The sequence below is a fragment of the Toxotes jaculatrix genome, chromosome 3 (assembly GCF_017976425.1).
Source record: "Toxotes jaculatrix isolate fToxJac2 chromosome 3, fToxJac2.pri, whole genome shotgun sequence".
Classification (NCBI taxonomy): domain Eukaryota; kingdom Metazoa; phylum Chordata; class Actinopteri; family Toxotidae; genus Toxotes; species Toxotes jaculatrix.
Window position 1 is genome coordinate 20,804,029 of NC_054396.1, and position 140,352 is coordinate 20,944,380.

At 40.3% G+C, this 140,352-nt stretch overlaps 3 protein-coding genes across 14 annotated transcripts; 2 read left to right on the top strand and 1 right to left on the bottom strand.

The window, feature by feature from the left end:
* Positions 1 to 1,769: 1,769 nt before the first annotated feature.
* LOC121178922 (inhibin beta B chain) lies at positions 1,770 to 6,327 on the bottom strand. The gene is made up of 2 exons (XM_041033425.1): positions 5,714 to 6,327; positions 1,770 to 5,233 (listed from the first exon to the last, which is right to left on the bottom strand). The coding sequence occupies exons 1-2, from the start codon at positions 6,081 to 6,083 to the stop codon at positions 4,458 to 4,460; spliced, it is 1,146 nt and encodes a 381-aa protein (XP_040889359.1). The 5' UTR covers positions 6,084 to 6,327; the 3' UTR covers positions 1,770 to 4,457.
* A 2,161-nt stretch (positions 6,328 to 8,488) lies between these two features.
* Positions 8,489 to 62,179, top strand: LOC121178920 (R3H domain-containing protein 2). Of its 11 annotated transcripts, none has more exons than XM_041033415.1 (28): positions 8,489 to 8,750; positions 9,115 to 9,195; positions 31,642 to 31,799; positions 32,295 to 32,453; positions 32,595 to 32,817; positions 33,217 to 33,258; positions 34,747 to 34,833; positions 35,024 to 35,147; positions 35,910 to 35,988; positions 36,681 to 36,740; positions 37,191 to 37,331; positions 38,587 to 38,695; positions 40,177 to 40,272; positions 40,887 to 40,936; positions 41,697 to 41,750; positions 44,723 to 44,958; positions 45,715 to 45,890; positions 46,425 to 46,523; positions 47,602 to 47,895; positions 51,718 to 51,853; positions 53,304 to 53,461; positions 54,599 to 54,738; positions 54,983 to 55,083; positions 56,615 to 56,784; positions 57,124 to 57,268; positions 58,561 to 58,655; positions 59,385 to 59,466; positions 59,829 to 62,179. In XM_041033415.1, the coding sequence occupies exons 5-28, from the start codon at positions 32,659 to 32,661 to the stop codon at positions 60,230 to 60,232; spliced, it is 3,237 nt and encodes a 1,078-aa protein (XP_040889349.1). In that variant the 5' UTR covers positions 8,489 to 8,750; positions 9,115 to 9,195; positions 31,642 to 31,799; positions 32,295 to 32,453; positions 32,595 to 32,658; the 3' UTR covers positions 60,233 to 62,179. The 11 variants fall into 11 exon arrangements, with proteins under 11 accessions (XP_040889349.1, XP_040889348.1, XP_040889350.1 ...); XM_041033414.1 differs by having other exon boundaries at positions 9,115 to 9,167; XM_041033416.1 differs by having other exon boundaries at positions 9,115 to 9,167; positions 59,832 to 62,179.
* A 2,301-nt stretch (positions 62,180 to 64,480) lies between these two features.
* LOC121179475 (SH3 and cysteine-rich domain-containing protein 3-like) lies at positions 64,481 to 72,245 on the top strand. Of its 2 annotated transcripts, none has more exons than XM_041034359.1 (13): positions 64,481 to 64,567; positions 65,160 to 65,238; positions 65,618 to 65,696; positions 67,233 to 67,389; positions 67,494 to 67,591; positions 67,717 to 67,798; positions 68,286 to 68,383; positions 68,553 to 68,622; positions 68,864 to 68,913; positions 69,007 to 69,110; positions 69,207 to 69,258; positions 70,213 to 70,350; positions 71,767 to 72,245. In XM_041034359.1, exons 2-13 carry the CDS (start codon positions 65,222 to 65,224, stop codon positions 71,863 to 71,865), a joined length of 1,044 nt encoding a protein of 347 aa, XP_040890293.1. In that variant the 5' UTR covers positions 64,481 to 64,567; positions 65,160 to 65,221; the 3' UTR covers positions 71,866 to 72,245. The 2 variants fall into 2 exon arrangements, with proteins under 2 accessions (XP_040890293.1, XP_040890294.1); XM_041034360.1 differs by having other exon boundaries at positions 64,521 to 64,614.
* Positions 72,246 to 140,352: the final 68,107 nt, after the last annotated feature.

A 140,352-nucleotide genomic window follows, 5' to 3' on the forward strand; every position in this document is an offset into this window, starting at 1 on the left:
CTCGTTATCAAACTAAACATATGACACCAACATGATACTCCTAACACCTACTGAACATTTCCTGTCTATCTAAGCATTTATTTGTGCTAATAGTTCGGATCAGATGCAAGATGCTGGTGAAATAGTTGAGGTATTGCTCTGCTTGAATTTCTGCGCTATTGATTGTGAAAACAGTTTTTGTGCACAAATCATTGCAGGGTTTCTTTTCTGAGTTGTATGCATTTGGTGATAAAAGACCGACATCAGCTTCCCTCTGATTCTGAGGCAGAGGAGCTCTGGATAGGGTTAGGTATAACCTAAATAAGAAAAGAGGTAATTGATTTGTCACAACCAAATCTATGTACCAGTGACAGAGATCTGTGCCTTGGAAGTCTATGTGATTTTCTTTGTAGTATTTCTAAATATGAGTGTAATTACTTGGAGGAATAACTACACTAGGCCGCAAGCGTTTTAGTGTCTAACTGTTGAGTTGTTACGGATGAAGTAATTTTGACAGGAATATGTACAAATAACTTGTATAATCCAAAAAATAACATTTTTGGTGCCAGACTACCCTCAGACACTGATTATAGTCCAATTTGGATGGTGCAACATCAGTACCGCTGTTGACTGTACAGGGGGAGTTGGCCAGTTTTGGCAGTACAAATCAGGGATTTTGGCACTTGATCTTCAGGACATTCAACTTGAGATGGTTTAAAAACATGGAACCAAAGGCATCCTTCCTGTTTCCAGATCCACCTGCTCACCTGTTTACCATTTCCAATCACTGGAACTTCCGTGCCAACCTATTTACATGTTCCTTGTGTCCCTTGCCTGTTGCCCTGTATGTATACCAGCCCCGTTCAGTGGACAGATTGTTTGCTAATGTCTCTCTGTGGTCCCTTTGTGGTGCTCATGCTGAGGACACCTGTAAGTAACCTTTTGTCTGTCCCTGCCTGCCTGTCTGCCGGCCTGTCCATCCATCTGTCTGTAAGCTTGGCCCTCATCAATCTATCAAAGTTCCTTCATTGTGCCAGCCTGCCTGTGTGTCTGCACTTTGGTCCTCCCTGTCTCTGCTCCTACGACCAGCTGTGACAGAAAAATAGCAGGACATACATTGTGTCTGTTTTTGTGCATTTTTACAGTTCATAGGTTAGCAATCTATCCCAAATGCAAATGCATGATGTGAAAATGATATCATGCCAAGGGAATGTGACAGCTGTTTACAGACCAAACACAGACGGTCCATAAAGCCACTTCCACTATTTGTATGAGCAAATACGACCTTTGCCTTACAGCCAGTGCCAATGTGATTACATGGTACGTACCTTGTTTCTCATGCTGGGAAAAATTGATGACTTTGTTCTCACATACAAAGAATTCCATTAACTGATAATGATGCATTAGAATCTGTGCTATCAACATGTGGGTTACTATTAGAGCAGTACCACTGCCTTTTACCAGTGTCATTTATGCTGTACTCAAATATATACTCATATTGCTTGTTATTGTTAAAAGCACTGAGAGGAAATTTCTAACATCTACAACTAACATCTACAACATGCTCTCATTGTTACACTGAAAGATAGTGCCAGCCAATATGTCTCATAGCCACAACCCTTAAGAGAAGAAATAGACAGAGATATTTGTGTTTACGGATACATTATTCATTCTGCTATGGTTAGTTTAGGTTGTTTGCATTTTTGTAATGACCATTATTTTTTCTGTTCTAAGGTGCAGGGTGTATCATTGTGGTTAAAGAAAAGAGATAAACTTATCAAAAAAACATCTAGGTTGATTTAAAATATTTATTAAAAATATACTTTAACTGTGATCATGTCATTTCAGCACATTAAGACAAATGCCTTACATTAAATTGCTATACAAATAATTCATTATACATAAAATATAGCATGGTATAAAAAATGAAGACCACAATTATAACTTTAAATTGAAACAAGTAAAATCCTGGCTCCATTTCCATCAGTCACACTGTACAGAAACTGTTGCATCATTTGTGTGCTCTGCAAGTACATACAATACCACACGTTTTAGCACAACAGTTTAAGAAAATGAGTTGATTGACATTTGCTCTCTGTGGGCCTATTTACAAAATTTGCTCTAAAAATACAGTAGGCTGTTAAAGTGCTTAGTAAGTTATAGTACAATGGCACCTCAATGTCACATTGAGTCCTGGGACAGGAAGTGCTTACAAGATAAAACAAACAATAAACTCAAGCATTTTTTTCATAAGTTTGAACTCTAAAGCATTGATACAAGAAGTGAAGCTTTTAGAGGCAGCAGAGACAGGTAAAACAAATGTGTATAATATTTGGACACAAATGAAAAGAAAGACCTTGTTTATAATGTTTGTGCAAAATGCTCCAACTAACTGAAAACACTGAAAATATTTCCTGTGTATACCAGCAGCACAGTGCAGGTCTTTAAGCCAAAGAGTTTACCAACACAGTAAGGACAAACCCATGAAACAACAGAAAAGAGATAAGATCTTTGACATTTACACTGGTTAGTGTAAACATAGGTGAGATATAAAAAAAAAAAAAAAAGGCCTGGGTTTTCAAATCTATACTATAGACCTATTTGGTGCTAGCAGTGTAATACTTAGCAGGTATACAAGAAATTAGTGTACTATGTAATGTTTCCTTACATGAAATTACACAAGGCATGTGCTGACAGATGTCAGTCTTTAACTTTTTAACTCAACTGCCAATTTCAAAACTGATAAAATGTGTCTTTAAGAATTTTTCCAAGAATTTATTCAAATACCTCTTTGTTTTGGAAGCTGCTGCCCCACTGTTTCAATTTTTCCCCAGCTGTCAGTAGACCCTCCATTTGCATTATGAGCTGCATTGTGGGGCACTAGTATTCATCCACATTAGAGCATTGAGTTATGAGTTATAAATTATAGCACCATATATTGTGCTAATGGTGTCCAAGGACGTTTTTCAACCCCCCCAAAAATGATTAACAGATTACCTTTAGCTCGAAATGTTGTAATTTTAGACTTTGAGAGACATAACTGCAAATGTGCAACATCACATGCTCATTGACCCAGCTGCCTCACAGACCTTCACATTACCTGACACTGAAGCAATAGCTAAATGTTTGCTCACGCTGCTGGAAAATAACCCTGGGTTCATATGCTGTCGGAGTCACAGTTACCCAACTGATTAGCCGACTTGTGTAAATAATACAGTGAAGATGCTGATTAAACATATTTCAGTCTGCATTCAGAATTGACTGCTGTCAGCCAGAGATCAGAGCAGATTTTACCTGTTCAAACTGGTTTCATTTCAGTGTTTTCTTGCACTTTCCTAACAACCGCTTCTTAGCACAACTTCACAATAAAATGAATGTAATATAAGACAACGTAACATGATCAGAATACCAGTAGTCCACATGAGCATTGTGTCACCATTAGTCAGTAGTGGAAAAAAGTGATATACTTAAAATGAAGTTGAGTATAAATAGATGCTCTTTGGTATTTCGACCTCGTTTAGCCAAATTACTTGATATTCAAGTTGCACTTTGTCATCCAGAGTTTTAGAAGAAGGCACACTTTAAACCAAGGATTGCTTACATGGTTTTAAAAACCTTGCTTTAAAATGACACTAATGAAGTAGACAAAGAAAGGGGCAGACCTGTCATAAAATAAAGCAGTTCTGTAAAATAAAGTATTTTGATTCTATATATTATATGTGGACACTGTGACTATAAGCATCTTGAAAGAGTTAAAAGTGGTGTCACTTCTTATCACAGTTTCCTGAGATCCATAAAACTTTTACTGCTTTGAACAAAATAAATAAACTACATATGAAGAGAGAGAAAAAAGATTTACACCACAGTGATGGTGTCACACTAATCTCCATAAACAATTCCTTTAATGTGGGACATCAATTAGCCCTGACCTGATCTGCTTGTCACCACTATAAAAGGTTTTATGTCACACCTTTTCTATCTGGGCTGAGTCTTACTAAATGTCAATGCTTAGTTTGAGTCCTCTCTTCAAATTATGCCTCCAAAATATGGTCAAAGAATTGTCTCGCCATTCAGACTTAATGTGTTAGTGTATAAACGTATGCTTCTCTCTACCTACTTCATATTACAAGACTTTAAAATGAAAATAGAAAACTTGCAAAGCAAACTTGTTAACATATGTAGATTTTAAAAATATATTCTTTTGGGGAAAAAGACTGAAATTAAGCTGTTATCAACCATACTGCCAAAAATGTATCTTTATATGATGGAATTTCTTTTCATTTTGTGGCCCAGTTCATCAGAAGTTGCCTCAAAATGAGTTACAGTGTCTTGTGGGGAAACTAACATAAATGTTGGTTATCCAGAGTTAGACACATCTCTTTTGTTCATGTGTGTTTGTATCTTTTTGTGAGTCTGTCTGTTTACAATACACACCAAACAAATCTGTTTAGTATACCATGTCTTTTATACTCTGTCCTTTATGTACATCCACAGGACTCCACTATCATGTCAGGAACGTCCATTTTGACAATACTGTGCTGAGAATCAAAGAAGACCATGGAGAGTGGCCGGCGCTCAGTGGGGACACAGCATGAGGTTGTAGCTGTGTTGATGCCGTTGATTTTCAGCTGGCTGAAGACAGTGGCATGGAAGGAGGATGCTATTCCTGGGGAACCAGACAGATGCTGGGGGCACTGACCTATGCAGTAGTTCATATGGTAGCCTTCAGGTGCAATGATCCACTCATCCCACTGTATATCCTTGAACTTGATGTAGAAGTCTCTCTTGCAGCACACCGTTACATCGTCACCACAACGCAAGGAGCGCTTCCTGAGTACGTGTTTGGAGTGGTCGTCACGGAGACGCACCTGGGCAACCAGGAAGGGCTGGTAGGGGGTGTCCGCGGAGCCATCTAAGGAGCAAAGGTTCTTCCCATCTTCATCGCAGCTTACCTCCAGCCGTAGCCGGCGCTGACCACCGTCGAGGAATGCCTGCAGGGTGCGGGTGATGGTAAAGGTGTGCCAGTTACTGTCCTGGACCTCCAACATCTTTTCTATCACCAGGGTGCGGTTAGTGCCAGGCGCCCCACCATCTGCGGAAAGGAAGACTCTGGCAGGGAGGCGGGAGTCCCGGTGAGGGTCCTCAGAGGAGCGGGCGTAGATCCACAGAGAGGACTGGAGGACCTGAATATTCTGGCCACGTTCCTGCAGAAACTGGAAGGTAAGGCTGGCCTCATCTCCACTCCCTGTCTCACCTAAGGATCAATGACAATTAAAAAAACAACAACACAGACTGTTAATATTTTGGACACTATAGAGGTTATATTAACATTTGTTACTCCACCAAAAGGAAATGATTCTAAATCGTATGTGTAAAGTTGCAGATTCGTGTGAAAATAAAGGACACGTCAATCTCTTTTCGCCCATTTCAAGCTTTTTACCTTATAACTATGATACGGTTAACACTTACTATACGCTCACAACAAGCCCTGTAGATATACAATACCTACGGTTAAATCTAAAAGTTACTCATAGATACTGCAATTCTAAACGTTTACCACACTGTATAGAACAGTACAACATCTTAAAATAGTTGACAAGGCAAATGGAACCCTTGACCTAATTTGTGAGCATTTTAAGCACGTAAAGCGCACACAAAACGCGCTCATGCGACGTTCCAGTGCCATACAGACGTAAAAACAGTTTGACATTATAAAAGTGGATACAAAACTTACTTATATCTGCAAAGCTCACTATTTCATAGCCTTGATCTTTGGTAGGTATATTGTTTTCTAGTTCAAGAGTACCATCCTGTCTGACGCGCCCCGAGTGCAGTTTGCGCAGCGCCGTGAGGAGCGCTGCCCGGGGCACAGTGTGAGTTATGTTTGGTCTCTCTTTCAGGTGCAGCTTCTCCAGAATTTGGTGCTTGGCGATTTCTATCATCAGCCTTTCCTCTGCGTCTCTCTCCATTGCCGGTAAGCCACACGAAGCGCACCCTGGGGAGCCACTAACCCAGAGACCATTCAGTAACAAGGGTGCCAGAAACAGAAATGATAACAATGAAAAGGACGGCGTCATCCTTGACCCTGAAGTATATAAATGCATTTTTATGCTCGACGTGCGTAAAAGAGAAAATAAAAAAAAGTCTTCAAATCCCTTCTCCCTGAGTTGTTCTTTGGAAGCCACAAGTTTTCCAAATATTGTCCAAGGTCCTTGTTGGCAGCTGGACACCGTGAGGACAGGCGTTGAGCGAAAGGAATGGTGTTTCACCCTCCTGAAGGTGAAGATATCATCTGGGGTAATCCACCAAAAGTGGTGACACGTTGGAGGGATGCACCAATGAGCTCATCGGGGCACCGAGGAAATTGCTGGCAAAGCATCTGTCTGTCCTGCTCTCTCACAACACTCATACACGCACTCACACGTAGGCTGCGTCTCAATACCGACTGAGATAAGGGACGTCCAGTGGCACAACAGAATCAATAAAACTGTCAACATGGCACACCTGGTACGGGATCTCACCCGGTGCTTTGCATTAATGAAGTGACCTGGTTTATTACATTTTAGGATAAAGTTTATATGATAAGATCGTCACCTTCTTTATCACAACAGGTAGTTTCTGTGCCACGTTTACCTCTCCAGGGTGAGTGAGCGGGAAACGCAACCTGTCATCACTCTTGCCGAGCAAAGTACAATGCCCTTTAACCCAGTTACAGAATTCACCAGCGTCATAGCCACCGAACAATTGAATTGTACTTCAAAATATACAAAAGTGCTCGGGGCTATGAGGCGGGGAGCACAACATGATATTTGAACATGTTCCGTCACGTTCTCTGCGAGGCATCATATCAAGCTGCAAAATGATGCCTCGTTTGTGTGTGTATGTATTTGAGAGACAGAGAGGAAGAAGAAGAAGCAATGACTGTCATATCATATTTCATACTAGTTTGGTGTGTTTGGGTTCTTGTGGCATTTATTCATAAAATAAAATCAACCAGCTCAAAGAAATTGCATCGCTTTTGAAGGGCTTTAATGTAGCCTCTTTACATTGTGACACGGTTGGTTGCTCTAGATATATGATACAGGCCTGTAGCACACATGCTGACTCAGTTTATAATAATGTTATAAAGTGTTACAGAGCCATTCAGGCCAAGTGTGTTAGTGAGGAGTTTCAAGACAGCTACTGTAACAAATGACTTCTGTAGTGTGGACATCTACACTATAGTAAAACATGCTGAAGGGAATAACAGGTTCCAAATAGGCTAAATTTGTCTAAAATTTAACAAAATCGTATAATGAGCCAACGGAATTACTGATTTTCAAAGTCAAATTCTATGCCAACATGTCTTTTCCAAAAATGGGACACGTGTTGAGGATGTAGCCTTCCACATGGACACATATCAGCATTGACGATCAAATCAAGTGTAAGTTTATCATCAAAATAACTAAGTTATATCTGTGGTACTTAGAGTGAATATGTGTGATTTTTTTTCTCCCCTTCTGCTTTTTTAGCCTTAAGGTTGAAAAAGACGTTGAGGGAGTGACAGGGCCTTACCATATCACTGAAGTACTTGCCTGCCGACATGTGGGGATTTGTAGGAACTACAGCAAACTTCACCTAATAGACTTGTCAATGTCCTATGTGTAAAATACAAGCGTGAAAATTAAAGAAAGCTTTTTATTTCACTCAACACCCCCCTAATCACGAGCATTACCCATTTCAAGTTAAAACTCATAATCATTCAGTTTTAGACTGACAACGTCAATATGTGTATTTTGGTAGGCTACCCTATATATTTTAAATATAGGGTAGACTACCATAAATATGGTATTGTATTGACGTTGTCAGTCTAAAACTGAATGATTATGATAAATAATTTATTAGATGTGTTTGACCCCTGTAAGAGATATTCAGTGGTGGAAGAAGTACTCAGATCTTTTACTTGAGTAAAAGTAGCAATGCAACAATACAAAGACACTCTGTTACAAGTAAATGTCCCGCTTTCAAAAGTCTACTTGAGTGGAAGTACATAAAATCATTTTGAAAATGATGTTCACAAGATAATATTTTGCACACAAGTTATTATCTTGGAAAGCAATGTCAAAAACTGTTTCTCTGTTTTTCAGTTCCTCAGAAGCTCTGCTGTTAGTTTTGTTGAAGAACAAAGTACAACTTAGTCATTGTCATGTAAATCTCAGCATAACTTTGCACAACACCATCCCGAGAAGGTCTAATCTATAATACTGCTACTACTTTCCACCACTGGAGATATATCATAAAACGCTGCAGCGGTTTAACAGCTCATAATGGTAATAAACCATTGTTTTCCAATCAAAGTAAAGGAAAGAAAATGCAATAAAAATTGCACCCTAAAGGCATACGCTCACACACAAAACATTTTGCCAGTCGGTAACATTTGACGGTGTATAAACAAGTTTATGGTATCCTGAACGTCTCCCTGCGACTCTGAACTACGCCGCTGACGTAAACTGTCGGTGAGGGGGGGGAAGTGACGCTGACACACTCACACAAGCCGGAGCCAAGAAGGGGGAATAGCGTTTTCTTTCTTTTTTCTTTAATTTGTGTCATTTTATTCTTTGGCGTTTTGTTGTTATTTAGCTGTATTGCTGTAACAGATCTGACTGCCTTGCTCCTCAGCGCTTGCTCTTTATCGTTAACGTTCATGCCGCTCTCCCCTCACGCGGCGCTATTTTGACAGTCGGGGTCGCAGTGAACCAACTCGAGCTAGCAGCACCATTATTTTAGCATCGGTAAGTCATTCGGAAAGCTAGCTGACCGCACTAGCTAGCACCTGCTATTTTGAGATCTGACAGCGTTGGTAGAGATTTATTACAATATTTCCCTTATTGTAAACATATGCTACTTTGGTGGCTAGGCAGTCGCAGCATAAACGCCGGGTTTTGATAAAGTTGTGTAGCTAGCGTACACTGAAAAAGAAAAGGCTAGCTAGCGAGCTAACGTTAGCTAGGCTAGGTGCTGTAGGTGGCTAATTATACTCGCCGGACGAAGCAAGCTAAAGCCGTGAGCTAGCTATTGTTAGCGTGTGGGCAAGCTAATATTTTCAGTCAACTGCACAGCCACCGCTCTGACCATACTGCCATCTGTTCTCTACAGACACAACTTGAAGGATTCTCCACACGGACTCAAGACGTACGGCCAGCGAAACGGTGAGCTGAACCTCTGAGATGACTTGAGGTGATTTGCAAACGATGATCCATGATCTGTAATTAGATATGTAACGTTACGTTAAGCACCATATTTAAAGTCCTCGTTCTCCATGCCTGACTCGAGATGGCCATGTTAACATTTTATTCCACCTAATCTTAACTGAGAGACATTTCTGATATCCGATTAATGAATGCGTGACTGAAGTGACTGGCAATGAAGTGATTAATTTTTTGGTTGAATCTGATTGAAGTAACTTGAAATTGTTTGTCGCGGTTTATTGCAATCATGCTTAAAGACCCTCCTGAGCTGGTGGTAATAAGGGGTTATCGTACGTGTGTGTCCACTGATGGTCGGAAACAAAAGCAAACAAAGTGAAGATGTTAACCGGGAATTGCAGACCCTTAGTTTGTTAATGACTGAATGTTAAGGGACTATGAAGCTGAGTCCATGTGAGCTGATTAAAAATTGTCTAAAAACAATTAGTCTACGCTCCTAGGCTGGGCTTATTGCACTCTGGCTTTGAAGTTTATATTTTGTTTAATTCTCACGTAAGCTTCTTTTGCTTGTTGTGTTAGACCCTCACCTAGTGAGACATAATTTTTGTGTTATTTAGATTAAGATTTAAGATTAAGATTAAAGAGTAACAAGCTTGTCACTCATTCTGTGTTCCAGTCTGTAGTTTGTAAAATACACGGTTGAGGAAGATTCACATACAAAATAGGGTTTTCTAGAAATGTTTCACACATGGTCATTGCTGTGTCTTGGCTTTGGCGCTGCTTTTTGACACTCAAGCCGAAAATAGATAGCAAGACTGTTGTGTCAAACAAGGTGGGATCACAGCACAGACGGCCGGGGCTGTGATTCAAACATCTGCTCTGGGAAAACAGCATGTGTGTCCGAAAACATAAATATTCATATCAACTGGAATTGGCCTGGCATGGACCACCAGCATAGACACATTTGATGCTGAGATTGTCTTAAAAATGTCACAGTTTGTCTGCTCCTTTTGCAGACTGTTCAAGGACAGGTTAAGGAGGTACCCCTCCTGAACAACTTCAGGTTTAAAGCACTGGTCTACTCTTTTTGTACCAAATGTGATCATATTAAAGCCATTTTCTTTGCATTGGTACACTGGGCACCTGTTTTTCCAAAATAATAGTGAGTCCAGTTACTGGTGTTAGGGGAGTATCATTGAGAAAAGGCTTATCTATAGTAATATCTGATGGGGGTGAGTCATTGAATCAACAGGCTGCTGTTGCTAAGGCCAGCAGTGAGAAAGATGTCATTCCATACCAACTTATCTAGGACCTTCCAGTTCATGTCATGGAAATCTTTTGAAAAAATGTATGTAATAACATCTATTAAATTCATGGGACCTCGCAAAATCCTATAGCACTACTCCAAATACTTTTTTAGAAAGGAATTTTTGAAGTTTGGTCGTCGGAGCTAAATGTCATCATTTGTTCGATTTCTCAATTCCAATTGCTTATTTTTCACTGGATTAGGCTGAAATTTGTACTGAACATCCAAGAACCCCTAAGGATAATTTGCAGCATGTATTCATGCAAGTAGTTGTTGTTGAATGTTTTACAGTTATCAAAATTATATTAAAATAAATATTTTTTTTAACCTGAAGAAAGTATTTATTTTCAAAAATCATCTTCACTAGTTTTCACTTTCTTGTTTTGATTCAGTGAGGTATAAATATAGTTCTATAATATCTAGAAGTTATTTGGTCTGGCATAAAAAAATCCTAAAAAGAGCTGCAGAGCTGAAAACCCACTTTTTAAGGTATTTTCTCAAATGTTATTTTGCAATTTCAAACTTTTCTGAACTACTTCAAATATCTATCTATGAAATAAAACCACCGAATGCAATATTAAAGCCAGTGAAAAGTACAAATGTCGGCCATTTGCAATGCACATTAGCTCACTCCTGTAGAAAAACTTTCAAGGAAATTAAAATAATCTGTCTTGGGAAAATCAGAAGTCAAAATATGTAGGTGGTCCTAGGTGGACAATCCTGCTCCTTGTTAAAATGTGTCCCCTCAAAATCCTGCAACTTTCAGTCTCTTTTGTTGCAGAACATATCAAATTGTGAAATGTCAATAAATTGTTAGGCTTATTTATTGCATCTAGTGTTAGAATTGAGATTTCATAAGTGGCTTTATTCATTGTTTTGATTTGCAGTATGCCTGACTATAAACAATTCTTTATTCATACACCAGCAGAACATGTGATTTTTATGTATTGGGCTTAACCTCCTGCTTTTACTGTATTCATGTCATGTGATCAAATATTTCGACAAGCCAAGATGGTTGAAGTGGTTTTAATGCCGTATTTTACAGGTAGATGTAATTGAAATAGGCAACTATTATCCAGTGAGACAGGATCTCTGCGTTTGTCAGCCAGGTATCCATATCTGCTTCTGTCTCTGAATCTCTGTTTGCAGCAGCAGAAGCAGAAGAGTGGCTTTTTCTAGAGAGATTTGAAGAGCTATTTATAGATCTCTGCCAGAGCACCAAGCGTGGTGCTGTTGCTGCTGCTCCTATCTCTCCCTTCTCTTAACCACTCCTGCTTCTGTTTCTCTCTGTCTCTCCATCTTTAATTACCCCTCTTCTTTTCCCGTTCTCTTTGTTTTCTGAGTTACTTTTTTCTTGATGTTTTCACTGTTTCTCAATCCTCCGTTTCCATATCTATTCTTAAGTGCTTGCTTTGATATAGATTATTGATCAGACCAAAAGGGAGATGACGGGCTGCATCGCCCTTAAGTCTGGCCTCCGATTGGGTATAGGTGCCTGACTGACTTCAGTGTCATTGCTGCAAAGCTGGAGGGTTTTCGCATGATAGTTCAAAGGGAAAGAAAACAGAACTCATCACATGTTGAAATTCACCATTCAACTGTAGGATCCAAGCAGGGGTTGGAGTGACAAAGCGTTGTCTTTGTTCATTTTTTTGTTTTTCCCCAGGTAGATTTATTATCACTTTCGACCAAGTATCTCTTGTCACAGTGCAAGTGTAGCTTTATATTATTAAAAGATTTGCCTCAAAATAGGCCTTGAACAACCCATGCTGAATCATAAGTATATTAGAAACTGTTTATGGCACAACAAAGTCATTTCTTTTAAAGACCTGTTGTTACGTTTGTAGTGTAAATAACCGTTTTCCATGTGTTTCCTAATAGCTTTACCTCCATTACATGCTGCGTGTAGCGATTGCAGCACCTTGTCAGGTGACTGTGTTCACGAACGGTTTATCTGTGGTATCTCTGGCTACTGATCCCTGCTCAGCTCCTCCCTTTCTCCTTCCTTCTTTCTAAGCCCTTTGCTGTCTTCTCTTATCGTCCTGTGAAAGAGGCTACCTGGCTGCCGGAATACAGTAGAAGCTGCTGAACTTGGATTGAGGCATTAGGTGGCATTAGTGCACGCCATCCCCTTTATTCCAGTCATGTGGTCAACCAGAGACAAACCTTTTTCCAAGGCCATGCTAGGGTTGCAGAGTCGTTGGTTGGTTTCCCATTTTAATGGGCTGAGTAAGGCTAGTTGGGGCCACTTGTGTGCTAAATGTCCATCCGTCCAGCCAGGCAGCCAGCCATCCTCTGTACCTGTTAATGTTGTGCAGGCTTCATAAATCATCATCTTTGCTGTGAAGCGACAGTTTTACCCATTGAGCATCAATGCTGGCACCCTGCTGAACATATACAATTGACAGATATATCAACAACTCTATCCCAAAGCAGAAGGACAACATTGCCTTGCTTATTGTCAATAGTCAAATTTGATTTGCTCAATAAAGTGTAAGTGGCAGACAGACTTTGGGGAAAAAAAACTTACAACACTCAAAGTGCTTTTATAGGGAATGTGGCCCATTTTCTTCCTCAAATTGCAACATTTTGGGGCATTTTAGTGCCCTTGGAAATAAAGATTTGAAAATTGGCTTAACTATATAGTATTAGGTCCCAGCACCTGAAAACAAAATTTTAGTGGAGCTTCAAAGTAGTGGTAAGCTGTGAAAGTATTTTCTGATGTGCATGCCTTTACATTTTTTAAGAGGCTTAGGCATCTACTAGGCATTCATACCAGAGATATGCTGTCAAATGTAATGGATTAAAAAAAATGAGTAAACGTAATAAGCTTGCAGATGTCTGACTGAACATTAATTTGGTAAGTAGCCAAAAGCTGTCAAATGGCTATGGGAAGATGAGAAAATCATAATTCAAATCCATTCACTATTAACCTTGTTTTACCGGTATTATTTTGTATGGTCGACCTTTCCCAAAAATGTGAAGGATTACTTCTGGACCTATTGCTTACTTTCTCAGTGAGCACATTTTATTTTATTTTCTTCTTGCTAATATTTATGTGTATTTTGGAAATACATAATTTTTAGTCCAACAACTGTAGTCCAAAACTACACTAGTACAGTAGTCTTAATTGTGGAGAAAATGATACATTTCTGGAGCATGAACCAATGTCTGTGCCAGAAGATGGTCTCAAAAAGTGTTATTTTGCGACATGTCCACCTACACAGAGGAGCACCTGTGAAAAACCAGCCCAGTTGTTTTGACGCAGGTTGTTCTCTTCCAATGTGTTCTGTGTTCGGTTTATCCCTAACTTTGACTGTTTACCTTGTTACCTTGCAGTCCAAAGATTTTCTTGGTTATCATATTGTGTTGATATGGTGTATTGGTCATCCTGGTTACAGCTGCAGCCAAAATATTCACAACTACTGATTGAACATCAAAGACTAGTCTGGTAATTACTACTTAAATGCAATTCAAAGCTGTCTGCTCAAATTTTGCAAGTGCCCAATAAACATGGTCATGTTGTCAACTCAAGAGCTCTACTATGTGTGTGACGGACACCCGTGGACTTCAGCCACCTTATGTAGAGTTCCCTACTGACATTTCCTTTGAAGCTGAACTTTTGACTGCCTCTTTTCCACTGCGTCTTTCAGCCTCTGTTTGCAGTGAGGGGGCTGTAGGGGGAAGATGCAAATTTGTCGTCTTGTGGGATTAAGGTTTTTCCTAGCTAATGAGGAGGTTTCATTTTATTCCCCCACTAGCTTCCCTTCAAAACCTTTTATTTTTATTATTTAATTTTGACCATTGCAGCAGTGCTCTGTTTCACCAGCAGCTGTCACTACTTTAAGCTCATTCAGTCCGTCCAGACACAGGCTACAGATAACGACCTCATATATTCCCATGAAATGGAGCGAAATGAATGGTGAATAGAATGATCTGGGACTGTGTCTTCTGCCTGTCTGCAGATGGAGACCTGTATCTATTTTTTTTTTCTTTTCGAAAAAGAAAGTACAAGATCTTAAATTGTAGTTGTGAAAGAATAAATCTATTTACTGTAACCTGTAATAAGTATCCTAGTGTTGTATCAAGTGACACGCTGGCTGATCCAAGCAGCCCTTTAAACAGCTGGGCTTCTTGCAAGCCTTGGGTTGGCTGTCATTGCAATTATATTGTTACACAGAGGCAGAGAGCAAACAAGATATGTAAGAGAGAGAGAGAGAATCCACACGAAAGGGAGGGTTGGAGGAGAAGGGAGCGGTGCAAACTGTGCGCATGATAGCATAAGAGCAGTAGAGAGAGAGGGAACCATCCAGCAAGCAAGCCTTTCCGTTTGTAGTGCTTGTGCTTCATTCAGAAAAAGAAAGGGGGCAGTCGAAATAGTGTTCCTCACCATTTTACATGAAACCCATTAACGAAACAGAGCTGTCAGTACCTGCGGACAGGAAGGGAACTGTGAAGATGAAGAAATTAGAATGAGCTGAAGAGAGTGACAGAGCTAAACACCCCCGAAGCTCAGCTATTTACATGCTGAAGGAAATGGAAATCATTCATCTGTACTACTTAGCGAGATAAAACTATTGTCAGTGTTGTCTTGGTCCAGAGCTGCTTTTGCTTCTGCTGCTGCTTCTCCTGCGATAATGTGCTTGATCCGACTTGGCTGGATATCCACAGAACTGAAGTCTAAATACAGTAAGCATGTGCTGTGTGTATGTCTCTGTGTGTCTTTGTCAGTGGGCGTTAATAATTTGTAGGTGAGATGTAGCTTGTTCATGTTCCTTTCACAACTCTAGAGATCTGGTTTAACGTGCAGCCATGCCGCTGTTATAACAGCTTCTGATCTGTTCTTTGTTGCACTTTGCAAAGTTCCTGCAGCAATTTATTTAATTATGCCTTTGTAGCAGTGCAAAAACCTTGTAATGGGACTGGCTGGATGGTATATGAAATAATCATCCATTACGTAGATTTTACTCATTAGAGGCTGAGAGATGCTGTCTAATTTGTGATGGTTTAATGGTGTTTATGGCGTGCGCCTAGCGGTCAGTTTATGTTCATATATGTATATACAGACACACACAAAATGTCTTTGGTGAGGCAAATGCTGAGGTAATGAGGAATTCCCTTCCACTGTGTCCTTGTGTGAGAGGAGGGAGGGAGCTGGGTGGAGGTGGCTTGGTGGGGGTGGAGAGTCACTAAGAAGTAGGCGTCACTCTGCAACACTGTCATACTGAGGGGGGAGGGATGGAGAGGTACAGTAAAAAAGGACAAGCTATGGGCTTACATAAGGCATGTGGGAAGCCCTGTGTCAAGAGACCCTGAAGTTTATCCTCAGTGATCCTCTTGACTTGAAGATGCAGTAATGGATTATGCTTTGATGATTATTGACCACTGATGAACTGATCAGAAGTTAGAGACCTCCTTTGATCTCTAAAGACAATATACATTAATACTTGCATACGTTAGTGTTTTCCCCCTTTATTTGTTGAACGCAGTGTGCGGGAACAAAGAGAATAGAGTTGAGGTGAGAGAGAGGCAGCACAAGCATGAGAGAAAGCACAACAGCAGAGCCCTCTTGAATAAAAAATCTGTCACTATAAATAGCAAGCCGTCCTCGTGGCCTCAGCAGTGTTTCAGGTTTAGAAGACCTGGCTTTTCCTTCTCTTTCTCTGTTCTGATGGTTATAGCCTGGCAAAATCAGACTCCACATTTCTTCCTTTTATTCTTTTTTTTTTTTTGTTTCCTCGGCCCAGATCTGTCTTGTGCTGAAAATGGGCTGTTTATATAATGACTGCCTGTTTGTGTACGTGTGTGCATCTTTCAGTGTTCAATGAATCAAGATGCATCACTGTCCGACGCAATACACTCTAATTGAACTAGCTTGATGTTGGCTCATGAAATGACAGTGATCCCACAAGCCTACACTATTGACATTTAGAAATGCAAAAGAGAGACAGCAACCCCTGAATTAGATAGAAACAACCCATTTGGTGTCAGGTTGCCAGAGCTAATGCTGGTTTCCCCCTGATGTCTGTTAGTCCACATGCTAGAATTAGTAAATACATGGATAGCTGAGGTGACTATCCTGCTTAGCTCTGACTGGCACAAAGTAGTACACCCTTGCATTAAGAAGTTGCATATGCGTCCTTGTCTGTGCATATGATCATTACTTTTGTTGTTTATTTGTTTGTGACTTTGGAGTTCTGCTCCCCAGGTAGTTGGTGCTCCTGCAGCCTCACTCCTGCATACTAATTGCTAATGCGTGGGAAAAAGACTTAGTACGATAGAGAGGAAGCACGAGAGGGAGAGGAAGGAGGAAAAAAAATCAATAGCAACCCCTGGAGTAACTACTGCTGTAATTGCCTTTAAGTCAGAGGGTTCACACTTTCTCATGTGGAGCTTTTTAGAAAAACATTTCTTTATACATTTGTTTACATTAGCAAACAAAATAGTTATAGAGTGATTGAAAACCTCCCTAATTCTGTTTAGAAAGTGACACACTACCTTGTCCCTTTTTGTAGCCTCCATATTTCTCTTTTCAGTTGAATTTTTTGATGACTTGCCTTCAGCTATCAAGTTTTCATGGTGTCAGTGCATGTTTATTTATGTGATAAAGGTTTCTGTATAACAGCAGGTCTTTATTTTGTTCATAAAATGACATCAGTTTAGTTCCTCAGAATTTGAAGATGACTGTATACAAATAGGTGTAGCAGGCACAAAGCAGAGGTTTAATGTAGCTAGCTAACAGTAGCTAGCAGGGATGTGTGTCTGTTAAACCCATAAGTGATTTTTTTAGAACAATAGAGTATAGGGAAGACCTCAGAGTCTGCTTTAAGGCTGATGTGATAAACGTCAAATGACAGTGTGATGCAAATTAGAGAAACGTAAAAGAGACATACCCCTTTGTTAAAGTTTTTAGAGAGATGAACTGAGGGAGCAACTGAGAGAAGTCAAAAGGTGTCAGTAAGAGGCCTCTAAAGCCAATAGATTGCCTTTTCAAACAGAAGTCAATAAATAAACGGCAGAGTGGAGAGGGAGACAGAGGATGTGCAATACTTAACTAGAACAAGTTTAGGAGTGGTTGTTTCTGACATAATTAGAAGGTTATGATGATGGATGGGGAGCTTGAGGGACAGAGAGGCAAGAAAAACTGGAAGAAGGTGGGGACAGATAAACTGCTATCCTTAGGTAGGAGGAGGTACTGGGAGTGGTTGGCTTTTGCAGGTAAACAGATGGAATAGCGCAGCGTGACGCTGACCTGCCGCCGCTGTCAGGTCAGCTACGTGATCTAGCGACTCGCTGCCGTGTGCAGTTTCTCTAATTAACACTGCCTCCTAATCTGTGCTGGGGCTGCAGTGTTGCCAGCGCCATACACACTCACTCTCTCACACATGAAATGAGTGAATAGAGACCAAGACATATAATGAATTTAACAATGGCAACAACATTCAAATACAATCTTAATTTAACATGCTTGGTGTATGTTGTGAGAAGCATTTTCATCACCTGACTGTGAATGATCATAGTAAGTTTAGTATATGATGACTTATGGAGTCAAACGTCTCTCAAATAAGAGCATGTTGTAATGTAGGATCTGGGAAATTTTATTCCAAACATGTCAAGTAGGTGTCTGGATTAGGATTTACACAGATGTATACAGATATAGTCTTAGCCCTGTTCATTTGAGCTCACATGTCTGTCAAATGGTTTACACAGTATGCATGTCCACAGCTCGTACAGCCAGCAGCAGACCTGTCAACATCCCCCTATTTTTCTATTTTAGCACAGCGTTGTCATTGTTGGAACATTGCAGTTTCCTACTGCCTGGTGTAATGGTAATGCATAAAGGACAGAGGCCATGTTTTATCTGTCTGTACTGACTCTTGTGGTTGCTGTTGTTCTGCTTTTAATGCAGCCTGTGTTGATGGTTACTAGAGATCTCATCTGGTGTGTGATAGAGAGAGATCTTTTTTGGGGGGTGTGTGTGGTTTTCAGGCCCTGACCTGTGGATCTGTGGCCTACAGGATTTGAAGGGACTATATTTAGGTGGCTATATGCCTGTGGAACGAAGGAGGGAGGAGAAACACTGAAGAGGAGTTGAAGGGGGATGCTGGGTGGTAGACTGAGCTGAGTGTTGGTTGGCTGGATGTTGGCTGCATGGATGTCTGAATGACTGGCATGTTGCCTTCCGGCTGGCTGTTCTGGAGTGCACAAGCCACATTATAAGAGACCACACTTTCGGCTGGCCCAACAGAGACAGCCTTGCTGGTTGACTGGCTGGATGCCTGGCTTAACTCTGACCAGTTAGGCTGGCAGCACTCAAGCGTCCATCCCTGCTTTGGCATGGCAGCCCAGCCAGCCAGCTGTTATTAAGTGTGGCTATGGCAAATGAAGGTGTTTGTGCAGATCATAGAGGACATTGGTTACCATCTGGACATATTCAGCTGTTTGTCAGTGCATTATTTCACATATACTCAGGTTATAGCAAAAAGCATCTTTTTCATCGTGTAGATAGAAGTTCCTCTCTGTCTCTTAGGGAATGTTCAGACCTAAAATAGCACTGTGTTAAAAAATAACACCAAGGGGCTGCATTGGTGTGGGTGTGTTGCCACAGACCGTGGTGGCAAGATGACATATGATCCAGGAAGTCCAGTTTGACTACATCCATCAATTTGAGGGCTAATGGGATGCCAAAAAAATCAGTGGTTAACAATACTATGATCTATCTGTAATATATGTTATTGTCCAACTCCAAGGACATTTGCTAGTGAATGGCGCTCCATTGTCTTGCAGTAAAAGTTGTGGCAGATGCAACTTTTTCCCCCGTACAACCTTATGTTTTTCAGACTTGCTAACAGTTATTACCGGTAAATGGACCAGTTTTTAGTGGGAATATTGTATGCTAATGAAAGTTTTGGTGCTCTAATTGATACAAATTGTTTAAAAGTTTATCATTTTCTCATATGGTAAACATATATAAATAATTTTAATTTCAAATAAACTGATGATTTAATACTGTGTCAAGCAAAACCTAACACTGTTTCAACTGAAGTCATTTTTGCCCAGATCCATGGTGTTATCATTCAAATGTGAGCAAAGGCTACATTCAGTTTAAAATGAGCACAGGCTTGGCATTAGCACTGAATAAAAAGTCAATTAATTTTGATTGAAGATTTCATTTTTTTCTTTTAATCTTGCCATTTATCAGCTGACAACTCATTAGTTGTTAAAAGTGTAAAGCTGAGACTCTGGCACTTTCTTAAACGCCAATAGAGAAGTTGTACTTTAAACATAGTAACTTTAAAGTTATCATGGGTTATGTTTCTCCCCCAGCTGCTCCCCGTGAAAAGTTTAGTACTGTATGCAGGGAGTACCTGGGTGTGTGCCATTGTGCCTCAGTCCACTAATCCAGCCCTCTGAAGATGTTGATATTGCCATCAGTCTGTCCCTCAAGTGCTGTGGTGAAGTTCTTTCTGTTTACTTTTTTCTTTTTAGTTGCCACCCGTAGGTCATCCATCACACTTGACTGTCCCACAACATGGGCCTCATTCATGGGAATTGAGCCCGTATTGATCTGTAATATTGAATTGAGTGTGAAATTCATAACACTGCCCTAGTGTGGCCAATCATTTTGTTAATAGAGCTTTGAAATTTAGATTTATGCTTTATCAGAATGCTTATTATTGATTTCAGATTTTGTGACTTGATTGTCTTTGATCAGGCCAGGCATTATAATGGGGCCTGGATGGAGATGGAGGATATCAAAGCCAAAGTAAAAGTGCTATAAAATTAAGACGTTTCTCCCCTTATCACCCTTTTTAATGACTTCTATCCAAAATGTTATGGTTTGTTAAACATAGTGGAAATGAAAGGTAGAACCGAGGATCACACCTGTCCAGGTTCTTAAAGATTTCAGCTCTAGGTTTACAGGTCATTTAATTTATTTTGTGGAAAAGACCCAATTCTCCTTACACTTAATAGTTTTAACTTACACTTATTTGTTTTGGAATCTGCTCAATGAACTTTCTGTAATTACAAAAGTTTGGAGGAAGTTTGGTGAGTTGGATTACTTTGGCACAACACACAGATATAACGGATGCTAAATACTCATTCAATAAATACAAACATGTTAAAAAGTACTCAGAATCCAAGTAAATATATTGACGTGAATATAAATCTTGTACAGCTTCATTTAAATGTAGCTAGAAGAAAAAAAGAATCGTGAACCACCTCACTTTAATATAGCATAATAATAAAGTTACCCAAAATTAAACATGACTAAGTAATAGTAGATGCTTCAAACACTATTCAGAGGAACATTTCTTCGTGCTTCTCTCATATCAAAGATCATTTTGATCATTCAGACAAAATGCAAAAGTTTTCAGTATTTACTTGAGGACTACAAGACTGTGGAAGAGCGATTAAGACAACAGCAACTATAGATAGGAACAGGGTGTGGGAGCAGAGTGACATGATTTTGCCAGGAACGCAAAGCAGCTTGGAACATTGGATTTGTTCCTCACTCCAAGATACTGATCCATCCCACAAGCATCTGCATTCAGAAAGGCGGCAAGGTTAAATTTTGTTTAGCTTTATTGGTGGCAATTTGACCATTGTCTGTGCGCATTCACAGAGTATATGTTCCCCCACTGAGGTGAGTTTTCAGTAACAGCTTGTGTGTAGTATGCTACAGACAGATCAAACATACTGATTTCAGACTTCACAGGAACTCCAGTTGCTTCTCTTATCTTCCTCCAGACTGTTTTTTTTTTTTGCTCCTTTCACTTTTTATTAGTGAAATCATACAACTTGGGATAATGACACATTTTACATTCAGGTTGAAATTGTGACACTGATTTTGTAGTCATTCATGGTACCTTTTTTTATATTTTGCTTTGTATTGTATTGTGAAGCAGAAAGACAAGACTCACCATATTTGCAGTGAAGCGTAAGAGTGGGCTTTCTCTTGGTGTAAGCGGAGAGCAAACAGTAGACTGGGAGTGGAGGGATTACATGTTTTGAGGGGAAGCAGAGGCTGCTGTTGGTTCACTCTGCTCTCAAACCTCATAGGGCAGAATATAATAGACATTGGGTGGGATAGAGACAGCTCGACAGAGACAGTTATAGTGGGAAACAGAGATGGACATTTGGAAACTAAGGAGTCTAAGTGCTACAGTGAGTATTATCATCTTCATTATACCTGGGGCCAAGTCATTGACCTTACAAATGTGTGAACTGGAGGAAGCAGCCCAAAGGGGTGATAAAATATGCATTTTGAGCAGAGCCAGTCAGCTAAAGACAATCTAAACAGAGAGACAGAAACACCAAGCGAGAGACAGCTTGAGACACTCATTGCAGAGAAGAGATAGTGTCAATAAAGTTGTGTGGTGACTTAAGCTTGAGTGCACCATCCCACCACAATCCCACCAATGACTGTACCCACCAGCAGTCACTGGTGGTCCTTCCCTCAGGTCTGGAGTCCCAGCCAGACAGGGGGGACCTGACCTGAACTTTAGCTACAGACCATCTTGCGATGGGATTCATCTTGTGCAGTTCACCTGTTTCGCCAGACTCACTTCTCTCATGTTATGTGTTTCGGCTGGTGTGATCCCATAGCAAGATGGTCTCTAGTTAGTTTTAATTTTATTTATTTATTTAAAAAGTTTTACGTATTGGCAGTAACAGTACAGAACCTTTTCTATTTGGATTCAAATAGAAAAAACCACGACAGGCTGTCTTTTTTACGATGCTGTTCATACACATGGTATAAAACTTGCCCCATAGAGCGGCACAGAGCGATTCAAGTCTGCAAAAACGGCATGAGCTGTTTGGTGTGCCAAATTTTAATGGAGTGGAAATGCTCAATCAGCTCTAATTGATACTGTGCCGGTCAATTTTTGGAGCACACCCACAAGTCACGCACAAGTGCAAACACTTAAAAATGCAGAGCAAGCACAGCAGATTTGCTGTTGCTTGTGCATGGATCAGACCCATCAAGATTCCTCCTTTCATCTCTGACTTTCTCCTGGTAAAGAGAGTAATCAGTGCTCTTATGGGGTGTTGGTACTTAATTTCATGCATTGAAATGAAAATATATTTTTTTAATCAGTTGATCTTACAGTTTTCTCTCATCGTGACAAACATCAGTACTTCACTGGAATACCAAAAATGCTAACTAGTAGGCAATATAGATAAAAATTAATATTGCAGTTTTGTTACATCATCATCTGTCACTACTCAAGTATTCATAGTCACATTTTTTAAAAGTTAAACTCATGTTAATGCTGCTCAGCGCACACCTGCCTGTGCATGCTGTTTGCCCAGCAGTATTTGTCTGTCATGCAGCAGCCAACAAAATAAGGTTGCAGCACACTTGAGCATGTCTCGCTGCTTATGGGAAGCTTCACCTCTTAGCATGCACTGCCAGCATAGTATCTTCGATTGATTAATGTGGCGATGGTTAAAGCAACAGTGCATTATTATTATGTTTCTTCTCAGGTTTTAGGGTTAACCTCAAATGTAAAGACTGGTGCCCTGTAATTAACCAGCCTATATCAGCTAGATTTAGCCTGCAAAGCTGGTTGAGCTGAGTAAAGCTGGGCTGGTACCTAGGGATGATACTCTCTGATGCCTGCTGACTTCACCCTGTGCATATGTATGTCTGTGAAGGAAGGGCAGTGCCTTTCTTTGCTGGGGCCTACTTCCTTATTCTGGAGGTCTGTTCTTGTGTCTGTGAGCTCAATCTGTTTAGTTCAAGGATCAGCTCCACCAGACCTGATAGTTAGTCACTGCTCTTATCAGGACGAAGTGGAACAGAACTGCAGTCAGACAGTGTGTGAGGGGAGTCATCGCCCATCTGCACATTTAAATAACTGTGTGTGTGAATGACTCACATTCTGATCACTTTGTAAGCCCCATTAAGTCCATGTGCCTGTGTGTACATCCGCAAGGTTTGTTTGGTCACATGTGTGTATTTGTTGTGTCTGTGCGATTGAGCTGTGTTGTTCGGGCTATAAGTAACACATGATGCTGCTGTGTGTTATGTGTGTGCATGTGTGCGGTTTAATTTGTGTTTATGTGAGTGCCCAGTGATAAATACACCGGACCTTGTAATTGGGGAAAGGAGGGGGGTCGTGAGAGAAAGGGAGAGAAAAATATGGGGGTGTTAAGGGATATGGCTGCTTTTCACTTGGTGACAGAGCCTGTTGCCATGGAGCTGGTCCTCCCATTGGTGGAGGTCTGGTCCAATCGCTTAACAGCACAGATTGTTTCATCATTGAGAAGTTTTTCCTCTCTTCCTGTCTCACTAGCCACCCCTTGCTCCTCCATCTTTCTCTGCTCTCTTTTTTCTCTCCTATTTCTCTTGCACAGTCTTCCACTCCCCCCCCCCCCCCCCGGCATTTCTCGCAGTAAGAGAAGCTGATAAATTACATAAGGTTTATAATGAGCACGGGAGCTGCCACCCAATTTCATGTTGACAGTTCTTCATTTATCAGCAGCCCAAGTTGAGCAGGCAGAATCTTTCACAAATCTCCTCACTGTATTTGGGAAGACAAGACAACCCCATATTCAGTCAGTTATGTATACAGTATATTGGACAGCTGAGTAACTTAATTATTTTCAATCATGCCTCTGCCTGGCCAGAGGATTTAAAGACTGAGAGATGCCCACCTTTTGGACAGTTGAACTTACACTTGGTTTGCAGTTTATACGGTACAGCAAGCTTAAAGTAATGCCATCTAATACCTCAATCCTGCCTTCATGAAGATTATAATGTCCATATATATATAAAAAAAAAAAATATATATATATACACACACACACACACACACACACACACACACACGCACATACATATACATATATAATATTTTTTTAGTAGGCACAGATAAGAAAGTCATATGTAGATTTCGAGGAAGAGGAATTTTATCTATGTGGACTAGACTGAATTTTGTTGGATGTTGGGTGCTTTTCTTTGATCATGTAAAGGTGTCTTATGAAATTTGTGCAGATTAAGTAGAAAATAGTGTATGTTAATTGTCATGTGCTATTAAAACTACAGTGCCATTATCCATTTTGCAAGCTGAAACTGTGGATTCTGCTCTGGTGGTGGCATTAACATACTCCCTAAGGGCTCCCACTTGATAGAAACCCTGATGAGACAATGTCTTCTAGCCTCAGCATTACATAGGCAATTGATGGGACCAAAATAGAACTGCATTACGAAGCAGGGATTTCCCTGTTACTTTTGAGATTTAGGTTCGCCTAAGGTGTATGTTTTTGTGGCTTTGATAGGCTCATCTAATGTATTTTGTGGTTACGCTGCAGCTACAGTAAAATATTTCTTGATTATCATAATCTTATTTCAATCAGAAAAAAAGTGTGCAACTCATAAATTGGTATGAATCTAGTGTTTATTTCAGCACTTGCATGAGACAAATTTATTCCCCTGTGTTCAAAATCATGGACAAGGCTTTCTTGATTGCGACTACGTTTTTTTTTTCTTGAGGTGTTCCCCTGAAGCATTTTTTATTTGCTGTGGTTGTTCACATATTAGATGTGTTTCTGCTTCCACTTGTGTGATGTCTTGGTATCTGGTGAGTGATGTCATTTTTACAAGGGGCCTGCTGAAGCTGAGTGTTCCGAATAGTAGGCCGTCAGACGAGGTTATACTCTTGACATTGCTTGTCTCGTGTTGTGCCTCCACTGCCTTACTTGAGTGGTAAGCTAGCAGGTGAGTCTGCAGATTTGTTGTCGTTGTACTGTAAGACAGTTGCTTTGTACAAAGCTGTTGTTAGTTACTTTGCCATCTACAGAGTAGAACCCCAAATACTTCCACACACTGCTTCTCGGTTGCTTTGGTGTCGTGATTGTGCGCTCAGGGTGGCTTTGCTCGCTAGTGCCTTCCATTTTTGTAGCAAACAACATAACATTACTAGCTTAGTTTACTGATAGATTTGTAGGGCATGGGTCAAGCTGACACTTTTTTTTTTTTTTTTTTTAGGGCACCTTCTGCTTGATCACAAGGCAAATGACTTCAAATGGTCTGTTGAGCTTGTATAATTTTGAATTCAAACAGGTCATTACAGTTGGAATATTAACTCCGCCCACGCACACATTTCAAATGAATGTTCAAATTTCTAATAAAAAAACGACAGCCATCATGTGATGCAACTTAGGGAAAAATAATGTGTGCTTAGGGAGATGCAGTGGATTTGCCTGCTGTTGCAAATAGGGCATAGTTGTCATGTGAGACTGAGATTGCAAAGTGCTATGAATGGAAATTTTGTCTTTAATACCTTATGCAGAACAAGTAGGTGTAAATAAATACTTTAGCCAGTTAATAGCTTACATATATTTGTTTAAGTATTATTTCCTTTCAGTCCCTGATATCCTACTGGCTTACAGTTGAGACTACACTGTTATCTCCTTCTTCAGCATCCTGTTGTAACAGGAAGTGTATTAAAGAAAAAAAATTGTTCTTTTTAAGTACATTTTAGCATGCAGTAGAAGAATAATGTAATAATTCATAGCGAGTTCTGTGTTTGTTTTAATTATTGCACAGTTTCACTGTGATTATTTCATAATTCTTATTTGCTTGTTTAGGTTTGACCCACATGGAATTCCACATTTCTCTTCCTCACCCACATGCCCACACTCCTGCCTTCATCAGTAATACATGCAAGATCAGGATCCCCCCCCCCCCCCCCCCCCCCCTCTCAACTGGCATCGCTCATTATGCAGAAGTGAGATTGTCGTTCACTTGGCCAGCGCATTTATCTCTCCATCACCCACTTTCTTCTTGTGTTCTTTTTCTTCAGTCTGATTTGTTCTCTTCATACACCTTCTGTATTCCCCCACATGCAGCAGAGCATTATAGATAGGTTGTGACAAGTGAAAGCAACAGAGAAAGAGAGGGGGACTTGGAGGGAGCTACAGAAAGGTAGGTAGGTAGGTAACTAGGGAGGGAGGGGAGGGGAGGGAAGGAGGGAGAGAATGAGTCATAGCTCGTCCCACAGGACTGAGTGGGCTGGCTGAGTGGAGGAGGATGGCGTCAGCAGCAGGCCTGACAATTTAAGAAGACACATTAAAAGAGGAAGAAAAGAGGGAGAGAGAGAGACAGAAAGCTAACATTTCGCAGTGGGTGGATGGAGAGAGAGATATTGATGGGAGGGGTTGATGTGGAGGGGGCGGAAGGCAAGAAGGGGTATCCTCAATGAGACTGAGAGAGGAACGAGAGAGGGGGTGGCAGGGAGAAAGACAGAGAAAGACATAGATGGAAAAAGAGAAACCCTGTCTTCCGGTTCATTTGACCATTCATGTCCCCTTCATCTGTGTTTTGTGTGTTGTTAGTATCCAGGATGTTTTTTTCCTCCTAATGTTTGTTGCTATCGTCATCAAAGTTTCCTGGCTCCGTTTGGCAGAGAATATATACAGTATTCTGGTGTGTCTTTGTGTGCGCTGGCCAATGATACATGTATCCATATTTTTCCTGCGTGAACCACAGACTCTGTTTTAGTGCGAATGTGCCTGGACTGTTCCTCTACAGTCCCTAGTGCTGTGCCAGCCCCCTCACCCCTCCCTGTGTGAGATTGTGCAACCGACGCAAAGGGGAATCCTCTCTGACACTGACAAACACTGGTACGCACACACTGCAAGCACTGCTGATATATAATATGTGCAGGCACTGAGCTTGCACAAACTCTGCCATTACTACACACGTCAGCCTCCACTCTGTGAAGACATAACCTTGCTGCCTTTTGTGAAATGGGTTCTCTGTGACGTCAAATGGGCAAGGTGCGCGGCTGAATACAGAGGAGCTGAATTGGGTCGAGCTGCCTGTGTATGTCTCTCCCACTGCTGTCTGTGGGTTTGTACGTGCTTGCTCACTCCCCTTTGCAGCGTTCTGCGCTTCCATTCACCTTCATCTTTCATTCAGCCTCTGCAGAGAAAATGGAGAGGCATGTGTCTGCTACGCATGCTTCTCCATTATGAAATTTGAAATAATGCAATGAATGAAATAAAGTAATAGTAGCAGCTTTCAATCGTTATTCATACAAAATTATACAAACACACAGTGCTCATTCTCTGTTCACTTGCACTCTGGCCGCCATTAATGAGAAATAACCAGGTTAGGAAAAAACATAAATAATGTTGATTTATGCATCCATCTGTATTATATGTGTGCTGTAAGCTTTTTCAGTGTATGGTCTCACCACAACGCACTGTTGTGCCTCAGGCAAAATAATCCAGTTCTTTTTAATTAGGTTGTTGTGTGTGTCTGTGTGTCAGCACAAAAGTGTAAGTTAAAATTTGGCCAAATGCTCCCTGTTATTGAAATCCCAACTTGTCAAATTAATATATTGGCAATCTTTGGCAACAGCTGGTATAAGAATATGGCTGATAAGTTAATAATTTAAAAGACTTGATATACACAAGCTTTCTGTTCTTACCACCTACCATGTAGTTGAGTTCTTCTCATTTCTCTGGCTCTCCCCTCTGCTAACTATTACTGAGACCCTGACCCTGCTTGACCCGGAGCAGCTAATTTTGACAGTGATCTCATACCTGCACGAAATATTTAGTCCAGCTAGTCTACTGTCTAAAGTGGTCGTCTACATTCTGTGTGTCTTAACACAGACACACACACAGAGCTCTGACCAGACGGATAGCTCCCTCTGTCTCCCTCTGTCTCTTTCACTCACTGGCCCACTCACACATGCACACACTGTCTCACTCAGGGCTACCATCCATTGGCAGTCTTTGGTGTGGTAACCTGACACAGTGGGCAGTGCAATGTATGACCTGTGTGTCTCAGCTGGTTGCCTGTCATCAGGGCCTATGTAAGAGTCTGCAAGGCCAATAATGTGTATGAAGTGGGTCAGGGTGCCCTGCACAGCATTATGACAGCTGATGAGGATGATGGTGATTTTTCTTTTTTTTTTTTTTTGTTGGTCTTGTATGTCATGTGGCCAGTCTGTGTGCTTACCTGTAGGGTGCCATGGGTTTTTGTCAAACTTCCCATTTTCCCCGAACATTAGTTAAGAAGCCAACTTTATACAAAATTTGTAAAATTGCCATTGTGTTTGCATAAAAGTAGCAAAAGGTAATTTCACACTGAGAGCTGTGACTGAGAGAAATGTAAGAGGTCAGAGAAAGAGACTACAGGTCATCAACGATTCTTATGACAAAAAAATGGGCTAACGTTTGCTCTTTAAATACCTGATCAAATTATTATAGTTATTGTGGTTTAATGAGGCCAACATGATTTGAATAACCTCTTTTGCTTAGATGTAACTGGCCCAAGTTCTGTGTGAATTAGCTGCCCTGCTGTATGTCTGCAGCCACATGTGATGATGCAGGCAGTTGGCAGAGAAATGTCAACATCGGGGCCCACCGACACACTGACTGAACTGGGACAGACCAGGCAGAGATCAGTGCTGCTGCTGGTATTGTAGCTGCTGAGTCTACAATGTGCAGCTCATACTATGATATTGTAGTTGTTATGCCTAGGTGACATTTTGTGTTAGTACTACATAAGAATATGGGTATTCGTTTGTAGGTTTAGCTACAGTAACAGTGTCAGTATTGGCAGTAGGGCAGGGAATGTCACCATAGGACAATGGTAACATGAGGTTTACTGCTGTTGACCATCGTCACTACTTTCCATCAATCAGGCAACATTACTAGCATGTTCTTCCTCCTCATCTGTTCTGCTCAGATATGTGATTAAGGTTTTGCTGATGCACACAAAACACTTCCTGTCACTGCTTCACAATTTAACCACCAGCCAGATACTGTCACATTTTTACAGTTAGGTGTGATTCTTACCCAGACATAGCCCCATCTTTGGGGTTAGTGGTGTGGCTGAGTTAGCTATGAATTTGTTTATAGAGATTTATCAGGTGATTACAGAATAAACATGCTGTAACTGTTCAGAATTGCTGAATGTGAACATGTAATAATGTGAACTTAAAGTTCAGGGTATTAACATTTGTATGTTCTGACAGTCTTGTCATTTTGAATATGTGTTAAAGGGAATGTATATTTGTGTTTTCAGATGTCATAAGAGTAGAAAGTCAATTGTAGGTAGTCAGTTGGATTCACTGTGAAGTTTTTGAAGTGGCCTCATTACTTAGTTTGAGAGGCTTTATCACTTCAGCAGCTCTAATTTGACTTTCTGCCACTTGATATCCCATGACCTGGATGACTGAGAATCCACATTGTTGTTTGTACATCAGGCTAAGATTGCTTGAACTTTCTGATCCTTTCTCTTTTCATCCTGCCCTGTTCTTTCTGCTTCTGTCTTTCCATTCCTCTCAGCCTGTGCACACTGCAATCCACGTATTTATTTTTAATATCATTCTTTTCTCTGCCCTTCTCACTGGTACTCGCTCAACACAAATGGCAGCAGTTGGGAATGACGTTACCATCTCCTTGGCAACCCTGTGGGCCGGTTTGTGTGTGTGTGTCTGTGTGTGCGCGTGAGAGAGCTAAGGGAACACAAGAGACGAATGGGTGGAGGAGGAGAGAATAGGTAAAGCTGGTTTATTCATGAGCGCCCCATCTCTGCCTCTGATTCACAATTTTTCCTGCAGCCCCTCCCTGCCATTAAGCCAGGACAGTCTGCTCAGCCAGGAGAATGACACTTGAGATGAATGACTATCTTTGCTTTCTAATCCAAAACCATTCATTCTTTTTATGCAAGAATACACTGTATGTGTGTGAGCAAGCAAAAGGAGGAGATTATTTTGAAGTGACTGTATCAGGAATTTTTTTCTTTATCTGCCCACAGTAGATAGTGTGGCTGTGGTCTGTGCTGCTGTGTGGTAGGCTTGTATAAGCAGTGTGGGGTTGGGGCATGTGGGTGTCCTGGTCAATTACGTGGTGTAATGCTGCTGATGCTGCTGCTGATGACGCCTTTGCTGTTGCATTGCCTGGGTCTCCCCCACAGTGGGAATCCCTGCCTCGTTTGTTCACTCATCTCTCGTCTATCCTGCAGCACAGTAGAGCACAGTGCAACACATCGGTACGGGCAGGGACATGCATGAATGGCACACATCCACGCTGCATCCATACATGCTGACAATCATGCCTCTTATGCCTAAAATTTGTTCCTACTCGCACTTCATCTCATTATTGTATGCATTCACATATATGGGATTTAATGCATACTTTTCATTAGCAAGCACACACAACTTGTGCTGCTGTTTATACCAGATGATATAGGCTTGTCGGACAGATGGATTGTTATTCATCTGTGTTGCCTGTCTGTGTGTGTGAATGGGTGTAATGCGTACGACGTCAGAGTTAATGCTTTGGAGCCAGAATTCAGCCCAAAGCTGTTTGTGCGTCTGTGTCGTGTTTTTCTGTGATGGGAAAATGGGTTTAATGATGTAATTTAGAAGAAGTGAGGAAACAGGAGAATACGTAGTCATGAAAAGGAAATGATTGTTGTATTTATTGCTATAATTCACATTTTTATAGTTGATTGTGCTATATCCCTAATATAAGGTGCTGTTGTGTTTTGATGGAGGATACATTAAGAGGAGCTTGCACATGGCAGATGTCTAAAGTGTTTAAATGGGTAAAGCTGGTGCATGTGTTCATTTTGAATGTTAAACCAAATCTGACTCACTTGAAGGAGTAGATCAGTGATCACTGATTCTTTGTGTAAGCAGATAAAGTTGGCAGGGGTGTCTGACAAATACCAAGAATCTGGGGAAATACATCAAAGCATTGCTCATAACTACTGATAATGCTCTACTAAAGAAATGCTACCCTTACCCAGTATACAGGACCTCGAGTTGAAAAGGCAATAATTTTCACTGCACTACAGCTTTCCTGTAAAACTTTGTATTTTAGTGAAAAAAAAAACAATTTTAACTTATATACATTTCTCGTTTATAAAGAATGTCGCCTTCACTGTAGAAACTTGCATTTTAAGAAGTGACAAAGACAAGTTATGATCATTTTAGCAATTTTGGGAAGATTTAACCTGACTTGAGGTGCTGATTTGTAAACCCTGTGTGCCAGTAGGCTCTGAGCCTTCAGCTCTTTGTCCCCCTCCCTGCTAGAATGAGCAGCAGCGGCAGCAGCAGCAGCAGCAGCGATGAGTCACTCAGTGTGTGAATCATGACGTCATCCGTGTCTTCCTCTTCTGCTTTTGGTGTCCAGGGCTCCTGACTGGAGGACAGACCATGCTGCTGCACTGAGCCGAGGGAGAGAAAAGAAAGAGGCCTCAGAGGACCGCTGAGGTGGTGGCTGGCCTGTTGGTGTGCCCCTCCCCCTTGTCTGGCCGGCTAACTGCTGCCTCTTCAGTTCACCTGATCGCTGTAAATATTACTGCCTTTTTTTTCCCCACACATGCATGTTTGTTTCGCCTGTAATATTCTTCTAGTAAAGACGTGTCTTCTTAAGCAGGTTTGTACCCATATTGGGAAAATTAAACCTCTAAATATCTAATTATTTGTTTTTTCTAAAAGTACATAATTGGTCTTTTGAGAAGTTTATTTTGTAGCAGATTTTTCATGAGTGGAATGAAGAGATTTTAGCTCATGCTGAAATTCCATGGTACAACTTATTCAGGTCTTTATTGTGTTCAGGTTTCCTTACTACCACCAATCTGCTGCTAATGTATTAAACTTTATCCATCATCTATTATCAATTGAGTTGTCACCATGGCCAGTGTAAGTACTGTAAATGTTGTTAGAGATGCGGCTGTACAGTTTGTTCTGAAAAATAAAATCATGCTTCTTAGTGGTGACAAAACAAGTTGTTAGTAATCTTAACCTAAGCATTTATTTCTTTTGTATGTTGTTCCCTCACAGCCCCACTGCAAGGGCTAAGGCTTGCTATGGACGTCGCTTCGCCCCCTGCTGCAGCCCTGCCGAGTACACTACCTTAGTGGGTTCCCCTCACATTCCCGTGTGTGGTTCCCATCCAGGCTCCTTGTACAGAGTCCAGCACAGATCTGGTACCATCTACAGGTAGATAGTATTGTAGTTCACTCTCACATATACTATACTGTGCTCTCTGTCTCTGCTTTCTCCTTTGTCATTCATCCCTTTGGTGTGTAAAACAATCAGAACCTTGAATTTCCCTTCCTTTACTCTTGTCTCTTTTCTCAGCCACTCCTGGGTTCTCCACCCAACCCCCTCCCCAACTCCCACCCTCTCCCCCTCCCCTAAGAAGATGTCAGTGAGCCTGACAACAGACATCCAGCAGGAGGGAGAGAGTGGGCCACTCAACGAGCCCTGCAGTCGAGGCAAGACCTCCCCTCAACCACAGGGCACCAAGGAGGGGACAGGGGAGGGCCTAGAGCCTGAGGATATCTCCCCACAGGATTCACAGGTGGGAAGAAGTGATGATGTAGGAGTCCTAGTGGGAATTTTAAACCATTAGATTGTATGATGGACTTGTTGAATAATTGAATAAAATAAATTCAATTCAAATAAATTTAAAGGAAACTGGAATGAGTTTACATGATATAATAATATATATATATATATATGAACATCTGTTTTTTTTCTTGCTGCGCATTTGCCCAAATGTTTTACACAACTGCTTAGCTTGAAACTGTCCAAAGACTTCCTTCGTTTTTTGACAGATTTTGTTTTGAATTATTTTGTATAAAAGAAGACACTGCTAGAGAAATATCAGCCCATTGTATTGCCATTACATTCTCTGTTAAAAACTGGGAAATTTCACAATTCTAATTTACATGAATAAAATAACAAGATTCTCTTGCAGAAACGGGCTCCTAACCACAGCCATGGCAGGAAAAGGGCCAAGGTAAGTAATTTGTTTTGTTTTTTCTTTCTTTTTTTTTTAAGCTGCAGATATAGGTGTTCATCTTTCTGAAAGTAACCCAAATAACTTAAAAATCCTGCTCCCTGAAATAACCCCCTCCTGGTTTGTTGCATTAGATGACCTTCCATTATTAACGTTCTAATCCTCTCAACTACAGTGGACCACCACCTTCTTCTTATCATTGGCTTAAACTCTTAAATCCCATTAGAGGGTTAAAAGCAGGTGTGTCATGGTGACCTCAGTGAGGCAATGAAAGAGAGGGATATACTTAAGAAAGTTCATAAAGATTATAATCAGTGAAATTTAATAGATGTTGGTTTGCTAAATAAATAAATCTCATCAGTTGACTCCCAAACAGAGAGAGTGAGTTGTATGGAGCAGATTTTTTAAAGTCAGACAATTCTACAACATGAAGTTGATTTGTCTCTTCCTTGGTCACAAATGGCCAATGGAAGAAGTCGCCAGTTGACAGTATGGGCAACAGTGAAGACCAAATTCACTGACTGTACCCTGACTCTGCACTGACTGTATACTCTGTGAACTCCATCTCTCACTTTACTCCAGACCCTCTCTGCACTCGTCTGTGTACATTCACTTCACATTGTATTATGCAGCAGAATAGCAGCATACACCATTTTTGTTTTGGACATTTGGATTAGTTGTGGCCAACTAAACCATTACTCCCTTAATTAAATTATTATTTTATCCAAGTAATATCAATACACCGATCATTGTCTTAAGTTATTATCACTTGACTTAAAATGAAACAAACAATACCAATTTCTTAAATATAGTGTAGCTCTTTTAAACTGTGCTTATCTTACTGATAACCTGTTTTTAGGCCTATGTGCATCTTTTAAAGATGTAAATGCAGTAGTTGGTCATACATAGATATGAGAGTCACTGGCCTGCCACTGTGTATTTTTGAGACTGGCTTTCTACTGTAACATTCCATAGTCAGATTAGATCACATTGCTGTTATCACAGTGATAACATTTTTGAAGTTGGATCACCCTTGTTTCATTTCCCTCTTGCTTTTAAGACATAATCTGCAAAGGGACAGCGTCCTAATCAGCTATGTTGAAATGGAGCTCTATGTGTTCTCCATGTCCCACTTCAGCTTCTCCACCATTCCTCAGGGAACTCTATTATCAGTCATTATTCAAGGTTTTATGTAAGCTTTATTGTCTTACAAGGGATTTAGACAGGTTACCTCTTGTTTCTGGTATTGACTCTCAAAGTAAAAGCAGAACTCCAGTAACCTTCAGTACTGAGAGATGTAATACTGATGACTACAGCTGGTTATTTTATTTGTTAATTTTTCAACAAAAATCCTGTGGAGGACTGCGTTTACTGTAAACTATAATGATCAGTGTCGTCAGTGTTATTAAACACTACATTTTCACTGACCATACCTAAAAACCAAAATCAGTCAGCTTTGTAGATAATACGTCTGTGATTCTGTTTCAGTCTAATGCCAAACTGAAGCTGGTACGGAGTCTGGCAGTGTGTGAGGAGTCCTCTGGTCCGTTCTCCAATGATGGACCTCCGGAATCGGTACTGTTATTGTCTCTAACCTTAACCCCTAACTCCTGACCTTGGTCTGTACCCCGCAGTTAGCCTAACTTGCAATTTGTTTTTTTTTAACTGCAGTTTCTGTAGGATTAACAATACTTAATAGACTAAACAAAATTAGAATTCAAAATATTAAATTTTTTTCTCATAGCAATGGAATGTTGTTATTCAGGATATCATCCAGCTTCACATCAGCTGTCCCTCAGACAAGGAGGAGGAGAAGTCCTCAAAGGATGAATATGAAAATGAAGAGAAGGAGAAGAAGGACAAGACTCCAAGGAAGATGCTGTCACGTGGTAAGATGCAACTTTGGAAGTTAAATGCATTTTGCAGCTTGCTGTTTTGGGCTTAACTGCACCTGTGTTCACAACAGTTTTGGTATAATATGTAGTCTAACACAAGACAAGATTCAAATCTTGAGTTGAGGTTTTTTTTTTTTTTTTTTTTTTTTAATTCACTTTCCTAGAAACAAATGAATGCTAAACAGTCTCAGTTAAAATATTCAACATTAGTAAATTTAAGAAGGTTTTGCTGTGTCATGACTGTTACATGTAAATATGATGTCTACTGTTTTTATTAGTACCCAAACTAATATAACTAATATGTCTGTCAAGCTAATTTCTCAGGAAGATAATTGGATTCGTCCTTCTTTTGTTTTTTAATTACCTGCTTCACTCCCTCTCTCTGCAGAGGCCCTCAGGCGTCATTAGACTCTGAGAGCAACAGAGATGAAATGGCTAGCCCAACTGTCTAGTGTAGTGGAAAATACTGGAAAATGATCCCCTGAAGAGTGTGTTTGTATGTGTGGAAAGCATAGCACAGCTAGCTGGTATCTCACGCTACCTACTTCTTATGTTTATCCTCCCTGAACAACCTGGAATGTCATTGCTGGTGTGTTGAGGTGCCATTTTAGGGGGTATGATTTGTAGCAATATGACTTTGCTTTTTCAGTCTCACTTGTACTTTACAGAAATGTCACCTGCTCACTTTTTTTCTACTCAGTCTCTCCGCCCTTTCTTCCTCTTGCCTCTTATGTACGTTTTTCTTCTCTCTGTTAGACTCCAGTCAGGAATACACTGACTCCACGGGCATTGATGTTCACGAGTTTCTGGTCAACACACTGAAAAACAATCCCAGGTATGAGATGAGATTGGTGCAGCTGCTGCCGAGATACATTAAACATTTTATGACAAAGTTAGGTATTTAAATGGAACATTTTTGATCATTTTATATCCATTATCTTACATCTGGTCTTTTATTAAGTTGCCCATTTGGTAAATGCTTGGAACAGATAACGTTTTAGTTTCATTTATTGCAGTGCATCTGACAAGCACAATACCTGCCTGTTATTAAAACACCTAATTAAACAAACAAAAGAGGCACCATGTAATGCAAAGCGTTCAAGGGAAAGTTTAACAGCGAGCTCAACATATTTTTCAAACTGTCATAGGGTTAATATTCCATTAGCAGTCAATAGGCGAGGACCCTTGAATTTTCTGCTGACTAATAATATTGTTGGACTGGTCCCGGTCCCCCATACTCCACAGGAGTTTGCAGATAAATTGTTTATATGGTGTTTATATGGTGTTTTATAGGTCAGATAAAAATGCAGTCAGAGTTTGGAAAGGTAATAGAAGTAATGCTGTCATTAGTAGAAGCATTTATTGCTGTACATCTTACCTTTGATCTTTGGTTGGTATGCTCGCAACACTCCAGTCACTGACCGACTCCCCCCCCACCCCCCTCTCTCTTTCTCTCCCTCTCTCTCTCTCTCTCTCTCTCTCTCTCTCTCTCTCTCCCCCTCCCCCTTTCCCCCTTTGGCCCAACAGGGATCGAATGATGCTGCTCAAACTAGAACAAGATATCCTGGAGTTCATTAATGACGACAAGTAAGCCACGTTCTTCATAACCACTTGCTTGTATTTAAATTTAGCTCGTCTACATCCATTCCTTTTTATTTATAGACTGCTGAGGTAATGAGATAAACATGGCAAGTTGTAGTTGATGTTATGGGGCAAGTTTAGGTCAGTATTTCTGACTAGGACTTTATGTTCCCCTGTAACTAGAATATTGTTATTAGACTTAAGCATAATAATTTGAAATGTGCCTGAAAGCAGTAAATTATCTTATTGACAATAGATAGTCTGTTGCACAGTCCATACAAAAAACGTAGTCCCCCTTCTCAAATTATTTTAAATGTTTAAAGAAATTGACACATTATGAGAACATTCATCACAGCAAACAACAAAAAGAAAAACAATTTTAGCAATTAGTTCATCACAGTGCAGCGTTGAAAAAACATATACCACATACAGCTTTGACTTTTGTGTCCCTTGCAGTAACCAGTATAAGAAGTTTCCTCAGATGACTTCTTATCACCGTATGCTGCTGCACCGTGTGGCTGCTTACTTCGGCATGGACCACAATGTGGATCAGACGGGCAAGGCTGTCATCATCAACAAGACGGGCAACACGCGCATGTAAGTGCATTCCCTGACTTTGGTCCAAGCTTCAGCACCTACGGTCTTAAAGCGTGGAGAAACTCAGATCTGGAATTCTGGTGTTTTCTAATCTTTATATAGGTATGAATAGAATGTACTGAAATTAGTCAAACATAAAAAAAACACTGTTAGGCATCTGACCTTTCTCCAGTCCAGATGCCAGGATTGTAGTGGTATTAATATGCACTATTGTAGGTACTACTGTATGCAAATGATATCAAGGCAGCTATGAAAACAACCTCAAGGAAACACAATAGCAAACCGTCATGGATGAGGTTGGTGTGACCACACAAGCAACATAGCTTGAAGGTAACAGAAGAATCCCACAGCCATAAAACTCTGTCCAAGTAGGGTAAAGAACATCCTGAGCCAAAAATTCAACAGAACAGTGACATGTAACTGAATGGAAAGTTTGTTTCTGCTGAAAGCTGACAGAGTATCCATACACCTGAGAAATGAAACCAACCTCTAGGCCCTGCATGTATCTAATTGATTCAGCACAACACTCCAATGACAAACACTGTGTACTTTTCACACTGCGTGCCCTTTAGGCAGAGACAGAGAGGAATTTAATAGTTTAGCAACCAGCAAGCTATTTCAAGTTAGGTTATACCCCACAGCCACTCCTATTAAGCAAAATTTGTGTAGGTAATAAATGTAGCATCACAGCATCACATACCTGTTGCACTACAAAGCGACAACAGTTGAGCTGTTACATCCTGTGCTTTGTAAACAAAATTTGTTTTCAGTTCTGGCTCTGTGCATGCATAAACATAATTACATAATTTATTTTCTCCTTGCTTTGAATAAGTTATTTTAAAATTTTATGGTAAAAAAGAAGTAGAAATAAATATAATATTTCCAAATCTGTCAAAAAGAAAAATTTCAGTTTACCATTGTACTAACAGTAGAGTCTGATCTCAATCAGTGGCATCTGGACAACTAGTGCGGAAACCCTCACTAATTGTAATCAACTTTTCAGTGTCTTTTCAGTTTTCAGTTTTTTGAGGCAGAATAACTTTTCTTGCCCGACAAACAACAGTAGCTAGATGCGCTTCCTTGGTTACAGTTTTCCAAATTAATGTTTGATGATTTCTTTAGGCACAAAGTAAAATTATGAAACTCAGAAGTGGACAAAAAACAATCTGGGCAGATTTGATATTCAGATTGAGAATTGAACTTTTCTTTTAGTATGTAAAAAAAAAAAAAAAAAACATGCTTTTGTCCTCTACAGCCCAGAACAAAGGTTCTCTGAACACATCAAGGATGAACGTAACATGGACTTCCAGAAGAAATTCATCCTTAAGAGAGATGATGCCAGCATGGACAAGGATGATAATCAGGTAGGCAGCACTGTATATCATTTAACTACATCATATTCACCATCTATATTTAATGGTCCAAACATGTGCCACTTCTTCTCTCCATGTCAGGGACCTTAAAACCAACAATGTGTCTTGGCTAATCCCTGGCTAGTTCTTGCAGCAGCTTGTTGCATCATTTGGAGGTGGCTCCCATTGCTGTTGTTTCAACCAAAGTAGAAAGACACAGTTGTCGGACTGTTGATTACCTTTTCCAGATCAGATGAACAGGGGGGCAAGGTCTGTTTTTGATGGCAACTAAGCCATGACTCAAACACTCGGAGATTTATAGTGGTGAGCCCCCAAATTGTCAAGGCATCTGGAAGTGAGAGTAATAGTGAGGCAGGGTGTCTTCCATATTGCAGCATCATTTTGACCCAGCCACGTATTAATAATTGAAAAGAACTCTTATTAAATTAAATATATATATGCCTTCACAGAGGAGTCTTAATATATTTATCAATACTCGCTATGTGTAAGGGCATGCAGGGTTTGAGCTGTAATTACTGCACATTATCGTAGTTACAGACTTGGCAGGTGGGTGTGAAGCAGAATCTATTCCAGCGGAGATCAGAATGGGCCTGTGAAAGGAGATTTAATAATATGGGGTGATACCAGTAATGGAAGAAGCTGAGCCCCAAGCTTTATATTGTGTTTAAGTCCAGTGTTTATTTGAAATAGATGTATTGCGCTAACTGGCGGTCTCATTTTTCCAGTTTTTGGTTGTGTTAAATAGCTGATGATAAATTTAAGGTTAGAATTGGAGATGGCCTTGTACCACTCTGTCATTTCCAATACCAGCATCACTAACACCAGAGACTACATAACTATTAATAAGCCATTCATATGCAGTAACTTGCATGTTCCTAGTACTGTCTCTTAAACTGACATACGGTTTCCATTTTGCAATGCATTGAACATCTCCTCCACTGCAGCTGATTTCCTGTGTGTCTGTGAGCCACAAAACAGTTTAGCCTGGAGCACTGCTTTTTGGAATCAAAAACCTTGAATCTGTTTGTCTTCAGACCTTAGTAATGACACAAGACACAGATTTAAACTGTGTCAGCTGTAAACCTCAGCACTGCGACATTTTCCATTTGTTTCAAAAGGAACTTAACACCTTGCTCGTACAAACGTGCAGCAGTAGTAGCAGTCTGAGGTTTTTCAGCTAAGCGTCAATAACCCTTACCCTGAGATGTGCACTGATTCCACCCCTCAAAATATTCCACTCTCTGCCTTCTGCTGTTTTTGTTTTGATGGTAGGCAACTGCCCTCTATCACATGCTATTGTTGTTATCATGTGACTTGTTGCTTCTTGTCCAGCAGGTTGGACAAATTGTGAATGTTCAAGTGTTTACATAAAGTTTATGTAAAGTACAGGCTGTACTTGTTAATTGAGCCTGTTAGATTGTAACTTTACAATATTATTTCATGTGATTTTTTTTTTCTTCCCCAAATGTTAGATCCGTGTGCCACTGCAGGACGGGCGGCGTAGCAAGTCTATTGAAGAGCGAGAGGAAGAGTATCAGCGGGTACGAGACCGGATCTTTGCCCGAGAAGTAAGTTTTGAACCTGGACGGGGTAGCAAGCTCTGGCGAGGACAAATTAATATTAAATCACAAATCCATTTCATATCCAGTAGCAGTTATATCCAGCTCCTTTGATTAGTAAGAAATCAGTATGTCTGTTATATGTTAGAAAAGAATAAAACGGTTTGTTTAATGTAGTGGTAATATTTATACTTGGGTCCCAACATTTTCTGCTTGTGACCCATTAAAATAAAGTAATTTTTTACATGTGACCCCTCATCACAGGGTGCACGTCTGGAAGTTGTGAACAGTTCATTTGAAGAACGATTTTTACCTTCTTGGACTTAATTTTAATTGGTTTGAGAGGCCAGAGGAAGAAAAACTATATAGAATCTGGCAAGAAAAGAACAAACATTACAGAAAAGAAAAATATAGACAATTTTCTTGTTTCCCGTGCTAGTAATTGTGCCTTTTGACCAGAGGTTCATCTCATGATCCCTTGCCCCATCCCCCAGACTGGGAAACAGTGCTTTACGTGACAGATGTCATCCTAAATGCAAATTTGAACATTTCTCAAAGGTTGAAATGCAAAAAATATTGAACTGATGTGCTCCTGGTTGAATGAATCATTTCATAATGTGCAGGTGTCCTTTTTCTTACAGTCCTCTCAAAATGGATACATCAACGACAGCAGGTAAGATGATGCATCCTACTGGAGACTCCAGTGTGTTCAATACATGTGTTCTTTACTTCATCCTAACCACCTATTCCCTTAAAGCTACAGTTTGTTTGTTAGGTTTCAGTTATGAAAGGTAGAGGGGCTAAAGACCCATAAACATAGCAAACTTAACAGAGTAAACTTTGACTCTGGCTACAAACCTGATCTATTGAAGTTTATAAGCTCTCACAAAGTAGAACGTTAGCTGTTAAGGAAAATTTACAATAGCAGCATACAAAAGCAATAGTTATTTTAATCTTCTCATTTCTAGGCAAATGATCAGTGTACATTTGCCAGTTTTTCTCTGTTATGCCAGATTTTCATATCTAACAATTTAACAGAGGGTTGTTTTATGCTGAAACCGACTATGACGGACACACTGTCTTTGAGAATGATTTGTATGTAGTGGAACAAATTTTTTTCTTGAAATAAGTTGGCTCACACAGCAGTTATAGCCAGCCTCCATCCCTAGGCACCCTGGCCATTGAGGTTGAAAGATTAGTACATAATATGCTGAGAGAGAGAGAGAGAGAGAGAAGAAGCGTGGGCTTTTCAACAGTCAGTTTCTGCCTTGTATGCGTTTTTTTTTTCCTTTCCTTTTTGCTTCTATGGGGTAAAAGTTGTACACTACTGTGCCTACCTTTACCTCCCACCCCTCCTTATCTCACCCTCCCTTGAACCCCCTCCTGTTCTCCAATGTAACCCTAGCATTTTCTCCTAATGTTAACCCCAACAGACTTTCCACTGAGGGCTACTGCTCTAGCTCTCAAAAGAGGAGGCAGATCTTTAGGTATTGGGGTGCTGCTGACTTTGACTTGTGTGTTGCCATGCCCATTTTTGAAAGTGATTTGGTGATGATAGTGGTGACTTGTGGTGGTTTTTATATCTTTGCTTGGCGTAGTCGGCTGATCGATGGCTATCCCAGCACTGCACCGTGGGGCTCCCCATGGCCCATGCATGGCTGCTTTGTGGTTTCATTGGGGACTGATTGACCTACTTACCCATCCACTGTCAACTACATTTTTATATAAAGTAACTGCATTGCTTCCACAGTAACCTGTTTGTTTTGTGGTTGAGTTAGTCTTGTAGTTTTTGTTAACATGTCACCTGTTGCACAGTAGAACTTAAATGTGTGCAAGCAGTACATACTTGAAATAGAGAATGTGAAATAAGGACTGTCTTATGTTCTTCTTAGATACCAAAAATGTGTATTTGCATTATTGATTAATAATAGTAATAATAATACATTTTAATTATTATCCCAATAAAGTCCAAGTCATCATTTATGTAGCTTTTTCTCTGATACTCTATCAAAACCCAAAGATTTTCCGTTTACTATTGCAGAAGATATTTTAGAACATGGGACCAGTTAGTTTAGTATTTTTTCTTTTAAAATTAAGTGACTAATTGTTCTAGAGTATATATATATATATATATAATTTATTTATTTTGATTATGTAAAAGTATGTAGTATACACTGCTGTTTATAAATATTGTTGCTCGTGCGCATCATGTAATTTAGAGGCTTTAAGATTGGCTTTTAGACATTTGTCTTGTGTAGTTCTAAGACATTTTTCATCCTCAACCTCTGAACCAGTTATTTGGTGATTATTTGTTCACTCCTTTGTTGTCACTTTTGTATGTGCTGCCTGCAGAAGGTTGACTTGTAATCTAAAATGGGATTAATGATGTATGTTTGAAGTTTTGAATCTTATTACAGCCTTTTTTCATTTAATCTAAAACTGAGTTGAATAACCCAAGCCCAGCATTCATTCAAGTATATTAGGTGTTAACGTTTCACAGAATACCTGCTGTTTAGCTAAGAATGCTGTAAAACCACAGACTTCACTTTGATGAACCAAAACAAAAAAGCTCTTTAGTGAGTCAAGGCTTAATTTACCATCTAATAAAGACAAAGAGTGATGGAAGAAAATAACAACAGCCTAGCTTCCCTGCTCCTCCTGTTTGTGCATTTGATGGGCAATGCTGTCGTGAGGAGAGAGTGGAGATGAAATATCATGTGATTAACAGCTAAGTCCCTCCTCTCCTCCCGCTCATCCTGCTCTCATCTTTGTCTGCAGAGCGAAGCGAATAAGTGTGCGCCTGCCTGTACAGAGAATGGCAGAGCACCCACCCTTCCTTAAAATAGGCTGTGCAGAGAGAGGACTCAAAATAGATCCTCCATTAATTACAGTCTCTCTGAAATATTTATCAGCCACAGCCACTCACTATCACAAGGGTTTTACAACCCTTACCACATCCCTGTTCTCGTCTTGGAGATTCCCACAGTCAGCCTTACATGTTTTGAATTTATTTTACTCCTGTTCTCGCTACTCGGGCATGCTCTGTTCATATCCCTCTCCCAGTCTTAAGATGAGGAAAAAAAAGTGTTTACAGCTGACTTGCTGTTTTTTTGTTTTTGTTTTTTTCCCCTCTCTGCTGTCTTCAATGCAGAGTTGTAGGTCTCTGTTCACCTGCAAGGCTTTCTGTCTATATTAAATTAAATGCTTATATTACAACATTTATAGCAGGTGACACATTTTTCTTTTGTGATTTTCATCTTTATTTAAATGTGTTATGTTCAAGCACAAGCACTGTAGGATACGTTCAAATGGAGCAATAATATTCTTAATGCTGACATGTCAGTGGCAGCCCCAACCATTCACTTGTGATGGAGGGGTTTCCCCAGAGTGGTGGTTACGCTTACAGTGTGATCGTTGGTTTTCTTGGCAGCTACCCTTATCCAGGGTGACAGCATCACAACAACACAATGAGTGTGTATACAGCAATATAGTTTAAAGAACCATAGTGGTGATCCAGTGGTAGCAAGTGGTTATTTTGTAGATAGTGTGTGTGTGAGTCTGAGTGTTGATGTACATCTGCTCTTAATGTCTGAGTCTTTGTGTACATCTGGTATTAATTCACAGGTGTTTGTGTGTCTTGTTACTACGTCATTCTTTGTCTTTAATACAATATATTTTAAGAGCATGTTTTACTGTTTATCTGTATTGAAACATATAACTCATATGTATGCAAGTAGTCATTCTGGATAGTCCTTTGTGATTGTTGTCTCCTGTCTTAGATGGTTTGTGTGATGAATTCATGGACATTTGTCTCATCTAGTGTCACTGTAATATCTTCCTACACCCAGATGTTGATTGTCTGGAGCATCTTCTCTCCCTGCATGTGTGTCTTTCCTCTGTGGATGGGTTTGTATGTTTGTGTGTGTGAAAGTGTGTGTGGTTGTATGTTTAAAATTGGAGATAACATTGTTTGATGGTTTGTTGCCTGATTTTGTATCGTGATTTCACTAAACTAGCCAGTATGCATTTGTGTTGAATGCCCCATCCTAAACCTAAAGCCTGTCAGACTTTGTCTTCTCTACCTGTTGATGACCTTCCCTTGCTCTTCTTCTTCTTCTGCTCTCCCCTCTTCTGTCCTATTCTAACTGTCTTTATGTTTCTGCCCCCTCCTTACATTCCTTTCTGCTTCAAATTCTTCTGTGTGCACATCTTCCCTTTTCTGATATGTTCTTCCTTCTACCCTTATTCATTTTGTGTCTCTCCTCTGTCTTCTTATTCTTCAATTCTACTCACTATAATATGTACATATCTCTCACTTGCTACCCCCTATTTCTCCTCACTTTAACTCTTCTGTTACTTCACCTCTTTTGTTCCCCTTTCTTCTGACTATGCCCATTTTATCCCCATCATTTCATCTCTCTGTGTCTTTCCTCTTCCCCCTCGTTCTGTCTTCTCTCAGAGGGAATCGTGAGAGCTCCAGCAGGGCATCTAGCAGTCGTCAAAGCAGCACAGACAGTGACATGAAGTGCCTGGAGCCACGGCCCTGGAGCAGCACCGACTCAGACAGCTCCAACCGCACCCTCCGGCCGCCCGTCACTAAGGCCAGCAGCTTCTCTGGCATATCCATCCTTACCAGGGGGGATAGCCTTGGCAGTAACAAAGGCTCACAGGGAAGCTGCAAAGGCTCTCGCTCTGGTAAGGACTGAAGAGACAAATTGAGGAGAAAGGAAGAGACATCTAGGTCTCTAGTGTATGTCTTTAAGGCTAGCTGTAACTAACTTGTTACTGAAACACTAGCTTTTACTTATCAGTAGAGATATCCAGAGATGCTTTTCACTTATTTTCACTCATGCATAAGCCATTAGGAACTCCAGTAGTTTAAAATGGGCTTACTGAGCACTTTTAGGGCTGACTCACTGTAAGCTGACTTGAAGAAATTTGCTAGCATAGCAACATTAAAGCCACAAATAACCCCTAATGCAATGCTAGTGTTGCACTAGCACATACTCCTTCCAAAAAGAAAAGGATTTTGTGAATATGTAATTGTCCAGTCCTCAAATTGAATACAAGCCCAACTTTTTCAAATGTAATAGCCAGGATAAAATGTTGTCTTATATTCGGCTTATTTAACGATTCCTGCAAATTAAACCAATCAGGAATTATTTACTATAATTAACCCAAGCCCAAATTATTTAAACCAGAGATGGAATTCACCTCTACTGAGACTTTAACTTGAGTTTGCCCTCTAGTGGTCTTTTAAACATACATTTTTTTTTTAGAAAATAGAGAGTAATACAAGAATACATACAGTGTCATTACTGTAACCATCTTGTTTTAATGACTTAAAATGCTTTTGTAGGGAAGTTTTTTTGGGTTCATCATTTTGCTTGACATAGAAAGTAATTTGTAAATTATTTCCTGTATCTATCATGTCTTTTCTTGCGTCACTAGGCCTGCCCCTAGTCAGTCCTGATGTGTGTCCCCCACCCGCAGCTTCCCAGTCCAGCCGCAGCCTGCTTCCCTGCCCATCACAACAGCCGCAGCAACCACAGCCCCAGGCTCCGCCACAAACTGCCCTGCTGCCCACCCCACAGCAACACCCCATGAGCAACCACATGATTGCTCAGGTAAGTACCTCCACTACCTATATTTATGTCAGTCATATCAATAAAAATGAAGACACATTATAAAGTTACAGAGAATCTAATTCAGTCAGGTGGTCAGTAGAACAGCTTTAGAGGTCCTTTGTGCACCGCCCCATATTATAGTTAGTCATTAAATTAATATGGTGCCTGCAGCTGAAATCTGGCTACTTATACAGAAAAGGTACTTTAAGCAACGATATAAAAGGTTTTGACAGCCGATAACATGTCTGATAGCAGCCATTTCCTCTTGTTTGTCTCTGATTAATAGTAATTGCATATAATTTTGTATATATGTTTTCTTGCTTTTGTATAATATTTAGGAACTAAATTTGATTTCCATTACTTTCCATCTGTTCATTAACAACTTTTCCTCTGTGTTCTAACCCACATCTTTCCTGTGTCTTCATTTATTCCCTTCTTTCTGTCTGCTTCTGACGCCCTCCTTCTCACTGGCTTGCTCCATTCTCTCTACACTCTGCCTCTTTATTTCCTCCCTCTTCCTCGTGGTTTGTATAGCCGGTGGCGTCTCTGCAGCCCACTCAGCCTGTCTCCTACTCCAGCCCTTCCTGCCCCCAGGTTCTCCTGCCAGTTTCTCCTCCCCAGCAGTACACAATGGTACTGACACCTCTTGCTAGCTTCATCTTTTAATATTAATTCAGTTAAAGACTGCATTACTGACACTCTCACACCTAACACTCAACTAATGCTATATCCTACTAAAAACTCTCCCACTCTATTATCCTGCTCTTATTCACATCTGTTAGGTATTTAATCACATTCATGGAAGACTTATGTCTTTGCTGCTCTGAACTAGTCAAGTATTACATTCTCTCAGGCTGCACACCTGTCTGAAGTTGTCTGGGGGACTGAAGTCGAGCAAGAGCGTCTTCTTGCTATTCTAGGATGTTAATGCGTTTTTGCATGTACTGTTTGTCATAAAGCTCATGTAACTTGCAATAATTTAAAAAAAAAAAGTGACAAAACAAGCCAGATGGCACAGCTTTGTATTTTATTTAATATTAGGTGTCTTTAATGTAAGAAAAAAAATGTGTTTAGTTCACCAAGCACTTTACACTGAAGTACCTATTTTTGGAATCGAATTTAAGCCAGTTGACATATTCCTTTAAAAAAATGTGTACATTTAAGCCAAAAAAGGGAAAAAGAATCTGTGCCCTAAGTGGATCAAAAAATCATAATAGTATTTGGGATTTTTTATGTGATCCTGCTTCACTTAATGTAGCAGTTTATCAGTGTTTTCAATTTTTTTTAATAATTCACTTTTTCAATTAATCCATAATATCATGGATTCTCATTGTGACCACATGCACAGTGTTTGTATAGACCCAAACCTTACAGGAACTGTCATATTTTGGGAAATACACTAGTTTGCAGAACTGTATCCTCAGCTTTAGCTTGTAATAAAGCCACCATTACATCCAGGTATTGCCTTGTCTAGTACTGGACTGGATCTTCCCTTCTCATTCCTTGCATAATGGCAGATGGGTATTTTCCAAAATGTCAGTGTTCCTTTAATGCTTATGTCTCTGTTGCTAATGTTCTGTGCTAGTGATCACTCTCAGTCACTCACCCCTCAGTTACGCCTTACATGACAGCTGCTAAATTCACAAAAGGTACTGATACAGAGGTTAAAACTGCAAATGACCGCTAATGACATCAGTCCCATTTCTCCCAGGGAGAAGAACTGGCTCCCCAGTTCAGCCAGATGACGCTGAGTCGGCAGGGCTCCAGTGAGAACCCTGAGCCTCCCCCTATGTATCAGCCTCCTCCCACGGTGCTGTCCCAGCACCCCCCTCCTCAGACCGGCTACATCATGGCTACCACGGGTCAGCCTCTGCCACCTCCGTCTGGCTACCAGCCTGCCACTGGACACCCCCATCCTCCACCTCCACCACCTCCTCCATCCCAGCCTGTCATGCAGGCTCCACCACCCCCACAAGGCTACATGCAGCCCCCTCCACCTCAACAGGTACACCGTTCTCAGACATAGGCTAACTTCCACTTCTTAAATGTTTTGTAGGTGTTGTTTAAATGTTCTTAGATTACTAGATTACTAATAGATTACTGGACAGTATCTCTCAGGATGCGATAGTACCATACCAGCGAAATGTTTTAGATAATTCTGAGACGCCCCCCTGCTTGGCACTCTGGTAATCTCTTGTGTGGCACATCACCCTCCTTTTAGCATTTTATTGGCCTGAACTTATGAGAGATGTATTTTTGTATTATCTCGATAGTAATTGTCCCCAGGTCAGTAAGAAATGCTGTAGTACTGTACCCTTCTTTTATATTTCAAGTCAAGCTTGCAAAATTCTCAGGGAATCACACTCAGGGAGAAACAGCATACATGAGCATCAACACATGAAATAAACTAAATTTGACTGCGATGTTGCTTTATTCAAGGCAATCATACTGGAAAATTAAAGTTTATTTATAAATGGTAATTTGATATTCCACACGCACAGGGAGTTTTCCTCATTTCCCAAGACATTGCAGATATTTCATACGCATAAGAAATCATTTAGAGCTAAAACTAAACAGCTCACACAGGGCATACATAAATAACATGTCATTTACCCAGGAAAGCAAAGAGATAGCTCTCTCACTTTCACCATAGCTAAAATGTTAGCAGTTAAAATTATTGGTGGAGGTCTGAGTTACTGGTGAGAAATGGCTTGATTTTTATCTAAGAAATTCAAATTTGTGTCATAGGCAATTAGGAGGAAACTGTTAATGCTTGTGAACCGCCTCAAACCTATTCACAGCCAACTTGAACAGCCCTGACTTGTGGAAGTACTCTCAGGAGGGCACATTTGAGCACTTACTGCAGGAACGCCATGTAACTCAGGGCTGTTGTTCACAGTACATAAATGTGTGTAGATGATTATTAATGCACAGTACCAATATTTATCCATTACAGTATATGCATGAGGTGTACCGGTGGACCATGTGCACAAAATTGTAATCGTAGTGACTGTTAAAACATTAATTAAATTATTAAATTCAATAATTAATTAAATTAAACTATTAAATATTAACATTAATACCACAATGAAACTCATGTTCATATCAGAATCAACTGCTTTTTTAGTGTTTCCCAGAAGAAAATGCATGTTCTTAGGCCTTTCAGATCTCACACAGACAGCTGTTGGTCACATTTTACACATCATTTATTTACACATGACAACTGCCATCCACTGGTAAAATTCTAGTTAAAGAGGAATAATAAGCATAATCTTTGAAGAATTAGAAATAGCCACTTGATGTTTTAAAATGCCTCCAGTGCTTCACAGCGTTCACTTCACTATATTTTATGAATGGAAGTTACATTACAGCTATGGCATTTTAAGTTTTAATTCATTTCAAACACACACACACTCACAATCTTCATTCATATCAGACTGTTCCTGCTTGCCACTGTGGAGGATCATGTTCCTTACACCTCATATTAATTAGTGTGAATGTAAAGATTTGTTGATGAAAGAGAAAAGTACACAGTGTGATCATCGCTGCACCTTGTTAACTTAGAGATACAGAGAGATAAAGCTCAATTAATTTCATTTATGTAACAGAATGAGTGATATGACAGTCTTTATGGTGGTTTTCCATTACAGAAACTTAACTGCAACAATAGCAGTCATTCCTGATCCCTTGTAATTAGAGATCTGAGAAACAAATCATAGCTAAATGGCAGAATTATGTTTTCTGCTGCTGCTTCTGTTATAAAATAAGGACCAGCCAATTACAATTAAACAACGCCACACTGTTTTGCTGTCAGTAGTAGTTTTCCTGGTACAAAGAAATAATAACTGGTTTAACTGACAATGGCTCAAGCCAGCTCTACTCCCAGTAAATACATAGTTTCTATTCCCAGCTGCAGCGCAGGTACGGCACTCACCTCTGGCTAGAAAGTTACCAAAAAACGTAATTGATAATGTACCAAAGTGCAACTGTCACTAACTATAACTGGTAAATTACATACTCCTTTCCAGGAATGCTTCTAGGAAATTACTAGGAAATAATGGACCTGTAAAAGAACATGTTACTGTAAATAACTAAAAAATCTATTAACATCACACACTTAAAAATATGAATTACTTGGAAAGGTGGAAGCATTCAGACATTTACTTTCTTTTGTAGACTTATAGAGTGAGGTATGACATGTCAGTGAGGTGATTCCTGTGAAGTAGCAGGATTCACCCAGTGGGGAATTTGGTCCTTGCGCTCAGAGCGCTGTGCGTCACCTTCACAAGCTCAGTCTCAGTCAGCTAGCCTGTCACATTCTTCCGATTGCAGAGGCGGTGACAATAATGAGTTCTCTCACTCTCTGTCACTCACACACTTCCTTTCCTCCCTCAGGCCTTTGCTTGAATCCGTAAACTAGTTATTATAATTCATTTGAATAGTGAGAACTAAATTGACCTGGCCATTAAACACCCTGTGGGAGACATTAGGCCTTTTAATGTAGCTTTGGGGCTAAGCTGTAAAAGAAGATAGTCTGTTTAGTAGAGTTTTTTAATAGCTGAAGTCACTGTTTTTTATAAATTGGCAATAGTTTTACATTTATGTGAAATTAATCTGGGATCCATACTATTTCATTGAAGTACTGAGCATCTAAATCACAATTCAAGTACACTATAGGACCAGGGTAACTTTTTCACGGTAAATCTAATGGTAAAGTAGGCTTTACTGGAATCGTGTTCATATTTTAAAGTACATAATAATTGTAGTGCTTATATGGGTTTTTTTTCTTGCATGTGTTTGTGTGATAGACTTTGTTTTATCTAATAATATATGTATTGTTGTGCCTAACAATTTGCAACCTTGCAACTGTACTGTAAAACCTGTTTTTAGATTTCTTTTTTCTTTTTTTTGACTGATCCATCTTGTCTCCTGGTTTATCTTTTTATAACTTTCACTCTCTGTGCTTTTATTTTGTGGGTCACTCTGACCTATAAAGACAGTGGCTTTTCATGCCTTTTATCACCCTACACACCTTCCTTTATTATCTTCACTCTCAGATCTCAGTGCTTGTATAAACAGTATTGGCTGGGAGGGGGAAGATGCACTGTGTTATTCAGTGTGTGGGTGGTCGACAGTGTAACAGGAGTGCAAATATTGACAACGCTGCAGCCGCTAGATGGGTTGAATGTTGTCGTGTATGCAGATGAAGGTGGAGGCAGAACATATCGATCCTTCTAACACTGAACTTGTATGTCCGTTTGATGTCTTGTTTGTAAATTCTGTGTGCCACATTTGGCCCAGCTGTGTAAGACACACGTTCCAGCTACAACACTGGACACTTAGACCCGTGTAACCACTGTTAACCGCCATTCTTGTTTGTGTGCATCATTGTTGAGTACTGATTGGAGGCTCTAAAGCTGCTATAATAATATTTTTATTTTAATATTGGATCAAATGGCAATTTGTATATGAAAGGGGCCACTCATAGTGATGAATCCACAAATACTTGCTTTGGTTCAGTCTCATACGTCAGCTATGCTGTAATTTTTGGTCACTGCTCTTAAAACTGACAGTACACTTGTCCAGCCCAAAAAAAAAAAAAAGCAGACTAACAAAGTTAATGAAAAAAATCAGTTATTGCAGGTTTCATGGCTAAACTATGATAGTGAGGTCTTAAAAAATAAAGGTCCCCAGTATTGTGTCTGTGCCACATGGGGAAATAGGTTGAGGACAGCTAATCTAAGTTGATTGAACAACAGTTGTTTTCTGTTCCTCCTGGTTCTGTCTTTATTACTTTTTAAATGGTTTTTGTGCTGCTTCTCTTCAGATACAAGTGTCATACTACCCTCCTGGTCAGTATCCCAGCTCAGGCCAGCAGTACCGTGTGCCCCAGCCTATGTCCCACCAGGTGTCTTATCCTGCCCAGCGCACACAACCCATGCCTCAGCCCACACAGCAGTCAGGTCAGTGCACTGTACTGTGTTGCATGTTTACCGTGCTGTACTGTCATGTCCATACGGATGAATTGATAGATATGGATTATGTCTGTACATGTAGACATACACTGTGAGTGTTTTCTGTACATTGTTTTAAAAATAAAATCATCAGTTCACACACACACACACACACACACACACACACACACACACACACACACACACAATCGCTTCAGTGCTTAATATTTTTAGTCAGGGGCTCACAGATAATGTTATCACTATAAATATGAATAGAGGTAAGTTTTCACATGAAAATAGAATTTTGGCGTTCAAAATATGTCCAGAACATATCAGTACACAGGTACTGCCCACTTGATTTTATAACCGTATTATGTTGTCAGCATAAAACTGCTAAATCATACTCAGTTTCAAGTCAGGTGAAATCAGGTGAGAGGTTGATTTGAAACAACCTTGGTCCTGCATTGTTCTGCCAAGTCAAATATGCTTGGACCAAAATAGAGCTCTTTCCAGTGTTTCATGGAACTGTCTGACAGCTTTACCCTTCAGTCTCTTTCATTTAGGGTCTGTGAAGGTTGGCCATGTATTTGTACAGTAAGTGACAGATAGACATTGTTGACAACCTAAATGGACTCTGGCTCATAGCAGAGGCCTGCCAAAACAACATGGATCATGAACACTGGTGCAACCTTGCATCAATTCAAGGCTGCAGCCTGTTTTGAAATACGAGTTTTGAGATGGCAAAGATTCATGCTTAAAGCTACCATGAACGGTGTGAAGTAAGCACCTTCTGGATTGAAATAATTTGCTTTCTTCCTTGTCCTGAGTACCACTAAAAATACTTCTGTATTGTATCACCATTCATTTTGTGCAAATAAAGTGCTATAAAATCCTTTTTATGAAAAAGGGGTGATTGATAAGTTTGTGGTCAGTTTTAGAAAATCCATCACACACATTTATTTTTCAGTATAGTCCCTTCCTACATTTACTCACATAGTCCAGTGGTCTTGGAGCATGTGCATCCCTTCTTTGCAGAAGTTGGCATCTTGGACCTTCAGAAAGTGGTCCACAGCAGCGATGACAACATCATCAATGTGAAAATAGTGACCTCCTCCTTCATCTTGGGGATGAGGTAGTAGTCTGAGCGTGCCGGATTGGGTCAAATCTGGCTAAGGGCCTCCAGTGCTGATTTGCAACTTTCAAATACCTGGAACAGAAATACCACAAAAAGTTATTTCTTCAAACTTTCTGCATAATCAATTACGCCTCGTACATATACCAAAGTCAATAGGAAATATAGTCCTGATTAGTTTTTTTCTTTTTGCCTTTCCAGGTCAGCCTTAATTTTTCCATTTGGCAAGGCAATAGCTCAGCTATTACTTTTCTATTTCTCCTCTCTTGTACTGTACTTTGTCTTTACTAGCATTCCTAAATTTTTCCTATTGTCTGTTGTCATCAGGTCTCCAGACAATGATGCCTAGCCAGCAGCCGAGCTACCAGAGCATGATGGGTGTGCAGCAGCCCCAAAACCCTGGTCTGCTCAATTCCCAGAGGGCAGGCATGGGGGGACAAATGCAAAGCATCATGGTCCAGTACCCGCAGATGCCATCATATCAGGTATGGGTGATTTAAGTCAGCTGTAGGGTTTAACTTGGATACAATTTGATCAAAATAAGGATAAAAACTTTACGTTTTGTTGTTATGTAAATATGACTTTTCTCAAAATTGCTATTTGCATAATTTTCTGTGAGCCTTTTCTAGTGGGCAGAAAATTTGAGCCCCACCAATGTGCATGTGGGTAATCTTACCAAGTTCAACAGCTCCATCTGGTGCACACACAAATCTTTTTTTTTTTTTTTTGAAAGTCAAAGTTAAACAACCTCAAAAATTTCATCATGAATCTTTATCAACAGGAATGTGAATCATGAGTCTACTAGCAGTAATCGTGTACATCCTTATACCAGAGAGTAAAACTTTACACAGGGTCCAGATTGATTCACAATCCATGTTAATATCATGATATTGTTAAGAGGGCAAACAATACGTAAACATGGGCATCATTAAAGGGTGATGTGAATGTTATTGTCCAAAATTAAAATGGCAGCTTCTCAGCAGCAACTGCCAGATTATTACAGTCAAGATATTCTTACAGCACATGAACACACCACGGCACAGCAAGAAGTCTCAGCTACACCGTCACCAAGTATGTGTTATTTTCTAACCCAAATGCATTAAATTGGAAAAGTCATGCAGCACACTGGTTTAATTCTGGAACGCTGTTACAAATGAGGCAAAAGCGAATAAGACTGATGCAGTTAATCAACCACTCTGTAGCAATGTGCTTATCAGTACCAGAGGAAGGGACTTTCAAAGTGGAAGAACAGCGTGCAGGAGATACATGAGCTGACATTCAGTTCTGCCCAAGACTTAGTTAAAAGGAAAAGGGAAAAGCCACGATACTGTGACTACACATAATGGTCCATAGCAGAGAAGTAATATTTGGGGATGGGGGGTCTCCATAACTTTTCCAGATACTGTGCTACTGTCTTAATTGAAACAGAGCTACAAGCCTTGGACCAAATCCAATGTAAAAATTACAGGTCTCATGTTAATCCTTCTGTTAGTCTTGTCTTTGTTTTGCCTAACTTTTTTTTTTTCTTTTCAACTTTGGCAGTAATGAGGTGAACCGCAAAGTAATTTTACCTTTTCCTAAAAACTTTCTTCTCTGATCTTTGACCCTTTACCCTTACTTAGGTGCCTGTGGGAAATGAAAATCAGCAGGTGGTGCAGCAGCAGTACCAGCAGCAGGTGATGGTACCAGTCAGCCAGTCTGTCCAGGGGCCCATGCCTGTCTACTACAGTGTTATCACACCCACACAGCAGAATAGCACAAGGTATGTATTAATATATTAGGCACGAAATATGAACATCAGACACTGTGATGACTAAACCAGCCAAGGTGAAGTTGTATTTTCTAAATGAAGTTCCGTACAAATGTGATGTACTTACAGATGACTGCTAAACAGAGACACTTGACTCCTAGATAGACATATGTGACATTTTGTTTAATCTTCTACCGATTTTGTATGAATATCCTTGTAATTATCTTCTCCCCCTTTGTATGTGTCTGTCCTGAAGCCCATCAGTAGGTTATCTGCAGCCCCCCAGCAATGAGCAGTATCAAATCACACAGTCGCCGTCCCCCTGCAACCCTCAACAGTTGCAGCAGCAATATTCAGGTGAGACTTACAGAAGTATCAGGAAGTTGTGAAGTGACCATTAGTAAAACATTTTTACACACGTTTTTTTCCAGCTTTTTAAGATTTAATTTTATTTTATCTATTTAATTTGAGGGCATTATTCTCTCAAAACAAACGCCTGTACAATGAATCATGTAAGTAACACTCATGGTACATGTCTTATGTTCTTTAAAACTGTAGATCCTCAAAAACAAAGTTAAGCCCACTGCAAAGGTGGTGTTGCTCCCAAAACCTGAGAAAAAGATGTTTTAGCGTGACCAGATTGCATCACCTTCCCTACTGTTGTCTGTTTTATTTGTCAAGATCTGTTGCTGAACATTGTGATCCGACTGGTTAGGTTGTATGTCCCTTGTAAAGTCATAGTGTGCTTTACACCCAGAACCCTACATTGACTAATAGTAGATTTGCAACTTGCAACTGTCCTTTAAAAATCAGGTGAAAGGTATTCAGGGAAAAGTTCAGACAGAAGCACACAGGGTTCACACGTTGAACATGTAAATCCATGTCCTTAAAAGGTCATGTTTGGAGAAATCAGGTAAAACCTAAACCTCACAGAGACCGTAGGCTCCCATTTGGCCTTAAGTAAACATGACCAACAGAATGATGGTCATGTTATTCTTTCAACCTCTACTGTGTTTGTGCCATTTACTCAGGTGTGTGTTTATTTGTTGAAAGAGTAATTTGAGTGGTCAGTTTCTCACCCTGGCAATAAATGTTAGTGTTGTTAGTCATGTTAACCATTTGTCCCCGTGACTTAATTCACTGAATTTATTTTAAAAATAATGGATGTAGTTCATCTTCTGGCTTTCGATGTCTCAAGCTTTTAAACTATCAGACAAACTAGAAGGTGATCTTTAACCAGGAAACTAGGTGTCATGGTATTGTGAATTGCAGGTTGTGTGCAAGCCATTAGAAAGGGTCAGTTTCTCAGGTGTCAGGCCTTAAAGTGTTTTGAATTTGAATGTATAAGGCACTGTCTTTTTTGTTTGAATTATTCAATTGCTTCACTTGTAGAATCTGAAATGTTCATAACCTTTTCAGCACCTATTCTAATGCTTACCACTGAGCTTAATCTGCTATACTTTTGTTGATGCTTGCTGCTTCTACCATTTAATTCTTGTTTTAGATAAAACCAACCACATTTGTTCTTAGGTACCATAGGTGAACCACAGAGAAACGTCAAAGTGAATCCAAAAACTTAGCTATAGTTTCCTGCAGAAAAAAACCCAACTATTTATAGCAATATGCTCTCAGTTATTCCTGAAAGTATATGTAGTGGGATTATCTAGTTTGAAATTACCATTTTCCTCGTGCTTCATATAATGAGAAATATTTTGCCTTACAAAAAAGAAAAGAAAAAGAAAATGGGTCAGGGCTTAGCTTGGTTAAACAGAGGCTTTCAAACTGCTCTAGGGGCCCGTCAGTATTGTTAAAAATCCATAGGCACTAAAAATAGCATAAACGACCCGTTTAATTACACATGTGCCTATTTCTCTGTACACTCCCTCAGGAGTACCCCCTCCTGGGCCTGGGGTGATGGTCATGCAGCTCAGCGTCCCCAATGGACCACAGCCTTCCCAGAATCCACCTCTGGTCCAGTGGAACCCATGCAAGTACTACAGCATAGAACAGAGACCCAGCAAACCGGGAGAGCTCTACAAACCTGACAACACTCCACAGGTACACACATTAAGGTCTCCTCAGGTGGTGGGTGAAGTCATTTGTAAGTGCAAAGAACCTCATGAATCCAGACTGCAACCCACACATCTGTTCATTCATCTACATGCATTCATTTGAGCATTCATTATTAGCCTGTCAGCCCTCTAGTGGTCATCTGTAATTGTGCTGAACTGTAAAAAGTGCTTTAGATGAGTGCGTCATCATAAGATGAAATTACACAATGCAACTTAGGATAAAGTGATATAGAGCTGAAAATGGTTATCGCTCGACCAGGAACATGGGGCTCACATGTCTCAGAATTTTATATTCTGCTTTTTTTTTGTTCGTCTTTATGTGCAGGCCAGTACCCAGCTGACAAGTCCCCTGGCCTCCCCCACTCAGTCTCCCACCCCGTCTCCCTCCGGCAGCGTCAGCAGCGTCTGTCCAGGCCTTGGACCATTACCCCTCATTTCCCAGTTTCCCCGGCCAGGAGGACCAGCCCAAGGTACGGTTAAACAAAAAAGAAAAAAGTGAAGGTTTCAATACCCAGATGTTACAAACCAGAAACAACAATAGACAATACTTTACAAAAAAACCTGGAACAAACATCACCCAGAGGCCAAGATATAAGTAAATGCTTAAATGATAATGTCAATGGTGCATATGCAGTCAGATTACACACCCCCCACAAATACATGCATCTGTTACACTTGAATGCTGTGCGCTTCACTTTTTACAATCAAGTTACTTTTTCCTTGAAACTAGGGGACCATAAGTGACCTTTCAGGTGTATTTACTTGTTTCATGTCCAGATAAGTGGTTTAGAGTGGCCTATACTGGGATTTGTGTACAACTTGTGTATTGTATTGTAGTGTTGCTGCTTCTCCAAATCTCAGCAATTTAAGGACCAGTGTGTTGGATTTTGTGGCATCTAGCAGTGAGGTTACAGATTGCAACCAACTGAATACCCGTCCCCTCACCTCTTCCCTTCCAAGAGTGTAGGAGAACCTGTGGTGGCCTTCAGGTAACGCAAAAGCACAAAAGGCCCTTTAGAGAACCAGTGTTTGTACATTCTGGGCTGCTGTAGAAACAGTGCAGGCTCTGTGGAAGAGGACCTGCTCCCTGTGTAGATAATGTCATAAATGTTAAAAATAATGGCCTAAACTGCAAATGTATGAACCAGGTTATTAAAAAACTGCATTTTTCCTGCATTCCACAAACAAACAAAAATACTGTTCCAGCTGTTCCAGCTGTGTGTTTAAACCCCTGTTCAGACTCATGCTCTTTCACCTTTTTCCACACCGACCCTCTAAACCTTGTCAGGTGGCTTTTGGCCCTGAGCCAGTAGGCCAATATATTACCTTACCACCACTGGTTCACATGACTGGCACCATGCCACGCGGTCAAACATCCAGCACGCACACATGGCTTTACCCATTCGTCCCTGTCCTCTGACCTATATTTACGCTCAGAGTCACAATATCTTTACTGACAAAAATACCCACTATTTGGAAATCATGATTACTCATACATATACAGTGTTGCATCAGCCTGCGATCCATGTAGTATCACCGTGACACACGTAGTTACTGCACTGTCTTAAAAAAAAAACACCAGAATGAAAAAAAACACTATAGTAGTGAGCTGCATTAGGCCCTGTTCTAATGATTCTCTGCAGGTTTTTCTTTGAATTAACCATAATTCTTAGTTATGTTGAAAGAAAATCTTGAATGTGAAATCACTGGCAAGTCTTTCAGGACTGATCATTTTAACTTGTGATTTAATTCGATTGTTTAGGTGATGGGCGCTACTCTCTGTTGGGGCAGCCTCTCCAGTACAGCCTTTGTCCGCCTCCCCTCATACATGGCCAGTCCTCCTACAGCTCCCATCAGGTCAGTGCTGTTGGGCCTTTGTCTCAATCCTAATTTAAAGGTTGTGTTATTGACTGTCCTAGATATTTTTAATATGAACCTTTCAGTTAGTGTGCACTGAAAAAAAGCTAGCAGGCATTCATAATTGATTAGGCTCCTACTGACTGGGTGTTTCAAGTACAAATTAAAAACACCACCAGGTACACAACTGTTTTTCTGAGAAGAGACTATTTTCAGAAACATAAACTCCAAACATAAACTGCCTTGCAGTTCAGTGCTGCTGCACCTCACTTTTGGATTGTTGGTTCAAATTGTCTTCAGGAAATAGACTATTTCTTTGAAAGAGCACTGACATTCATTTTTTTCCTCACCGACTGATTATTCACCACAGGGTGAATAATCTGTTAGTGAGGATATGTTTGTGAACTTTCTTATGTCACAGTCATAAAATGTGGGCTGTGTGGAAGCTGTTTAAAATCCTTCTGTGTTGTGTAACCAAAATATAATAATGTTACAGACATTTCAAATGGAAGCCATAATACACTGTGAGCTGTCCATCATTTTGTCTCTCGGCTGCAGGCGTCCTCACCTCTCCTATGCCCACTAATGTACCGTATTTTTTAACTGTTCGTGCCTCTGTTTACTAATAAGTTTAAGGCTTCTACTGATTTCTTATAGCCCCATCTAGCATCTTGTCATGTTACTGTATTGTAATAATAAGCCTCATAATATCTGTGTTGCTGTGTTCAGGGCCAAGGAGTAATGAAACACGGGGCACGAGGGAAAAAAACACTCAAATCTGCATCAACAGATCTCGGCACCACTGATGTTGGTAAGTTGGAGATGTGTCTTCATGGACAAGTGAATCCCATACAAGTCCCATTAAATTTTTCTGCAGGTGTTGTTATAGAATGCGTGGTGGTGTTCAGGTATATGTGTGAAGAGTAGGTAGTAGAGGACAGCACAGCATGTGGTTTGACTATATCATTCAAATCAGTCCTGGTTTTTTTATTTTGTTGTTTTCCTCACACACTAATCCATCGTGTATAAATGTCATTTGATAAACATTGGGTTGTTGTGAGTATACTGGCATGTGCTTGTAGCACTGCATTCATATGCAGTTGTACAGCCAGCAGTCAAGCCTGCTAATGTCTCATATCTCTCCCTGACTCTCCGTGCTTCGTCTTTGTCCAGTAGTGAGTCGAGTACTCGAGGTAACCGACCTGCCAGAGGGGATTTCACGTCCAGAAGCTGAAAAGCTGTTCAACCAGCTGTCGATGTGTGGTGCCAAGATCCAGTGGCTGAAGGAGCCCCAGGGAGGCCGAGGAGGAGCAGGGGGCTGCGGCCCCTGCCCTGGTGCAGGTCCTTCTGGGCCAGGAGCCACCGCTGGGCCCGGGGCCAGTGTGGGAGCTGGGGGAGTGAAGGGCGAAGGCAACGACCCGGCTCACCTCTACACAGTAGTGGCAGTGTTCCCCAGCACCATGGCTGCCCAGAGTGCTTCCTTCAAACTTAACAACAGCGGGGCCAGCCTCTTCAAACTGAGGGCCGCCAAAAAGAACTATGACCTGCGCGTGCTGGAGAGAGCCAGTTCTCAGTGAAAGGAAAAGAGAGGGGGAGGAAAGAAAGAAAGTGAAAGAGACAGAAAGAAAGAGAGACTCTTGGTGGAGTGGTGGAAAAGGAAGGAGGACTGAGGGGGACTGCTCTTAGTGTACAATTTAAAAACAAAACAAAAAAAACTTGAGTTAAATGTATAAAAGGGAAGAAGGTGTGAATCATGAGGTGGCTGGTGTTTGGTTGCAAATATGATTTTGTCGTTTGTTTTTATTCATTGTTTTTGTTTTGTATTTATATAGCAGAAGAGCACACAAGACACGCGAGCATGTGTTTCACTGTTGCCGTGGAATGTGTGCTGCCATTATACAAGAACATGCAATGCCACACACACATATACACACACACACATGCGCATACCTGCACATACCAGGAGACTCAGACACACAAACGCAGGCAACAGGGTCACGTAGCACATAACAAAAACACACTGGACAGTCGACCTCAGTCAAACCTCTTCCTCCTCTTCCTCCTCTTCCTCCCCCCCCTCCTCCCCTCTGCTCTCCAATCCTTCCTCCTTTTTTCCTCCTTTTTCTGCCAATGCTTTCTCTCCTTCCTCAACTCTCTGTTAGCCAGTCGTCTCTGAATCTCACATATTTATACATTTTCATACGCACAGTTGCGCACTCTCTGCTTTCCCCCCTGCCGCTCCTCCCTCTTTTCTTGCCATGTCTCATACTGCCTCCTGCCTTTCTCTGCTCCTCTGTCCCTCTCATGTACTCTCTCTGCTCTCTCCTCTCTTGCTTTCTGTTTGCCTTACTGCTGTTGTGGGTTTCTGTATTGCGCTGTTTTTTTCTGAGAAGTTTTTTTTTTTCCTTTTTTTTGTTTTTTGGGGTTCAATATATTTATATAAGTGATGTAAGGAATAAAAGAAATCTATATATTCAGTGATTTTTCTTTCTCTCCCTGAGTGACAAAGTTTAGGCCTTCCTTTATCCTTTACTCCCTCCCTCTTCATCCCCTTCTCCTCTTCTTCTGCCCTCTACCTCACTTCTTCTGTCCTCTCCTCTCTCCCACAACTGCCCCACAATCCCCACCCCCCACCCCCAGTCCACCCCGACGCCCCACTGTGTTTGCGTTTTTCGTTGACAGCTGTGCAGAACGTATCAGAAGAAGTAGTTAAAGTGCACAATGATTGCATATGTCTACTGTAAATTTTATTTAATCTGTTATTTTTTGTTTGTTTTTAAAAATATAAAAGTCGAGAAAAAATCTATCGAAACATCTTCTGTGTCATGTGGTTCATTGTTTGACTTTAGTAAGTCTCTAACTTTACTGCAGGGATGGAAACGCCATTCTTCCAAAAGATAGTCCCTCATTTGGTGTTTTGGTGATGGTGGTGGAGAGCGCTGTCTTTGTCTCTTCTTTCCTTCATACAACCATTTTCTTTTAAGAGAGGGGTTAGTGGGGTTGGAGGACAGAGGTAGAGCATGAGTGGGGATTAGCACAAAGGTTAGGGGGGTAGAAAGTGGGAACAGAACAGGGTTTTGGGGTTGGTCACATCATCATGGGGAACAGCAGCTCAGATGGCAGCAGAACAGCCGGACTCTCTTCAGCAGAGAAAGTGTCTTGGCCCTGGCAGCCTGATCCTGAGCTGAAGCCTTCTCAGCCTCCTTCTCTTTGCCCTTACAGGTTAATTGAAGTAACACAGGAAGGTAAGTACAGAAAAAACTTGTGTGACTCAACATAAAGACGGCAAGAGATGCCTACAAGTTGAACCTATCTGGATTGCTTCAAAATAATACAAGTCTGAGTGACTGAACTGTGAACTCTAAAATCTCATTATGTCTTCTCTAATCTCTATAATGTCTCTTTTGTTTCAGTCTTACTGTATACCTCATATGGGATTCAAGTGATTATGCCTCTCTTCTCAGGCTGCGTCAGAAGCCCCACAGGTAGCCTCTCTCTGTAATCTGGGACAGTGGCCTTATTCTCCGGACAGGCTGCCGGAAACAAGCCAATGGAGTATGAGGATGAGGCGATTCCCATCCCCTCTGGTGTGACATCCTCATCTTCTACATAATCAGCTAACTCCAGAGGGGTGTGGTTCAGCTTACTGGAGCGCACTGAGCAGGATTTGGACTTGGCAGGAGAAGACAAAGGACTGTATACAAATGGCAGTCTGCTGATTGACAGCCTGATGGCCTTGTCCAGTTGTATATCTAAAATAGGTGATGGCTGCTTTTGCCATCTGCAAAAGCAGCTCCATCATGGTATCTTTCTTTTTTGGTGCACATTATCCTTACTCATTTTTGAATTTGGGTGAAATGCTAACAGTTGTGTCAACACCAACCAGGTCACAGAAAACTTCACTGATGGAGTTTTTCAAACTCTGCTGGTTGGATGTCAAAGTTCTCCCTGAGAAGTTCTGAGGACACCTTCTGGGAAACCACCTCTGTCCCACATACCTGCAAAGAGGTGAACAAGGTTCCACACATGGGAACAAATTGACAGTTTGGTCTCAGTGACTGTGTCTATGACACACCTCAGCCCCACGTGTTTCTCCTTCATGTCTACATTATAAACACTTATTACTTACTTCTGTATTTGTATTCTGTTAAAAGAGAGAAAACATACAAACTCTAACATGCTGCTACTACTAAAACTACTGTTGCTCCCAAGCATCTGTGGACTGCTGCTTTGAATTGTGATGACTATAAACAACTGGAGGACTTTGCATTTGTAATTTTGAGGTTTGGAGGCCCTCTGGTGGCTGTGGGGTCTGAAGCAGCTGCTTAGCATTTACTGGTGTAACATAGAAACTACAGCAGTTTGAGGTTTCTTCCCAAACATGTTTTTCCCTGCACAGCAGAAGATCAGGTCAGCTAATGTCTAAAAGGACAGCTTAGAGACAGTTTATTATTTTCTCTTCATCCACACAATGATTACACCTCCCTCTACTAAATTATGTCAGCAACATGTTTGAGCAGATGAATTAAAAATCTTATACACAAGGCAAATCTTAAACATACAAACCGATAATTTAACTTCAGCCATTTTGGATTTTCAGTCATCCAAATGTGTCTGACAGACCAGATACACTTCAGTTTTAATCAGTACAGCTGTCAACACCAGCTGGTTTGCGCTTCACTCACGGTTTAGGTGAGACCTTGTCATTGTCTTCTCATATTCCCAGAGAAACCCTACCAGCTGATTTCCCACACATGCTCTTTTAGTGTGTTTATTTAACTGCAAATTTATGTCTAAATATATTTATTTACCCTTTTTTTAAAAAAATTATTTATTTTACTATTTTTCCTCTTCATGACCACTCGTTATCATGTGACTGAAGTCTCACACTGATGGGGAAAGTGAGATGTGGGCAAAGCTCATATGTAAAACCTTGAGTTGAGGTTATTTTTCCACACATGCATTAATTTACACGTGCGCTGTATTAATTTTCTGTAGAAAAACTACTTGTACTCAACAGAAGAAGTGACAGTTGTTAAAGAAATCAGAGTCCATTTGTTGCAATGACTCCCATCCCTTGCGTGCACACTGTCAGACCTTGCCTTCTGGTTCCCTTTTTAGAGACCCATTAGCTGAAACAAGCTGATGTAAAACTACTCCATGGTGGTGGGAGGAGTATTTAGATTATTTGCTTGAGTGAAAGTAGCCCTTCATTCAAATTTTGTCTCACATAAGCATTAGCAACAAAATGTGCCGAAAGTATCAGAAGCAAAAGTTTTAATATTAAGAATCAAGTAATATTCCGACAGTAGTTATGGTCAGATATCATTTACTTCAAGACAGAAACATAAATTAAAGTCACCAACTTTGCATCCAGCATCATTCAGATTTGAATCTATGACTAGAAGGCTCAACATCTTATCCATCTTACTTCCAAGCTAGCTTTCCACTGATATATCCAGATAACACTTGGCTTTCTGTTTTGGTGGTAGATTTAGATTTAGTAAAATCAAAACAAGGCATCTAATAAATAGTGTGTGTGCGTGTGTGTGTGTGTGTGTGTGTGTGTGTGTGTGAGTGAGAGAGAGAGAGAAAGATAACATTCTAACATTACTCTTTACTAAGTGAGGAACTAGAGGCAGAGTGTTCTGGTTTTTTACCACTCAGCTGGGAGAGGTTCTCAGCTTTTAAAGTGCTCAGCTGTCCCAAACAGTCACATGGACACACACACACACACACAGTCAGGGCTGGGCCGGGTTGGCCTGCTGGAATTACTCATCCCAGTCTCCCACCTGTTGGAGCCTCATTTGGAAAGTTGAGTATGTAAAGGAACAACAAGGCTGGCAGAAAAAGCTAGAAAGAGTCCCTGGAAGTTTTGAGCGGCAGGGACCCCTCCTGATGGCACTGAGTGGGTAAGAACCATGTCACTTTGAGAGGAAGTGGAATTCGAGTTTTCACGGTCAGTTGATATTATTTATGCCTGTGTGTGCATCCAGAATAATGGCCAACCCTTCCTTAGTCATTTTTAACCCCTCACTAATACTTGCTGAGCACTTGTGACATGTTGGGTCACTTAATGTTTTCTTACTCATGTCCGTAACGTGTATTCTAACATGCAGAGCAACCTGAGAAGGGGGAAAGGCTCTAAACCCCGGGTCGATGTGTTGGACATGTACCTTGTACCAGGTTACAAATGAGTCCTGTTTTAACTTTGCTAAGATCAAGTTGCTTCCCCAAAACAGACCTCGGTGTCCACTGCATCTTGAAAATAACTGCACTTTGTTTACTCACATCTAAAGTAACCCAAAAAACATGGTGAGAAAAAAAAACAAAGCATGAATTCACAATTTGTGAACAAGTCTGACAGATCTGAGGCTGCTGGTTGTTTATTTATTGTGACTGGAGGCCAAACATAAAGATTTTTGCTTTTCTATTAGACACCTAAAGGGAAAGGAATTCCCTTTACAGCAACAGAGGTGATGCTGGTGTGTTTTCTGTCTACAGTGACACCTGCTGGTCCAGTCTCTCAATATCTGGAGGAACAAAACCTCGACTGTCCGAACGCCATGGCTCATTATGACTCGTGAGTTCAGTCTGCAGATGGAGTAAAAATCACTCAATTAGTGGGCCCTCGTGTTTGATGCAAAGATTTTTGTAAGATAAAGTTTTCCTCACTTGTTAGGAACCTTGTGTGGGAGATTGGCTTCAAATGGTTTAAATGCTTGAAGACTCTCTTAGTATCAGAAAATAATCTTAATACAAAATACAAAAAATGCAAAATAAAGCTTATCATCTTTCATATTATATACTTGAGAACTACAGAAAAAGAAACATAAAGACTTTCAAAAGCTGTAATGTAACTTCTGATGAAGGCACTGACACACTAAGATCACCGTGAGCATGAGAAATCTTAGTCAGAATTTATTTTTTGCATTCAAACATTTGCTTCTCGACGATGACAGGCTGGATGACAAGGACTCTGTGGATATTCATGACAACCCACCTCTCCCTGATAACGTGGTGAAAGAGGAGGACAACACGGTGAGACATCCAATATCCTGCCCTAACCATGTGACACACACATCAAGAAGGCTGTTTACAAGCCAAGACAACCACAACCCTGGTTTTTCTTGACAAATAACTCAATAGATTAACCATAGCTGATCAGTGATTGTATCAGATTGTACACACATTTTTATTTATTTATTTATTTATTTTTTTTTTATTATTATTATTGTTATTAGACTGACATCTGAAATTTCTGTCAATACAATACAATTCTGCCTTAACATTTCAAAAACTCCACTGAACTCATGATCTACAGATTTAATTGGAAATATTTTTATGGTTTAAAGTAGTTTAACTGAGAGTTGACCACAGTGTGTTCGGTCAATTATCCAAAGTAACAGGGACACTGTCCCTGTAGAGAGAAAGGATACTGTTAAATTATTTTAAATGTAAATCTTCTGTGTTTTGAGCAACACAAACCTGGAGACTGAAATATCAAAATCGGGACAAATTAAGTCAAAACTATCTTCCTGTCTAGATACACCCAAAGCAACTTACAAAACTTAAGTGAACTAAGCCTTGCAAGCCTAAGTATTTGCTGAGCTTGATTTTACATTTAAAACATCCTTCTTTTAATACTTGGTGACACAGTGTGACACTGCTCACTTGATTTGTGAGTGATTGCCAAAGTGGGTCTGAATACAACAACTGTAAGCTAACGAACACACAGAGGCAGTGTGACAAGTTTGTTTAGGAATCTACACAGCTAAATAGAGTTGCAGAGTAATGCTGCTGTAATGTGTGAACTGTCCCTGGTATTATCAGTTATTGTAGCGTAAATCCACAGCCTGACGACCACAGGACACCTCTAATCCTGCCAGTGACGGAGAGATGGAGCCAGTTCAGTCTGTCGGGCGTCCCACTGAGAGTGTGTGTGCGTGTGTGTGTGTGGGGCATCCTTATGGATCTAGCAATGTCAGGCTTTGTTACATTCAGTTGGGAATTCTGTGGGTCTCTGCTGAACGCTATTTTGAGATCCAACTCCTTTCAACCTGTGCAAAAGAGTCCAAAAACTGCCAGAATCAATTTTTGAATTTGAGCAAAATGATAAAAAAAAAAAAAAAAGACATAAACCAGTGTTAACACTTTTGAAATCGTTATTCATGGATCTGGCTCTGGCTGATATGATACAGTTTGTGCGAACACCAGACAGACTCCATGTGACACAGACTGCAGGGTAGTTCAGTATTAATAGAATCATTCTCATATAAATCTGTCAGGCAGTGGGTGGTGCAGGATACTGGGCCTGTTTGGGTTAAATAAAGGAACAACCAGAGAACAATTCAGTGGAATCCAAAGACTCAAGTTAGTTTTATTATTTAAAAACATACAGGAAGATAAAATTGATGTAATGAAAATGTAATATGTAACACCGTCGACCATCATCTACTGTTCAATGCAACTGAAGTGCATTGTGTTTCATGTTATACTGCCTTCTTGTGTGTTGTCGTCCACCAGTTGCCTGTACATGAACTGAATGACCCATTTTTATTCCGCTCCTTCCTCCAGGTGTATTTCATCTACGATGAGGAGGTAGAAGAGGAGGAGAAAGAGGAACCTCCTCCCCCAGAACCAGTTAAACCAATCAACGACAGACCCCACAAGTTCAAGGACCACTACTGCAAGAAACCAAAGTTTTGTGACGTCTGCGCGCGCATGATTGTTTGTATGTTGCTTTTGTCTTCTTTTGATTCCTGCTTGACAAAACGAGAGCATGGTCACTGGTCTTTAAAAATAATGTAATTTTGCTTTATTTTGTTTCTTTTGCAGTGAACAATAAGTTTGCACTGCGATGTAAGAACTGCAAAACCAGCATCCACCACCAGTGTCAGTCCTACGTGGAGTTCCAGAGGTGTTTTGGCAAAATTGTGAGCTTCCTGCTACACAGTGGTTTGATGTTAAATCAAAACTAAACTGCAGATCATGCTTTTTTTTCAGACGTATTCTGTTCATATCTATATCATCTAATCTTTTCTCTCTTCTCCTCTTTTAGCCTCCAGGATTCAGAAGAGCGTACAGTTCTCCTCTGTACAGCAGTCAGCAGAATGCCACGGTCTCACAACTGCTGCCTTTTTGTGAGTCCTACTTGTGTATATTGCTTTGTAAAGAAGAAATTCACCTTAAAAAAAAAAAGAATGAACGTTCTCTTTATACAGTATGAGACAAATTTAAAATGGTGATTTTCCTCAAAACATTTTTGTCTGTTTTGCACTTCCTCAACTTATGTGCATATTCCCATGTTGTAAATATTTGCTAAAGTGAAAGAGACTTAATTTAATGTTAGAGTTAGGAAATTTAAGGAGGAAAATCTCCCTGCAAAAGTCCAGACTGTCCTTTTCAGTGGTGGATCACTGAAATCAGCACCGCATATATAATGAAGAAAGGACTGGTTTTCTAGTCTCAAGAAAAAGTGGTTCACGAAATGTATGTGGTTCCCAACATGATAACAAGACAGTAGGAATAACAAGCAGTTTAAAATTTAAACAGCTCCTGTTCACCTGTAAGTTACCTGCATTCTTGTTCTCTCTTTTTATTGATTGATGTTTGATGTTCGATTGGCAGCACAGTCAAACCGCACTGACCCTGTGTTTGAGACACTGCGGATCGGTGTGATCATGGCCAACAAGGAGCGTAAAAAAGGCTCAGAGGACAAGAAGAACGTGAGTGTGGACAAAGACACTTTATTATTTCACTTTAAATGATTAAATGATTACTTTCTCCACTGCTGTGTTTGTTTCAATTTGATTCTTGAAGCACAATTCAGCTATCAAAAGTCTGACAGTAAGAGCTTTATGATTGTATTGTTATTATTGATTCTAACTTATTCAGATGATGATGATGATGATGATGGAGGAAGACGAGTCCCAGCCCAAACAAGAGGATGAAGGAGGTGAAGGAGGTGAGTGAACATGGTGTCAGCAGTAGAAAGAGCAGAAATGAGGCATTCTGAAGGACAAGTGGTTTAACTGTATGTCCTTGGTTTGAGTCCACCTCCCTTGTGTCTCTCTCTGTCTGTCTCCATGTTTGCTGTCTCTCCTCTCTTTAATGCTTGAGGATACCTGATGAAGATCCCTGTTAGTGAATGATTTTCTCTTTGTTTGTTTGTTTGGTTGTCTCGAATTTGTCGTGCGGTGCACCAGCAAACACAGACGGAGACAAAAGAGGAGACAAAGCTCCTGCTGATGACAAGGTCAGAGAATGTGGAGATGAAGATGTGATGAAGATTCTTCCTACACAAACAGTGATGTTAAGTCGGTGCTTTTTATGTTTGTGTTTTTTCCAGAGTAAAAAGCTTCAGCCAGGGAAGATCGGTGTGTTCAGTCAGTCTCACTACTATCTGGCTCTCTATCGCTTCAAGGCCATAGAGAAAGACGACCTGGACGTGCAGTAAGTACCTCTGTCCTACATGCACCAAATGTACTTGCTTGTGTCAGTATTTGATGTTTAAATATTTTAAGTTCTCACATCCAGTTCATTCCTTAGCGCTGGTGATCGCATCACAGTGATCGATGACTCCAATGAGGAGTGGTGGAGGGTGAGTCCTAGAAATTTGTTCTACTCCCACAACATGTTTCAGTGCATTCATAATCTAAGTGATGATTTCAACCCTGTCTTCTCTCCAAAAGTCATGAAATTTCATGGGGGACACAGCCAGAGGGCTCGAGGATCAATTCATTAGATTTTGGTCATTAGAGGTCTGGGACTTTTGCCATTAGAGGATCATTCGCCGAACAATTATGCTGATTTTATGTGTTGGTTTGAAGGCAACCCAACTGCTGTAACTTCTGCTGTAATATTTCTGTAGCTGCTAAGCCAATCAACAGTCAAAGGACAAATGATGATGTAAACCATGAGACTAAGTGCTGCAGCTTTGCAAGCTTGAGAAATGGCCTTTAGTTCTCAGCTTCTAATTCTGCCAACCCACAATTTCATTTCTGTCATTTTGGCAGTGGTGGAAAGTAACTAAGTGCATTTACTCCAGTACTGTACTTAAGTACCACTTTGAGGTACTTGTACTTTACTTCAGTATTTCCATTTTATGCCTCTTAATACTTCCACTAGCTGTATTTTCAATTTTTTAAACTAAAAACTTTGGCTTTGGAAAAGTTATCAGGATTCTCCCAGCAAAACCAGGTTCTAAACAGAAGTAGTTGTTGGATCATGCTTCCTCTTACAAGTCTAAACACTCATCATTGAGTGCGTTTATCCGGTTGGGAGTAATTGATTCTCACTAAATGTTCTGTATAATGTTCTGGTAAAAATGGAGCTGATGAGACGTGGTTTGACTTGGCGAGGATAGATCTCTCGGTCCAGAGCTGACAATATTTCAGAAACAGCTGTCTCCTCCTCATCATCCATCCCCCTATTTTTGTCAGTCACTCAGATTTCAAAGCCACACAAGACAATATGCTCATGTTTAAATCGAATCGTAATCTGAATGTGAAACTGGAGCTGCAGAACCTCACTGTTAAAGCTTTTGTTCGACCAGGGGAAGATCGGAGAGAGAACAGGGTTCATACCTGCCAATTACATCATCCGAGTGCGAGCGGGAGAGAGTGTCTACAAGGTGACGCGCTCCTTTGTCGGCAACAGAGAGATGGGCCAAATCACTCTGAAGAAAGACCAGGTTAACACACACACACACACACTCCTCTGCTGACACATCGTTACATAAACAAACCATAAATGTCTCCACTATATTTAAACCTAATCCCAGTCTCATCTCCAAATTGAATCCCAAAGCACACTGGAATAAAGCAGGAACACACATAGGTACACAAGCACAAACACTCACATATACATATATGTGCATGTACACGCACTTACACTGCACACTTTACACAAATACACAAAAGGTGTGTTCACACCAACATGCAGCCCAAAGCACTGTCTGACGAGTTGTCTTTGAAATGAATTCTCTACTGATTTTCTTTATTGAACTCTTAATTAATCCACTATAGAGTTTAGGTTACTCAGCTGCTGAAGTTTTACATACCTTTAATAATTAAAAAACACTGATCCAGAGGAAGAAGGTAAAAATAACAAACACAATAATTACACACTTCTGTACACCAGTGATTTAAAAGAAAACACATGGAGGTTCCTTCCAGTTCAATGAAGCAAATATGGTGTAGTCGTAATTAATGTAAATATAGCCATCATCTGTGCTGACATGGTGACTATAAAAGACATGAATAAACAGACAAACACACAGCTGATAGAGAGATACACACTCAAGCATGAGTCATGTTGACATGATGCACTGATTTACGTTCGGTCACTAACCTCCAGCACTGCTGTTAAACCTCACAGCTGTTTAAATTTAACCCTCACCGTAAATTAGCCTGAACTCTAACTTAAAATTCTTGTTCCGCTCGTGAAGACGTGAAAACTATTCAGCGGCACACGCTGCTGCCTGCCGCAGCATCTTCATTCCATATGTTACCACCACATGGTGCCAGGGTTGGAAATTTTCCAGTCCTACCCACAGTGGCTTCAACAAATCTGCAAATCAAGGTTTAAGCGTGTTCAAGGACAGATCCATTCTTTTAAAGTGCTAAATGCAGATTTTGTGCACACTCTTCAAAAGGTTCTCACTTTTTCACCAACTTTTTTTTTATTCCAAGAAACTGAGAATGTGAAAATAGCCTTAAACCAAAAACCTCAACATGATGCACTTAAATCTGGCTCTTAGGGTCAAATCCTTTTCATGATCTGTCAAACAGACCATGCTCAAGGTATCATGAAGTTACTCAGCAGGTGGAGAATGATACTTCACTTCCTGTTCACATCCAGTGGATTTTGCTCTGCCTCACTTGGTGTATGCACAGGAGAATGCACACTGTACTGTTGAATATTGAATTTCAGATTACTTTCAAAATTGTTGTGGGCTCTTAATCATTTTGTTGTTGATAAATTACCACAAAGCACAGGCACAAAAACACACTCAGGCAACCAGAGCAAAACCTACAGTACTGCCCACTTGTAAAATATATGTAAAGAAACTTCCCAGTCTAAGTGTGTTTGCTGTGTACGTCCGCAGATTGTGGTGAAGAAGGGTGAGGAGGTGAATGGCTACCTGAAGGTCAGTACAGGACGCAAGCTTGGCTTCTTCCCCGCCGACCTACTGCAGGAGATCTGAGGAGGACCGGCAGGCCAGCTCTGATCTCAGTTTCATCATCTGCTTTGGCTGACAAACTTGTTCTTGGTCCTGAAGCAGCAATACTGTAACGCTTCATACTCAGATTTTTATTTCAGCACATTTTTCTTTAAATCACTGTACAAAGCCTGCAATCAGAATTTATTGTGACAGGTTCACTCACTTAGGGTGCAGAGTCAGATAAATAGCTGAACAAAAAAAATTTAGTTTTAGTTTTAGTTAAACTCATTTTGACTTTTTGGTTGTAAAATTTGTAAAAATGTACCTTTCAAATGAGACCACAGCTATGACTGTAATCAGGAGGGTTCAAGAACATAACCTTTTATTTTTGGCGCATTATTTTCAGGCTAATACGAAAAATACAAAAAAAATGACCCGTCTGAAATGTCCTTTCTTATTTCATTTTACAGAAAAGCCTTTGTTTGTTTTGTTCGTTTTGACATGAAAAGACACAGAAATTCTATTTATCTCTTCAACTTACTATGCCTGCTTTTATATCAATGCTCTGCAAAACTGGAGTCAGAGGGCTGACTTATATATATATAAGTCTTTCTTATATAAACCCTGTTTGAGCGCATGTCCTTATACTGACATGCAGTGTGTGTGTGTGTGTGTGTGTGTGTGTGTGTGTGTGTGTGTGTGTGTGTGTGTGTGTGTGTGTGTGTGTGTGTGTGTGTGTGTGTGTGTGTGTGCGCCAAAGAAGCAGAAAAAAAATGGGAGAAACTGTGAAAAGGTGCAGAATTTGTTATCACCTAGTTACTGATGCCGTTCATTGCAAAGGTAAGAGTCTATCCATTTCCTCACATGTCGGGGAACAAATGAGAGATTCATGTGCGATGGAGGCATTTCCAGAACTTCAAAAGGATGCAAAGCTATTTTCTGTATCGACCCTGAGTGCAGTGCAATTAGTCAAAGGAAACACTGTGGGGATGGTTTGCTGTGTGAAGGGAGGCCAGGAATGCTGGGAATGGCATCTAAAGGTCCGAGGGGACATTCCACTGTTGACTACAGGCCTGAATAACATGGCACCTGGATGGAGAGAAACTCTCTCACTTCTTTTTCCATACATTCTTTTTTTTTTACCTTCTATCTTGTCTTCTGATTGTCAGTAAAACATTCTTCCTTTCTTTTGCTCTTTCTCTTTTCATTTTTCTAGACCAGATTGATTTTCTCATCCAGTACCTCTCTGTGCCTGTTTCTGGTTTCCTCTCCCTCACACACATAACAGTCGTGCCCAGATACAGATGATGAGTTGCCTGGTCATTCCTCCTTCCTCCTCTGTCGTCTGTCAGAGGAAAGGAGCAGTGCGGCCCAAGAAGGTACCACCGCCAGGCTTCAGCAGTCCTCTGATTGGACAACAGAGCACCCCTTCAGACACGGGTCACTTCCTCCTGAGAAACTGCCTCTGCCTCATGCCGCTCTGAACCGAGGGAATGCATGGAAGATATCACAGCTGTCATGTTGTCATTCCTGACCCCCCTGACCCTGCCACTCCAGACAGGCAGAATGGTGGAGGGATGCCAAAATGTTTGTGGGTTTGTGTGGATGGAGGATTTTTTATATGTGTGTGTGTGTGTGTCTGTATAAAAAGTGCACTGGTGAGAGGACAAGGGCATGGAGGGGGCAACAGCATGATGCTGTGGCAATGAATCTGTTCATTTCCAAACTTAGAGTCTAACTGCAGGTGAACTTTGTGATTTTCATTTATTGGGCTGAATTAAAATCAAAGGCCATATAAAATAACATTAGTAAGCAAAAAGGCCTCATTTAAGACCTCTACATAAATAATAAAGAGCAATATTTACAAAACAATCTCAGCTTAAAATCCACTTACTCGCCTGTAGTGGCACTTTTGACTGTGTCACATGGTCCTCATCAGCAAGGAAACTGTGCTCTGTTGCCACAGAAACAAGCTGCAGATGTGCAAACTTTCCATGATTCCTCTGCGACTTATCATCCATGTCGACTTCGGAGCTGAGCTTCACAGATCACTTATCACCTCAGAAACAGTTTGAAAGTTCAGAAGTGCATGTTTCCATGGCAACTCAGGTAACTCAAGCTTTGATGATGACTGTGTAATATGGCCGTAAACTCCAGAATAAGTGAATAACCGGAGCGTGAGTTGAGTCTCTGTTGTTTCTCTGTTGTCATGAAGTGTCAAGCTCAGGTTTCACAATGTCAAACATGGACACTACAAAAGTTTTAGAATTAAAATTTTAGAATTATTTAAATTTAGATATTTCAAGGTCTCAGTGTTTCTGAAAAGCATAAAATAAAAAATAAACAGCTGGAGATTTTAAAAGCAGGGAATCATGAAATCTTCTCAAAATTTAATCTAATTTTTTGACTCATTCAGCAGCCAAACACACTCACGCTTTTATTTATTTATTTTTATTCTTACAATTATTTTACCTATTTTTACAGGTTACACCTGACCTTTGTACCATTTAATGTACCATTCTGTTCTAAAACTTTTGCCTGGTAGTGTATGTAAGGTGTATGTAAGGAGAAATATATAATGATATATATATAACAAAGCTCCATAAGTTAGGAAATTGATTTTGACCTCTGCTAGGAAGATGTTTGAAGATTTAAGATTTTAACTTTAATATCAAAACACTTTCACAACGAATGACATTCAGGGCATCGGAAAATGAATTAATGCTTTCTGTGATGTATTTTTTAACTAAATGCGGAGCCAAATGCAGCAGGTATAAAGAAAAGAAGAACAAGAAAAACACAGTGAATGTTAATGAGTAAAACAACCAACAATACTGAATTAAAGCATGTTGTACTTGAGGCACGTAATGGTGATTTTACCCAACAGAGGTCCCTGTTACACCAGATATAGAGCAACGCATACTGTTATTCTCACTGAACCAACTTCACACACCACAGGGAGAGAGTGTGTGTTTATAGCGAATAACAGTGGTGAAGTCTGTGCAGGCCAGAGAATACCAGGCCTGCAAGAGGCAACAAAATGTTGTTTTTCATGTTAATGATGATGTGGTCTAAAATAACTCTGGAGAGCTGCTAGAAGGATTTGTTTGGTCTTTATAAATCATAATAGATTCCATGCAAATATTTAATAGACTCCAATTATTATCAATAGTCTGCATTAAATCAACGGTCTGTATTAAATCCAGGGATTAAATTACTGTTACAAGTTCCACAATCCTCTTCTCCTTAATTTGTGATTCGGAAGTGTTAAGTATCACACCTGTGGGTGCAGTTTGAGGCTGCACACAGCTTGTTACTTTAACAGAAGCACCCTCGAATGTGTGATATGCCATTTGCAACACATGTTGGCATAGCATTATGGTGCCCTGAAAAGTAATACAACTTTGTGAGATGTCAAACTGCACTTATGAATGTGCAGAAAGTGACGCATCCCTTTTTAAGAGTGCAGGCGCTGCATCATCTCATTGACCCACCACACTCAGAATCACATTTAGCATCCAGTCGAAGAGAAAATCCATCTCTCCTCTGCCAGCCGCTGAGAAATGTAGCATGTGTGAGGAAAAAAAAAAAAAGAAATAACATAAAACTATATTAGAGATCCTTTGCCTAGCAGAGAAGGTATTGATTTTTAGAAAAGGGTTTCAGAAAGTCTCTAATACTAATGCTGCTTCTTCTACCAGACCTCAGAGCACCACAACAGCATTTTGGGCCTTTCACAAAGCCTTTCACAAAGCTCAGGGACTGGATTTATTTTTAGATTTTTATTTTTTTTTAAACTCTCTTGCGTTTTGTCTGTCTCTGTTTTTGTGACATACAGATGTGTGTCTGCGTGCGCGCAATAGCGTGAATGTGTATCAAATCTCATATTTCCTGACAGAGAACATCTGAAGCGTTAGATTAAAGCCCTGACATGATTCTTTTAATAACTGTTGCAGAATAACACCCCTTTTATTTCCTTCCATTTTTCATTGAGCCGCCAAAATTCAATTATCTAATCTGATTTGTACAATTATTAATCTCCATTGCTCATACATTCAAAATGACTTTGCAATCTTGGGGAGATACAAAACGGAGTCTTTTTTTTTATTTAAGTGAAAATGTAATGAGGCATGTTGATGGTTGGGTAGGGGTCGGAGTGGACCAGGCAGACAGGTAAAGAGATGGAAACAGTTTCCTGTCTGGCACCATTAAACAATTCAAGGTGTTTATACGCACTGGCTGCCAAAAAGACACCACAGGGGGAGATAGCAAGAAAATATTGGCAGCCCTTTTACCACAGTACAGTACAGAGATGCCTGTGTGTGTTTTCACTTCTGTCCATCCATCTGTGTACGGAGAGCGAGAAAGGGACAGAAAGACAGAAAATGCTGGTGTGTACGTGTGATTTCATGCTTGTGCAAGAATAAATTAAAGGTGGTGACACGCACACACACAGAGGAAAGACAGGTTTAGCGATTGAGTCCTGGGGCCCAGAGAGAGAGAGAGAGAGGGAGAAAAGGCTCGAGAGAAGACTGCAGGGTTGGAACCAATTAGGCCGGGAGAGGCTCCCTCCACCTGCACTGCGAGGCCCCCGGGGGAGAGCCCCAGTGACAAGATGAGGGATCATCATCATTACCATTATTTATTTGCTAAGCAGAGGCCGACTCTGGGGCCAATCCTAATAGGATTCACGAATTACAATGAGTGTCTTGCTTTTGGGGCAGGTAGGATGCTCGAGGAGGAGAAGAGGGTTAATGCATGGATAAAAGCGAGCATATATTTGGAAACATCAGCAGCACATGCAACGGGCTTATGCTAAAATAAATAACTTTTAATCAATTATGCAGACCCATTATAGGCTCCCAAACTGTCATCAATAATGTGTGTGGTACAGTAGTTTGGCATGTTGTTCAAAGAAGTCAGTTCAAACTTACCCTCTGAAATCAATTCTGTTAATTCGGGTTCATGCTACTGAATTCCCATGAGCAAGACCAGGTAGATCATTCCGTAGCTTTTTAGTTATATTCCTTTAGAGTGTTATATTTAAAAAAAAAAAACATTTGCAACCCATGTCTTCTCCGTGCAACCTGATTTGTTCAGATAATTCATTTTTCTTTACAAGTATTTTTAAAATATTATTTGGTGTTTATTTTGTTATTATTATTGTTATTATTATTATTTTGTTGTTGTTGTTACAACTTTCTATTCATCATGTTGTATCCATTTCCCCTGATCCAGCTGCTGTTTTTTCCACTGTCACGTTGGGACTGACACGCCAAACCAAGTCTTATTGGTTTTTGATTTTGAGATTGTAGTCTGTTTATACAAGGTAAACAGTTCTAAATTATGACTTCACTTAAAAACATAGTATCTGAAGCTGCCTTATCATAGTGAAAGCCTCAACGCTAACTTTAATGTTGCTACACTGTTAATTTTTTTTAATATAATGTTGGACAGTTTTTTAGAAGTTATTTTTAGAAGCTCATTGTATGTTTGTACATTTTAATCTGAAATGTAACTAGCAACAAGCTATGTAGTTGAGTAAAAAGCACAATATTTATGAGGTAGAAGTATAAAGTAACACAAAATGGAAAGCAACAGAAGATCATTTCCATTAAACATGGAAGAGCCACATGAAAGGCCTGGTTACTGCTGCTGCTGCTGAACTTTGAGGGCGCTAGTGACTGAAAGGATATTGTCCTAAAATGTGTCAACACAGACACTTTGCTGTGTTTTCCTGTTTTAATGGTGAGTGAATTTCATTTACCCATGCTATTATTGTGAGTCCGTGGTCCCGTAGATTAATTTTTTACACCATGCAATCCGTGGCTTGAATCATGGATGTGATATTAGACAAGGATGTGCGTTATATCTTTATTACAATGAAAAAAAAAAGAGAAAAAAAATGCCAGAGGTCGCAGCTAGATGTGATTTCCCTGAATGCAAATGAGCAAAAGCACAAGAGGTTATAAAATTACACTGTTAAGTTATACCGCCTTTGAAGTTATGTCCACAATGAGCATCAGATCATCTGTGTGTGTGTCAGCGAGTGTAAGCATGATCAATGTTTGTGTCCGTGTTTTTGTACACAAGGGTTGGTTTGCATTGGAGAAAGCAATTTCTGCTTGTGTGTGTGTGTGTGTGTGTGTGTGTGTGTGTGTGTCTGTGGATGCAGCGTCTGCCTGTGATTCAGGTGTTGTGGAAGAGTGACTATAGTTAGTCCATAACTCATGATGCTCTCCATTCAGAAGACACCTTAGGGCCCGCATTACACCCAGTGAGACTCAATCACAGCCTACGCTAAATCGATAATCCTGGAGAGAGTTGGTGGGAGGGAGAGAGAAAAAGATGGAGAGAAAGTGGCTGGGGGAGAGAGAGAAAGGGAGGAGGAAGAAGAGAAAAGGAATCAGAAACTCCTGAGAAGGAGGGGGAGGGAGAGAAAGAGAGAGAGAGAGAGAGAGAGAGAGAGAGAGAGCGAGAGAGAGGGAGAACAGGGCCGGGATCGGAGGATGAAAGATGAGGGCTGGTTTTCCCACAAACTCCCAAAGGCCCCTTTGCTGACTGTGTTTTTATCTGAGAATGAGAGGATATCATTAAGGTGAAGGGAGAGAAAAAGAGAGAGGAGAAAGAAAGGAAGGAGTGAATGACTGAAACTGAGGAAAAAATGGAGAAAGAAAGAAGGAGAGCAAGTAGAGATACACTGAAGCAACAAGACGTCTTCTGCATAAAAGCCCACCTTCTCTGGAGGGACTTTGTTTCATTCAGTCTTGACTCAGCTTGCTCAGGGAAGTAGTTATCTTAAAGCCCCCTTTTCTATGTCCTGTGGCTTTATTCCAGTAAAGCCTCAAATATACTCCCGTGCGGATGCGTATGCAGACAGCTGTGGACACCACGGATGCGTAGTTGTTCTTATTATGCTACTTTCTAGTCCGCTTGGTGGACCGTGCGCAGTTGGTTCCCTTGTAGCGTAGTGGGACACAACAAACGGGTGTGCACATGAAAGTCCGCACAGAGCCGCGCATACACCCACTGCTGACAAAACTTATGTCACTCTGGAACAATCAAATGTTTGGTGTTTCTGCTTGAAAAATGACTGAAATGATTAATCAGTAATCAAAATCGTTACAAATTAATTTTCTTTTGATCGGCTACTGGAATTAATCAACTAATCATTGCAGCTCTACACTGAACTCCAGAGATTTTCTTCACTCATTTGCTACCCCCTATCTAACAAAGACTTACTCTATAGAGAGTTGTACACTGAGATTTTTGACACTTTTGAATCATACTCATCATAATAATAGACTTAGCATGAAACCTATACCTCTCAGAATTCCCCAGAATGTCCCATTAACCCAACTTTAAGAAGACAATCTAAAAGCAGGATTATTTCTACAATGAATTTAAGGGCCTGGATGAAAAACGTATTGGGTAAAACACAAAAGCAGATTGGTCATTACTCGTAAGGTTGGAGGTTCCATCTCCTGTCAAGATGCAGAACCCCAAAATTTCTCACAACCAGCGTGTTTAACATTGGCTGCTCCTCTAAATATTATCTGCAAACATATTATTCTTATTTTGTTGTTGTTAGGAGAACAAACTGTCAACGTGCTTTTGGTATTTGTTTGAAACGGACGACAGGTAGTAGAATCAGAGGAAATAAATCTCTGGTGAAATGTGATTGTAGACTGGTGAGAGCTGGCAGGACACTTCCTCTAACTATAAGATAATCTGTGGGCACAACAGGGCAACGTCAACAAGGTGGCTCATGCTTGGGCAGCGGAAAACAGCAGAAAATCTCCATCTATCTCTTCCTTTTTCTTGCTGTGTTCGCCCGTCTCTCCATCACCCTTGAGCTCTGTCTTTCCACCCTTGCTCCCTCATTCACTTTCAGTCACACCCTCCGACTCTCATTCTTACACCTCCCGATCCCTTCAGCTCTGTCTCCTCACGCTCTGAGGCATCACAGCGTATGGGCCTCCTCTCCCTCTTTTTCTCCCCCTCTCTCTCTCTCTGTCTCTCTCGCCACAACTTGCTGTTGTTTTTGAGTGATGTGAGGCTGATGGCAAACGCTGGGCGATGACAGATGGATGTGACAAGCAGATGGTTTTGCTTGTCGTCTCTTTAATCACACAAATTCAGTCGGCCATGAAGCCAGAGCTCTATCTTGTCAAAGCAACACAAAGTGGAGACAAATTTATCCAGCGCGCCATAGATTCTGATACAGAAAATGTGTAGGCATTTGTGAAGAAAAGGGGCTAAACATAAATGGGGGTCTTCATGTTGAGGTTGGCTCTGATATTGTTTTGATGAGTGTTGACTGCTGTTTGGTTGCGTAGCAAGAAGCTGAACTTTTAATTTGACAGCTATGACGATGTAAAGTTGGGCGAAGCAGAATAAACAATTGCCCTGTCATTGTTATTTTGGAATTGTTTGACATTATACACTGAGAGCATACAAATACAAATGCAGTATAATGCTAATATGTTGTTAAGTACACGCACAAACTGGTGCGACTACATGTGATCACATTTGATTTACCAGCATTTGTTCCCTTATTCCCACCCATACCCTGTCTGTCAGGGCTGTGTGATATGGATAAACTCAAAATGAACAGATGAAAATGTTTGTTTCTCATTAACCTACTCAGTTAAATACCTGACAAATCAAGATTTTCTATCACATTACAAAACTGAGTAAATCCAATATTGCTATAAAGCTATGCTTCTTATTAATCTGCAGAATTTTCAACAAAGTTGTAAAATAACCACAGATGTTTAAAGAATTAGCTACCTTGATATTTAATGGTCCAGCATAATCTCTACCAGTGGTCAAATTTCTATCGTCATTTTTATAAAGTATTCAGACACCTATACTTTTTGCACACCTTAGTTCTGGATTTTTTGTGGCAAGGCATAGATCAGGACAAAGGTATAAAACCATTTCTAAAGCTTTGAGTGTTCCCCGTGGTTGCCTCAATAATTTTGAAATGAAAGAAGTTTGGAACCACCAGGACTCTGGTAGTTGGCCGTCCAGCCAAACTGAGCGACCAGGCAAGAAGCCAAGGGCCGTGGTTAAGGGAGATGACCAAGAATCCAACAATCCCTCTTACAGAGCTTCAGATGTACTCTGCAGAGATGGGGGAATCTGCAAGAAGGATGACCACCTCAGCAGCACTCAACATCAATCAGGTAATCAAGGTAAATAGGCTAGATGGAGGCCACTTTAACTAAAAGACGTATGGCAGCCCGTGTGGAGTTTGCCAAACGGCATTTAAAGTACTTAGAATGCAAGGAAATACATTCTCTGGTCTGATGTGACTAAAACTTGTCAAAATGTCCGAAAAATACCAGACACCATCACCTGGCTAATACATCAGCACAGTCATGGCAGCATCCTGGTATGAGGGGACAGGGAGACTGGTCGGACATGAGCGAAGGATGAATGCGACCAAATATAGAGAGGTCCTTGAAGAAAACCTGCTCCAGTGGGCATGTGATCTGAGGCTGGGGCGACGGTTCACTTTTCAGCAAGACAGTGACCTGAAGCATACAGTCAAAATAAAGCTGGAGTTAAAGACTTAACCCCCCCGAGAACATCTGTAGTGAGACCTGAAGATTGCAGTCCACAGACACTTCCAATCCAATCTGATGAACTTGAGAGGATCTGACAGGAACAATGGGATAAACTGCCCAAATCCAGGTGTGCAATGGGAGACTTGCCCAAGAAGACTCGAAGCTGTAACTGTTGCCAAGACGGCTCCTACAAAGTGCTGAGGGTCTGAATAACTCACATCTTTCTAATCTACTGGGAATGTTCATAATGGATTTTAACCTGCCTACAATCGGTGGTCATTGTGGTTAGGCATTATTTCAGAAAATATAGAACAACAACCTTTAATCTACAACCTTTGACCTTGAGAAGGATAAAGGAAAGAAAAAGTAAAGTAAAAGAAAGTTTTCTGGTAATTGCGTTTTATGCCGTAAAGACATCTGGACACACACACACACACAAACACACACACAAACACAGACTGTGGCCAAGATGCCTGAGAAAACAGAAGCACTCTTTGCAGAGTTTTCAAATTAGAGGTGTAATTAACACCTAAATGATCAACTCAGCAGAATAAGCTGGCAATTCTCTGATAAAGTGTAATGTTGAACGCACATACACACACAAACAGACCACAACACACCCACACAAACATATCCCACACTAGTGCAGTCTATCTCTTCTCTGACAAGAAGATACTGCGAGTGATTTCTCCGCTGGTGTAGAGATAAGTCGACATTAGTCTATCATTTCCCTCCATCCCAACATCAGTCCAGTTCTTCGTCTCAGTGTCACGACTACCACGGCTCTCAATCTCAAGGTTAGGCTGGCAAGGTCAAATTGACTTTAGATTAATTAACTGTCAATTAAGGGAGTAATTGTTTCATAATGTGGTGTGCCCCCGAGACAAGGTGTATGTGAGTGGGGCCAGCACTGTCAGAGCTGGTTTAAGCCGATAAGGTGGTGAGTGAAGCCTCTCAGAGAGAAAGGAAAGGGAAAGGATACAGGTGTGTGTGTGTGTTTGCGCGCGCTCGTATGGTTCTTGTGAGAGAAAAATAAAGCAATGGAGACCTACAGTGAGAGTGAGAATGAGTGATAGGGCTGTTGCTTTTTTAAAAAATCTAATTCGAACGAATTTGAAATGAAACACAATTTGTTCGAAAGAATTTAAACTCACCCTCTCCCAAAACACTACCAATGCGGCTGCCCACCCTTGCATATAAATCTTGCTATCTTACCGGTGATGGCATTTTTATGAGTTTCTGGCAACTGGCCTGCTGAAACTGAATGTGCCGAATAGCAGGCAGTTAGACAAGGTTATACACTTGACGTTGCGCCGCTCGGCCGCAGCAGGTGAGTCTGCAGATTTGTAGTTGTAGTGTAAGACAGTTGCTTTGTACAAAGTCGACAAACAGCTTTACCTTTGTTACTTACTTTACCATCTGTGGTATAGAACCCCAAATACCCCCACACACTGCTTCTCAGATGTTTTGATGTCATGTTTGTCTGCTCAGGATGGCTTTGCTCACTAGTGTCCTCCATCTTTGTAGCAAACAACATAACAACACAACATAAACAGTATATTATAGTTTGAATATTAACAAAAATTTGGACATGCAAAAGAGTGTCCAAATTTCTAATAAAAAGTGACAGCCCTGATAAGTGGTACACACTTCCACTGTAACAGTGGCATTGCTGGATGCCACACTTTCCTCCACAGCAGGCAGCAGGTCACCCTGAGGTGGCTCCACATACATGCACGCAAAGTCTCTCACACTGCAGTTGTATTCTTCACTCAAATCAACATTCATCAGTGCGTGCAGAGGCAGATGAATGGATGTGTCCACCACCACAGTCAACCAAGGGATGGAGAGAAGAGCTCAGTGAAGGAGAAGAGTGATGAAAATAGAATCAAAATGAGAAATGGAGGAAGAAAAAGAAAACTAAAAAGAAAGCAGACATGAAGGGGGGGGCGTGCAGTGAACATTGATGAAATGGTGATTGCCTCTTGCCTGCTAATGGTTGGCCTGGAGGGGTGTCAGAGAACGACATGTGCAGCTAAGCTCTTCCCCTTGCATTTGTTTCTCATCTTCCTAATATCACCAGTGAGGTCCGCTTTTACAGACAATTGCAGATGTTCCATTTAGAGAACATAGGACAAATCAATACGAATTTGATGATTCATTAATGATCTAAAATAGCAAACCTTGCAAATAAGAAATATTCCCCTGAGGGTGATGTCATACAGAGACACAGCTTACAACTGAAGGTTTTTCAGTTTTCATAACCTCTTTTCAGGAATCGCCCATTTAAATAAATTTTCTTTAGAACAAAGCTGCTTATTTTTGTGAAAAGAAAATTGGGGATAATCATAAGATTACTCTGGAGCTGTGTTACCTAACCACTTTGAGATCTACTTTAAAGTTTGTTCATTAAAAGAACTACATAACGAGCTGTCGGTGTGAAGATAGAATTTGCTTTTCAGTCTTTTGAGGAAAAAGCTGAACAAACTTGTTCCACACAATCCACTGCACATTTCATCTCCTAAGTAACTGAGCCTGTGTCTTAGTAGCTTTCCAATTAATGGTTTGTCAGCCTATAAACTATATTCTGTAAAGTGTAGTCTGTCAAATTTGTTTATTACTTTACTTGATTGTGTCCTCCTGTGTCTTTTGTCAGTGTAGTTTGTACAGTAATTGTTTAGCATAATTTATCATTTTTCAAGACAGTTCCCCTTGACATATGAAATTATATTTAGTATTTATTTTTGTATCAGTGCACAAGTAGAATGTACTAGTCTCCTGTTACTTTGAAAACATATCAAAGTGCTGATTGCTAGATCTCTTTTTTAGATGACAAATGCTAATGCCATTATTTGGCATTCAACCCATATGGTGTCAAATTAAGCTCACTGCCGCGCACATTAAAAAAAAAAAAAAGGTGTCAGTCACTTTCTAGGTGGCCTATATGCACAAAGCTCAACTCCACATCACAACAGGAGAACATTAGAACTGAGAATGAAGGATCAACTTTCATTATTTTTATAGTTATATAGTTATATAACCCTCATTTTATGTGACTGATTATTATATAGCCAAGAAACAGTCCAGCACATAACTCCTCTTTGAAAATACAAATTATTTTTACCCTTTGTTTTTTTTTTTGAACATGCAACCTGTGGATTATTAAATTGTAGATGTGGTAGTAGACAGATTTTGTTACCACTGGCCAGAGCCAAGCTAGCTGTTTCCTCCTGTTTCCCATCTCTGTGCTAAGCTAAACTAACTGGCTGCTGGCTGCAACTACATATTTAGTGTACAGACACGAGAGTCATCGCAATCCTCTCATCTAGCTCTGGGTATGAAAGCAAATAAGCGTATTTCCCAAGATGTCAAACTTTTCCTTCAATCTGCAAGGATTCTGCATCTAGACAGTTTTATACAATCACTGGCTTTCTGTGCATGACACAGGAGAATAATCCTTGAACACTAATCCATTTCAATTACAGGATATATCTGTGAGCTTGTAATTGATTGTAGTGACTAGAGACTCTCTTGGTAATCAACACTATCACCCTGTGCCTTCGAATTGCATCTGCACATTGTTTTCTATCACTGTTTTTAATTGTTTTTCCCTGTTGCTGTACTTTGCATTTTCCCAGAACTATCGAGTCACAGGAGTGATTATAGCTTGCCCTGCCTATTGATTGAAAAGCTCCTCTGTTTTCCGTTTGTCTGTTGGGAAGTCTAACATGCGGCCCGTTGTATTCATGTGAGGCACTTTAAATAACTGAGGTAGCAGTCTTGATGGAGCCGCTGGAAACTGATGGAAGCAAGCAAGTGTGTGAGGATGGATAGATGGATGGATACATGATAGACAAATGGATGAATGATGGGGAGATAAATGGATAGGTAGATGAATTGCTGGATGGGTGCACAGATGGATGTGTTGATGGAATGATTATCTGAAAGATGGAGGAGAGGCAGAAGAATAGTGGAATGGACTGGGTGGATAGTCATCAGATGAGCTGATGAATAAATGGGCAGACAGATAGGTAGATAGCCAGGGAGAGATTGATAGGTGCTTTCCTCAGTGGGCCACCTGCATCCTCAGCATTTGGAAGAAGGTGGAGAGCAGATACTCATCTGTAATAGGGGTAATGGAGCTCAAAATAAACTCACAAACAACTCTATTTCTGTCTTTTTTTCCCTTTCACCCTCTCAGCACACCCTCACTCCCTCTCACACTCAGTACAAACATTTCCCATGTAGCTGCCGCTCCATTTTGACATTTTTTTTGAGGGACTACACATGCTCCAAAGTGGAAACAAGCTCAAACACTGGAAAACAAAATGCCCATTCCTTCCCAGGCCATCATAGCCTAATGATTTAGTTTTCTAGGAAGATTTAGTTTTTTAGGAAGCACTCAAGTCTTGTAAGGAGGCAACTAACAATTATTTTCATTATGAATTAATTTACTATTTTTTTCATTAATAGATTAATAATTTTGTCTTTGAAATGTCAAAGGACAGTGAAAAAATGTCCATCCCAGTCCAAGGTGACATCCTCATATGTCTTACTTTGTCAGGCTAATAGTCCAAAACTCAAATATATTCCATTCACAATAGTATGAAACAGAGAAAAGCAGCAAATTCTAACACCGAAGAAGCTTCAACCAGAGATTTTGGCCAATTATTCTTGAAAAATAACTGAAACAATTATTAGATTATAAAAATTGTTATCATAATATTATACATATATAATTATGTTATTTCTTGTACATCAATTTCTAGGGTCTGTCATACTCTCATTATCAACACACTACTACTAGTAACATTACTGAAAGTGTGTCCTGAAAGTATCTGTGAAGCTGTTTCTTGTCGAGAGGTGCAGGACATTGTTGTTAGAGACTTTAGATGTAATGGAACTGCATCTAAGGCTTGTGTTAATCCATACATGGACTGCATAGATGGAGTACAGCTGTCAGAGTTGAATAGTCACTTCTATTGCTATTGTACGTATTCAACTATTGTCGCCATTAGTAATGAAATAGGCTAGTTTCGAATGACAGGTCCCCTGCTATCTCATATTGTTAATGAAAAACGTTTAAATAACTGACACCAACTAAAGGCTTTCAAAGCTGTTTTGCTGTAATAAATGAAGCATATGTTAGTTCATATCTGTGGCCCCACCTTTAACTCTCTCTCTCTTTCTCTAAACCCTCAATGCAGATGGATGCATTAAAGAAAAGGTCCAGAAGTGCAGTATGGGAGTCACTCAACCAACATCGGTGAGAGCAGTCTGCAATGCATACAGCTATTTTGTATATTCACTAATTAGATTTTTTAATTCAACATTTGCTTAAAGACATTTCAGCTACATTTTTTTTTCTGTACGAGTTTGTGTTTATGTTTGCGTTCCTCTGCACGTTTGTCAGTTTTCTGATGCTCTTCAATTAAAATGCTCTATGCTCTCTCTACAGTGACAGTTACCAGCATAACACATTTGATTCTTTCATTTCCTTTGATCCATCCTCCTCTCCTCTCCTCTCCTTACCCCTCCTCTCTCTTTTGCATGGACTCATTTTGCTGTCCTCTCTGAGCAGATGGGCCGGACACACACTGGTGGCTCAGTGTGTAAAGTAAATGGTAGTGAGGCAGTGTAAGTTGACTGGTGTGTGTGTGTATGTGTGTGCATTTCCTATAAGGCCACGTGATATTTTTTTCTCCCAGTTTCTCTCTCTCTGTCATGTTACTGTGTTTATGTTAACTGTGTGTGCATGCACTCTGTGTGTTGACAGGTAGCAGTGGACGTGATAATGCAACCAGCCACACACTCAGAATACATTTCCATGCCCCACCCCATCTCATTTAATAGTCATCCTGGTGGCATCTGCATTCAAACCCACTTATGCTAATGTGTTTCTGAGAATAAGGCTGCTTGGCCTATAACCATTTTATATTAGCTGTATTGATCATCACCTCACTACAAATAATTGTGCAGATAACTGTTATCTACTGGTGAGAAATGCAGGACATACAGATGGGCAGAAAAAGAAGTGAAGAGTCTGCAGAATGGCCTAGGGGAAATAAAAAAAAAGAGAGAAATCAATAGAACGTAAGCAGTTTTCCCCCCACCTGAGAAAAGTTCAGAAAAACTACTACGCTGCCTTTTTGCAAAAGGTTTGAGTCATTCAAACCTGTGAAAAGTTGGGGACAGCCGAAAAGCAGTAAATATTACGGGTCCACTCGCAAAATGCACCATATGTTTTTTTGCAATTGCAATTTGCAGCGGTATTGGAGACATCCTGACCATTAGTCCTGTTTTTCCAGCTGTGGCACAGTTAGAAATATTGCAAGTAGCTAATAAGCAGTTTTGTGTTTACTGTGAGAAGATTTATTCACCTCACTGAAGGTGGTTCCAGACCTGCACTACTTTCTTACTTTTTAAAGAAACCTCTACTCTATTTAAATAGTTGCATCCATGAACCCTATCTATTGGGCTTTTTTTTATCTGGTGGCAGAAGGTACAGGTCTTTGAATGAACACAAGAGTGACAGAGGGAAAGATTGATGGGCATTGGCTGTATTGTTTCAAGTCTTTGCCTTCAGGTAAATCTTTGGTATTGCTGAGTGACAGAATGGTGCCAGTGATCAACAAATACCCTCTAGAGAATTTACCAGCTCTCTACAAACACATTCTGAAAGATGGACTGTCAAATCGAACCTGAGGGAAGCAGTTTTGCAGTTAGGTTTCGTTCAGATTCTACAAATGAATATTGGGACTCAGGGAACAGATATTAATGAGGGTTATGGTGTTTCCCTTTGGTGAATATTAGACACCAGTGGCTATTATATATTTAATTAGATTTATGCAGCTCAGTTTGGAGCAGTGTTAATGGTGGGGCTTTAGGGATGGCGAGCCCAGTCAGCCTGTTGGTCTGTTCATTTGACACTCAGGTCATGAAGGAATTACCTTGACAACGGTTGGACCAAATTTTGTACATTTATGGTCCCCAGATAATTCCTTGTGGCTTTGATGATTCCCTGTCTTGTGACTTGTCAAACACAGGAGACAAACCAAATTCATCTTCACTGAAGTGTAGCTTCAACTGATGAAAGGTAAAACAAGTTTGACAATTTAGATCTCAGCCTGGCAAGATGAACCTGAGATGCACAACAAAAACAGTTTTTATCTGGCATCACTCTTAAACAGTATATAATGGCAATTTCAAGGTGTACACAAATGGAAATAAGTGATAAGTACAGTGAGATATCTATAATGTCGGGATGCTTTATTTCTTAAGAATCTAAATAGTACAGACATAGATGAGCATAGTCCTGATAACTGATCACAACATTTTGGAAGAGAAGTGTAATCACTTCTGTGTAAGTCCTTCACATCAGCTCAGAACTCTTCACCCATGGGCACATCTTGGAAAGATGAGATGTCTCTAAACTACGAAAAGGGGGGGGGAAAAAAACATTAAAAGACATTAATTGCTGATAATAGCAGAATGGAGTATATATCTTTCCCTAGTAGTCGTCCCTTCATGATTACACAGTCTGTGAGACTGATCAGCTTTTTAAATATTAATATAGTAATTTTTACTGAATATATTTTTTGACAGCATACTGTAGGTGTCTGCTACAGGAAATGTGAGAAACCAAAGTCTTGCATCTGCTTTATTTTTCTGTATGGACTGAATCTTTCAGTCAAAATGCATTCGTCATCCTAAAAGGTGTATGAATTTATTATCACCAGTTTACCAAGTGTTCTTCCTCATATTGCACTGTGGAGCTCTATTCTGCACAGTTTTCTCTTTCCCACCTTCCCCTGTACCTGCTTGATATTTTGGTTTCTTTCCATAAATGCGACTGCGGTGAAGTGGAAGGACAGGCACTGAAGGGTTTGTGTCAGTCATGGTCCAGCAGTGCCATGCAATTTTTATGACAAGGATCACTCAGATCTGTGCTTACACAGCCTTCCTGCTTAGATAGATGGTATTATATCTGTGCTGTATTTGTGTAGCTTTGTTAAATAATGCTCCCAAGAACTTAAGGCTTTTTTTCTGGTAATTTTTCATTTATGCAAACATGTGGCTATTTAATGAGAGTCATACAACACGGAGCTGTCAGTGTGTATTTTGACACAGGGACTACATGTGCAACTGCTATTGATGTAGTTGGCACTGTTTGTCTCTTTGTTTTCCATCTGCCATAAAAATGTTTACATAAATACATAAATCTTTAATAACCATGTTCAATTCTCACCCCAGTCACACCTCCTCTGTTCTTCCAATGGAATTGTGGCATCCACCTGAGTAATTTGTCCCTCTTACTTTAAATACGGACCACAAAAAAAACAAAAAACAAAAAACAAACAAAAAAAAACAAAACAAAAACAAGGTGGCAGCATATCAGTTTTGCGGCAGGTCCTGTAGGGCACCTCTTTAATGCCAGTGTTAGGACACAAACTGCAAAACAGAGGAAAGATCTGACACCTCTGTTCATCTTCTTCTTCAATTCCAAGTGGAGCTCCGATGTCTGGGCCAGCTGATGATGAAACCCCAAAGCATTTTTATTGCTCGGCACATATAAGTCAATTAAGATCTGGTTTTGCCTTGACAGCAGGCTCAGGTTTGATGGTCATTTTCAACCATACATTTAAGTTCTCCTGCCCAGGACCGTTCCACAGGTACATACAAGACGAAGGATCGTACGACGGCGCAATTTCCGGGTTACTAAAGGTTCAGCTGTCATAATAAGCACTGGATTCAAAGTGGAGACCCACCTCCTTTTGTTCTGCCAATGGGATTCCGGTATTCAACCGCGTAATCTACACCTGTTACTTAAAATATGGCCGAAAAAAAAAATGGCGGCACACCACTGGAGAAGAGGTTGAGTCCGTCTTGAAGTGCGTCTTTTGTAGAAGAAGTCCGTGCCTGTACCTGGCTGCGTTTACAGTCCACGGTCAGTAGGGAAAATAGTATATCGAGTATATAAAAGGAAAAGGTACTCTTCTTTTTCTTCGCCACGATGGCCTCTAAACAAGCCTGGATCGCAGAAAAGCAGGAAACTTTGCCCGGGAACTTCAGTTCAATCACCTGCACGGAACCACAGGTAACTCCGACAGCGGTTTGAAAGTTTGGGTTTATTTTCTTGTCAGAGATCCATTATTGATTTGATTGGGAAGAGTGTTTACTCGAAGGGAAAAACTGAATTGAACTGAACTTCAACTTTACCAGAGATCCATTATAGTTTTGTTTGGGAAGAGGGTTTACTTGAGGGTGAAAACCTGAACTGAACTGAAAACTTTATTATTATTGATCCGTTATTGTTTTGTTTGGTTGAACGGTTTACTCTGGACTAATTTGGGACACTGAGCTGAACAAACTGACTTTCTGTTGTTGATTGCGGAATCCCTCAAAAGTTGTTTCCTTTGTTGAGCAATGGACTATTCTTTTTTCTTGAAGATTATTTGGACTTGCCTATAAAGGATGTTGTCTTTAGTTGGGTGTGGGTTGTCAGTACACTTGATTTATATTGTAATTCCTTGGTTATTTTGGTTGCGCTATGTTTGGCTCAGATTTAAGTGGGTTCATAGCACTGATTCATGTATTCATGTTAGGGGATTGACCTTAAAAATCACAAAAATTAGGACTGTGGTCGTAACAACAGCTGGCACCCTAAAACAAATGGGGGCAATCTGCTACAACTGAACTATTTGTTTCACTGGGCATTAGGTCTTCCGGGACCAAAAAGTGAAATGCCATGTTATGTGCTACTGCAAGATATTTTTGAACATTCATGTTCAATCATTTGCATTTCAAAAGCTCCTAAAGAGAGTGAGCTCTGATCATAGGTATTTTAGAAAAGAATGCAACAGCTTTTTAATAATTTTACAGTCGTGCATTTACCAGTTTTGACTAAAAATGCCTTTTTAAAATTCAAACATGAACATTTCTTACAGTATTATGTAGGCTTGGCATCGTGTTAAAAAGAACACCAGTGGTATTGCCTGTCTCTGATGCGAATTTTTCCTTTCGATCCATGAATTTTATCGGAGCCTCACCCTGTACTCGGCCAGCTGATATCAGCTTATCACAGATCTACTGGTACTGGCATGCATGTGATCCGATTTCTGTAATTTGGAAAGTGCCTCCATTAAATAGTTTGTCCACCAGAGAGCACTGACAAGTTTGTATTTTGTCTGCAATTCTTCAGCTTAAAAAAAAGAAAAAGAAGATGATTCTCCTTAAAAATGCTGATTTTACAAAACAAAGACTGGCATCACGTCATTTCTAGGACGTGCCTGTTGTTAATCTGCACAGCCCATTCATTCAGTACCTGCTTGTATATATGACGTATGAGATATGTTAAACACATGCCTCAGCACCCAAGTAGGTGTTAAATATGTGCACGCACACTCACACAAGCATTCACTTCTATTGGACTCTTTCCCCAAAGGCAGTGCAGTCAGTCAGGGTTGTATGTGAGGAGAGACAGGTTGACCTTCACAGCCACGGGACTGCTGGGACACAATGGGGAGAAAAAAGAGTTTGAGTGCCAGATGTTAAAGGATATAAAGACGTTAAATGTTGAACGGTAGTAAGATATTGTGAGGGGGCTTTGGAAAACAAAACAATTATCCCTTATCTTGAAAGAGTTAATTTTCTATTAAAGGAGAAACAAAGACAAGTTAGTCTTCATGGTTTCCAGTGTCTGTTGGCACAAAATGTTGGCACATCTTTGAGGAAAAATTACTGACTGGCTGGCAAATATTTCCTGCTCCTGAGTGCAACACTGTCAGCAGTCATTTTTAGTTGTTAGGTTTCTTTTTTTTTTTTTTTTTTCAAGTAGAAACATCTCAATACCTAATCAGAGCCCTGGTATTTTATTTTCATGCCCTCTTTCCAGACTTTTTGCATTTCAGTTAACCCTGAGGAAAATTATCGTGTGTTGAACGCTGATTTAATGAATAAATTAAGTGAATACACTCAGATTAAATCTGATAGTATAATGATAGAACTGATTGACAGGAATGTCACATCCAAAGTAACTGCATTAATCGATTTTATCTAGTTATAGTACTGTATAATGCATTCAGTGCAGTACATTTGTCTGCTCTGTATAGAATGATGATGACCTGTTACGCTGCACAAACCATGTTCATACTGGCACCGCCACCGTTTTTTTTTTTTTTTTTTTCTGTTTTTTCCACTGCCAACATGACAGTCCAAGGTCTCAGGTCAGATCATTAAGGTTTCTGACCCCAATAACCTGGTGCCAGATTGGTTTGCACCTGCCCATAACTCACAGAGACAACATTAACAACACCTTAGTGCAAAGTGACACCCCATTCAGAAATCCTCTGTGGTCATGATATGTCAATGTTCAGATTAGCAGGAATGTTTACATCTTATTCTTGAATTTTGAGAATGGAGAGGTATGGGAGGATACTGTATACACAAAAAAATTGTTAAAGGAGTAGGGTATAGGTAAAAACAACTACCATCTCCCACTCTTCAATTCTTCTCGCACCAATCATGTCTACGACTGCCGTGTCAGTATTTATTCAGTTGTGACCTTCCCCTCTGTAACCCCCTGATCCTCTTCAGTATATGTAGTTTACTGGCTGGCTGTCCAAGACCGGATAAATCACATATGATCTGTTCTCTCTCTCTCTCTCTCTCTCTCTCTCTCTCTCTCTCTCTCTCTCTCTCTCTCTCTCACTCTTTTTCTCATGTCCCGGTCTCCAGAGAGGACATGCGAAAACCAGCTGCAGGCAGAGACACGATGGACTCATGCTGGCTTGACAGAATGAAGAGGGTCAAAAAAATCAAGATGCAGAGTAAGGTGTTTGTTCTTGTTTCTGTTTATTTCTGTGTGTGTGTATGCATACACGTACTGTATGTGTGTAAAAATACAGAAAGGTTACAAAAGGATGTTTGGCCACAACAAGCCTTCAGAACATCTTCACTGCTCCCTGGCACAGATTCTACAGGTGGTGGGATGAACAGCGTTCTTCCTAAAATTCCCACTTGTGGTATTTTGATTTTGGAAATACAAGAGGTGATTGAACAGTTCATGGCCTAAGGTAGGAGGAGATGAGTTATTCAGCTCCTGTTACATGCACATGCGGTTCAAATATTTAAGTGATTTTGTAGAGCCATTTTGACAGTGATGTGCTGTGGACCACTTTTTGGAGGTCCAAGATGACAACTTCTACAAAGAGGGGATCCATATACTCCACAACCACTGTGAAATGTAGGAGGGGACTATGTTGAGAAATAAATGTGCTAGGTTTTCTAAAACTGACTCCCTCTGCCTTAGGCCACAAACTTACCAATCACTTGCCGTAGTATTGAACTTTTCATGCATAGGATTGTCATCAGGACATCTCAGATGTTTATGCTATATGCACCTGACACCACTTTTTGATAAGCACCTGCCGCTTGTTTAAAAGTCTGTACACACTGGGTTCAGCTGTTTAGGAAGAGTGAACGTGTACACATTTACCAGCCAAGTGAAGTTAGAGAATGGGCTTCAGTGCATGGGAAGCCTCGAGACACATGTTGACAGGAAATAATGAATCAGGAGGAACCCTCTGGAGGTTCAGGAGATGAGAGCGAAGACAGAAAGAAGGATAAGGAAAAGATGGAGTGAGATGGGGGGAAAGAAGAGGGAGCACTGAGGGGAGGGGAAAGATGGTGGAAAAAATGGCTATGGGCTGTTGATGTTAAAAATCCATCTATACCTGTGTGGCATTTGTGTTGCATATGAATGTTTGTTAACATTAATGGCCGTGTGTGTGTGTGTGTGTGTGTGTGTGTGTGTGTGTGTGTGTGTGTGTGTGTGTGTGTGTGTGTGTGTGTGTGTGTGTGTGTGTGTGTGTGTGTGTGAGTGAGTGAGTGAGTGAGTGAGTGAGTGAGTGAGTGAGTGAGTGAGTGAGTGAGTGAGTGAGTGAGTGAGTGAGTGAGTGAGTGAGTGAGTGAGTGAGTGAGTGAGTGAGTGAGTGAGTGAGTGTGTGTGTGTGTGTGTGTGTGTGTGTGTGTGTGTGTGTGTGTGTGAGCTCTTATTCTTCAAGTGTTTGTACATAATCAGTGGCAGAGCAGCGATTATATAAACCTGTCTCCGTGGCAAAGAGGCAGAATACAGACGAACAGTGACAGACGAATAAGTGTCAGTGACTGAAGGGAGATAAATCTCTGTTTACCACTATTTTCAGAAGTGAGTTTTGCACAATAATTTTTTCCCCAGAGGAGTAGTGAGAAGAAGAGCCAGCACTCTCAGGAAAAAATGCACAACATGGAATCCGACAAGTGGCCAATGAAATTAATGCATCCATCAGTTCCACATTATAAATTCAAATAGTTTACATACAGAGGTGATCATCAAGAACCATCGCAAAAAAAAAGAAAATAAAAAAAGAAGAAGATGAGACATTCTCTGGCAACAAAAGCCCCTTTCCTCTTTTTTTTTTTTTTTTTTTTTTTTTTTAGTATAGAAGAAATCTGATTGTGTTTCTGTATGTGCGGAGTAATGGAAGATAAATTCTGTTTCAGGAAAATGAATTAGTTAGAAGAGAGTGTCTTGGTGAGAAATGGCTCTGTCATGAAGAGAAGGCACAACGTTAGCAATAATAAAGCAAAATGATCTCAGCAGCCTGGGTAGTAACAATAAGCGCAACAACAGCAAACAGTATGGATACACACAGACCATCTGGTTACTTCCAATACTTCCAATTATTTTGAAGGAGCATAATTGTATGCGCATCACATGAGAGAGCAAGGCTACTGGAAATCAGCATTAATGAAAAGAGTAATGCCTGCACACGACTCCAAATAACAAATGTATTTGCATGGACAACGTTTTAATCACAGTTGGATCTTCATCAGATGAAAATGTTTAAAGATGGTTACACTCATAAAAATACCAGTAGGCTCTATGATGGTACATGCGGTTAACCATCCAAACTGTCCGGAGTGATAAACAGCTCAAAGGAATTGACAATTCAGGAAGTAGACAATAAAAACTCAGTCTAAAGAACATCATCCAAATGAGTACACACCATAATACAAACAGCAAGTATGTCAAACATATCTTGTACATAAAAAACAATATCCAAACTAGTTTCATGTCATTGTCATGTGATTTCACCAGAAAAAAACTCCATATCTACATTTACAAAATCTAAATTTACACAAAATATATTTCTTTTGGTCAGTCTCACAAGAGGGCAGTGTTTCAGATTAGATCTATCTGTTTTTATGTTTCTTTGTTCATGCAAGTGTGATGAGCATGTCAATTGTGTGCACATGAGCACGTGAATGTGTTTGTGTGTGTAGCAGTTATTGTATTTTCCATTTTTTTCCACACCACCCAGATGTGAAGTGCTGACGTCAGGCGGTCTACATTAATACATTCAGGAGTGCTGATGTTTGAGTAGCCAGACAAACACGCACATACGCACAGGCATGCTGATACTGGCTTACAAAAGATATACAGACTGAGTGCTGGCACTCTGGCCTCTGTCCTGTTCCAGCTGGGATCTTATCAGTGTGTGTGGTGGGTGGTAATCAGAAGATATAATACATCAGGCAGCTGGCCGGCCAACCACAATGGAGGGAGCATCACTGCTATAGCCACACTGCCATCACACTCTCAGCAGCCAATGTGTCCTTGAAATGGCGAATGAGACCAAGGTGGAAAAATTAGAAGTCCAGCGCCCAATAATGATGAGTTTGGCCAACCCTGTCCACACTCAATCTGATCTCACTCTTTGTTCTTATTGGATTTCTTATTGATTCGATTCTACATGAGGTCATTGTCTATTGTCAGGCTTCTATGACTTCACTGTCAAACATCTATAATAGCTGAAATCTTGCGTATTCTGCCTTAAAGTTATAATTGTGAAGATTTCTATTACATGAAGCCCCATTTCTGACACTATTTATTGTGTGTATTTTTCAGTAGTGGACATTCTACATCTTTACATTCTGTAACTGTTTCTATATATGTATAATAGTTAGTTATTACTGGTGGAATCTGCTTTTTTCCCTGCACAGCTTTCAAAGTTCATAATCATTATCAAAGGATTCACAGGAAATGATACATGTATAATGTACAAATAAAAGCTGGCAAATAAAAGGAAGAACCTGTATAAAGGAGTGGAAAAACATTACAAATGCAGATGTTTCCACACGGTTGCACTGTATGGTACAATTAAGCAGTTCATCCAATCATGCTGTGTGGTGTACATAAAAATATCGAGCAGGCCCAGGCCCTGGTTTTGTGTCAATGAGAAAAGATCTAAGTTACTTTGAAAGATGGTTTATTGTTGGGGCACGTATGGCAGAATGACAGTTTTGGTAACTGATCAAAAGTCTAAGTCATTTATCAAACAAAAAGATTCCAATACTGGCTAGTGTATCAGTAAATAGGGTCGGAAATTTTGCTGGCATGAGGAAAGGGTCACTGCAAATCAACACAAAGTTGTTCTGAGTGATCACCTTTATCCTGTGATGACACATTTCTATCCTCATGGGAGTGGTCTCTTCCAGGATGACAATGCCCCTATCCATAGGGCATGAGGGGTCACTGAATGGTGTGATGGGTGTAAAAGTGATGTGACTCTTATGCTATGGCCCTAGAAAATAAGTATATAAACTGTATTGATAGCTGATTAAATGTCTAATTCATTTATCAAACAAAAATGCTAAATATTCTTTGATTTGCTGCTCTGTAAATTTAATATCTTGAGGGTTTTGGACTGGCAATAAAATAAGTTAGAAATTAATCAATCATTTAAAAAACTTTAGCTGCTTCAAATTTAATGTACATTCTTTTTAAAAGTGTTTTACATTAGAGGAAAAGAGGAATTCAAATATTTGCCTCCCAAATCCTTCAGGTACCAGAGTCTAACATCACCTCAAATAAGAGAACAGCATCAACATGGTGACATTGTGCAGTGTGGGATTGTTTAATCTAAATTCTCTTATTCCATCTGCTACAGTGCCTCTCTCCAGGGGTCCAGCGCTACTCTGGTGCTGGCTGTCACTGCTCTGCTCCCTGCCTGCCTAAATGAACAGCCCTGCCTGTATCTCAGGGTCACCTTCCCCAGCTGCAAGCCTCCACTACCACTGCCTTATTTCACCTCTCTTTCTCTCCCTCTGTGTTTTTACTAGCTGTTGTTTTCATCATGTCTTCGCTGCCAAACACTTTATCCCTCGTGCTCCTCCTTTCACTTTGACTTTCCTGTCTGTCAGGTGTCTGTGTAACCATCTAAGACTTGAAGGTTGGCTGCAGACTCAGCATTACACTCAGTGGCTACTGTATGTTGTCAGAAAATCAAAGCATTGATCGTTCGACACCATAGCCAGCATTACCCATCCGAAAGGCTAGCAAAGCAAAATGAACCCACAATATGTAGTTTCTTGTTTCGGAAACATGTTTTTTTTTGTTTTGTTTTTTTTTACTGGCACAATATCAATAGTAAAATATCTGTTCACACTATGGGGGGTAATTTGTCAAAGCTGTTGTAAGTAACAAACACAAAAACGCAGATTGTAGTACAGACTTGTCCATAAAGCTTAGCTAATGGCTGTCAGTGTTGTGTTGTGTTGTGTTCTTTCTTTAAAGCACCTTTCATATGACTCTGAAGTCACAGTCTAGCAGCGCTGGTGATATTTTCATGGTGAAAAAACATGTGGAAGAAATATTTCCACACTGAAAAATAAATAAATAAATAAATAAAGTGTGCGTAGTGGTCGTAGTTCAGTAATAAAATCCTAGCACAGTATTGAGCGTCACTCCTGCTGGGCTGCTGACAGCTCTGTCAGCTGAGGAGTCGCTCATCCTGGACAGCAGGAGAAGAGTTTGTAACAACATCTGGTTCAAAAGTAGACTTGCTGACATTTTGGCGCCGGTGCTAAGAGTGTTGGTGAAGAGAACAGAATCAAGTCAAGTCACAAGAGTCATTGAGACATGACTCAGTTTGTTAAAGTTTGTGGCCTCCTATGCTGTTAGCCTGCATTACTCTGTGCACAATGACACAGTTTAAAACATTGTGCAGTAACTCAGCTGGCAAAATGAGATATGACTCGGGGGCTTCTCGTACCATCAGCATTTAGGGGGCAGCCTACAGACAGTTTTATAGAGCTTAATCTAATAATAACTAATAATAACAAGTTCTTATAATAGTTACAATTACATTGTTTTGTTTAAAATACTATATATTGCGAGTTTTTAAGATTTTATTTACACACTATTTGTTATTTAAATTGTTGATGCTACAATTTTAGTTTCAATAACTCAGACTAATAGAATTCTCTCTCTCTCTCACACACACACACACTACAAATTAAAAACACATTTTCACCAAAACTGACTTAAGGATCCAATTAAACTCCTGATATTCCTAGTAATTACACTTGGCTTAGGTCTCCAGTTTCTACCAAAGAGCCTTTTGATTGATCAGAAGATCAATCCAACAATTAATCACCTCATTAATTACATCAGGTGCTGACTGTGATCAGATTGAAGGTCAAACTGCAACAAGAGACAAAACGAAATACACCCTGGATGTTGCTGTTAAAGAAGTGGCTGCCAAAGTGTTTTTTGATCATGATTTCTTTAAATTGTCTGAGACATTTTTTCCATAAAATAGGTGAAGACAGTGTAATTCATTAACTGCAATCAGTGTGCTTCCGGAGACTCAGCCTGGATCATTCTGGAAATAAAAAGATCACCAAAAAGAAACAAGACAGTATTCTCTTATAATAAGCTTTAACAAATCAAAACCAAAATTTACTTACTCAGGTTTTGACAAACACTTCACGAATATAGTATTTTTTATAATATTATCATATATTTTTTTACAATATTTCTTGATCCAAGCATCACAAATTGCTTTTCATTCCTTGCAAAGTATAGCATCCTTTTGTGTTCTATGGTGTCAAATATTTTTTTTCATTGTTTACAAATCTGCACAGCTTTTTAGTCCATGTATACAATTAAATCTGCAAAAACACAGACACCGGTGAATAACCCATGCAACAAAAATATTGTCATAATTCTTCCTGAAACTGGAAAATCAAAGCTCTTTATCTTCCTGTTATGCTTGTGTGACAGGAAAAAAAACACTTTTACAGGTTCCATATCTCTGGGAGTGTAAACACTTCATAACTATGGAGTGTTCATCAGATAGAGGGACTGATAGTGAGGGCAAAACTGAGGAAAATCCTGAGATAACAGCCTCTCCCATGTTGATAGCACTCTGTTCACCTTTCTTTCTCTCTCTCTCGCTCACCTTAACCTCACACTGATGACTTGATAACACCAAGGCTGCATCAACACTACTCGTCCCTACCCTCCTTCCTTATTCCCTTTTTTTTGTGAAGACCTCATTGTTTATCACACACAGGCCCGTGCAGTGTTCATTCCCTCTAGGCAGCACTCATTGCTTCTGTAAGTGATATGCTTGTTGGCTACTAATTGCATTAGCCCAGCGGGTTATTGAAGTTGTGGTCAGCTCAGAAAAAGATGACCTCAGTCACCAACCCAATCAGGAGGTTGAGCATCAGTGAGTGCACGCAGGCAGGGTGGTGAGTTGTGCGACACAGTGTGGTTCCCATTAGTGTCACCCACACAGGGAAATATGGATGTTATTTAGTTCCAACAGAGGGATGCAGAGCAAGGATCTTAACATTGAACTGTCATGGTTAAGAGGCCCCCTGCTCTGTCAACTCAGTGCAGCTTTTGCGATGTCTTGACTCTGAAGTTAGAGAAAAATCTTTCTTTTTGTGTTCGCTTGTAACCGTTGCAGAAAAATCTCATGTCAGGATGTGATCAGAGTCTGGTGGGGATGTTTATGATTACTTTTAATAACATTTGTGGGCAGCTAATTAAATTGTATGACTGCACATGGAGGAGGCTGATTAAGAGGGGGATCCAGGGGGCATGGAGATGACAGTAGGTCATTAATCTAGCTGTGGGCACTTCATCTAGATACCCTCAAATGTGTGGATTTGAACCCACACAGAAACACACACACGCACAATCATCACACTAGCACATAGCACATGTCCAGAAGTATTTCATATGCTGGAAAACCAAATATGCAGTAAGTGACCACACACGGACACTCTCAGGACATCCCTCTCTTCCACAGCTCTCTGAATTTTCAGTAAACATGAGTCAAGCGTAAGGAAAGTATCTCACTTATACAAGTGGGAGTCAGTGGTGCTTAACACACTCCAGTGGGGGCCAGATTTCCCAGCAGTTGTAAACCCATAAGCAGCTAAACACTTTATTTAAACAGAGCATTTGTTTTCATCTTTCCTTTTCAAAGTAACTAACTGTCACTGGGTTATCGGAGGCAAGAGACCATTCATAGTAAAGACGACAGTATATTTAGTACCTGACATATGAGAAGACGAACTGAAAGCAATAACTAGAGGAGCAGAGACAAAGTTACAGTAAACTTTAAGAGTGTGGAATAGGATTCGAGATGAAAGGGAAGGAGTCAATTTACAATGCAACCAAATGCATACATATTAATGAAACTGCAGTTGTATGCAAAGCACTACAAATCACTGCATGCACAAATACCAATATATTTTTTGGTAAATATAAGAAAACTTTTAATGGTGGATTTTAGTCAAATATATCATCTTTCTCTTCTGATGTCATAAATAAGCAAAAAGCTTCCAAAGGAACAGGAGTCGGGCTGTGTAGGACATGATATCAGCTATGATTGTCAGACTAGAGGGGAAGGGATATAATCTTTACTTTCACTGGACTCACTGCAGAGGAGCCTGAAGAGTCAGAGTCTGGCGGCTGAGGCAATTCCAATTTGTCGCTTGTTGGTCACAAAGAGTTAATGAGGCGAGGCCCTGAGCTCTAAGTCATCCTGCCACCGCTGCCGATCCCAACCCTGATTACTGTAATGAAATGGTCAGGAGATTATTAACCAAACGCCACCATATATATATCCACACACACATGCACAGATTGGATCTCAGACACACACACACAAAAAAGACAAACACGCACAGTGTAACAGAGAAAACAAGTGACACACAAGTGATACAGATAATACATAACACAAAAATAACAGAGAGCACACAGTGGGGTTTCACTGAATTGTTGTTCTAGACTGATAGACTATAAGTAGTAAATGCATTACACCAAGAAATGTTTTTTTTACAGTGTGCAGCAAACTGTTTGAGTTCTACACAGGATCTCCCACTGCGGTCGGGATTTGTTTTGATTTCTGGGTTGACACAGTCTCTGAGCTGGTGGTACAACAGGTCACAAAATCACAATGCACTAAATGAAGTATTTTTAGGTTCATGTGACTTTTGTTCCCAAGTCATGTTTTACTGCATGTAACTGGGTAGCGTGGACATAAAAACAAACCAAACTTTTCTGCTATGCTTTGGACAAAGAACAGTGCCGTGATGTGATTGCATCTTCATTTTTTAAAATTATAGCTACTTCCAGGACTTTTCTCGTCTCTTATTTGCCAAATGGTATTCAAATTTTACTTTACAAGGACTGCAACGTAAGCTTTGCAGTCCTTGTCACTGGCGTTAGGTTGACTTGTAAACTCATCTTATTAGACTCACATTATTGATTTCCTTAAAGTTAGGTATTTTGGCTGGCTGGAAGTGGGCAAGGTGTATCAGCTAACTCCAACACAGTTGTATTTATTGCTCACCAACAGGAGCATTGGACCTGACGACGACTTTATTCAGCTGCTGTTCCACTGAAAGAGAAAGACTTGACCAACCATAAACAACAAAACACGAACAAGAATGTTTTCAATGGACACCTTTTGTACTGACTGCTCATGGGACCTCAGCTCGTGGACAGACATTACACCGTATGATAGACATGTCCCCGATCAAACAATAGTCAGTCTATCTTAAAATAAGCATGTTGGCCTGTCTATCCAAAAAGAACTAGATGAAGTTACAGCCATGCAGGGTCACTTTCACAGATAAAACTTTAAAGAATAACTTAATTCCAGGCTGAAGTTATACCACTAGAGGTCAGCAAAAATGGGATTTTCAGTTGGTGTTAAGAAAAAAAAAAACATGCTGAGTTATTTTTTTATTAAAAGTATAACACTCAAATACCCAGCTAATCTGATACATCAGGACTATGTGGGTGTGGTTTGATCAGATTTGATCAAATTCACAACTGTGATCACATTTTGATCCAAAACATTGTCAAATCCTTGTTAGTGCAGAGAGGAAGAAGTAAGAAGCTGATGGTTTAAAAAAAAAAAAAATTCTCAGGGCTTTTAAATACCTGCTTACTGTTTTTCAGTCTGTACATTGTCATTGGGTATGTCTCATTGGTCTGCTGTCCTCTTTGTTAGATAGAGGATTTACATTTCTTGCTGGCTTCTACAATATGTGGAAGGTCAAAGAAAGTTTAACAAACGTGACCTCTGTATAAGTCTCATAGCTGAACATTAAAACTTAACAAAAGAAATCTAATTTGCCTGAATGTCTTGTGAAAGGCAGAGACATGAAGCCTAATTTTTAACCTGCGTAGATCAGGTCCTCTTTGACATACTCTGCACAGAGGTGAGAATTTGGCCCATGTACAGAGCAGACCGTTCGTCCGTCTGCCACTTTGGTGCTCCCACAGAGAGCAGAGGTATTTTTCACTGAATTATCTCTCCTTAATGACCAAGGGATTCTAATTAAAGGCGTGATTAGGGATCGCTCTTAAGCACCTTACTGGAGATTAAGTACAATCCATTCTGCCTGACAGCGAGTTTCTAGAGAAACACTTTTGCTGATCACCAGGTGAACAGCAGGGGGGAAGATGCTCAGTCTTGCTTTTTCAGTTTACATTGGCACAGCAGGGCAGGCCTGTGGCCAGTTTTTATCCACAAAAATACTGTTGAGATGTGTTTCTTCAGATAAGATAAATGAAGCTGACTCCTTCCCACAGAACTATTGAATGGATGAATGAATGAATGGATTGTAATACCTTTTTCATTTTCCATTGTCTTAATATTCCCCCTATTCTCCTTAGGAATAAGGTTATTGCTTCATGTCTCATCTAAGTTATTTCATAAGTCAGATCCTCCTGGGTGCAGCAGGTGCACTGGGGGCAGTTGTAAGTTGAGCATGTCCAGCTTAATGTCTTTTTTAACTGTTAATGATTATGTACTGTGACCTGACAGAGCAGTGAGCAAAACTGAAAAATCAGCTGAGGCTACATCGTAAATAAATATTCAGAACATTTCCAGAACAGAAAATTGAATAATTATATTGTAGTCAAATTATGTGACGTGAAGAAATTTGCTGATCCTGGTGTTTTTGTATTTCCCTGTTAATACAGGCAGTTACATACTATAGACTAAGTTAGTTACTGAAAAAACAGAATATACTTTGGAAGTTGTTTTATAAGTATTCACATATGTTTTATGTTTTGCATAAAATAGCAACCTTGCATTATTTTTTTTAATGAATTTGTTTTCTGGCTACTGAAAAAGTAATAAAATTGCATCCATTCTGCATTCTTTACATACTGTACCTACACACACACACACACAGACTTTAATGACTCTCCAGCTACAGTATCATATACACATACACACAACAAAAACAATTCTATTACAGTCTATTGATTTGCTCCATGCAGCAATAACAACTGTATTGATCCCATCTAATTCAGCTATACATTATTTGAAAATCATTACTTGAAGTCTGAAATGCTTAAAACTCATCTCTTCCAGGTGGTTGATTTTTATGTCCTTTTATTACAGACATTTACAGTAATTTTGATGTTTCTTATTCTACAGTAACTCTCTGTATGTATGTATGCATGCATGCATATGTATATGTATATGTATATATATAAAAAAAATCTGTGCGTGTGTGTGTGTACAATATGTGAAATTGACACAGTAGTTGGACTTGTTGACTTTTTATTCCAGTGATCAGTACAGTGACAACACAGCAATGCAAGTGGTTTGTTTTTCTGAATCATTTTGATGTATATGAGAGGCCCCTCTGCCAACTTTTAGACAACTCTTTTCATCGGAGAAGAAGGAATAATTACTTGCTATTTAATCAAGGCAAAATGTATGTGGCAATCCCTCTGTCAAAACACGGGAATCCATACTCTGAATTTTAAAGATGCGTGCTCTGCAATTACTACATCCCTCACTATTCTGACAAAGTTTCATGGAAAGGTCACTTCTATTCTGTTAGAAATGAAAATCCTTTAGGAGAAGATTCTCTACCCTTTTGTAACCTTTACACAAGAAATCCCATTGGGCTGACTCATTGTGCAGTAGAGGGCCTCATAAATCTATATCCTATGGAATGGATGTCTCTAATCAATGGCTTTGGGTGCTTGTCTTGTCTAATCACCTGGTCACACCCATTGATCATGACAGCTGGGTCAGAACTAGGGAAGCAATTACCATTCACAATACGTGCTTCTGGTGAGCCGTGTGTGCATGTGCATATGTGTAATTATGTGCATACTTGAAAGCCTGTAGTACCTGCACTACTGGCTGAATGTGTTAATTGAGCTGCTGTGGGAGTAAATGGATTGTGGGGCTTCAGCCTTACCAGCTGAAGGGGGGAGAGTGTGTACGAGTTTGCGAGTGTGTGACAGGAAGGGTCAAATGTTCCCTGAGGCCCGCAGGCACTCCTGACCCTCCTACAACACCAATTTAACCATTAGTTGGTCCATATGTGGCATGGGGTGGGCTGTCGATGGTGGGCTGTCGCCATGTCTGAGGGCTGTGGATGTGTGCAGGTGACATCTTAACTAAGTCTGCTCCTATCAATTAGAGTGAAGAGGCAAGAGGCTGCGGCACCGGGAGGAGGCCAGAGGTGAGAGAGGGACAGAGGAGAAACACAATGAAAGAAAGAAGGGGCAAGACACAGCGCAACAGAGAAAGAGGTGGGTGTTCAGTGAATCTCAGAGATAAATATGTTGGAATGAAAGTATGACTTTAGTGACTTGAAAAAACTAAAAAGACTAGAAAAATCTAGTCACTTCTCAAAGCCGCTTGAATAGTAGATAAAATTGCCTCTGCAGCCGCTGGATCAATTGACATATTTGCAAGTAAATAGTCTATACACTAGAGATATATATCAGATATATGGTGTTGGAGTAGATATCAGCTGATAAGCAAAGGATACCATATGTTTTGTTTTGTTTTTTTGGGTTTTTTTTTTTTTTACGTCTTGCTCACAGCATATCTTGGCTTCAGTTCTTTAAAAAGCAAATTTGAGGGATCCAACCATTCATTGGTTTAATTTCTTATCTTGCTGCATTCGTTGCTGTAGACTCGTCACCTTTCAACAAAATATTCCATTCTGAATGAAAAACATGACACCTGTGACACCATAAAAACTGTTTGCGTTTGCTATTAGCTTGTCACTAGTTGTTTAAGTGGGGTCTAGTAACCCAGTGAAAGCGAAAGTGTTGCAAAATTTGTCCCTTTTCATTTTCAGTGGGTTTCCCTTCCCAAGACATTGTAGCTGTCAACCTATGATGCGCATCAAAACATCCGTGCACACACACTGGTGTGACACTAGAATTGTCGTGATGCTCGTTATCTCACCAGGAAATTCCGCAATTTTGTCACATTCACTTCCCAGATCAAAACATCTCAGCTACTCTATCCTGACAACTGCTTCTGTCTGTGTGGTCAGTTCTCTGTATGCTACAGGCATCGATAAAACGCTCAGCGCTCTGTGATCTGGTCAGTAAAGTAGAGCAGAGAGGAAGAGAGAAATGGTCAAGAAAGGTCTGTAGTCACCTTTTTCATCCCGTTTAAGTTTGCAGGTCTGCACGGTGATGTAGACAGGTACTCCAGGGTGTGTCAGTGCACCATGTCATTGCTGTTGGGTGTGGACATAGGTGTAAAACTTCTGATCTCTGTCAAAAAGAAAGGGCAATATAATACAGCTTTTCTTCCTCGTAGTAACTGACTCTTTAAACTCCAAAATTTCAATATCGAAATCAGTGTTGGATTCAAAAATCCAGGGTTGGTTGATTCACTAAAAGTAGACCTCTTCACTTGGGACATTGCCTCTGTGCCTTTACTCAAAGCCCTGTAGGATATGTAATGGACGTGAATTTGGTTGATGAAAACCTTCATTAAATGGTCATTACAGCCCTACAATGTGAAATCCATACAGGGCTGTATGGTAATAAGAGGACCCTCAAGGGCTCCTTTTGCTTGTCCGTGGCAGTTTTTAGCACTTGAACACCATTTCCCCTCCCCTTATACACCATTAACCGTCCCAATGTTATACACTTTTGCCCTCTGTGCTTAAAATGCAAACACTGTGCTATACACTGCTTCTTCTTGTGAGTGTGCAAAGATGCATGGACATCACACAGAGACATTCATGGTAAATGTTTGCTGCCATACTTGTACATAATGTGAACGTTTTCACAAAGCAGCAGTGTCGAATTAACCAAACCACAAGGATCAGAGAGCATAGAAGACAGACAGATGGCAGCCTTCCAGTTTTGGAGAGGGGCACTTAGCAGGCTTGCATCGTACCTGTATTTTCATCAAGGCATTTTCTGCTGATTTCTTCTGTCTCCTGTCCTTCCTTCACCTCCTGTTTGATTTTGCTCTAGAAACACTTACGCTGTAGCACTGCTTGCAAAGCCACTATTAGTGTGACCGCTGCTTGGCAAACAAATATGCTTACACGCAAAACGGGGGGGGATTAATAGATGAAATAAAATATGAATAAACAGACCAACACAGTTTATAATATAAAAGTTGACATCTTAATACATACTGGCCATTTAATGGGTGTTCCATCACAATCAGCCTCAGATGTAGATGTAGTGGGCTTCTTGTGTATCAGACAGTGCCTCATCAATCTTAGCAGCTCTGTCCCCACAACAAAAAGGAGAGGAAAGCAAATTGCTGTGTTTAATTAATGCACTGCCTCCTTTGTTACACTGCTGCTCAGCATCTTTCACTCCACAGTTGGAGAGAAGGAACAAGAGAAACCCTTTCACACCGTGCTGTGCACACACAGAAAAGGCAAAAGAGAGAGAGTGAAAGGTAAAAAGATGGAGATGGAGAGAGAGGGAGTGGAGTGAGAGAGAAAGAGAGAGAGAGGGGGGTCTAAAAAATGAATGGCCGAGCAGAACATGCTGCATCCATCGGCAAACTTTATAATGAATGTCTAAGTTTGGCAAGCATGATGGATGAGTTGGGAATGGTGTTTGTCACAAATGCAATCTTCTTTGAATCGCTCTGCTGTTTCCCAGTTCAGGGCACGGGCTCATGTGCTGTGCTGAACCAGCCAGAGCGTTGCCCTAATCATGTCATTAACGTTTAATGATCTGACAATTAACTCAATGACTACAGAGCACATATGTATAACAAATTTCTCATATCAGTGTGTGTGTGTGTGTGTGTGTAAATGTTAATCTCGTTAGACTTGTTTACAGTAACATATTGGACAATTAAGGCAAATCCACTGCATATTCAATTACCTTTGAGTGATGTGTTGTATCTGTGGAGCTGAAGTGACATAAAGCTTTTAAGATGGTCATTTTGGGATGAACCTCACAGCTGGGCAGAGCTCACTGTGTTTAGTCTTTAACCAGGTCAGTTTAAACAAAAATCCCTTGATGGCTGGATGGAGACCAAAAAAAAAAAAAAACATTGATAATCCAGCCTTAGCAATACAGTTGATATTACATCTCAGATTTCATTGCAGCAAATGAGATCAAATATTTGTCACTTGCAGTTAATTATAAAGGGATGTTTCACGACTGTAGTTACTACTAGTTACTACTATTTGTGAGCGCAATTTTAAGACCTGTTTACTGGCATTAAGGAATCAGACATTTTGTTGTCTTAATCTCTGCTACAACAGTTTTCTTTTTGTGTGTCTAAATTATTTAGTCTCCATCTCATCTTTCTTTGTTTATTTTGCCGTCTCTGTTTTAGGACAGAGAGGTCAAGTTCTTGTTCTGCTGCTTCTTTTTCTGTGTCTATTTCCAGAGCACAAAGATAAAAAAAAATAATTTAAAAGTCTAATGAATGTTTGTAAGTATTATTCAAATTTATTTGGTGCATCTTACACATCAAAAAACTGCATCTACAGGTTATGCCTATCGTTAAACTAGGGATACACTGACACTGACTAGCACAGAGACTGACCTGATCAAACGGACTGGGTATTGCATCACGTGACCAACCCACATGAAATGCAGCTTTTTCATCCGTGTTATTTTAAAAATTTAGTGTTTCTGCCCATCAATAAGTCACTGCAGGATGTCAACTAGTGCCACAACAACCCCTGGCCTCCTGTTATCAAACCTGAAACTGATTCCATTGAGTTTTATGCAGTGGGGTATGCATTTTGCAATTTGAAAAAAGAGAGCATCTGTATCCCACTGGTACTCTGTATTGGCAGATAGCCTTGTGTTGGAATTGGTATCAGCACTTCTTATTTAATTACACAAGAACCAAGATGAGTTTTGATACATCTGAGAAAGTGAGTCAAAAAACAAAGAGTTTCGCTTTGTTTTTTGACCTTGTATTTTTTTACCTTAAGTGTTTTGAGGTTACATGGATGTTGCTTAAGAATTACTGGTATCATGTCATTGAGTCATTCTCTTTCCAACCTTTTTAATGCTGTTTTCTGACTTTCTGACTCGTGATATATATATGTATATATAGTAGCGGGGGGAAGCACGGAAGAGAGATGTGAATGATGTATGTCCTGTAACAATGCAAAGTCTAGTTCACAGTCATTGTATTGGTGGAGTGTGGTGTGTGACAATGGGTGGGGGCATGGGCAGAGAGGGGTGTGACTGGTCATTCAGCAGCCTCACAGCCTGTGGAAAGAGGCTGTGGGACAGTCTTCCAACATATTAAGAAGGCAGGTAATTCAACAAATTCCCTCTTGACAAGGCACACCTGTTCATTGAAAACCATTCCAGGTGACTACCTCATGAAACTGATTGAGAGAATGCCAAGAGTGTGCAAAGCTGTCATCAAAAGCAAAAGGTAGCTACGCCAAAGAATCTAAAATATAAAACATATTCTGTTTGGTTTAACACTTTTTTGTTAACTACGTAATTCCATATGTGTTCCTTCATAGTTTTGATGTTTTCAGTATGAATCTACAATGTAGAAAGTAATAAAAATAAAGAAAAACCACTGAAGGTGTGTCCAAACCTTTGACTGGTACTGTATTGCAGCAGTAAGATGTGCGGGAGTTCTTCTTATTGTTGCACCTGTCTCCCACGCCCCTTTCACTCATTCAGGTGTGCCGGGAGAGATTTTTTTTTTTTTCCAAAATATTTAGAAAACAAATTTAGTCGGGCTCCTGGCATATGTGAGGTGATATCAGCCAGTACTGTTGGTCGTCTTCCTTTTTTTTTGCCCACCGCCAGTGCCTGTGTCTCCAGGATAGAAGAATGCTGTCTCCCACAGTCTGCTCGGTCTTAAGGACGAACAGCAGGGTCCATTTCTCAGATATGTGGGTGGCCGTCTGCTTACCCACCCATCAATATCATGCAAGTATGTTGCTGTGACCTGCCATCCGTGTCCCCTCAACTTAGATCAATAACACGAACAGATTGTACATCCCCCTCAAACCCCCATCCCCACCTCCACTCTCTGAGGGATTAGTGTGTGCTTTTTCAACATCATTATCATAAATCCCCTCTTTCAAAGGGCAGTGTCAGCTAGACTGTTGGAACACTGCAGAAATTCAATTGACAGGATAAGCTCTATGGGATATAACAGAATAGGTAGTAATTTAGTGTAACGGATAATGAAGCAATCATATGGAAGGTCTACAGTTCAGATTTTCTTTTTTTTTTCTAATGAGTCATTTTTGTCATACACTAAGTACAGACTGTGATCTGTGAAAGTACTTTTTTAAACTACCTGGTGTTGTTGATACATTTTTTGGATAAGACATGCTCTTGCTGCACACAGCAGCTCTACACAAACACAGTGAAAATACAAACCATAACAGCGAATACCAAGAAACAGGAGAACATCACTCACACTCAGTGGGTCAAAAACAACCAAAGGAGATAGGCCACATGCGGCAAGTCTCAGTGGAAAAGAGGACACGTGGAGGGGAGGGGGAGAGGGGGTGAAAAGAGAGGAAGGAGAGGTGTTCACCTTGAGAGTGCTCATCCATTACAGGAAGGCTGAGGCCCGCTCTGTCACACTGTCACAGTGATGCCACCTCTACACCACCCGAAAGGTCACCTACCACTTCACTGCACTGCTTCAAACACAAAATACACACGCACGCACACACACACACTCCATTTGTACATTTACAAAAGCACAGATGGACACACTCCCATCTGTCGCCCTATCGCTGACAAGTCACTGCTGCTGCCACACAGACACAAATAAGCACAGATATGCATAGACGCACTATATGTGTGAGAGGAAGGTAATGTTTCAAAACAAAAACTGAAAAGGCATTTGGATATTTTATGTGTTTTTGCAAGGGACAGCTGGATCTATGGTGTGAAAATGCACTTATAGTTTACCTATAATACTGTAACTTCCTCCTTATGTTACCACAATTTTATTTGTGTTATTTACTATAAATCAAATCTACTTGTGAATGGTGGTGGTTTGCAATCAGCTTGCTCCTCTCTCTTTGTTGTTTGTAAAGCACATCAGATCTGCAATGAGCAAGAAGAGCATACAATGTTACTTTGAAATCACACCTTATGAAAGATATGGAGAATTTCGAATGATAGGCTTTTGTGCGACTTCACATTGTACTAGATTTTATACTGTGACCTTCAATATCTCTTTCATAAAAAGAGGAGAAAAAACTATGATTGGCATTTGGATTGAAAAAGTCAGTCAGTGGCACAGCTCTGCAGTATTATATGTGCTGTGTATCAATGGATCAGTGTCACTCAGAAAAAAAAAAACTTTTAAAACTTCAGTGTTTGATAGTTAATGCTCTAAAATGCATATTGCATATGCATATTGTGTTCTGGGTTGGAATTTTCTTATAAGTAACAGCAATGTTTTTTGTTCTCTCCATTGTGCATAATGGCTAGATGCAAGCAGTGTTAAATCTGACAACCATCACCAGACAATTACTGGCCTTCAAAGTGAAATGGCATAATAGAATAAAGGGGAAAAGAATAGACTGAGATTTCAGAGACTTGACATAAGGCTTGAGGACAGTAATCTGACACAGTAAATGTGTTATTTCACACAGCAAAATGTCTGAGACTGTTGTTTAAACAATCAACTGGTACATAACTAAACTGATCACAAAGGACAACGTGCCATCTCCATCTGTCATCTGCTGTGAAAATAAACAAACTGATCTGTTATCCCAGACATATTTAAAGTCAAAGATCATTTTTGATTATTGGCTAAATCATGAAGAATATCTATGTGTCTCAGTCTCAAATCAAAATTGCAAAAATAACTCTGTTGATGTGTGGCCACGTCCAAAACATAACTACCGGTAACAACCTTGGTGCTCCTTCCTCATTAACCAGAGTAGGCGCAAAAACTTGTAGCTTCAGTAGCACTGCTACGATATCACTGTGGACTGTGCAACTCATGAGCAACTCCTGTGCATTGTTAACTCTAAAATATAGACTTTTTTCCTTTTTTTTTTTGACTTTAATAATCTTCACTTAAATATCACAGCAAGTTAAAGCAGATGCTTACAGCAAACACACTTACCTGCAACATGCTGTCAAAACAACCAACACCACACCAGCCAACAAAAAGTGTAGCTATGCAGGTTGTAACAGAGAGGTGTAAATGAAATAGAAGTGTGTGTTTATGTGTTGTTTGAAGTGAAGATTATACCGTATGAGCATATGTGGAACATATGTTATGAAACATTTGGGCAATATTACAAGGGCTATCTTTATTTATGTGTTTGTTGTTTTTTTTTGTGTGTGTGTTTAGTTTACACGTTTAATTTACACTTATAAACAACCAGTTATATTTGTGATTTGGCGACTCTGCCAAATCGCAAATGTGATTGCAGTCTGGTTGTGGCTTTCCTGGGCTGCATGCAAATCAGAGGGGGGTGATAACGTACCTTTAACTAAGTAATAACCTGTGCACTTTATCATACACATCCAAACTAACCAAAATATATGGATAAATTGCGTTTATGAACTACAATCAAGACAAAAGATTTTTTCTCTTCACAAACTCTCCCTCTCAATTGGATTTCAGTCTGTCTCAAATGCTTCTTGAGACATTTATGCTTAGCTTTTTTGATATACAGCACAAAGTGGTTAAATATAAATGAGGTTTGTGGTTTTGGATTGTGAGATGAGGATGCTGTTCTTGTTGCGTTTTGGCATTTTCTAGCCGTCACAGAAGAGGCTGCCAATCACTGAACCAGTGCAGACAGCAAACTGTCATTTGACCCCTTCAGAGGAGAGGTCATTTGTTAGAAACTTAGATTCAACAAATGGAGGAGTGTTATCTCCTCTGTGTCTCTTTCACTTTCTATTTATTTGCTTGTTTGCAAAGAAAGCAAAGAACATCATAACCTGAAGTAAAGAGTGTGAGCTGGGGAGTTTCAGGGGTTGGAGAAGGAAGACTAAAGGAGTGTGAGTGAGTCAGAGAGGTGAGAGAGGGAGTGACAGACAGACTCACTCTGCTTCTTTAGGATCTGGAGAGAACAGGTGGTGTTATGATATCAGTGCGGTGCTTCTGAGGCTTCCTCGCTCAAATGTTCATCTAAGTGGCCAGTTAGCGGTTACCTCAGCATCTGCTTGCAGAGAACGGCCTCACAGCAGGATGTTCCAAGACCATCCATAACCCAGCAAACCCACAGGCTTTCTGCAGTATGGAGTTCAACAGATTGCCTTTTAGGGGTGGTGGGTCCTGGATCAGTGGGAAACCAGTACATTATCAGTACTCTTTTCATGAATAATGGGGATTCCAATGGTCTGGTAGCCTGTATGTTATGCACGTGTTGTTTTTTAATTGAAGAAGGCTATCTAAGTAATTTTTTCCGATGTTTAGAAATTTAGCCCTCATATGACGTCACCTGTTAATTTGAGGTCTGAATTCAGGTTTTTCCATTCATTTGAGGTGTTACAGTTTTTACTGACTATTGTTTCTTTTACATACCAGTGTATTTGTGCAAGGAGAGGAGTGGCAGAAGGGGGAATTATTTTGGTTGACAAAATACAGACAGCTCAGACTGCTGGAGCCATAACACACACTGTGCATTTGTTCGTAATGTCCATCTTGGCAAATTCCAGATTTACAGGCTATATTTTGGGTTTGACTTCCAAAAACAATATAATCCTCCAGTTCCCAGTGATCTTCTCTCTTGCTGCTTAACATCAGCTAGACAAATTTTCATCACTGATGTCTTTATCTTCTCTGCTCTGATTAATATCATATCTCTCTGGTAACTTGCATCAACTATTCATAATAGCCTCCAGACAGTGATCAATAGGTCCGAAGTGCTGACAGTTTTCATCTGCGTCATTAATTATCCACAATAACAGTAAATGCTGCCAAGGGTGTTATAGCCTCCATACAACAGTCACAGCTCCACCTATTCTGCAAAAGAATGAGCAAAGATAACACATCACTGATCACCCTCTGATTAACACAAGGGTTGGCATAGCAACCAGTAAATTTGCAGCTACAAAAGCCATGCCGTATGGAAATTCATGACACAGTTGGAATTGACTTTGAACAGTGAAAACTGCTTGGGTAAAAAAAAATGTATTCAGGGCATTTAAAACATTTGGAAAACACTTATTTTTTTACATGCAGGAAACTGTCGGTTACAAGAGAGTTTAAATGCAGCAGAGTGTAAGATGCTCTGCAGGACTGGTCTAGTTTTTAAATATACTGTAGTAAAATTTAGTGTGGCTGATGTCTGTAAATGTAAACATGGGCTTTGTACACCAACCATGTGCTCTGTGAATGAAATGGGAACATATGTAGAGGACGCTAACAGCAAACACATTGCATTGTCAGACAAAAAAGCTAATATTGAACAATTCTGCAAAACCGAAGTATCTTCCATAGCAACACTTTTTGAACTCTCACTTTTTTTTAAATAATTTTTGCAGTAGGGTTAAAGTCTGGGAAAGATTGTCATTATGTCACATAATCTATAGTTAATGTATGTTAGGTTGAAGCACACTAAAACACTTGGTCTGGGTTAGGTAAAATTGTAGCTAAGGTTAATAAAAACTCCAATATTAATTGCAGCTCTGTGACAACTCCAAGCTCTGCTTAAAAGTCAGAGATGATAGAAGCCACAACCCACCACCCTGACTTTCATATCTCCTAGGACACAATGCTTACTGCACTGGCAATGAATGTTGGCATTGGACATTAACTGTGACGTATTGAAGATTACTTCCCAATTAACAAATTTCCCAGTGAGAGTAAAATTCTCTCTGAAATTTAACAGATTCCAAACTCTAATCACATTGAATCCAACCTCTGTGTTGCCTTAATCCTAAAAGGCTGAAATATATATTAATAGATATATAGAGAGACACCATTTGTCTGCACTTTAGCTGTTTATAATAACAGTAGCATTGCTCAAACGGTTCCCGATGTTTATGATTTTAACTACAGAATCCAACATTTAGCCGACTTTAAATTCTCTCTTCTGTCTGGTGCAATCACCACCACTTCAATTGCTTTTGCCAAAACCACTCAATTATTTCTCTCTGGTCATAACTATCCATAAACCATCCTGTCCTCACCAACTGTCCTGTCGATATAAAATGCCAAGCTCATTCAATTGCCCTGAAGTGGAATGTGATATCCTTGAAATGTTGATCGTTTGCTTTACATGTACATCATAAAATCTTGGTCGCCTGTACCCCGATAAATAAAGTGTCCAAGTATTTAACACAAGACTGGCTGAATTATTATCTCTGAATGTCACCAGTTCATTTCTTCCAGCCTGTTTACTGCCCCCTGGTTGTTTCATCCTGTAACTGTTTGGGCAAGCGAGTGACTTCTCTAGTTGATGTATTACGAGGCCTTTAACTTGTTACTCAGCCTCCTGGGATGACGGGATAGTGAGGACGACTCCATCTTGCATTCCAAACTTCAAGGTCTTGGTCGATTGCCTGTGCACTCTGTTAGATTACAAGTTAGAGCAAAAGGCAAAGAATTCTCAATCAGTAGGTTCACACTCTTTAAGCAGACTTGAATCACTCACACACATTAAATATCAACTAAATCTTTTTCATTTTTGCAGTAATAGGAGTTATAGTCTTTGTTTAAACAGAAGTACTTCCTTCAAAGAACTTTAGTTAAGGTCTGATGAAGAGTACATGTACCTGTCTTGAAAATGACTGAAGGTGAAGAGCCAGAGCCACACCAAAGCCACACTAACCGTTTTAAATTGTATAACTATGTGTGATTCTTGAATTTTTTTTTTCTTTTGGCTCACCCATAATTTAGCGTAGGTGAGGGTTTCATTCCTTTTGACCAAATGTGTGTATAAGACCCCAAATGCAAGAGGCCCATAGTTGGTGCAGCAACATACCGCTGAGCTGAATTTAAGATATTTTGGAAAACAATCAGAGCCTTTGACATTTAAGCAAAAACACAAATCCTAAAATAGTACAGACCATAATAACATCTGAAAGTGGCTTAGGTAGTGTACAAGTTATACTTCACATGAGACTTTACAGGAGTTTTGAAATTGGTCTTGTTGTGTTGAAAGAATGGACAGCTTCTGATTTGTCTGCAAATTAGCATTAGAAAAATATCCCACGCCAAAGCACTTCACAGGTCACTTCACAGCGCCAAGCCCAGTCGTTGAGCGAGAGAATGGAAGAAATATGAAAAAAATAAATAAAAGAAGAGGAGAGAAATCGAAAACTGTAAGATTACAGTCTAATAAGTGTCAGAGAACAGCAGCTGCTGACAGCCCCTTTCAGTGAAACCTGCTTCGCCCAGGCAGCAGAGTGAGAGAAAGGAAAAGAGAGAGGCAGAAAGAGGAGCCCAGTGAGAAGGAAAAGGTTAATTGTATCTAAGAATACTTACGACTGTTTGCATTTTCCATCATTTGCCAAGGCCCACCTTAAGGTTCCTCGACCTTTTGTTTGCTGCCTAATGAAACCCATGTAATAAATCACACCGTGACACACCTCTTCCTTCTCTCCTACTCCTGCTTGTGTATTTACTACTGCTGGAAGTCCATGTGCCACTTTTCTGTCTTTCTCTAGTCCTCCTGCTCTCTCCCTCTCTCTCTCTTTCATTCTCTCTCTTTGCTGGGTCTCTCTCCCTTTTGTGGACCCTGGGCCTGCATTAATAACACTGACACTCCAAACGGGGGAGATAAAAGGAAATGAAGATGGGAAGCAGAGTCTCTCAATATGTGCACTTCATCATATACCAGACAGCCTCTGAAACAAGGGGAGGGGGATGCGAAGGACTGGGGAGGAAAGAAGAGAGGGAGGTGTTGAAGGAGAAAGAGAGAGGTGGAGTGAAACAAAAGGAAGAGGGGTGAGGTCGAGAAAGGAAAGGAGGAGCGGGACAAGTTGGGGCAAAGCAGTCGATGGGATTATTATAAGAAAGGGTCTGTTGTTGGAAAGGTCTTTGATGAGATCCAATGACCAATGGATGTTGGCAAGTTTCTTAAGGTTAACAGTGAACACAGACACACACGGAGAGGCAGTAGAATTAAGAAAAAAAGAAAAAAGTGGCAGGAATGAAGCACACACACTTTCATCCAAGCTGTGCTTTTTAATCATCACATCTTAAGGTCTAATTTTTAACTTCATCATCCTATCGTGACATTAGCCATAGTGACTTCTGTATAATTGGCACCGTCTCTGCGCTGTCAACAGATGGTGGTAAAGTTTAATGATGGTGTACTGCTAACAGGCTTAAAAATGGACTTGTAGCACTGCTAGTTTTTTCTTTTTTTCTTTTTTTTTACCTTGTAGGGACATGACTGGTACATTTGTACCAACTGTATTTTTTGTCTACACAGTCATACACTGTCAGATGCATATAAAACTGTGTTTTCTGAGCCAACCAGGACCTGATTCAAATGTTTACATTTTTAGTATTGTCAGATAGCAACACAGTCCTGTGAAAACCCTATAGTGTCACTTTTCATAAGCTAAAAAGAGCTCATTGAAATCAATTTTTAGATAATCCAGTGGGTTTTAAAGGGCTTTGTAAGCTTAAGGAGATTTTTCTCTTCCCTTTTCTTCTTTAAACATGGATCCAATGACTCTGTGAATGTTCTCATTCATCCAGGTCATAGTTCTCTCTTTGAAAATTGAATCGAAGGCAACTGGACATATGTTTGTCTGGGAAGACGTTTCGCCTCTTATCCAAGGGGCTTCATCAGTTCGTATGCATCGGTCTATCTAGTCCGCACTAGTCTGACTGACTGACTGGATAAGAGGCGAAACGTCTTCCCAGACAAACATATGTCCAGTTGCCTTCGATTCAATTTTCAAAGAGAGATCCAATGACTCGTAGTGACAACTTTGCAATTCCATTCAGTTTTATAGCGTCTTTCAGCCAGTTGTTTAATTTCTGTTTGTTTTTTGTTTTGTTTGTTTGTTTGTTTTTTGCCACTCTTGGTTCACCTTCACTGCTCTCATCAGCATCATTCCAGGCAGCTATTTTCACCACAGCATCTCTTGAAAACACACAGTACACTACCTCCCATCACCAAACAGCAGACAGACCCAGTAAATGACTGGCTGATGAACATAGAGGAGCATTTAGCAGCTAAGATGTTTCTCTGAATAGTCAGAGTATATCAATATAGTGCTAATGAGAGGATGAATATTGGACCTGCTTTCATCAGGTGTTCAGCAACTCGACTCCAAATGAATGACAACGCTTTTCTGTATCTGCTTAGCAACTGTTTGCTAACATGTTCACCCTCTCAAAGTAAAAGATGATAATATGTTAGTGGTGTGCACAGATCTTGTTTCTGCTTGCCTGGCCAAAAAAAAAAAAAGCACATTTAAATCAGCATTTATTCCTTCAGTAACTTGTTAAAAAAAAAACCAAAACAAGGTTTTTATTAAGCAGCCATATTAGATACTTGAAGAGACAGAACTTCTTAGGTTTGCTTGATGGTTTAAATTCTAGAAGTAAGTTATCATTTTCTAACCAAAATTCGACTCAGGGACATAGCATGGGACTTAAATAGATTAAAGTGGTATAGATGCACTGTTATCTGTCCATGTTCACAAAGCAGTTTTAGAGTTATTCTGTAGTGAGACAGGGTCATTTCTACAGACACAATTTGTTGCAGTTGTGAACAAAGATGCATGGCATTCTGACAGCACTGTCCCTGTCGTCCTCAGCAGTCTCCTCCCTCCCATCGGCATCATCATAATCAGCACCATCACCTTTCAGCTGCAGAAAATTTGAACTAACATTTGTACATTTTCATCTCCCTCCCTCCTCTCTCCAGAGCCACCACATGCATATCTACAATAAATCTGTTTTTGTCTATTTTTTTTTCTTTTTCTTTAAAAAAAAAAAAAAAAAAAATAGCGGACACTTTGTTTTCAGAAGCAGATTGTTCAAAACTCCCACCAGTAATTAACAAGCAGCGAGACATAGGGAGAACGAAAGGCAAACACAAAGACAGATCCTCAGTGGCTTTAATTGGAACAACATCTCACACTATACAGAAGTGTCGTACCGTTCCCATCAGCAGCAGCCCCCGGTTTCCCTTCGTGCCTCCCTATGTTCTGCCTTTTCCCACTTCTTTGCTCCCTCTCTGCTCGCCTTCAATTAGCACTGGCCAATCAGTAGCCCAATTAAGTATTTTTGTGACTTTCTGCCTCTCTCCTCTCAAGCTGATGAACATTCAGCCATCTCCCAATTAGAGAGATATTAATTAGGTAAACGAACAAGGGGTCACTGACTGCAGGCTCATCATCTCACTCAGTCTTTGCATTGATACCTTTGGGAGCATCTTTCTTATGAAATAGAAATACTGACCTTTAGTGAGAGACAGAAAAAGGACAGAGAGTGGGTGGATGGTAAACGTCATCCATTGTGTTCTTTGGTCTTTTATTTTATCACCACAAATTCACAAAAACTGCAAGTGGCAAACCGGCCTTGACAACCGATGTAAAAAGATTCTCCCCGAGCCAGTCCCAAGCCAATCCCTCCCTCTTCCTGTCCCTCCTTTTGTCTGCCACGTTACTTCACAAGCAGACAAAGTGGAAGCAATGAGTCAAGGCAGCCATGCGTTGCTTCTGTGTGCGGCTCTATGAGCTTTGTTTGAGCTCGAGGATGCTCAATGAGACGCAGAGAGTGTCATTTCTCAGGCCTGTCCCACAGGCTCGCCAAGAGGGCGGAGAGGGGAAAATGGAAGTGTAACAAACAGACTGTTCAATTAGGGGCGGAATGGTGTGAAATTGCCTCCAAATGATAAGCCTCTATTATAGCTGTGGATGTATACTTGCCTGGTAGGTGAGTAGTTATGTATCTTTGCACCAAAAAAAAAAAAAAAAAACACAAATTTTGGGGATGCATGCATCTTTTTGATTATGACAAAACAAACATTATAGATATGGAACACTGGGCAAAGTCTGGAAAAATAGGAAATACAGACATTATTTAGTTAGTGGGAAGAGTTCAGGACTTTGTCTTATTGCAGAGCGACTCAATGTATGAGGGTACGCTCTCCATACCATGAAAAACTAATGCAGGCTAAGACCATAAATTCTTGTGCAATAAATTCTGCCTTATGAAGGTTATAATGTAGTTATAAGGGTATAATGTGTATAAAGATGATTGATTCAATTCGTTGATTCAACTTTGTAGTCATTTTGGAAGCTGTAGTTTGTGCTGCTGTTGAATTGTACCGTATCATACAGACCTCCACAGTAACCTTAATAAAAGGTAAGTAATCCTAACAAACAAATGAAAAATTCCTAAAGAAAAAAAGATCATCAAAAGTGCACAGATACAAGTACAATATCAAATAACATGTAAATGGGTTTAATTGTAATTTGAAACAATTTGGTAATGTGCTGTACAATCCAAAATACCACTGGTTTTGGGACATATGGTTGTGAACGATGTTCATTTTGTTGTTGTGGAAAAGTGTATTATTGTGTTCACTGAAGATTTTTATTTAAAAACTGAATTTGCTCCACAGTGCCAGGTTTAGACGATTTCGTCGCTGGCTGAGTATGTCTCTAGCCTTGGACAAGATCCATTCATGTGGCACTGAGGATGCTGGCGAGCACAGATATTGCATGGCTAGCTGAAATAAGTACAGCTATGGAGGCTTGTGAATCATCCAGCGCTGCAGTGGTTCCTCTGGTCTTGCCAAATGTGGGTCTTTGTGATACCTTGACTGTTGCACCACGGTTGCAGTGTTGCTGATGTTCGTTCTTGGCACAAAGGTGCCTCAACATTGACTGAGGTGTTGTTATTATTATTGTTATCGAAATGTTGTTATTAAATGCCAACCCATGAGTACAAAGCAGATACAAAATAAATATTGACAGTAGCGGAATATGTACCTGATCAGGATTAAGTGCTTCAGTATTTGAATGAATGACGATGTAGAATAAAAGATGCCTGAAATATCCACCTCAGACAGATGCAATTTTATTTACCGAACTGAGGAATAACGGTTTGAAATGTTCCCACACTCTTGATCTTCTCTTTCCACCAATACTCTCTATGATATATTGCTGACAGTCTCACGTAATGTGTACAGTATCAAATACCTGACTGTTTCCTTTGTGTCCCTGTTATCTTGTGGGATATGGGATAGTGTCAAATGTTTAAACTGTTCGAACCCCGCCCAGCCCCCACCCCCGATTCAGTGATTTTAGTTATGTGTATAAACTGGCAACTAGTTGGCAATACAGATGGATAATCATGCTTCATGTCATAAAGGTGACTACAACCAGTGTCATCCTAATGAATGTGTGTTGATTAGATCATAGTAAAGATACCCATATCATTTAATCTATTGATAAATTGGTACGTTCTTCAGTCAGTCCCAGTGCCTGTCACACTTTCCCAGAGCCCAGCATGACATTTTCAAATTGCCTGTTTTGTCGGACCAACAGTCTAAAATCCTAAGACACTGAATGTGAAGTAGAAAAAAAAAGCAGAGAATTCTCACATTAGAGAGGCTTGGATCAGAGATGTTAGAAGGAGGAGCATTAGATAACACACTTTTAAAAGCGGTTTTTAATTATTTAAAGCCAATTAAAAAGATAACAGTGCTGTTTATGGCTTTTTCACTCCTCCTGTGCCATACCCGACTCCTCTCTGACATTATGGATGCACAGGCCTGCAGCCACTCCTTTAAGCTCATACATCACTGGATAAAGGTTAAGGAACAGAACTCTCTTCAGACAATGGGCCCAGGAAAGGTCATGTCTAAGTAATTGTGCAGGGATTTCTTTTTTCTCTCACAATGAAGAAGGTAAAATCAAGTCTTCAAACTTAGCCGAGGAGCATAACTCACGGAGGTACGACAGTTGTGCAAGTACTTCTACCTTGAGATAAACAGGTTGATTAAGACACTATGACTGCGAAAATACAGAGGAGACACGGGAATGATTTCTCAGGCCCCTCTTTCCCACATATCCTCATAGGAAGGTCAGCACTCATGCATGAGGGTTCAACTAACATGAGTTGTGCTGAGGGAGCAGGGGAAGGAGAGAGTGGGCAGAGAATAGCAGAGTAATAGCTAATTGAGTTTGCTTTTCAAAATGCTACTAAACGGATAGTGCTTGCATGAAAAATTCTGGTACCAGTAACAGAAAGCATAGATTACACATGCCGGTTCAGCATTTTGTTCTGATAATAAGTAGAACATCACATAGTAAATTCCATCATTAATTTACAATAAAATAAGTATTCACAATTTTTCTTTTTGTGATGCCACCCTCCAGAAATCAGAAACAGGTCTTGTTTACTGTTGTTGGATGTGTCCCCTTCAGAAGCCAGAGTTTACAGCAGAAGTCTGTTTTCACTTTTGGAAAATCTATCTATGCAAGAATGTCCTACCATTTAAAAAAAAAAAGACTTGTAGTTAGTTATGTGTTTATTGTTAAGCAGCATGTAGTCAAACAGCAGTCTTTTCAGCAGTGGCAGTATAATTGAGGTGTGACATCATCATACCCAAACTCTCTGTTTTACATGTCCACACTGATACACAACAGTGAAACAATTTTCTTATCGCCACAAACACATACCTTAAAAAGAACACCACCACCCACAGAGGGCGGGTGTATCCTAACACGTGTTCATACTGACTTCTCCATTCAGCCGTGGTGGTTGCTGCTTGAATTTGACCTGAGTCTTATCTACAAATGTAACAGGGTCAATGTGCTTTATCCCCAGTCACTTAAAGCACTATGGGGATTTGGGCTCCACTGCCCTTTTGATGTCTCCATAGCTAGTGCTGAACATCAGCTGCCAAAACCCAGAAAAAAAAAAAAAACTAATTACATTTTTATGGATGACTTTGTCGAGCAGAGTAAAGAGGCTCTCACACTAACAATGGCATGCAGGTATGATGTTTGAATCCCTATCCTGCTGAAATCAGCAGACCTTACCATTGGTGTTTTTCCTTAAGCAGGTTCCTGACAATGAAAAATGTCCGTATTCTCAAGTTCAGACTGAGGGAGTGAATGTGAAAGAGTGTGTGTGTGTGTGTATAGATGTATGAGAGCAAGAGAGCTGGAGACAGTTACTGGGGAGGAGGGGGTGGCAGTGGATAAAGAGCATCAGTGTGTATACATGAGCCTATAAGCAAGTTGCCTAAACAGTGTGCTGCTGCTTACTGTGGTATCAAGACCTTGCATAGTGAATTTGTCCAGTTAGTGAGCTCCCTGCTAATGTTATCCCTGATCAATAGCATGAGGTGACTGAATTGGTCCCCGCACAGTGTGCTGGGGGGCCAATCTTGGTCCACTTACCAGCTGGCCCTCACAACCTCACCCAAGACAGAAACACTAGCACACATGCATGTGTGTATTTACCTCCATGCACACATTGACACTCACACCTATCGCCGCACACCAGACAGGCTTTTAACAGATGGGGAGGAAGAGGTAAAGCCCCCTGCAACCATTCTGTGGCCACTCGACTGAGGAAGGAGTGGCAAGATTTATGTCTGACAGGCTCTTAGTATTTTTTATGCATTCCTTCACCATCTTTCTCCTCTTCTCTTTTCCCTCACTTGCCACACCTTTTGTTGATCATGCTGACATAAGCTGAAAAACCTCATTGTTGTATTAAGGTTTCTCGCTGTTCTATGTCGGTGTCCTGATTAAACTCCCCTCATAAGAAGCTCGTGACCCCCCCACGGAAACCTATGTTGGAAGAGGCAAGCTGCATCTAGGAAATGTTTTAGTAATGTATTTAATACTTGAGGAAATAAAAATGAGACATGGTGGTTTAAGAAGGAGGTACGCAGTTGAATATATTTCTTGATGATGAACAACTGTTTTATTCATCTGCTCAGCACCTCTGCACAGCATTTCCAGCTACAGCAGGTGTTCATACACTTGACAAGCATTAAAGAGCAGCATGTTACTGTGCCTAAGAAACATGATTCAATAAAAAAAAGCCTATAGCTATAATTACATACATAATACATAGAAACATAAAAGTCAGATAATTCATAACTTTTAAATCATTGGTGCAGGTGTAATGCAAAATTTGTGGTATTTTGTGACCTAGGCTTTATTTTTGGTAAGGCAAAAAACTCTCAACATCCCTTTAAAACTATATTTTTAAGAGTGCAGCTTTCCAGATTTCAGAAACAAGCTACATGGCTTGAGTGGGAATTTATGAGTTGAGCACAAATGCGTATCCAATAATTGTGTTTTCTTTCCAGTCCACCTCTCTGAATGCATCATCAAGGTGACATTTTGCCTAGGATTTCATGTAAGACTGACGTACATTATTACTTTCACTTAATCAATAGGTACGGAAAATGCTTATAGATTGTGCAGGCAAAGTAATCCAAAGGCAACAGAGTAGACTGCCTAAAGTGAAAGAAAGAGCAAGCAGCAGTTACAATCAGCAGCTAATCACAGACATGTGATTGTACAGTAATAAATGTAACTCTCTCCAAACTCTGATTATCAGTTGGATGACAAGGGTGAAATCTCAAGGGCAGCAAAATGAGACAGAAGAACGATGATGATGAGATTAAGCCATAAATTGGAATATGTGGCCTATTCTGTCTTGCGTGGCTGATGAGATGGAGGAACAGAGCGTTATGGGCCTCGTCCCCCTGGAGCTGCAAGGCACGCAGATGACTGTCCAGTCCTGTCTATCAGTGTATGCCAGTCGCTGCTGTTTCTGATTCACCTCCCAGAACTTTTCCTCTGCTTGGACTCCCGGGCTTTAATTATGCCTTAGGCGCTACCAGGCAGCCTCTCTCCGAGCATAAATACATAAATACATGAGTCCAGACAGAAAAACATACAGACAGGTGGACAGAAAGGCGCGCAAAATCATGTGCCACACACACACGCATATAAACACAATAAGATACATCGCTGGAGCTGCAAAGAATAGCACATTAACACAAGTCATTTGAATGTAAAGCAAGAAGTGTCAGCTGAAGTCCCAAGGTTCCTCAGTCCAGCCAGTCAGTTAGTCGTTGTCTGGGCTCCACCACCTCTGAATACAAAGCATCATAGTGACTGTCTGTCTTGCTGTATATCTCCCTATTATGAGTCCAGCAGCATGTATATCATACGTATGGGGGGGGGGGGGACTGTATGTATAGACCATTAACCAGGGATAAGGATCAGAATATGATATGATGGGCAGTGCGCGGGGAACACGATTCTAACACAGGCATGCAGTGTTATACAATAAATTTTAGATAGCAGGTATGGTGCCAGCACAACTCTCACTGACAAGCAGAGGGAAGGATGCTCCTAGACTACATTATAACCCACGATCAGACACAGCCAGTGTTTCCAACACCTTCAGACTCCATCATTACCTATTCAGAGCCTATTCCACCGGACTGTCATGGGACTCATTACTCCATTGCTTTGTGAGGCTGCAGACAGTCACACGGCTGTGCGGTGGGTAAGAGAGAGAAGGCGTACGCTGACCCAGGGCACGGGCGCTGACATGGAGTGTCTATCAACACACACGAAGAGTACACAGGGTTTGACCGCACTGAGGGAGGTTTAGAGGTAGAATAGTGGCGTGGACCGTCAACCAACTGCTCAGGGCCCTGCAGGAGAGTCCATGCAAGCTGCATGCATGTGGAGATGATGTAATGAAAACTGGGGCATAGACAACATTAAAAGATAGATTTAAAATTTTTCAAGTTTGTCTTCTGCAGTACAGATGTCCGTATGTAAATTTGTTGTTATTGGTAGCTGTAATCATTCCTCCTGTTCAAGAAGTGTGTAAATTGCTGTCTAACACGATTCAAATGTAAGTAATGTCAAAGTCAAATCAACTGAATATCCTCCAGAGTTAAAGTCAAAGTCCCTCTTTGTGTTTCCCTGCACAGCATTTCATTGTTGAGCTGCAGAGTAATGTAATGTCGTGATGCAAAAGAGGGGTTTTTCATCAACATGACCAGGGGTCTATAGCCATGCTAGTGACTATGTGAGACTTTACTTGAATGTCTGTACTAAATTTCATGGCAGTCCATCTCATAGTGGTTGATATCTGTGTGAACCAACATTGCCATCCCTAGAACCACGCTGCTAGCAGTTACTTTTATAGGATACTCACTTGATTCTGCTAAAGACTCATATTAGCTTGGATTAAACTTTAGAATGCATTTTTGCACAGAATGAGGAAGGTGGATTTGTCCCCAATTACTTGAGTAATAGTCGCATAAAGGGATCCCTTCAGGGCCAGTATGGACAGTAGGAACTATGACAGTGGCTGATAACTCTTCCAATTTACACATTGTGAGTACTGCATTGAGAAAGAGAGAAAAAAAAAGTTAATCTATCCTTGAAGTGTGTTTTCATGCACATCTGTCACCTGTTTGTGTCTCTTTTCTTCTGTAGCTAACAGTATGTGACTGTGTGTGTGCAGAATGAAAAGGAAAACAACTGTGGTGTGACAGCATGGTGTCAGACAATGAATGAAAAGATTCTCTTTATCTGGCTGTTTTCACCTCAGTCCTCTGTGTTCCTCTTCTGCTCCTCTTTTCTCCTCCCACAAAGTTCTCAAGACCCGCGGCACTCAGCAAATTAATATCAAACACTCTCCCAGTTGGTAGAACAAACCAGATATTAACAGCAATAAAAAAAAAAAAACTTTAACAGAACAGAGCAGGACGAGAGAGAAGAGGAGGGAAGAGCAAAATATGAACAGGGACTCAGTGGGATGGATGTGAATGTGCACACATCCGTATACAGTACACACGTGCATGCAGTCACGGCCAAACACAAGTTGACTACACACACACACACACACACACACACACACACACACACACACACACACACACACACACACACACACACACACACACACACACACACACAGCCTGTGTTATATGATCCAGAAAGAGTGGGATAATGGAAAAGCCTGGGGGTGTGAGAGGATTGTGTCTTCTCCCTAGCTACAACTCTCCACTGTCCACTGCCTTACAATCCTTCAGACCACTCCACTGAAACCTTCAGCCAAGCTTCAAAACACTGCTCATTACAGCAATGATGCTGCAAAAAAAAAAAAGGAAAACCAAAAAATATATATTTATTTAATCTGTCATCTATGGAGCAGCTGCTCAGTTTAGCATTGCTGTGATCATGTTAAGCAATGTCCTCTCATGCCGAATATGAAATTTAATAAATGATAAGTTGTTTGATAGCAATCGAAAGGATTCTGCATTTCAAATCCGAGGGCTCAGAGAAGAGCTTGTGTGATTCTGGGAGTTGATAGGGGATGAGGCTAGCCTCTGTTTGAGCCAGGGGCTATCACAGAATATTTCCTGCTCCATGGATCCAAGTCCTTTGGTGCCGTATATGACGAGTTCATGATGACATGAAATTAGCCCACTTCAATTAGTGCCACCATTAGTGGCTCATTAAACAGGTGTGCCGTCCCTACATCAGAGACCACTTGGAAATGTCACAATATATACACACACTGATCAGCTCTGTGCACGGAGGAGAAGCCTCTCTCCCCTTCTGTTTTTCCACTTCTCTTTCTTTCTCTGTCTTCATGGTTTCCTGTCTCTCTCCCTCTCTCTCTTTCAGTAATAGAGAAAAACTAACCATTAAGAAATCAGAATCAAAGGCCAGACTTTTAGCTAAGCTTGTTTAGCTAAACAAACAAATGAACATTATCCACAACAACTCATGCTAATGCCCTGCAATATTTACACTGAATTAGTGAAACAACCCATTAAAATTTCCCACACCCCCGAGACCCAAGATAATCAGTTTATGTATGTTTGCATGTTTGACAAGGGAAAGTTTCAAATTGTTGATATTTGATTTTACCTTTTTACAGGAAAAAATTATGAAAACAGTTATTCATTCATCAAAATATTTGCAAATTAATTTTCTGTTGATCCACTAATCAATTATTGAACTAACTGAATGCCATTGTCACATTTGATACTAAATGCCTGAACGCTTGTTCACGAATTGTGTGATTACAAGTAAAATTTCATCATCAAATGTTCTGTACAGTATACAAAGGATTCAGCCTCAGTGATCTTTGCCTCATTGCCTTGTCTGATTTTGGTCTGATGAGGTTTGGTGGTTTTCCATTAACCTGTTTTTATACATGTTTTTATGCTGTGTCAAGTCAAAAATAAAATCAAACACCAGAAATTTGAAAAAAAATCTTTGCAAATATAGCAAAAAATTTTATCCTTGGCTGAGGTGGAAAAGTTACCAGTGTATCATTCAGCCACTTGTACTGCAGCAGTATTACTGTGGTTATACCAAATATATGCTTTAAACCTGTCGAGGTTATCTCTATAGCCCAACATCACATACGGTGTCACAATGCAGTCTTCGCAGACAAACAACATCAACAGCTTCCAACCTAGCCCAAGCTCTCTGAGAAGATGAGGCTTGGAAAAAGGCCCCAAAAATACCTCAGCACATAAGGTAAAAATAGAAAAACTTAGGGAGAAGCAAAGAAAAGTCCCCCTTCCTCTGACAGCTGGATGTGTAGTAAAACCTGTAGGTGGGAAAGTGTTTATTTTTAACAGTTAGTACAAATTCAATACACAAGGGATTTATAATGCAACAATGAGATTATCATAAAACCAATACTAATACCTTATGTAATAAATCCAATAAAAGAAGTCATGTGGGTCCATTGAAAAGCTCCTATGGAATGAAGTCAGGCTGCACAGTTGAGGGACAACACTAAAGCCTCAGTACATTACAGTAGGGATTGCCAGCTGGGATTGGCTCCAGCCCCCCCGCGACCCTCAAAGGGATAAGCGGTATAGCTAATGGATGGTTTCATCCCTACAGTTTCGCCGTAATGGTGTTGAGGTGCTGTTTACTGTCAGACAGAAACGCTGAGCTGCATTAACACTTTTCATCCCAAATCTTGTTAATGGTCAACACCTCACACATTTCATGCCACAGCTTTAATAGCCGTTCTACCCTGCAAAAACAATTTGAAATACAGGAAGTTCTCTTGGCAAATGAGACAGAGGCGAACTCACTCACATTTCCAACTACCATACTTCCCGCTGATTCCCACAGCATCAATCTTAATCTTGCTTCAAATGCTGTAAGACAAAGTCCAGAGTAAGTATAACCTACTTGTTTCTGATTTTGTGTTTGAGAAGGTGTGGTTAGCACCCAAGACACCGTTGTGTTCTTGGTGTGGCACCTGTATATTTTTACTTACATTTAATATAACAACATACTTCTTTTCTGTCATGTCCCCTTCCAGCTGTCCTCTGACATGTCTCACTTCTCTCTCTCTCACTTCCTGACCCTTCACCTACCCCTGTGATTTACCTTAATTCATTTCAACTTTCATATGGATTAGCATCTCCATTCACATTAGTGAATTTAGTTTAGTCAATAGAGTTTAGTCATTTGGATATTCCTTCATTTTTGGATGTGGCATGATATAATACATAATAGTTAGGTTAGGAATAAAAGTCATTTTTTGAAGACATAGTCATCAACACCAGTTTCCTTCTTTCGGTAACTACTCAAAGCTCATGGCCATAGATGAGGGTCGGAACATAGACTGACTGCTAAATCAAAAGTTTTGCCTTCTGGCTCAGCTCCTTCTTCACCACGCCGGTCTGTTACAACACCCACTTTACTGCTGACCCCACACCGATCTCCCATCCCACCCTCTCTCGTGAACAAGACCCGAGGATACTTAACCTTCTTCACTTGGGAATGAAACTCCATCCCAACCCAAAGGTAGCAGTCCACCATTTTTCAGCAGAGACTATAAACAACCAACTTAGCTCTGATGACTTTATCACATCCTCAAAGTTCACACACTCTCCAACTCAGAACAAAACCTGAATGTAGGCTTACCAGGCAAAACATGTTAATAAGACAGCTTTGGCATTACCAGAGGGCATATTCCTCCTCTTTTGCTGGAGGCTACCTGCCTTCATTCACCTCCAGCCCAAATTAACACATCCCAAAACAGCCTGTCCTTTCAACGCACAGATGAAACTGATATGAATCCTCTCATCCAACTGTTAACGGAACAGCAAAATAGCAGACCTGACAAAAAAGTAACAGTACTTTACAGGAATACTGCTGTATCTTTACACTACTTTTAACTGTCATCCACTCACATCACATACTTCCTAAATTTGCACCAAAGTTTGCTCCTGAATATAAATCTTTAGTGCAGAAAAGTGGTACATGAATGTCATTTTTTAGAGACAGCTTTTCTAGATAAAGACCTCCCCTCTTGCAAGTCTCACATTTTTTTGATCATTTGTGAATACATCTATTTTATTTCTTTCTTCAATATCACCATCTCTCACCACCTTTCAGCAGCAGGGATGCATACTGTATATGCTTCTTTCTGTATTTCAGCCTGCTGTCCTCCCTTCTCCACTTCCTGTCATTCTGAACCCTTTTAAACATGTCAGGCTGTGGATCTGCTCCCCAGGGAAGTCACTGCAACCATCATCTGACTCTGCTCCAGGGGAATCTGAATACTTAGCAAAATGCCTGAATAACAGGGGATATGGACGTAGGGAAGAGGTAGTAAGATGAGTGAAAGAGGCTCGTGTGAGGGGTGAGAGAAACTAGAAACCAGAGTAAGGCTGGGGCTGAGAGAAACAGAAGGCGTCACTTATAATAAATTTGGAAATACAGACACAGAAACAGGGAGGAGATTATTGTTCCTGGATGATTGTTTTAAAGGGAATTCCTCTTAACAAGCTCCCAGAACACCACGTAAAAGGGGAGTCCAGCTCTGCGCTGGAGGGAAGCCAACAAGGAGCTCATTAAGAGCCCATAGCCCACCGCTGCTAACCCTGTTCCATCCTCATCTCAAAATGAAGGACAGGACCTGAGCTTTGCATCCCACTTTGGACAATGCATGCTGATGAACTGTGTGCATACAGTGAGGGAGTGTTTGGGCAGACGGTGGTCAGTAAGTTGGTAGTGTCTGTGTGTGATTGCTTTCTCTGTACAAAGGCTATACTGTTGGCAGTTAGCAACTACAGCTTTGACATTTGCCATCTCCAGTCGGTCACAATAAATTCATGGTCCTTGAAGTGAGAAGCTCTGCCAGTGAAACGGACACTGCATGGACCACAGTATTCCAGGTAGAAATTGACAAGTGGCTGTAGCTATCCACTTTAAAAGAGGAACAAAAATACAATTTCATTCTAATTACAAAGTTTTCTCCCTTTTTCCTTCCTTTTGCCTTTCCTTCTTGGTTCTTTCTGTCTGGTGTACAGATCATGGTGTAAAAATGTCTTCTCTAGTCAAAGGCTTCTTTCCACTCGTGGCTTGCAAACACATTTAATTGCTTGTGCCATATGATGTTGAGGGCTCAAAGCCTTTGTTGTAAATAGAGAAGAGACAAACACTGGACCATCGTTAGCAGCATTTTCTGTCGTAAATGTGCAGTGGGTGTTTTTTTCCCCTTTTCAACCACAATACATCAGGCAGCCAAAGGCCCTTTATACAGAAGTTGTTATCACATGGACCTTTCAGCCAGTATGCCGTCATGCAGAGGTCAAAGCTGCTGTTCTGAAGCTGCTGATTAGTTCTACCAGAAGATAGAGTGACCAACTTGTTACATGAACTCCTAACTCTAGTCTGTTTCACTTTCCTGTAGTCTTTTTATTATTGTTGAAATGTGATGATTGGATTTATTTTTAAGTAGTGAGTTTATTAGTGGTCAAACTAATCCATTTAAAAATCACAAATTGGAGGATCAAAAGCCCAACTGAGTAAAGTGAGCCACTTTGTGTGTATTTAGGTTCAAGAGTACATGCTCAAGACAGGTGTGCTCCACTGGTCAAAGTGTCTTGAAGAACTTTAGGCAGAAAGTAAGTATGATAAGTTGAAAATGAAACAAGAGCAGTTTGGAATATTGAATATGCGGCATGCAGCACAGACTCAGTGTGAAGTACAAGCAAAAGTACATTTTTCAGAGCTTAAAGAGAAAAGTGTAGCAACATCATGATGTTGATGAACACCAGATGTTTAAGATCATACACTCATCTAAAGCTGCAGTGGACACAGGTTCACCAAAATGTGACAATTAAAGGCTGGAATAACGTAGCATGTTTTAATGAATTTGTATTTCTGCTGAGGTGGCAGATCTGAATTTGGTGTCAGCAGCATGGATCCATGAAACCAGGCTGGCCGTGGTGGTTTAATGGTGTGGGGAAGGTTTTCTTGCACACTTTGAGCCCCTTAGTACCAATCAGTCATTGTTTCAATGCCACAGCCTATCTGAGTATTGTTACTAAACATGTGCGTCACTTTGTGGCCACAATCTACCATCTTCTAATGGCTACTTCCAGCATGATAATGTATGTCATATGTTACTAATCAAAAGTTCAAAAGTTTGTGAAGTTCTCAAACTTCACAAAGAACTACGCTAGCTATGTACAAGCTACAAAGAACTGAAGCTGTTTTGAGATTAAAGGGAGGAACTACCTAGTATTAGTGTGGTGTTCCTAATAAAGTGGTTGTGAGTGTGCCCTATATATGAATTAAATTAATCATTGAATTAAAATTAGCCAGGAGGCCCTTTTCTTCAGTTATTTGATTTCGCAACAGTATACATACAATAGTTTAGGTACAACAGCCAACTGTGGAATAAATATCAACTCCAGTATGAAGAGCTAAACATTAACCTATTCACCTGAGCTGTGAGACCATGTGAAAACAGTAGATTCATTAGCTCTCAGAACACAATTCAACAATATGAGAATCCAAACAGCAATTTCTTTGCACACTAGAGAAATCAAAACTTCACAGCTACTCCTTGATCAAAAAGATGAAGCTATTTTACAGTTTATACAACCAGACATTCCTGTTCAGCCTGCTCTGTGGTGCAGTAAAGAAAGGGTTTTTCTTGGCATGTGTTAACACAGAATTCCTCTGAAAGTTAAACCAGCTTAACTAGCAGCAAATACACCAACTCATCAGAAAGGTTTCAAACAAATTATTTTACCACATCAGTCATGGCTCAGCTTTCAATGTCATGTTTTGTCAGTCCAGAGATAGTATGGCGTGTTGGCTTTGAGCGTGATGTTTTTGCAGGGAAAGACAGGTAGATCTGGATGCTATCGTTCTCGCTGGAAGACTATATTCTAAAGCAATAGAGTATGTATTTTTAAATCTCAACAAAAATGTAGCATCCATTCAACCACACCGAAGTAAACTGAAATAACCTAAGCCTGGCAGTGTATAAGTAGTACATTTAGACTGTAGATAAAAAGGTTAAAAAATAGTCTATTTCCTCCCTGCTTGAAGAGTAATAATGAGGGCCAGGTTGGCACCTAGACCTGCTTCTAGCTGGCAGCCTAGGGGAGGTTCACACTAATCAGCCTAGTGTGAAGGTATTAGCCCTGCCTGTCTGCTTGGACCACCTCATTAAACACCTCACCTGATGGGTGCCACCAACCAGAACCTTCAGTCCCCCAGCTTGGCCCTCCTCTTCTCTGAATGTCCCTGACAACTTCAGCACTATTCACAGGCTCTCGAGTCCCAAGGAATTGGTGCCTGTAGTGGAGGGACACATTCCTCCAAAGTGCCCTTGTACAGTACTATACAGCTCACTCAAACGTGTACGTCCTTTAGTTTATAGAGCCTTGTTTTCAGATGCAACATCTGTTTGCTGAATGCAGCTTAGTTTTAGTACAAGGTTTTTAATGAAACGTAAGATATATGAATCACTGAATCACTGAATTAAAATGGGTTTCTTCAAATGAACTGGCTCAGGCACAGCTTATTGTCACTGAATATTTACACCAATGTAGAGAAATTAATCACGCTGCTGTGATGGAATAGGTGCATGTGATCAGGTAAAATTAGCAGGCTGAGATCAGCTGATTGTGAATAAAAAATAATTAAATACAGCATAGTGTATATAAGCTCTGGGTCTCCCTGATCTCCCTGATGTCCTTATACTCCTGTCTTTTCCGATGGAGAGGTTTAATTACCTTGTAAGAAATCTATGGGCGTGTGATCATCCGTATCAAGTTCAGCAACATAAAAGTCTTGTGTCTGAATCTCATATAGACAAATTTTCACTTCGATTGACTGAGATGTCAGCAGCAGCACCCAGAAACACCTGCTCATCTTGATCAAGGCAAGAGGTGAAAATGAATAACATTTTGCGAGGGCATCACTGATGAAGATGTCAGGTGTCTGCTGTTGTCTATGTGTCAGTGGAAAACAGTGGAAAAATGTAACCAAACATTATAAACATTCAGCATTACACAGACCAACATCCTTCAGGTTCAGCTTTGACTTGTTGCATTATGCACACACAGGTTTCCTGTGCAACAATTTCTGAAATCCCAAAATCTCATATTGACTTTGAATCGATATACTGTACTGTATATTGTAAATACTCAGAAATCCCCATCATGGAAACACTGGATCAATGAATTCCTAAATACTGTGTTAAAAACCCCCAAACTTTGACTTTTCTTGATATCATACCACTGTTATGACCCCAATGATTGACCCATCTACATATAAAGGATTATTGACTGAATTATTATTTTGACTTATTGTTTATCACATATTGTTGTAATGCATCTATTAAAAAAGACTGTTGTACAATGCCAAAACAACAAAAAAATGTTACTATCACAATACGCAATAATTGGTATTAGATAAGTAGACAGAGGCACTGCACGCACAGCCCATGCATTAGTTTTAAAGGTGAGATGTTGAATCTTCTTTGCTAGTTATGCAAAGCTACATGAGATACAAAATCTTGTGCATGTGTAAAAGGATGTAACTTTGTGTGATTAAAGGGTTCACAGTGAATATGATGGGAAAGAACAGAGCAAACACAACGGCAGCCAGGCTCCAGTGGAAGACAAACAAAGAGGGAACTTTCAACCTCTTACAAAATGGTACAATCTAAGGGGAACAAAAATAAGTGCAATCTTTGCACCCCCCATATGGCTGCTATGGGGAACTGAGTATTTGCTTTAACAGCATGGCAGATCAGGAGTCAAGTGGCTGGATTCAGTTGTTGGAGTGCAGAGGGAGTGCTCAGAGTTAGGAGTGCCACGGAGAGAGGAGGAGGGGGAATGCATGTCAGAGGATAAAGAGAATGGCAAGCTGTAGGAGGTGAGAGGTAGATAAACCCGGAGAGAAAAGAGACAGACAGACAGAAAGAGAGCAAGAGCAACACAGGTAGTAAGAGGACGAGTGAGAGGGAAAGAGAGGCTTCAGCTCCCAGCGTTCTCAGACAGGCACTCTTCCCCAGAGACTTCTTATCTACAAGGGGCATCTTTGACTTGATAATCCTGCTCCGCGTCACCTATGCCACCCTGAATTCCCCCCACACACACACACAGACAGACACACACATACACACACACACACACCTCCACCTCTGCACCCCTGCCCAGGGCCCAGGGGAGTGAAGAGCTACCTGTCACTGTGCCTATACCTCCAGGCAACTTGTGGGGCAGGGTGGTGAGGAGTGGGGGGTTGTCACTGTGCCCGACTAAGAAGTCACCTTTCGGGGGATATGAATCTTAATAAGGTGGGGATGAAGAGGGGGTAGAGGAGGTGGAAACAGATGCATGCCGCTGCTGTTACAGTATGTGCATGTTTGTGTGTGTGTGTGTGACAGATGGGGAGTTGCGGAGTGCTGACAGGCCCTCTATGCTTTCCTGGCTGCCAGATTATTTTTTGTAATTTATAACCATTGTTGCTTAAAGGGGCTTTTATCTCCAACAGTTACTGATATAACAACACAGTGCAACTGGCTCCAGTAGACTGCTTCTGCAGTTCTTTGTGTGTTTATGCTTCCTGTGCTTTGTGCATTTGTGTGGTCATGTGTTTGTATTTGTATGAGGTGGAGCACTGAGGGCAGGGGTATTCTCACTCATAGAAATGAGTCTTTGTGAGAAGGGGTGCAGATAAACAAAGGAAATGAATATATGGCATACTGTACACAACCAGTCAAAAGAATTGGACACCCATATTTTTCCCAGTTCTTATTGAAATTTAAGCATTTAAGCAGTACAAATCCATTAAATGATCTTAAATGGTGCTAAGGTAAGGGGTAAACTGCCCAAGGCAAAAAAAAAAATCTTTTTTTAGGGATTAAGAAATTGGTTAACATACACCTTCCCTGGAGCAATACAAATAAATTAACCCTCGAAAGTTAATGCAAACAAGTCCTGCAGGGTCCCCAACTTTTGTTAATTACTTACAAACCCTGTCTGTTCAAAGACGGTGTTGGGACAAATTGTGTTATTACATCTTCTGATGAATTACTGGGACAATAGTGTACTACAGGAAATGCCAATGACTTGTTTGCTTGTGATCACTGTTGTTATGGAGCATGGACTTAGTCCATGTAGAGCACTGAAGTCACTTTTCACTGGCAGCAGCACTGCTCCCTCAGCCCCAGCCTCCTAATGTGGATTCAATGCTACACTTTCTAACTTTTGTCTTATATTTTTTATTTGAAATATCTTCCAAAAACCCCTCAAATGTGGAGAGGCGCTGTCAAGGCTTCTGTGACCCGGACTCATTGGACAGCCTGACAAGCCTGCAGAAATATTCCCTTCTAAAGTTTTAGAGTGAGCCTCTGCCTTCTAACCAATCAGAGAAGGCCAAAGTCAGGGGTCAGAGCTCATGCCTGTGAATCAATACGAGAACCTGCTCCTGGTCTACTACTCCTCTCACTCCAAGGTTTCAAGCTAAGAGCTGGAAGATGTCAATATGGCTGACTCACATGCAAGCTAGCTCCTGATTCCTGCATTAGCTGGGACAGCGAACACAACAAGGATATCGGTGAAGGGCTGAGAGTGGAGTGGAGTGGGGGAAAGGGATGGGTGTGGTTTGTTTTTGAGTCTCATGTTAGTGCTAGCTGGTTTTCCCAGAATTTTAACTAGGAATTTATGTTCACTTACACAATGTGTTTTTTAAGAGGGGGATTACTTTTCTCCACTTAATCCAATACTTTGTGCTCAGATTCTTTCAGATCTCCTTCCAGAAATTAAGAGCTGAGTTATTACAACATATACATTTGCAGTAAAAAGTTTATGTTGATAACAACTGGCTATTAGCTTTTCTGAAAAATTGCGATGCATGTTGCAATGTGTTTAGGCTTTTTTCAGCTTTTTTTTTTACAAAGATATTGCAGGCGCAAGTGAAAATTGCAAACATTGATTTGAAGGTGGGTAAGAAAGTGAAGACTGGCCAAAATATCCTGACTAGGTCTATAACTAAAACTGGTCCTCACAAAGATGGAAGCACAAGCATATGCACACAGACAAACACACACACAAACACACACACACAGTTTGTGATGCAAACAGGCATTTATGACTCTATCACTTTGTGATTTATTCTTCGCTAAAGTTACCACTAACCATGAATATTTAATCTAACTCACCTTGATTCTTTCAGTATGTGCAATAGATCGGGATGCAACAGCTGCTGTCATGGTGATTTGTCTTTTTTGTTGTCCACGCTTTTCTACTTTTTTCTGGGTATCTTTGCAGTAGAAAGTAGAAAGTGTTTGTCCACTGAGACTTTTGTTTGTTCCACCACAACACAAAACAATTTACCCCCGCTTTCGTCCAGAACATTAGGGGATTGCCTTGCATGGTGCATGTTGTAAAATCTGATGAACTGGGCCCCAGTTATACTTAGTCTATTTGTCTGTATGTGTATGTGCCGTGTGAAGGAAATTATATTATAAGTACACCAGAGATTTTATCCAGTGTCACTGTACAACATGCACTTAAAACAGTTTAAATTAAATATAAACTCTGCAGAAACTGCAGCGTATGGTAGTGTCAGACAGAGGAATCAGATTTTTTTGATCAAAGTGATTTTTAGATTTATTTACACATATCAGATTTTTTTTTTTGTCTACAGTCTGACTGTGACTCAGGTGACGAAATACGTGTCAGGTGAGTTTGATGTTGTACGTTTTCTGATGCATTTGGACACATCAGCGATGTAACCTGAGGTAACAGAGTGTTTAGGGTCTTTCAACATTAGACACATTCACCCATGCCTCCAGGCCAAAATCGATCAGTTCCCAGCTTGTATCCAAGGCTTATCTGCAGTCCACGCATCAACTTTCATTATTCATGGCCATCCTTTTATACAACCTCAGATGGTATCTGTGGAAAATAAGGTAAATTGAAAAAGCAAATTTTGTTACCCAGGCCACAATATAAAGTTGCAGTCACAAATGCTACAGCCTCTACATCTAGTCTGTGCCTAGATGCACAGGCCTTACTCACTAACTCAAATTTAACAAGGCTAAAGCCACATTCAGACCACTTTACTTTAGGCCCAGTGGTGCTTTAAGCTAAATGTTAAGGGATGACAATGAAAATTCTATCGTGCTTATGTTTAGCAGGTGTAATGTTTACTTTGTGTAGCATCTTAGTTGAGCTTGCTAACATGCTAACATTTGCTAAAACATGAACGTCCATACCAAAATTCATGACAATCATTTCCACCTTTGATAGTACTTTGTACAACTGATAGTATTTGATAGAGGAAAGGTCAGGGGATCACCAAAGTCTCTGGAACATATCCTCTGGGGATCATAAATGTCTGCACAAATTTTCTTTTGCCTTTTAACTGGTAGTTGTTTAGATCTCTCTGGACCGAAGTAGAAGACTGACCGACTGACAGACAGACATTACCATCCCCAGAGCCACAGTGCAAAAAATCTAATTCGAGACAATTCTCATTCCAAAAGTTCTTCACATTGGACCAACTTCACAAAGAGTCATGCGCATTGTGACACTGTCAAAATAATTCCAGCTGCATATTATGTCCTGTCCTGTTCTGACAGACAGACGTAATCAAATCCAATTATTCCACTTCTCCCTTTGCTCCCCATTAGCGCTCATCTCCCATTCTCCTCTCAAATTCCCTTCCTGCAACAAAACATTTGAATGACAATGGCATAGTCCTGACACCCACAACAGGCAGACCACTCATGCTCTTCTCCTGTACGTCTCTCACCCTCTATCCCTTCCACACGTCCTCCTTTCTGAAATCGATAGAAAGGAAAACAAAATGACAGGGTTTCATATCATTGCTGTGATACCCCGAGACTACACAGGGAAATGACTATTTCCACACACAAAAGGCTCCATTACTGCCAGGTGACCTCTCGTCATTGTGTTCCTTAACCTCAGAGTTAGACACCCCAGGATCGGCGCTTCAATGTATGTGTTAGCAGGTGTGTGTGTATGTGTGACTGAGCGGTGTCATTGTGTATGTACCAGAGCTCCTCTTGCAGTGGCAAGGAATCTGTCATTCATCCTGACTTTTTTTCTCACACTCTTTTCGCTGTCATGTTTGCAGTGACTGCATGGCCTTCTATTATTAGCATTAAAAATTCCAGCTTTCAAAAAATGTCAAAGGCGCAGCTAATTATATTTTTCCTTTGTCCATGTAGTCATGCTTGCAATTACTCATAATTATCCTCAATAAATATTTTACCTCACTGAGAAGATAAGGGAGTGTATTCTGTAGTGGATGGTGAATTTTAGTGTTTTCCAACTCTGCAATTGTATCCAATCTTGCTTCATCATTGGAGTGTTTCTACTGCAACCGTGTGTGTGTGTGTGTGTGTGTGCGAAGTACATACTTCCGCTGACACACTGTTTATATGTGAGCATGTTTTAGTGGGCACTGAGATTGAGCTGAAGTATTGTAATAAGCAGCTTTTGAGGTTGACCTTGTCGGGACGATTTTGTGTCCTATTCTTCCTCCTCAGTCTTCTGCAGACCCACTTCTCCCCACCTCCCTCCTCCCATCCTTTCCTCTTTTACACCTCCACTTCCCCTTCTTTGCATCCATCATCCTATTGTTCCACCATGTTTAAGTGGATTCATAATGTGCTTTAAGGGGTTAGGGCATAGCTTTGGTGCCTACGCAGAGGACTATGCGACAGCTGACATGCGCCTCCTCAAAAATACTATATGTCAGTCCTACGGCAGCTACAAAGATACCTCATGGAGGCCATAAGAGCTTTGATTGGCCAGCTTGGGCTGTTTATGTTTTGGAGGCTGTTGACAAAAACACACAATTTGCACAAGTCATTTCCACCGCAAATCTCCTGCTCACTGCAATCGTTTCTATCACAGTGACTGAAAGAACACAGAGTGATTATTCAGTAACAGTCCAGTCTCCAAGAAATTATGTTTATCTACAACTTATTTACAACAGCTAATTTGTTTTGGAGCAAGAGTAATGCTGCACAGATTACATTTGTTATCAGCAAAATGAGGAAATATCTGTTCTTCCAATACCATATCCGCTAGTTGCATTTAAAGCATT

Coding starts and splice junctions, on each gene's coding strand:
- LOC121179475 (XM_041034359.1), top strand. Junction 67,390..67,493: donor CTGCGCGCGCATGATTGTTT/GTATGTTGCTTT, acceptor TTTCTTTTGCAG/TGAACAATAAGTTTGCACTG. Junction 67,799..68,285: donor CTCACAACTGCTGCCTTTTT/GTGAGTCCTACT, acceptor TTCGATTGGCAG/CACAGTCAAACCGCACTGAC.
- LOC121178922 (XM_041033425.1), bottom strand. CDS start 6,083: ATGCATTTATATACTTCAGGGTCAAGGATGACGCCGTCCTTTTCATTG. Junction 5,234..5,713: donor AGTGAGCTTTGCAGATATAA/GTAAGTTTTGTA, acceptor ATTGATCCTTAG/GTGAGACAGGGAGTGGAGAT.
- LOC121178920 (XM_041033415.1), top strand. CDS start 32,659: ATGTCAGTGAGCCTGACAACAGACATCCAGCAGGAGGGAGAGAGTGGG. Junction 54,739..54,982: donor ACACAGCAGAATAGCACAAG/GTATGTATTAAT, acceptor TCTGTCCTGAAG/CCCATCAGTAGGTTATCTGC. Junction 58,656..59,384: donor CCTCCTACAGCTCCCATCAG/GTCAGTGCTGTT, acceptor TGCTGTGTTCAG/GGCCAAGGAGTAATGAAACA.